Source organism: Podarcis melisellensis, assembly GCF_964234715.1.
Source record: "Podarcis melisellensis genome assembly, chromosome: 9".
Lineage (NCBI taxonomy): Eukaryota > Metazoa > Chordata > Lepidosauria > Squamata > Lacertidae > Podarcis > Podarcis melisellensis.
In genome coordinates, this window is record NC_138541.1 from 3,068,901 (window position 1) to 3,199,157 (window position 130,257).

At 43.7% G+C, this 130,257-nt stretch overlaps 1 protein-coding gene and 2 long non-coding RNA genes across 10 annotated transcripts; all 3 read right to left on the reverse strand.

The window, feature by feature from the left end:
- Positions 1–1,357: 1,357 nt before the first annotated feature.
- On the reverse strand, positions 1,358–110,632 carry LOC309377688 (CD209 antigen-like protein D). 8 transcript variants are annotated; one of them, XM_081925318.1, is made up of 9 exons: positions 110,550–110,632; positions 109,999–110,127; positions 79,784–79,894; positions 55,448–55,546; positions 54,260–54,358; positions 53,325–53,411; positions 43,609–43,760; positions 3,456–3,565; positions 1,358–1,723 (listed from the first exon to the last, which is right to left on the reverse strand). In XM_081925318.1, exons 2-9 carry the CDS (start codon positions 110,096–110,098, stop codon positions 1,573–1,575), a joined length of 909 nt encoding a protein of 302 aa, XP_081781444.1. In that variant the 5' UTR covers positions 110,099–110,127; positions 110,550–110,632; the 3' UTR covers positions 1,358–1,572. The 8 variants fall into 8 exon arrangements, with proteins under 8 accessions (XP_081781444.1, XP_081781445.1, XP_081781447.1 ...); XM_081925319.1 differs by lacking the exons at positions 3,456–3,565; positions 43,609–43,760; positions 53,325–53,411; positions 54,260–54,358; positions 55,448–55,546 and adding exons at positions 74,038–74,150; positions 75,682–75,833; positions 77,116–77,202; positions 78,659–78,757; XM_081925321.1 differs by lacking the exons at positions 1,358–1,723; positions 3,456–3,565; positions 43,609–43,760; ... (1 more) ...; positions 54,260–54,358; positions 55,448–55,546 and adding exons at positions 39,752–40,113; positions 42,471–42,583; positions 75,682–75,833; positions 77,116–77,202; positions 78,659–78,757.
- LOC309377795 lies at positions 16,505–18,799 on the reverse strand. Its single transcript, XR_014171646.1, has 3 exons — positions 18,670–18,799; positions 18,105–18,204; positions 16,505–16,661 (listed from the first exon to the last, which is right to left on the reverse strand). It is a non-coding gene; the product is annotated as an uncharacterized lncRNA (long non-coding RNA).
- Positions 61,858–62,943, reverse strand: LOC309378454. The gene is made up of 2 exons (XR_014172087.1): positions 62,848–62,943; positions 61,858–62,369 (listed from the first exon to the last, which is right to left on the reverse strand). It is a non-coding gene; the product is annotated as an uncharacterized lncRNA (long non-coding RNA).
- Positions 110,633–130,257: the final 19,625 nt, after the last annotated feature.

Consider the following 130,257-nt stretch of genomic DNA (forward strand, 5'->3'; position numbering starts at 1 on the left):
TCCCATGCTAGAAACACACACAGTCTAAATCGAAAGCAGCTCTCACAGACAAAGACTGACAAAGCTGTGACACACGGCCTAACGTAAAGGCCCCTACCCCAGATACAGGACACCAAGGAGTTTTAACTCTATAACCACCAAACTCCACACTGTTCAAGGTAAAATTGGGCATCCGCCAAGACTCCCCCCAAAAGCGCTGTGGGAGCCCGGCGTCAAACAGCAACGCTGCGGACATCTCCTGCAGCATTCTGTTCCAACGTTCTGCAACGCCATTCTGCTGGGGACAAGAAACTTTGCAGTGCAGACCCGGTGAACTCCCCATCGTGGTCGCTCTGAAAGTTTCACACACATGTGGAAAACTGCAGTTCCACTGCCACAATCCAGTCTTTAATTAGTGGCGCAGCCTCACTCTTGTGTTGAAGTATGAACAGCCAGCCATTCTTCGAAAAATCATCAATCAGCACCAACGCATATTTAGCCCTGCCCATACTGGTTACTGACATGGGGCCACACAAATCTGCATGCACTAGCTGAAAAGGCCTAGTGGTCACCCTTTCAGACCTTGGGTATGGGCACGTTTTCACCTTTGCGTGCTTACACCCTCTGCACTCAAGAAACTTAGCACAATATTTAATTTTGCACCCCTCAGTACATTCTGGGATCTTCTTCTTGAAACTACTGGAGATAAGGGGGGCAAACCTTCCCACTCTCCCTCCTTTTCTGAGAGGAGCCGAACACACTGAGTGGACACTTCCGAGTCTTCCTGTTCAGTTCATTCCCCGACAATAAGGAATTAAAATATCAGTTTTCCTCGGCTGGGTATAGAGGACAGATTGAAGCAACCACAAGCGATTCCAGCCATCAATCATGCAATAAAATATTTAAGGGGGCCTCCTCCACAAAGTTCATGGGCATTGTCATTCAAATGACATGTGTACACTGTCTTGTGATCAATTCTGCAGGGGGGAGCTTATCTGCTCCACCTCCCATATTTTATTTAAGTTAGCACCCCTGCAGCCATGAATACCATGAAAGCAGCCCCCTGCCAAGTTCTGAAGAAATCAAGGGCAGTTCACTGTGTTTGTTGCCCAATATTAGCCCTATATGAGAATAAGGGCGCCGGAATTTCCCAGTGATAAAGCCAAAATTGTACTTCTGATTAGTCTGTTACAAGGGGACACCAAACGCTGGGTGACCCCCATTCTCATTGCCTGGCATGCATGGTTGTCCTTATGTGCCTTGTAAGGAAGTGACCATGGAGATCAGAAAGGGCAATGGGCATCAAACACACAGAATAAGGAAACAAATATTGGTATGCATTGCAAATAAATACATTAAAAAGAAAACAGGCTATAACTGGACCCTTCCATTCTTTATTTTCATAGCCATCTACGTTGGAGCTTGCAGAATAAGGTCTTTTCAAGGTGTTTTTGAGGGCTGATGCCAAAGAGTCCCATAATCTAGATGGCAGAGTGTGGATTGTGCATTAAAACAGTGAGGTGGGGTGATCTCTTGGTTTTGTTTTTGTATAGTGATCATGCGATCCAGTTTCTTTCATTCTAAAGTGTCTTCTTAGAGCCAAGCATCATTCGGCACCTTCTTACAGATGTACCCTATGCGTTGCTCACAGTGTAATGCCATCCAGCAATGTGTTCCGCAATCAAGGCCTATTGCAGCACAATGGTTTCTGTCTTCGTTTTTAGGCTCACCTGTTTTCCAGTACCTGAAAAGAAAAGAGCAGTACTGAGCAATCATGATTGGATGTCTACTTCCTCATGTGCTCCCCATGCCTTCTACCATTAAAAAGATGTCCAGCTCTTTCTCTCTTAACATCCACCCACAATTGGGATGGATTTTTCTCCCCAGATTTTAGAATTCTAACCATGTAAAGAAAACAACTGTGGGTCAAGACTGCCTCTTTTCTTTTCACATGAAGTGGTTTCTCATAGGAAACTACAAAAAGTGAGGGTGTCACTTTGGAAGGCTCAGTGGTACACACAAGAACTGTCAGTCAATTTAGTTTGGGCAGTATCCAATGCAGTACTTCTGCTATTGCCAGGATTTCCATTTCTGCAACAGAACTGTCCCTCTCTCCTTTCCATATGCACCCACATCCTCCTCAGATCTGCTCTGGACAGTTGTGGGTGCTGAGAGATCCAGAGTTAGCACAGTAGTGATTTTTCTGAGCATATTAAAACAATGCTAGATTTGCATCCACCTTCATCCACCTCATCTCACATCCATCACCCACCCCATGAATGAGGAGAGCAATGACACTATACAGAAACAAAAATAGCTATGTCTACAAATGAAATACAAAATATAATCTATAACCACAAAGCCATTATAGGGTTGATTGAAATAATATATCTCTCACATATATATCTTATCTAAATCTAACATGATGGTTCTAAGTTTAATCAATTATCCATAGTTGACAAAGGTATCACCCTAGCCTCACTCTTATTGTCACTTGCATTCTCCAGTGTCCATTGTATCCTGAATCAAGTCCCACTACACAGCACTAAAATTTTGTGATAAACTCATTCTGTGACTTCCTCATTTTTAGCTTTCTGTAAATCTATTAATTTTATAGTAATAGTAGATGTTTTTTTACTCCCGCGAGATGTTTGGGTGATCAAGTCTAAGATCACATACAGTAGTGGCTCCCAATTGATGGTCCACGGACCACCCACCCAGGGGTTCCATGGTGTCATTCACTAAAACTGCCACAGAGATATCAAAATGTTCAAAGGTACGGTGGCCCATGGCGTTGCTTTTGAAAAACAAGGGGTCTGCAGTACTTAGCTAACTGGGAACCACTGGCATACAGGGTTTAAGTTCCCAGCTAGTATTATACAACCCCACTGGCTGTTTGTAAAGTTCACTCAATACCTTTGCCAAAAAGGATTAGTGGTTGGTATTTGGCGCATCAATGAAGATGAATGTCATTGGATTTTGTTCCAGGAGACTTTGCAAAATTGAAAGCAGCCCTCTGTTAATGCAGTCTTGGTAATAAATGCCAGTCCAGCTCTCTGTTCTACTACCAAGCTGTGGATGAGAGATCTTACTCTGACCTTGTACATCCATCAACACAAGCTGAAAAGAGTTGTTAGATACTTAATGGGAACCATGAACTGTCTTAAACTGCCAGCTGACAGTGTTGCTCAGCTTTAGGTTCCTGCAAGTCCCTTTGAAGCTGAACTAAGCAGCAGAAACCATTTAAAAGCATGCCTTCAGCCTCTTCCGAATCACAACATTCATTAGGTTAGAGAAGCAGGAAGAGTAGCCTTCCTACCTCTCCAACCTAGTGAGAAGCAGCAGCCGCTCACCTGGACAATGATGTGGAGAAGTACATATGTAGATCTTTGGAAAGGGAAAGAATGAATTATGTAAACAGAATCTGTAACTTTTTGGAATGCATGCCATTAACAAATGTTTCTGCAGAAACTTACGTGATTATAGCCTCTATTCCTGCCAGCCATCTCCATTTCTTTGCCTTGTCTTTAAAGACTCCAAACCAAAAAAACTTGTTACGCTTTTGTACTTGGTCGTTTATAAAATACTAGAGGAGGGGTGTTGAGAAAGAACAAATGAAATCTTTTAAGACAATGTCCCTTTCTCTGGGAGACTATATAGCCCTTTACAGAAATTCAAGAGGCATAAAGCAAACACATTTTAAAAGGAGAAGGTATCAGATTTGAAGACGCAATCCAATTTTTGGGGGGAAAGTGATCAAAACTATACATTGTATTCCCATCTCCAATAATAATTTCATATACTGGATGTGGTATTGTCCCCCTGATCAAAATTATGATGCTTATGGTGGTGATGATGATGATGATGATGATGATGATGAATGACAAAGATGATGGTGATGGAATCAAGGAAGCATCCCAAAGAGGAAATATTGTAGTGAAGGGTAATTTCACCTGCCCTCACCGAGACTGGCTACATATGTGTTCCAGTCATGACACAAGCGTTATAATTTCCAGATACTATAAATGACTGTGCCATAGAACAGTTGGTCTTGGAACCACCTTAGCAGGACAGTGACCTGTGTGTCAAATACTCCAATTTCTGCATCCATGTTTGATGGTTGGTTCCAGAGACACCGGAATCAGTCCGGTTGTGGTATGCTTGATGGCATGATGATGAGATCTCACCCATGTCTGTGCCTTGCAGCACCCCAGTAGCCCCTGTGCTGGAGCTAAAGGGCTGGGAAAAGGATATACCTTGCAAGCTCCTCTAGAGTCATCTCTCCTGCCAGAAGGTTAGCGTGGTGAGGGAAACGTTTGTTTCTAAGCACTCAATACATCTCAAAGAGCAGAGGAAGAATTTACAGAGAATCCAAGAGACAGATGCCTCTGAAGTATCTCCTCCTCCTCCTCCTCCTCCTCCTTGAAGATCTCCTTCCTGACTGCCAGCTTCATTCTATTAGAGCTCAGCAGCTCCAAGAAACCTTATTGAGTCTCAGATGGTAGCAGCTCTCCCTGCCCCTCCCACCCCTTGGCTTGACTGATGGAATTGCTGTCTTGGCTGCGTACAGACACATGTAACCTTCCTAAATGGATAGTGATGATAGGAGCTCTTTGGCTCAAGAAGATCCACTACCTTTCCTATACTTAGCTTTGATGCTCACCTGTTCTTCCCTTGTTTCCACAGACATGAGCTGGGCACCTTCCCTCTCACATTTTTTTTTTGAATCTGCCCATGAGTCTTGGTCACGAGAAAGCAAATACATTGTCCTTTGATATACAAACCAACCCTCATTCAAGTTTTCAATAAGGTGCTCTTCGAGTCAAGCCAGATATGCAGGGAGATCAGAAAAAGAAAACAAGATAGGGAATTTAATGGGAACCACCTTGTATGTCTGTGCAGATTTCAATTATTTTTATTAAGTTGATTTCCGTCTCCACGTCATAACATATATTCATCTGGGAAGCTCAGAAATCTTAAAACAAGAAAAACATTAACTCTTCAACCCATGTTGATGCTGCAGTAAATACCTGGGTGGGCATAGCTGGAACAGGGAGCACAGAAGAACCTCACCTACTTGTTTCCACCTGGATACTCAGGGCAGAATCAGGGCAGACGTGAAGGTTGGGAAGGGGGAGTAGTTGTGGTTTATCAAAATTCTCTTTCTCTTTCCAGGCACTCTGTTGAGTTGTGGAGGGGGGAGGGGAATCCTGGCATAGGGCAACTGGGACAGATGAGGGATTCTGCTGCCAAGCATTCTCCCTGCTGGAGCTGACAGGATGGATCTAGTGGGCTTCCAAATCCAGTGGGCTTCCAAATGGCTCTGGGGGATTTTCCAGCTGATCGGACAGGTGCTCCTGCTGAGTTTTGGCTGATCTCTGGAGCAACCAAATAACAACAACAACAACAAAGTATATGCTGCCCATCAGACTGGGTCCCGCCCCCCCCAACCACTCTGGGCTACTTCCAAAAAATTAAAACACAATCCACCGTCCCTGAACAGATTTAAACCGTCCCTGAACAGATGTCTTCTGAGAGTCAGATAGTAGTTTTTTTCCCTTGACCTCTGGGGGGAGGGAGTCCCACAAGTTGGGCACAACTAACCAGAAGACCCCCTGCCTTGGCTTGGGCCATGGACACAATTGGCCCTGAGTACCCTCTCCCACCTCATACAGTCTGTTTTGCCCCCTAGTATACTGCAGAGGAGAGGGCGAAAAAAGAAGTTGGGAGATGGCTTGAACGCAAGTGGAGGAAAAATCTGATGGAATGCATTCAACTACTGGTGAGGGTTCATCCTCGAACCTTCCAAGTGGCAGTGAAGGATACAAAGAAGCCTTGCTTTGCTTCCTCCATTGTGCTATCCAGCAGTGCTTTTTTCCCAGGTAGTGTGGGGCCTGCTACAGTCTGGCCCAAAGGAGATGACACAACTGAAAGCAGCTTTCTGTGACTTGCTTGCAAAGCATTTGTGGATAAAATTGCTTGCATCCCCTGGCATCTTGACCCACCCTGCTATTACAGCAGACAAATCTCAAAGAATGTCCAGAGCAGAGTCTGTTTCCATTGTGTTGGGCATGTTTCAGTCGGTAAGGTTTGTGAGGTTTGGTGGTTATAGGGTTAACCTCTATGTGTCCTGCATCTGGGGAGGAGCTTCCTACATCCAGGAGCTGAGTTCTTTGCCTGTGAAGTTACTTTCACTTCTCACCGGAGAAGAGTCAGAGATAAATGCTATGGCTCCGGTCTCTGGTGGGATTGTTTGTTTTATCTGTCTTTGTAAATGAAGCTGTTTAGATTAGGCACAAACAGCGTTTGGACTCTCTCTTCACTCACACATCAAGCACACACTGCTGCTCTGCTGCTGGCTGGGATTTCTGGCGCAGGGAAACGTGCCGGACCCGGGCAGTTATCCAACAAGGTTCAAGAATGTGGACAAGGTCCTTGGATCGGTCAGGACAACCACTTGCACACTGGACCCTGCCCGTTGTGGCTGATACAAACTAGCAGGGAGGGGACAGCTGGCTGGACTAGAAAGGTGATTAATGTCTCTTTACAAGAGGGGCTGGTCCCAGCCTGCTTGAAGGCAGGAGTGGTAAAACCACTCCTTAAGAAATCTTCCTTGTGCTCAGAAAATCTAAGTAACTGCCTGCCGGTTGCTAATCTCCCCTTCCTGTGCAAGGTTCTTGAGAGGGTGGTTGTGGACCAGATCCAGATGCTCTTGGAGAAAACCACTCAGTTTTCAGGTCAGGGGGGGCAGGGTTTCTGTTGAGTCAGGTGATTAGCTGTGGGAGGAGCTTATCAGAGCTTGCAGGGCAGCGGCACCGCAGTTTGATCCATCTTTTAGATTTAGGGGAGCTAGTCTCAAACGTTTGTTGGGGGAGACCTAGGGTTTTTTTTGGGGGGGGGTTATTTGTCCTGTGGGGTGGTTATTTGTCCTATGATTCTATGATTCTATGAAATCCATGTCAATCAGGATTTAGACCTGGTTTTGGAACAATGTCTTTAAAAGCAATCGTATTTCCAAAGGTCAAAGAGAAAGAGGGGAAATGGCATTATACGACTCTCACAAAATGTGTGTTTTGGTGCTGGACATCTTTAGCTTGCTTTTTATGTACAAGTGATATAATATGCATTCATTCCCATTCTTTGCTTTCGCATCTAAAGCTTTATAGACAATTTTATAATCACTTTACACTTTCTGATAATGGGCTTGTGAAACAGGAGAGAGATTTTGCTGTTGCACCAACCACCCCACTGCCCAGCAGTCTCTCTGACCAAGTTGGCGGAAGTTGTCTTCAAAGTGCTGCTCATGAATCTCTCTCTTTCAGTTGACCTCTTTTGATTGTCTCTGCAGAGGCAGGGCTCTCATGGGTGAAAATAATAAAGGACAGGTCTTTTACCTTACCTGTTTTGATTGTCTCTGATATAGCAAAGAATGGCAAAGTCTTTTCTTTCCCAACCATATAGGCTAAATCAATTCGAAAGTTCAAGAGAACTGAACTGAATATCTCTGATGTTTCCCTAGGGTGGCTGGATGCAAAGGAGGGCAGCACTCTGCTCTGGCTCTAAGAGTATTCAGCTAGTGGAGGGGCTTTCAGCTGGGGCAGAATCAGGTTATGTTCCCACTGCACTACAATTCTTCAGCATCATAGGGTAGCTTACCAATTACTTTTTGTAGTTCATCATTTTTGTTGGCAAGATACCGCATTTCCTCTGATTTGTTTTGAGCTACAGCAAGTATTCCGAAGTCTAAAAGATTTGAAATAGTTCAAGGCAAAAGAGTATCTGAAATAACAATCTGCAAATATTAAGAAACCATTTTCAAGCATTTTCAAACACTCTAGCCTGAAACAAGAAGCAGAGCTCAAGGATCGGGTTCTTATGAATATGAGGGCAGACTTGATTCTCTGTGGCTGAGATCACCAATGAAAGGCCTCAGAAGACCCCTGCAGCTGGATCAGACCAAAGACCCATGCAATCCACTATCCTATTCTCATATTAAAACTGCCTCATGAAGTATCACTAATCTTCCTCTCCTATGTCCTCCTTTTCTGCTGGGAATCACTGGGTCACAAAAAAATTTCCCACCTCGAGTCCCACAGTAAAGCCAAATATACAAAGAATACTTTGCAGTTTTCTGTTATGCTTTGTGAGATCTAAGGCGCCAAAACTCTTTTTCTGATGAATATTGTGTTGCATTCCACATAATTCTAAGGAGGACATTATGTCAGTGCAGGAATTTCTCCTTGTACAATGCAATCTTCCGCCCCTTTCCCTCCAATCTGTTCTGAAGTTTCCCCCACCCTGGGGAGCAGCTTTGGTGATGGCATGCAGGGAGAAGTGGGGGCAAAGTTCCCTTGTGCTAGTGCTAAAATCTTGCAGTAGTATAAACACTGTGAATTACAGTTTGATAGGGAAGGACAGCATTTCTAGTGGGGGGATGTGAGAATCACAACCATCTGTTTTTCTTCCTGCTGAGCAATGAAATGTGATAAACTCTATTGGGTCATGAGTTTCATTGAATATATGTATTGCTTACACAATATGAATCCCAAAGTGAGCTACAGGAATTGAAGCCTGTTTAAATTAAACAGGGTCTAGCAAAAGTGAGGATGTGCATAAAAAATGCTTACCATCCTTGTCTTCATGGATTGTATCAAGCCCAACAACAAAGGTCCGAATCATATCAATTGCCATTTGAAACTCGTCTCTTTTTTTTACTTCCTTTTGATCTGAGGAGGAGGTAGGTAGAAAAGAAATGATTAAAATGTCTGACTGTCTGGGGGAGGGGATACTTGGTTTCAAACTGCTTTTAATATTTAAATTGCTGACTTGTAAGGCAGATAAGAAATCAAATCAACAAAACCATGAATATGACTTTTATTAATATTTCCTGCTCTCAGCCCTTGGTAGGACTTCAGACCAGCAGGGCAACTGCTGTTTCAATTTGGCCTGTTACTTCTGTCATCAGATGGTTTGGTCTTCCTTTGAGAGCTTTAGATTTTTGGTTGTCTAGATAGACCTTTCCTCTTTGTCCTACAGTCTTGCATTTGCCAGGCTGCCTCATGCTCTGCCACATGCTTAAAATATGCAAATTCTTGGATCATTTGATTCCCTCCACTTGAGATTTGCTTACTTTTGAGTACCCTTTAAAAATGAATTAGGTGTTCAAATAGGTCAAGGGCTCATCTATCCAGTGCTATTTTTCTAGAAAAAGAGGCACTGGAACTCAGCATGAATGCCTCCCTTCTCTTAGATTGGCAACGGCGCCCACCTGAGAGGGACTGGAACTGAGTCCTGATGAATTCCGGCTGAAAAAAGCCTTGCATATATCTAGATATTTAGGTAGGCTCTGGACCCACCCACTTTGGCTATGGCCTTATCCTCTGCAGCCTGTTTTCCCCAAGCACTTTCCTTCAGGGGACTGGCGCCCTAGCAGAGGGCAGGGTGGAGAGGATCAGGAATGGGGGCTCTCCCTCAGCAAATGAGGATTAGTTGGGAAAGGAGCAGAGAATGGCAACTGGGAAAGGGAATTGCCCAGGGTGTCCCAGAGACTTGTTAGTCTATGTGTTGGTTCCAAGTGCTGGAACTCACTTATTCAGGGAGAACAAAACAGTGACATTCCTTTCAATGGGTGACAGCTGTAACTCCCTCCCTGATATCAAAGAGAGAGGGGAAATGGAAACTGGATCCTACCATCTCTTTTTGGAAATGATATTGGCATTCAAGCAAAGCCCAGGACAGTAGTAGCAAAGGACGCCAATTATGTACTTACATAGCAGGAAAAGCAGCAGTGTCAACGCAGTAAAGAGGATTATCATAAATACGACAATGTATTCACCCGTGGGAGATTTCATGAAGGTTACAAACTTCTGAAAACCAGATTCTTGAAGAAAGAAAATTCTGCTTTAGCCATCAGTAGCCAACATATCATTGGCACCCCAGAAAAAAGGATTTTCATACACTGTGGTAGCCATCAGCCAGAGATATTCAGTGGTTCAGGGGGTGGATCCTTGGGAAGGTAAGGAGATGGAGGAAGCAAGGCGAGATGCCTTGCTGCTTGAGGAAACTTCTCTATCTTTTTTCTTTTAAAAAAAGTTTTAATATATACTTTTCAAGTTTATAGATTTCATTAGTTTTACAATCATTTTAACATTTCAAAGTTAGACTTCCTCCCCTCTCTTTCTGTGGTTCCTTAAATTTATTTTTAATAGCTTCTGCATATCCCAATTTATTTAACCTGTTTATTTAATTATCTACTTTAAATACCTGTATATACTCTTATGAAACTGCACATTATTATCATAATCCTCCTAATGTTTTTATCTGTTTTCAACTTATCTGTAAATATTCAATAAACCGTTTCCATTCCTTTATAAAACGTTTGTTATCTCAATTTCTTATTCTTCCCGTAACTTTTGCCATTTCTGCATATTGTCAGTATCGTAATGTCTCATTCTCACATTGTATAACGTTGCAGGTTGCCTATAATTACTTAATGTATTTCTAATAAATGTATTTCTATACAATTTGGGTAGTTCTGTCCCTATAATTCCCAAAAGAAAAGCTTCAAAAGGCGAAAGATTTGTATGATCTGAGGTGAAACATTGGCACCCGACACCACCTGACTCACCATTTCCCCCTTCACTTCTTACCCCCTTTTCTCCCTAATACAACACTAATGTCTCAACAAATGAAACTAATCTGTAGAAAATGTAAGAAATCTTTAATGAAAGTATATTAAGAAAGAAAGAAAGAAAGAAAGAAAGAAAGAAAGAAAGAAAGAAAGAAAGAAAGAAAGAAAGAAGGAAGGAAGGAAGGAAAGAAGAAAGGAAGAAAGGAAGAAAGGAAGGAAGGAAGGAAGGAAGGAAGGAAGGAAGGAAGGAAGAAAGAAAGAAAGAAAGAAAGAAAGAAAGAAAGAAAGAAAGAAAGAAAGAAAGAAAGAAAGAAAGAAAGAAAGAAAGAAAGAAAGAAAGAAAAGCTCGTCTGGGTTTTTTTACAAAAGTTATTTTGAACATCCTTTTCAATTAATTGTAGATCATTTCCCAGTAAGTTTTAACCTTACTGCAAGACCACCACAGATGATAATAAGAACCTTCATTCTCGTTACAATGCCAACACTTGTTTGATTTAGATTTATACATTTTTGCCAGTTTACTCGCTGTTAAATACCAACAAGATATCATTTTCATATAATTTTCTATTAAACCATAGCATGCTGTGAATTTTATATCCATACTCCGCAATCATTCCCATGCTTCCATGTCTATATTGCCTTCTATTAAGAGTTTGGGTGTAATCCTTGATGCCTCCCTTTCCATGGAGGCGCAAGTTACAGCAACAGCCAAGGCGATATTTTTCCACCTTCACCGCATCAAGCAGTTGGTCCCTTACCTTTCCCACCCTGACCTGGCCACAGTGATCCATGCGACGGTCACCTCCAGGCTTGACTACTGTAATTCGCTCTACGCGGGGCTGCCCTTGAAGCTGTCCCAAAAACTCCAGCAGGTGCAGAATGCTGCAGCGAGGCTCCTCACGTTGTCTCTGCCATGGGAGCATATTCACCCAGTGCTTTTCAAGCTGCACTGGCTCCCGGTGGAGTACAGGGTCAGATTTAAGGTGCTGCTTTTGACCTTTAAAGCCCTTCACGACCTAGGACCCTCATACCTACGGGCCCGCTTCTCCCGGTATGCCCCACGGAGAGCCTCAAGGTCCATAAATAGCAACACCCTAGTGGTCCCGGGCCCTAAGGAAGTTAGATTAGCTTCAACCAGAGCCAGGGCCTTTTCAACTCTGGCTCTGGTGGAATGCTCTGCCTCATGAGACCAGGGCCCTGCAGGATCTGATTTCTTTCCGCAGGGCCTGTAAGACAGAGTTGTTCCACCTGGCCTTTGGCTTGGAGCCAATTTGATTCCCTCCCTCCCTCTCTTTCTTTTTTCTTTTCCTTCTCCTCCTGCGATAAGGCTACATATAAATATTTTAATGTTGTATTTTGATTTTGTTTTTAAGTTGCAATCATTCAACTTGTTTTTATTATTGCTTGTAAGCCACTCTGAGCCTGGCCTTGGGTGGGGGGGTATAAATAAAAATTACTATTATTATTATTATTATTATTATTATTATTATTATTATTATTATTATTATTTTATGACTGATATCAGTTGTCCAGTGTATCACTGAGGATTTTACTTGCTCATCTTTTTAGTTGCTCATCCAATCTGTTACCTCCGAGGATGTGGACAGGCTGCTTGGACAAGTGAAACCAACCACCTGTCTCCTTGATCCTTGCCCATCCTGGCTCATAAAAGTGAGTCAGGAAGGGCTGGGTGATGGGCTCCATGGGGTGGTGAATGCTTCTCTCTGTGAGGGAGCCTTCCCAGACCCACTGAAAGAGGCGATTATTAAAAAGCTTCTTCTTAAAAAAAAATCTTTAGATTCCTCTACTTGCATCCCATACCACTTTCAAATTGTCTCCTGATTCAGATTGATTTCAGAACAATCTCTTAATATTCCCCCCTTTTCTAATATTAATAAATTAATAAATTCTCATTTAGTCTGAATCCGCAATTTTGCTCTGTTCTTAATTCCATAATAATAGAGTTGTGATCTGATAATGTCCTGGGTAAAATTTCTACCTTCTTTACCTTAGTGTATAAATCTCTAGAAGTCCATACAGAGTGTGTTCAACTCGCTGAATTATTCTCAGACAAGTAAAATGTAAATTGTCTGTCCAGTGGGTGTTTCTCTCTCCACATATCAATTAGACTTAGGTAGCTTCCCTTCTTTTGTATCGCTTCTTCTTCTAGTCCTGTCCCATTCCAGGGAAGCTACACCATACATATCTACCATCAAAATTATCTTTTCATTCATATATTCAAATAAGATTTCCTCGTCTCTTTTAAAAGTCAGATTTTTTGTCATTCCGTTCATATACATCTATTAATATTCTTTTTTCCTCTCTCCTTGTGATGTTATCTATATTATCAGTATTCTTCCTTACTCATCTTTAAATAATTGTTGTGCATCTAATTCTGGTTTTTGTATACATTACTATGCCTCTTTTCTTTGTATAGTCAGAGGTCACAAAGTCCTTTCAATAATCTTTTATTGATCAGAATTCTTCTGTGTTTCATCGCAATATGCATTTCCTGAGAGCAAATCGCGTTCAAATTTATTTATTTTTACCACATATTCAATCCCGTTCCTTTTTGTTTTATTATTGAGTCCATTTACATTCCACATTAAGATTATCAATGCCATTTTGTCTTTTATTCATTTATCTCTCTTCTCCCCCTCTGTTGGTTCTTCTTCATGTTGTGGCTCCAAACCAAATGCTCTTTCTCCTGCTAATTCTTTTCCATATTTTCTCCAGAATTTATCTGCTTCTGTGGGATCTCTACATCTCTGCTTTCACCCTTTAAATATAAAGGAGATTCCTTCAGGGTATTCCCAATGAAAAGCGATTTTGTTTTATCACGGTGTGTCCATCAGATATTTGTAATTTGCTCCTTTCCAAAGTAGTCCCATCAGGATTTCTTTCAAAATTATTATTCTCTGGTCATCAAACAGAGATTTTTCGGATAGTGCTTCTGTATTATTCTGTCTTTAAATCCCTTTGAATTTTTTAAAAAACCAATCACCCAACAGATTTTTTGTGTTAGCATATCTTGATTTTACACGAAAAGGTCTATCCACTGCCACTTTAACAGTTTCTTCACCCATTTCATTCAAATTCTCAAGTTCTTTCATTATTTTTTCACTTAATTCCACTGCCGTATCTTCTGGCAAATCTCAAACTAAGAATCAAATCGTTTAGATGTACTTCAAAAACTGTGATCTCATCCAGAGTCTGTTCATAAAGCAATTTGATTGCTTCAGCAGCACCCCCCTCATTCTTTCTTGCTCCTCTTTGTTTCTCTTACTTCCCCTTCTACTTTCTTAAATGATTCCTCCAAGCTGGGTGTTTTCACCTTTAAATCCTGTACGATTTTCTCGACTTCTGAAGTTTTATTTGACAGTTCTGCAATTTCTGCTGATAAGTTTTGGACTGCCTGCGCATTAAAATCAGCCTTCTGTCCTAGTCTCTGTATACCCTCCCCCATATCTTTTCTCATTTCTAATGAAATTCTAACGTCAAATCAGACTTTGTGTCTCCTTCTACAATTAAACTTTTTCTCTGACTTGGTGTTGTGATTTGCCTGGAGGTGGTTTCTTGCCGACTTTAGCCATAGCCATATCATAATGTCACTAGATGGTGATCTTTCCTTTATTATAGGGAAATACTTAAAAAGGAAAGAAAAAAGACCCTGCAATTAGTTTTTGGGCCGCACTGGGTCACTATATCACTATATTTTCACCCTTTGTCACCAGTTAGTATCTAACCCCGTCAGATCGCAATAAAAGAATTGTAAAAATGCACAGAGTGAATAAAAATAAAAATTAATCCTTAGTTTATGTATTACAAAATAATTATAATAATAATAAAATCAGCAATCCACGAATTTCAGTCTCACAATGTCCATCTCCTTTGGGTTATCAAAAGGAGGCATATATATATATATATATATATATATATATATATATATATACACACACACAAAATGTATTTTTAAAAGGAAAAAGAGGGGGAAGGAAAACACAAAGTCCCACTTTCCTCTCTTCCATTCCACAACATTTAAAGATCTTTGTGATTTGACCCGCTTGCTGGAAGATATTTATAAAGTCACAAAAATTCTGCATCCAGAGATTTAGAGAAATCACAAGTTAAATGATTCACCTGGAATGCTTGTAAAAATAATCACCAGACTGTACTTCTCATTCTCATTCTGAATTCAGTCCCTGCATATTTTTTCCATGCAGATCAACACCCGCGTCCGGGGGGGGGGGGGGCCTCCTCTTTGCCACCCTAGTCTGGATCCAATGGTTTTATTGACACTACCTTAAATTATTTTTCTTGCCTTGTCAAATTGGTCCAAATTCCTTTGTTTGGAGATGTCACTCCTTCAATGGAGGCACAAGAGGCAGATTGCTGTGGGTCTTCAATTGTGCCATGTGTCTGAGCTCAATCTGGGATCTTTTCAGCTCCCTATGGAGCTTTGGGAGAATCTAGAGAGCATATTTTGACACCACTGGGCCCTTCAGAACCTGAACTTTTCCTTCAGGCTCTTTTTGAGAAAGTGCTTTGACAGAGCCCCATTCTTTGATTCTCACGGCAATCAGGCTGCTCAGAGCGAGCAGTCTCTGTCATCCTCCATTATCCGTATCCAGCAGGAAGTCTGGAGGAAACTTTTCTGATAACTAGCAAATAAAAATGCTAGCAGAATTAAAGTAAATTCAGCAGCATATAATTAAGTTGGGAGAAAGTGAGAAATAATTTATATGGATAAAATAATTTATAAATTATATGGATAAAATAATTTATATAATTTAAGTTATACTTAAATGGAGTAACAAAAGGGGTCTCTATAGTATAGTGTATTTTAAAATGGGGTTTCAGAGTTTTTAGGGGTTTTTGAATGTTTTATGTAGTTTTATGTAGTTTTTATGTAGTTTTATGTAGTTTTGTAGTAGCTTTATGTAGTTTTTCAATTGCACTGTTCTGCATGGGACAATGACAATAAAGATATTGTATATTGTATATCGTATATCGTATAACTTATATGGAGTAATTAGAATATGCAGTAGCAGAAGGATAATAATTAGAAGGAACCCTGGAAGGGGGAAAGGAAGTTGAAGAATAAATGTATTTGGCTGTTTTCTTTTTGTAAATGTGGAGATTTGTATAAGTGTGGCAAAGGGCAGGGAGGAGGAGGCAGAGCAAAGGAGGCAGTCTTCGCCCTCGCTCGTCCCAGCCCCCTCTGGCTGCCAGGGTACCAGGCAGAGGCTGGGAGGAATGAAGGCAAAGATCGTTCTCACTTGCCCCAGGCCCCTCTCGACTCCTGGACTGCCAGGGGGAGTTTGGGGGGGAGAGAAGGTGAAGATCCCCTCGCTTGTCCCAGCCCCCTCCTGGCTCCTTGTCTCCCGGCAAGGGTTGGGGTGCACACATAGGGTGCCCAGTGATGGTTGGGGATGTTAGCCCCTCAGTATTTACATGGCTGAAGTCCCTTGCACCTCCTATACCCAATGCCCTGGACAAGATACTCCCTCTATACACATAATTCCACATACAGAAGCTGGGCTGGCCTGGCCATGGGCTCTGTTTTGATGCTGCTGATGGGGCAGCCGGCTAACTGAGGAGGTGCAGTGCAGCTTGTGTGCTCTACACATCTCTACCCACCCCAGCACCTGCTACCTGAGGCAACTGCCTCATTCTGCCTAATGGTAGAGCCATTCCTGACTGCACACTGTAAAGGAACACAACAGCCATCAGCAAAGAGTGGGCTGATTCCTGAGGTTTCTATGGGGCTTAGTGGATGTCTGCCACCCAAGTAGCTGCGTAGACCTCTCTCCACACTCTTCCCTGGCACAACATGTCTGGTTCCACTTTCTACCTGTCTCCCCACCAACTTCCCTTTCCCATGCATTCCTCTGCTTTAAGAGACACCTCATCCCATATGACTGTGCTGTATACAGACCATTTTTAGTTTCTGGTTGTTCTGCTCCTTCTGGAGCTGCAGCCTTTGCAGGCGCTGCGGGCTTTGCGGGCGCTGGCTTCCCCATCTTCTCAGTCTTGTATGTGAAACAACAAGCTAGAATGAGACAACAACAAATGGAGATTAAGACTATGAGCACATTAGGTATAGAGCAGCGACAGTCAGTTGGGTCGGGACTGCTGATTCTCTTAGATCTGTCAGCAGCCTTTGACATGGTCGATCATGAACTTTTGAACCACTGCCTTGCCGACATGGGGATTCAGGGCACAGTCCAACAATGGCTGTGTTACTTTATCACAGGTCGGGTACAGAGGGTGGTGCTAGGGAGGGTGTTGTGGAGTCCCACAGGGCGCAATCCTTTCCCCAATGCTTTTTAATATCTTTATGTGCCCCCTTGCCTAGATTGTCCGGAGCTTTGGCCTGGGTTGTCATCAATATGTTGATGACACCCAGCTTTATCTTTTGATGGACGGCTGCCCTGACTCAGCCCTGGACACACTGACCAGATGCTTGGAAGCTGTGGCTGGATGGCTGTGTGGGAGCTGGTTGAAGTTAAATCCTTTGAAGACAGAGGTCCTCTGGTTGGGTTGGGACGACATGGGGTTGGGGAGCCAACTCCCATCTTTTGCGGGGGCTCAGTGACTGCTAGTGCCTTCTGTCAAGAGCTTGGGTGTAACCTTCGATGCCTCCCTTTCCATGGAGGCGCAGGTTGCAGCCACAGCAAAGGTGGCATTTTTCCATCTCCGCCGTATTAAGCAGTTGGTCCCTTACTTTCTCGTCCTGATCTGGCCACAGTGATCCATGCGACGGTCACCTCCAGGCTTGATTATTGTAGCTCGCTCTACGCGGGGTTGCAGTACCGGCCCCAACTTGTTGGAATGCTCTGTCACAAGAGACTAGGGCCCTGCGGGACTTGACATCTTTCCACAGGGCCTACAAGACAGAGCTCTTTCTGCGTGGCCTTTGGTCTGGACTCAAGTCTGACCCTTATGTTTCCCTCCCCTTATGGTTTTGATCTATGGGCTACTATTAAAGTGGGGCTGCATTTTAGATTGTATTTTAACCTGGATTTTAAATTTGTGCCCCCCCTTATGTTTTTATTGTAATTTTACTGGTGCTAGCTGCCCTGAGCCCGGATCTGGCCGGGGAGGGCGGGGTATAAATAAAAAATTAGTAGTAGTAGTAGTAGTAGACAATCCAACATAAAGTTGTTGTTGAGTCCAATATAACTGAAATGTCTTCCATTTTCTTTTACTGGATCAATCTCAGTTTTAAACCAAAAGAGATGTTCCATATGGATTCCAAGGCATTTTTAAAAATTGTTTTAGGTAATATAGCACATTCTCATTTTGCATCCTATCCCTCTCCCTTAACTCCTTGACATCTAGCTTACAGGACTCCAGTAAGATGTTCCCCATTTAATAGATAGTGTGGGACCTATGAGGTCTTCAGATGTTCCTGGGTGTCAACTCCCTCCATCACAGGGCCACATCTTCCCCACCTTTAATGGAAGGTATATTCATTTAATTATATAACTACCTCCTGGTCATCAGAAAAGATGGAGTACTAGATCCAGTCTCAGTTGGACGCATATAAATCCACTTGAATCTAACAAGTCTTTGGAGATCATGTGTTGGTCCTGGAAAAGAAGCAGAGGGAAACTGTTACACAGGCTCCCCAGGTGTGCCATTTTGTGTGTTTTTGGCAAAGACGCAGCCTGACATCTGATGCTGTGGCTTCAAGAAAGAATAGAACTGTTGTCTAATCCCATTTCAAAACCATCTGATCTAGCAGCCCTTGTTATGCTAGGAAATGAGTTTTTTCAAGAACTGTATTTTCTGGATCATGATCTGGATCTGGATTTACAACCTGGGACCACGAGTCAGAGCAGGGCACCTGTACAAGGCCCTAGAATATACCACCACTCAGTTTCATTGGATGACCCTGGATTCTAGTATTCAAAAGAGAAAAACTATCTGAAGTTTTATAAACCTGCTTATCATTTTCCCTCTTAGTGACCTTTTGGCCCTGGAATGAGACCCTGCAAATATCATAGCTTGTAAGGAAAGTGTTCCACCCATCAGACTTATTTCTGTTTGGATACCTTGGTGTTGTCATGGAACAATCTTTTCTCTCCTTTAATTTCTTCTTAAGGTTGTTTCATCCTCCCACTGGCTAAGAACCACCTCCCTTGTGATGTCAGGCATTCCAGAACTCCTCCCCTTTAGGCTATACCATTTCCTGATTGGCTGCTCATCATAGCCAATCAGCATGCCACATAAAGCATAAACCCAGAAAAATGTTTATTTCAGATCTTGTATACTACTTATTTCCCCCCAAAAGTTATTACTGTTTTATTTTTGAACCTTTAAAAACTTATCTAGAAGTACATCTAATGGTCTTTGTTTTATTCCAGTTTTGGAAGGTGTGTCTTTTTCTAATGCCTCTAATTGACCTACTGTGTTTGGTGAGAAACTCAAACATTGCTGTATCCCAGTTTTTATTTCCTCATATGTTCAGGGATATTTCTTTTCTTTGAATAATAATTTTTATTACTTTGCAATTACAATCCAATAATAGCCTCATTATAACAATACCAATTTATAATGAAATTATTAATACCAATCGTTCAAATACCTAATTATATAATTTAGATAAAATGGCCCCCGTGTGCTAGAATTTGTCATGGACAGGACTTCCCACAGTCAAGATGAGCAGTCCGTGTGGGTGAGGGGGCAGTCAGTCAAAAGAGGCAGAGAAAGACTTGCATTTTCCACAGCCACCCGAAAGCACTGGGCTAAAATGCCCCTTCTCAGGAGAAGAGAATGTATCTTATCAGCGCAGTGAGAGCGGCCTAGATGAAGGTCAACTCTCTGAGGAGCAGCCACTAGTGTGCGTGACTCCGAGGTTAATGACTGTATGCAATAAATCTTCTTGTAATTGCAACCACTACATGCTGATTACCTAAGCCAGTGTGCTGTAGTGGTTAAGAGCGGTAGACTCCTATTCTGGTTAACCAGGTTTGCATCTCCGCTCCTCCACATGCAGCTGCTGGGTGACCTTGGGTTAGTCACACTTCTCTGAAGTCTCTCAGCCCCACTCACCTCACAGAGTGTTTGTTGTGGGGGAGGAAGGGAAAGGAGAATGTTAGCCGCTTTGAGACTCCTTTGGGTAGTGATAAAGTGGGATATCAAATCCAAACTCTTCTCTTCTAAGCCGGCAGTCTGCCACATCTTTACAGAATTGATGGATTATTTGTTTTATTTCTGCATTTCAAAACCTTTTAAATATCCATTACATTCTGGTCATTATAATAGACCCTTGTACAACAACTGCAATATTAATAACTTCTAGTTGTGTTGACACAGTAAATGATTTATAAAAGGACAAGTGAGCAACGCAAACTATATATTTGTTCTTCCTGTGTGTGGCAATTATTCTGTCTCATGTAAGAATCTATACACAAAGCTTTAAAAATATTCATTGAATGATTGCCCTTTTTTGTAATAATTTGTCCTGCATAGTTCAGTAATTTATTTTGCCAATCTTCTTTATCTTTTTGAGCCAAGGCGTCTTCCTTCCATAGTGGTTGGCTGTTGAAGTTTGTGGGTCGTAAATCCTTTGACCCACGGAGTCTGCTGCCTCGGCACTGTAATTAGTCTCATTTACGAGCACTCTGACACTTTTATGGTGCCCACAAGCTTCCACTGCATGCTGCACTCTCTTCTCAGTTGTCGGACTTTAGCAGAGTTTATACGCAGCATAAAATGGCTTTGTCTGTGTCAACATGGTGTCTTCAATAACTCGACACCCATGTGTCTATTCTATCAACTGTTTATTTAGAAGCTTACAAAAACAAAAGAAAGCCTACAGAATCTAGCTGCATGTTTCTACAAAACAAAACTACCGTATTTTTCGCTCTATAGGGCGCACCTGACCATGGGGCGCACCTAGTTTTCAGAGGGGGGAATCAAGGAAAAAAATATGACACCCCCCCCAGCTCTGGGTGCAGCAGACAGGCTGCACGCAGCCTATGCACTTCTTCCAGACCTTCTCCATGCTATTGCGGGAGGTGGGGGAATTCCCCCATCTCCAGCAAAAGCCCACAGGAGGGAGAAGGGACTGACTCGGCCAGTCAGTCCCTTCTCTCTCCATGGGGAAAAGACCCCAAGAGCGGCAAGCTCTTTAAAGGCTTTTGCTTGCTTTTGCAGGAGGTGGGGGAATTCCCCCATCTCCCACAAAAGCCCACAGGAGGGGCTCTGTGAGGAGTAATTTAAGAAATATTGTAAAAATGGAAAGGAAGAAATTATTTGCTAGAAAATGTAAAGGCAATATTAAGTTAGAATTGCAGGAGAAATAATGAAGACGGAAGGCTATCAGAGATGCTGAAGGAAGTCCAAATAATGATATATGTAAAATAATTTGTGTGGTATGTCTAAAATTTTTGCATGTTAAAATTAATAAAAAGAGCGGCGTGCTCTTTAAAGGCTCTCACACTTTTTTTTTTGGGAATCCACCCATGAGTTTTGCTCATGAGAAAAGAAATAGAATGTCCTTTCATGTATAACCCAACCATCATTCAAGTTTCCAATAAGGTGGTCTTTGAGTCAAGCCAGATATGGAGGAAGAAGAGAAAAAGAAAACAAGATAGGCAATTTAATGGGATAATCTCAAAGGGTGTCCAGAGCAGAGTCTGTTTCCATTGCGTTGAGCGTGTTTCAGTCTGTAAGGATCAAGAATGCGGACAAGATCATCGGATTGGTCAGGACATCTGGAACTATGGGGATGGCCCTGCCTGGATTCCCGCCACTCTTACCAGGGTGACTGGACCAGTCTCCTACAAGGCTAACATACTGGAAGTTCAGGTCCACTACCGGCATGTGTTCCAAATGCGCTGCCACCTGGCTGATGCCCCAGCTACCACACCAGAGCACAGGGACAAGGTGAACGATCAGCCTGGCTGAAAAGCCTCAGAAGAATCCTGCAGCTGGATCAGACCAAAGACCCATGCAATACACGCAGCCAGTGTGGTATAGTGGTTAAGAGCGGTAGACTTGTAATCTGGGGAACTGGGTTTGCTTCCCCGCTCCTCCACATGCAGCTGCTGGGTGACCTTGGGCCAGTCACACTTCTCTGAAGTCTCTCAGCCTCACTCACCTCACAGAGTGTTTGTTGTGGGGGAGGAAGGGAAAGGAGAATGTTAGCCGCTTTGAGACTCCTTAGGGTAGTGATAAAGCGGGATATCAAATCCAAACTCTTCTTCTATCCTATTCTCATATTAAAACTGGCTCATGAAGTATCTCTTATGTTCCCCTCCTATGTCCTCCTTTTCTGCTGGGAATCCCAGGGTCAAAAACCAATTCCCCCCTGAGTCACACAGTAAAGCCAAATATACAAAGAATACTTTGCAGTTTTCAATTATGCTTTGTGAGAGCTATTAAAATAGAGGCGCCCAAACTCTTTTTTGGATGAATTCTGGGTTGCATTTCACATAGAGCTAAGTAGGGCATAATGTCAGTGCAGGAATTTCTCCTTGTTCAATGCAATTTTCAGCCCCTTTCCCTGCAATCTGTTCTGAAGTTTTCCCACAACCTGGAGAGCAGTTTTGGTGATGGCATTGCAGTGGGGCAAGGTTCCCTTGTGCCAGCTAAAATCCTGCAGTAGCACAAACATTGTGAATTACAGTGTGATTGGGGAAGACTGCATTTCTAGTGGGGAGATGTGAAAATCACAACTATCTGCTTTTCTTCTTGCTTCCTTCATTCTGCCACTCTGTTGGGTGATGTCAAAGACCAGGCTGTGGAATTTCTCTGATGAGGAATGGTGGGAGCCTCTGCCTCCACCTTCTGATGCTCCTGACCAAGATCTGAACCTACCCAGGAGCAGTGGAGCAGTGGTTTGGCCGAGATTTGGAGCAGTGGTTTGCAGAAGGGCATAGTTCTGAAGACAAAAGTTGAGAATAACTGGGGTGAACAACAAGGTGAAGAAGAACTGGAAGAGAGAGAGAGCTGACAAACTCTCTCTCTCTCAAGTGTTGAGCCTATCAGTCCAAGGTCACGTAGAGCCGATAAGGTGGCTACACAAAAAGCAGGTTGCCAGGTCAGGTTGCTAGATGTGGAATTGACTAGGGGGGAAGTGGGTGGAAACCTAAATTGGGAACACCTTCATTCCAAGAATGGCTGCTTTGTTCTTTTGCTGTGATCATTAAAGACTCTTTAAATGCTAAGCAACTCTTTTTGCTTTTGTCCTGCAAATCTATGGCTAAAGAGGAGGAGGGAGCTGAATCTCCGCAGCCTGACAGGTGATGAGTTTCATTGAATATATTTATATTTATTGCATACACAATATGAATCCCAAAGTAAACTGCAGAAATTGAAGGCTGTTTAAATTAAACATGGGTTCTGAGCCCAGGATATCAGTTGTTTTTTTATAAAAGTCTGCCATAATTCCATCTAATCCTGGGGATTTCTTACTTTTAAATGATTTAACTACCGGTACTTTCTCTATTTCTTCCAAAGAATTTTTCTCCTTCAGTCTTAATCTATCACTTTCTTCAATTTTAAACCCTAAACTTTCCCTACTAATATTTTAATTTTCTTCTTTATATAAAGATTGATAGAATTCTGCAAATTTTCTCCTTAATTCTCTAGAGCTTTGTGTAAGTATTTTCCTTCTGGTCTTAATAGCCTTCACCCTCTGTTTATCCCTTCTTTTCTTTAAATAGTTTGCCAGTCTCTTATATGATCCTATTGAGGTTCTCTGAAAATCATTTTTGATCATATTATCTCTCTTCCACACTGCAACTATATCCAGCGCATCCAACTCCTGTTTTAACTTTCTTAACTGCTCCTGTCTGCTCCTTAGAAATTGAACCTGTTGCTGTTGCAAAATTTTAATCTCTTAATTTTTTTCCTGTCTCCCCGAGTATCAATCCTTCTTAATCACAATCTCTTTCAGTATACAATGTCCTCTTATAACAGCTTTGAATGTGTCCCATACTACCGGGATCTCGGCCAAACCAACCAATTGGTTTTCTGATATATTCCCTGTCAATCTCTTTTGCCATTGTTAGGTTATTGTACCACCATCTCCTGCTTCTTCCATCCTCTTCTAGTCCCAGCTCCACAAATAGTGGAGCATGGTCTGAAATCCATATTCCCATAGTCATTGCCATTCTAACACTGATTTCATTCCCTTATTTAATTAGCACACAGTCAAAATAAGAGAAAGTCTTATGTCTGTTGGAGAAGAAGGTAGGTTTGGTGTTGGGGTTTCCCCTCTCAAAAACATCCTTTAATCCCCATTTAGATAATCTGAAAGTACTGTCCAATTGAAGTCTGCTGTAACGATAGCTTGCCCTTCAGCATAAAGCTGCAGTCTATTCAAGGTTTTCTTTATAACTTTTTTTCTGTCTTGTGTTAGGGCTGTATATATTAGCTATTGTAAAGATTTTTTTGTGACACTTTAATTTTTAAGAATATAAATCTACCATCATTATCTTTTTTTCCGGCTCAGAACCTCCAGCCTAAGATTTGCATTACATAGTATAGCGACCCCTCTAGCCTTGCTTGTCACTTTAGATTCTGTTATTAGGCCCCATTGCTGAGAGCATAACAAAGGTCGGTTTTTTGCTTTGGCTCTATGTGTCTCCTGAAGGCATAGTATATCCACTTTCATTTTCTTTGCCAGTGTCAGTACTCTGTAGTGTTTGGTGTTTGAGGCCAGCCCGTTAACATTTAAAGATAAAACCTTTAGAGATCTTTCCATTATCCCGACTACTGTTTATTTTAACGAATCCCTCTGTGTACATATATTATATTTTTAATTCTGGCCCATTCAACCCCCCTCCCCATTCCCCCCTGAGACTCAGTTAGGGATCTCCAAGATCCCTGTCTCATGGTATCTTGGAGAACCACACTCCTCTCCCTTCGCTCTTGGAAAGTTTATATCAATAAAAAGCAACATATATATATTTTCAAAAGACCATTTTAGATGTCTCTAGTATATATTATTTCTTGCTGTTTCCTTCCTCTCTTGACATCCGTCTTCTTTTATTCTCTTGTCTCTGCACTGGAGCTTCTTGAGATTCTTCACTCGACTTTCCCTGTTGGTCTACCTGTAATTCTTCTGAACTTGAGAGTTCTTGCTCAGTCTGTCCTTGTATTCCAACTCCTAAATGCTTCACCAGGGTTCTTAGCTGAATATTTGCTGTCGTCTTTAAAAACCAGCAGTGTAGCAGGGTAGGCCTAGGTAAAGAGGATTTCATGATTGTAGAGAGCTTGTGCAAACTGCTGCATACATTTCCTGTCTTGAAGCGTTTCCTGAGAAAAGTCTCACTATGACCTTCTGCTGTTTAAACTGCAGGTCTACTTTCTGCTGGAGTGATTTATAAATTTAATCTCTTAACTTCTCTCTTGTGAATGCCATAATTACATCCCTGGGAAATCCAGAGACTCCTCGTGATGTGAACACCCGGTGCACTCTCTCAATTTCATTCTGCTCAATTTCAATTCCTTGTTCTTTGAGCCATTCTAACATCTCCTTTTCCAGGTCCTTATTCCCAATGTCTTCAGAAATACCGGAGAATTTTAATCCTTTGTGCTGTCTGTCGTTCATTTGTGAAATTCTTTTTGTCAGAGATTCTATTTTGTTTATGTTTGCATCAGCTACCTCTTTTGCACATTCTGATATTTTTGTAACTTTTTCTACTGTAGCAGTCATTCTTCTCATCTCTCCTTTCAAGTCTTGCATATCAGTGTGGACATTTGCTTCCGAACGCTGAATCATTTCACCCAGCTCCTTCAAAGACTTGGCCATCTTGTTAAGTCCTTCTCAAGTCTTTCCCAAATAAATAGATAAACCACCGTTTTAACCACTAACTCACCCCAATCCAGGACTTGGACCTAAGCCCAGTTTCCGGTGAGTTATCTCAGCAATAATAATAATAATAATAATAATAATAATAATAATAATAATAATAATAATAATAAAAATTATTTATACCCCGCCCATCTGGCTGAGTTTCCCCAGCCACTCTGGGCGGCTCCCAATCAGTGTTAAAAACAGTACAGCATTACATATTAAAAACTTCCCTGAACAGGGCTGCCTTAAGATGTCTTCTGAATGTCACGTAATTCTTTATCTCTTTGACAACTGATGGGAGGGCATTCCACAGGGCGGGTGCCACTACCGAGAAGGCCCTCTGTCTGGTTCCCTGTAGCCTCACTTCTCGCAATGAGGGAACCGCCAGAAGGCCCTCGGCGCTGGATCTCAGTGTCCGGGCTGAACGATGGGGGTAGAGACGCTCCTTCAGGTATACAGGACCAAGGCCGTTTAGGGCTTTAAAGGTCAGCACCAACACTTTGAATTGTGCTCGGAAACGTACTGGGAGCCAATGCAGATCTCTCAGAACCGGTGTTATGTGGTCCCGGCGGCCACTCCCAGTCACCAGTCTGGCTGCCGCATTCTGGATTAATTGCAGTTTCCGGGTCACCTTCAAAGGTAGCCCCACGTAGAGCGCGTTGCAGTAGTCTAAGCGGGAGATAACTAGAGCATGCACCACTCTGGCGAGACAGTCCACGGGGAGGTAGGGTCTTAGCCTGCGTACCAGGTGGAGCTGGTAGACAACTGCCCTGGACACAGAGTTAACCTGCGCCTCCATGGACAGCTGTGAGTCCAAAATGACTCCCAGGCTGCGCACCTGGTCCTTCAGGGGCACAGTTACCCCATTCAGGACCAGGGAATCCTCCACACCAGCCCGCCTCCTGTCCCCCAAAAACAGTACTTCTGTCTTGTCAGGATTCAACCTCAATCTGTTAGCCACCATCCAACGTCCAGCTGCCTCCAGGCACTCACACAGGACCTTCACCCCCTTCACTGGTTCTGATTTAAAGGAGAGGTAGAGCTGGGTGTCATCTGCATACTGATGAACACCCAGTCCAAACCCCCTGATGATCTCTCCCAGCGGCTTCATATAGATATTAAAAAGCATGGGGAAGAGGACAGAACGCTGAGGCACCCCACAAGTGAGAGCCCAGGGGTCTGAACACTCACCCCCCACCACCACTTTCTGGACACAGCCGTTTACCTCCGTAGAGGTAAACACCAAGTCTAAGGCATGTCCGTGGCTATGCGTTGGGCCAGACTTATTCAGGGACAGCCCCATGGAGGCCATGCTTTCCACGAAGTCCCGAGCGGCCCCTTGTAAGGTTGTGTCGGCATGGATGTTAAAATCCCCCAGGACAACCAAGCTAGGTGTCTCCAGGAGCATATCCGCCACGATCTGAAGCAGCTCGGGCAGGGAATCCTTGGTGCAGCGGGGAGGTCGGTACACCAGTAGGAATCCTGTACTGCCCCTATTGCCCAACTTCCAGAACATGCACTCAGAAAACTGGGTCTTCCCAATAGGACGCCTGGTGCAGACTAATGACTTCCTAAAAATCACTGCAACCCCCCCTCCCCGCCCACATGACCTGGGTTGCTGTGCGTAAGAGAAACCTGGTGGGCAAGCAGCGGCAAGGACAGGCCCATCTGCTTCATCCAACCAGGTCTCTGTCACACATGCCAGGTCAAATCCTCCATCCACAATCAGGTCGTGGATGGCAGTGGTTTTATTCATCATTGACCTGGCATTGCACAGCAGCACTTTCAGGTCATGTGGGTTTCCCTTGCTGATTACTGTATCCTTCCGGTCAGGACCAGACCTGGAGGCAGGGATAGTCCTCAAACAACGACTAAACCTGCCTCCTCGGTAATGACATGGTCTGGTCTTAGCATAACTCCTCCTCCTGCCCGTGATCACTGAGATCAGGTGTCCCAATGCATCCCCCCCTGTGGAACCTGTCCCACCCAATCTATTGGCTGAGGCCCACTCCCAGGCAGCCATGACCCTTCCCCTTAAAAGGCAAAGTACAAACTATATAATAATTTAACAGAATAATAATAATAATAATAAAACAAAACAGAACAAAACAAAGCAAGAAACAATAGCGCTGACTAAATGCTTATCCCACCCCAAGCAAAAATAAAATAATGAAATAATATAATATTATAAAAAACAACCACCGCCATTTAAAGTGCTGCAAATTAAAAGCGATTAAAACATTTAAAACTATTTTGTCCATTGCTGCCGGTAGCTGCTCAGGCCTCTAAACTGTAGTGGTAGTGCAGGCCCCGCCCCCTAGGCCGGATGGAGTTGGCAGAAAAGGGAGCGGTCTTCCCAACACTCACGCAAGCAGCAGCAGCAGCCGTCAGTTTGCAGAGAGTTATTTGTTTTTCAGGCTTTTAATTAGTAAAGTTCCAAGAGCGAGACGGGTGTGCGTCTACACACACTGATGCATGCGTAGTTCTCCCCCCCCCACTGCCCTTATGACTGCAAGATAGAGTTGGTGCCAGGGGCCCAGATACCCACCAGTCACCTCTGTTCCATGTCAGAGACAGAACTAGCAGAGATGAGGGTGTTCTTGCAGAAGAATTTGGCAAGGGGTTTTATTTGGCCACAGTGATCCATGTGATGGTCATCTCCAGGCTTGGCTACTGTAATTCGCTGTATGCGGGGCTGCCCTTCAAGCTGTCCCAGAAACTCCAGCAGGTACAGAATGCTGCAGCGAGGCTCCTCACGGGGTCTCTGCCATGGGAGCATATTCACCCAGTGCTTTTCAAGGTGCACTGGCTCCCAGTGGAGTACAGGGTCAAATTTAAGGTGCTGCTTTTGACCTTTAAAGCCCTTCACGGCCTAGGACCCTCGTACCTACGAGACCACCTCTCCTGGTATGCCCCACGGAGAGTCTCAAGGTCCATAAATAGCAACACCCTAGTGGTCCCAGGCCCTAAGGAAGTTAGATTGGCTTCAACCAGAGCCAGGGCCTTTTCAACTCTGGCTCCAGCCTGGTGAAATGCTCTGCCTCATGAGACCAGGGACCTGCAGGATCTGATTTCTTTCTGCACCTGGCCTTTGGCTTGGAGCCAATTTGATTCCCTCCCTCCCTCTCTTTCTTTTTTCCTTTCCTTCTCCTCCTGCGATGAGGCTACATTTTAATATTTTAATGTTTCAATATTTTAATGTTGTATTTTAATTTTGTTTTTAAGTTGTAATCATTCAACTTGTTTTTATTATTGCTTGTAAGCTGCTCTGAGCCTGGCCTTGGCTGGGGAGGGAGGGGTATAAATAAAAATTATTATTATTATTATTATTATTATTATTATTATTATTATTATCTGACCAACAAAGGCACCAGGGGGAGCCCCAGTTTTCTTTGTAAGCAAGAGGGACACCCCAGAAAAAAGGCTTGTTGTGGATTATAGGAAGACCAACAAGCTCATGATTCCCAGCCGATACCCCTTGCCACATATTGGGGCTCTGCTGGAGAGGTTGAGATCAGCGAAAATTTTCACCAAGTTGGACCTGAGGGTGGGCTACAACCTGATACATGTGAGGGAAGGTGGTGAGTGGAAAACGGCCTTTAATACAAGATATGGGACCTTTGACTACCTACTGATGCTGTTTGGGTTGCAATCGGGCACAGCCATTTTCCAGGCCTTCATCAATCATGTTTTGGCAGACTTGCTAGACAGGAACGTACTATCTTACCTCGATGATCTTTTGATATACTCAGAAAGTCCTGAAGAGCATTTGTGATATGTAAGAGAGGTGTTGCAACGGCTGAGGGTGCATCGACTCTACGCCAAGTTGGAGAAGTGCCAGTTCCACATGACAGAGGTGGAATTTTGGGGGTATCACGTGTCTCCTGGTGGGGTGCATATGGATCCAGTGAAGGTGAGGCAGTGTTGGAGTGGCAGAAGCCTAAGACAAAAAAGGGCTTGTAGAGGTTCTTGGGCTTCGCTAACTACTACAGGAAGTTCATGCCTAACTACTCACAACTCACCCCACCTCTCACTGACTGCTTGAGGGGCAAGAAGCTGTTCGGCTGGATGGAGGATGCTCAGTGCGTGTTTGAGAGGCTCAAGGATATGTTTGCCGTGGAGGAGTACCTGCACCACACAGACTACAAGACAACTGAAACAGAGACAGATCAGGTGGTCACAGTTCTTTGTTCGCTTCATTTTCCGCTTACAATATGTACCAGGGCACCTGAACTAGTCCCAGGAGTATGTCAGAGCATGTGACACTTGCCAATGAGAAAAAACGCCTATAGAGGACTTCCGGGATAGCGCGAACGGGTAATGGCGGATTCCCTCCGAGCTCCGGAGGGAATCGGCTCCGCCAAGGACGGGTCTTGCCGTGCCGGCGACACGGGGACCCTTAGAAACCGCAGGCGCGGAAGCCTGCGGACATGGTGACTCGGTGGGCACCTTAAGCGCCCTCCCTGACCCGCGAAGAGCCTTTTTAAAGGCTACGGAGTGGACCGGAGAGTGGTGTGGTGCTGAGAGTCGATCGCTGCCTTGGCGGAGCGGAGCCGCGAGCCATGATCGGAGAGCGCTATCTTTTTTCCTGAAATTCGGACTGAAACAAAGAACCCGTGAGTAGAAGGAAATTTTGGCACTAAAAGCTTTATACCTAAAATTGAGTACGATCGGGGGTGTGTTAAAAGGAAGTCCGCACTCCCCCCCCCCCCACAGAAAGACTCAAAGTAAGGAGAGGAGCACTAAGGCGGAAAAGACTTTGGTGCTTAAATAAATAGCTCTCATGAATTGGATTACAAAGTTACTGTGCTGGAGTGGAAAAGAGTAGAATCTCGGAAAATTTTCTTTTTTTTGGCAATCCCCCCCCTGGACCCGGGAGTGCCCTGCATGTGAGCCCGAGGAAAAAGAATCAAGAGTTTGACAGCTGTCAAAAGAGCTGTCAAACGAGCGGTAAAGCGGAACTGTGTTGCCAGTATTTCTTTGGATTAAAAGAGCTACATTAAAATTGAACTTTTAGAAACAAAGTGACTGGGTATAACAACGTGGCTGGAAACAACAGTAACGAATTGTTGGAATAGGATTATGATGGAAATCCCCCTGGAGGGAATTAAAGATATTGCAATGGCTGCAGAAGAGAAACTATGGGCAGAGATTGAAAGGATGTTTTTTCTCGTGGGAACTTTACAAAAGCAAAGTACCACAATGAGTAAACAATTGGAGACCTTCGGTTTGGAACTGTGCAACTCTGCTAATGATACAAAGTTGATGGAAAAAAACTCTGCAGCTGCAGAGGATGAGATAACTTTGAAATTGGGGGAAAAGGAAGAGGAAGAAGGAGAGGAATCTCTGATGGAAAAAACCAATCAAAAGCCGATAACCTTTGGGAACAAAGGAAACAAAGAAAATGACAAGTGGACCACAAATCTGCAAAAGGAGGGAAAGAGAAAAGAAGAAGTCCCTGGAATAACTGGAATATTGGACTATATAAGAGTAAACAAACATGATAGGGACTTCTTCATTTGGCTGGAGCATGGGAGAATGAGTGGTCCTGAACAGAAACTGATATTGATTGACTCAGAAGGAGAAAAACATGAGGGGCTGATGACAAAACCTCCCCAAGAAGAGAGGGCCAACAAAATGGACTATCAACAAAACTGGTGGAGAAAGACTAACTGGGGCTTAAGAGCCTCTGACGTAAGAAACCCGGGCTAAAGCAGCCAATCTATTGGGACATCGGTTTGGGAAGGGACAGAAACCGGGGCAGGGGGGGAGGGGAGAGTAGAATAGTTAATATCTGAGATTTTAGAATTGTTATAATATGATTTTTGGTGTAATATGGGAAGGGAGGAATTCATGGGAGAAAACTTAGGCCGCCCTTAGGGAAATGATTTACTGTGTAAAATTGGACAGGTTAAACTGGGTTAAGTAAAGGAGACAAATATTAAGAAAAGATAAGAAATATTTAAGGGATGAGAGGAAATAACTTGCTGAGATAATTTATGAAATTGGAATGTGGGAGGGAGGGTGCGGGGAAGTCAATGAAAGAAGGTAATGAAAGTAAGGTTATGAAATCATGCATGTTTTGTTCTGTTTTTATATGTTTGTCTGTCTGTTAAAAAAGTTAAAAACCCAATAAAAATTTTATTAAAAAAAAAAAAGAGAAAAAACGCCTATAGCAGCACCAGCGGGTCTTCTGCAACCACTTCTGACTCCGCAAGGACCTTGGGAGGCGATCACGATGGATTTTATCACAGACTTGCCATCTTCTCAAAAGCAGACAATGAACTGGGTCATGGTGGACTTGTTCACGAAAATGTCACACTTCTTGCCATGCCCAAAGCTGCCGTTGGCACAGGAAACGGCCCAGGTGTTTGTAGACCACGTGTTCAAACTGCATGGGCTGCCGTCGCGAGTGATTTCAGATAGAGGAACACAGTTTACCTCACAGTTTTGGAGGAAGCTGATGCAGCTTTTGGAAGTCAAAGTATGTCTGACATCAGTGAGATACCCTCAAACCAACAGAGAGTCAGAGAGGACCAATGCTATATTCCAGCAATACCTTTGTTGCTACATGAACTACCAGCAAGAGGACTGGTGGAAAATTGGGACTAGCAGAATTCGCGTATAACAAAGCGGTACACGTGTCTACCCAACAAACACTGTTTCTGGACAACTATGGACGACATCCGAGGGCGTTACCAAAACCAGAGGACACCTTGTTGGTGCTGGCAGCAGAACAGTTCATAGGAGAGATGCAGGCATTTCATGAACTACTGAGAGAAAAGCTGGACGCAGCTAAAAACGCATATAAGAGGAATGCTGATGAACGTAGACAGCAGGGAAAAGAGATCAAGGTGGGGGACAAGGTGTGGTTGTTGGCCAAGGACTTACCAACAAATGGGAGGTGCAAGAAGTTAGAAGCAAGGCAGTTGGGACCATTTGAAGTGGTAGAACAGGTAAACCCTGTAGCGTTCAAACTGAGATTGCATGCCTCGATGAAGATACACCCTGTATTTCACAGGGCTTGTCAGCATCGCCCTGGAGCCAGGGCACCAACCAGACTCATGCACCTCAACCCCGACTGGGCTAGGCGAGCTGGGTAGCACTGCCTGAGACCACCTTTCTCACAGGAACAGGTCACAGTGCTGTGGACTCACAGCTTAGAGCTGAGAGCACCGGATTCACTGTCTCAATAATACAGTCGTTGCGCAGCAGAGTTTTGCAGAGTCTTGCAGAGTATAAACCACTCGGAGAGCAGCTCTGTAGAATATTTTCCTTTTATTCTGTGACTACAACTATGATACAAAACTATATACAGGGCTGAATATTCTAAGCATAAATCAATGCTGCACTGAGAGTCTGCAGCTGCTCTTAGCAGCAACCTTATCTCTAGACACGATCTCTAACACACACTCTCTCTCCAATACACTGACTGACTGACTCTCTCTCACACACATTGATGTGGTGCTGGGCAGAATAAGTAGATAGCAGGACACGCCTCCTCCTCTCTGGAAAGTCAGCAGAGACCATCAGGAGATCATCAGGAGATTCTTGGGTATGGGAGGGGTGAAATCTCCTCAGGGCTCTCCTGTCACCATCCATTCCTGCACATCCCTACCAGGAACCTTAACAGACACCTCCTCCCCCAGTCATGGTGGAGGATCAGGAGGAGTTTGAGATCCAACAGATTTTAGATTCGAGACTGTGTAGAAGACAGTTACAGTATTTCATGTCATGGAAAGGTTATGGACCTGAAGAAAACTCCTGGGTAGGAAGCCAGAATTTACACGCCCCAGACCTGCAGTGGCAGTTCCACCTTCGGTTCCCCCACAAGCCCACAAGGTTCCACAAGGAGGAAGAGGACGACCTTATGTTGCTATCAAAGGGTTAAAAGAGTAGCAGAAACGCTCTAATCACTGAGCAGCTGGAGGTCATTAGGCTTCCAGGAACATGAGTCTGTATAAATAGTCCCCCTGTTTGTTTGTTCTTCCCCCTTCTCCCTTTGGGTGTGTGTTTTGCTGAGATGTGTGGTTCGTCGCCAGGATTGTTTTTTGGTGTTTTGTAAATAAACCTTATTTTTGATTTACAAACCGCATGCTCCAGGACTCTTTTTTGGGAAGATGCTGCCTCTCCTGCCCTTCTTAGCTGCTGCGCGAAATCCTCTGCCGTGGTGAGACTTTTAAAGAAGGAAGTGCACTGGGCATTTACATTAAACTAATTAAAGTTTATTGGGACAGGTTATGGTTGTTTGTACGTCAAGAAGGAGATAAGGAGAGCAGTTCAGAGTGATTTATGCAAGGACTGGAGTGAAGACAGAAGCGGTTGCTGACAACGAAAGCCTCCAAAGCAGCTTGAGTCCTGCAACGTGCCTAGAAAAGTTTTAAAGAGGCACTGCGCAGTTTGTACTCGCTGGAAGACGTCTGATTCCTCAAGGAGCCACCTCAGCAGCTGGGAGACGGTCTACAGGTGTGTGAGTATCGTTCCTAAGCCCCAGGGAGGATGGCAGAGTCCCAGGAAAGTTTTACTGTCCCGTTTACGCGACTCAATGGGAAAAATTGGCAAGATTGGAAGGCTAGAGTAAGGGTTTGGTTGCAAGCAAAAGAGTTGTGGAGCTGTACTGAAGCACCGCCTTTACAGGCAGCTGCAGACGCGTCTGCAGAAGCCAAAGCAGCAGCAGCAGCTTCACAGAAATGCGACAGGAAAGCCCAAGGTCTACTAGTTTTGGCAGTGGGACCAGAGCAAATGCCTTATGTTTCTGAGTTAAAGAACACGCATGAGGTCTGGACGGTTCTGCAGCGGTTAAATTCCAGAAACACTGCGGGGGCCAAGATCCATGCTACAAGATGTTTGTTTGATTTACGTCTCCAACCGGGAGCGTGTGTGAAAGAACATATTGCCAAAATGGTGTCTGCCTTTAATCAACTAAGACAGCTGGGCATTCCTTTCTCTATGGAGCAGCAGTCATACATATTGTTGTCTTCTCTTGATAAAAGCTATGAGACTCTAGCTCTAACTTTGGAAGCTATGCCTTCAACTGAATTAACCCTTGAATACATTTCTTCTCGGCTTGCGGATGAACAGGATAAAAGGCAAAGAGAAAGAGGTTTGTCTTTAAAGGGGAGTTATGCTGTGCCTAAGAGTGTTGAAGCTGAGTTTGAGCACACAGTAAATGCTTTTGCAGCTAGACACTGTTTTCGCTGTGGTTCCCCTTCCCATCTAATCAGGAATTGCACACGTGAACCTGGTCAAGACAGCAACAAGGCCGTTACCCCTAGTTACCAGACAAGGAGTTCCAGGGGACGTCGAAGAAGAGGAGGAGGTCGTGGCTACTCCCACAGCACACAGCACATGGCTTCAGCAATGGCGTTGATGCAAGGGCGTGGCCAAGGCAGCAATCTACGCCGGTTGATCGACAGTGGTGCATCTCACCACCTGGTGGCGCCATCTAGTGTACGTTTGCAGAATTGCAGACATTTGCAAACCCCTAAAGTTGTGACAATGGCAGATTCAACTAAACGTTCCTTAGAGACTGTAGGCACAGTGTTCTTGAATTGTTTGCAAACAGAAATTGATGCCTACGTGCTAAAGGGACTGAAGGGGTGTATTTTGTCTGTGTCAGAACTTGATAGAAATGGGTTTAAAACTGTGTTTGAAAATGGGGTTTGCACTATTTCAAAGAATAACGTATCTCTTTTGCAGGTGGAATGCAGAAATGGGTTATATTATTTTGAGACAAGTCCAGATGAAGTTGAACAGGTTCATGCTGGTTGTGTGAACACGCCTACCCATAATTCTTGTGTTCATTTATGGCACCGCCGTTTAGGGCATATTAATTTTCAGTATGTTAAAAGGCAACCTGAATTATCAGAAGGGTGCAAATTGAACAAATGTACTAAGTATTTGGATTGTACTGCATGCAAAAGTGCGAAGGTTCATAGATGCAGCTATCCCAGTTCAGATAGGAAATCTGACAAAGTATTCCAACTTGAGCATATGGACCTATGTGGCCCAATGCCTGTTGCTAGCATGGGAGGTTCGAAGTATGCACTGTGTCTCTCGGATGACAAAACAAAGGTTACATGGTTTTTTCCTCTCAAAACAAAAGCAGATACTGCAGAAACAGTTAAAAATTGGGTTCATGCGGTAGAACTTGAATTCGGTACTAGAGTACTTGCTTTTCAGACAGACAGAGGGTCAGAATTTACCGGGTCTGTGTTGCAGAATTTCTTTAAGAAAAAGGGAATTAAGCATCGTCTGTCTACACCTTATTCCCCCCAAGAAGGAGGCGTGGCCGAACGTAAAAATAGGGTTCTGCAAGAGTTGGCAAACTCTATGTTGTTTGATGCTAAACTTCCTCAAAGTTACTGGGCGGAAGCCTGGCAGGCGGCTACTCATATTCTGAACCGAGTATATAATTCGGTAATTGATACTACGCCTTATTTTGCTTTATATGGGAAGAAGCCCAAAGTTAATTACTTTCGGGTGTTTGGATCTCAAGCCTATTTACTTATCCCAAAAGCGTTAAGGAAAAAGGGAAGTCCAAGGGCTAGGAAACTCATCTTTTGCGGGTACGAACCACATGCCAAATCTTGGAGGTTTGTGGACCCAGGTGGGGATACTACAAGAGTGGTCCTCAGTAGGAGCGCTGATTTTTGTGAGCAGTCCGGATGGACTCACTTACACGCTAACCTTGACATTTTGAGAGATGATTTAGGCATTCATGCTGAGAAAGAAAGTCCAGAGAGTGATGAGCCAGAAGGGGATGGTGCACATGGTTCAGATGCAGATTCTGATCAGGCACGAGGTTCTTCTCCTAAGGTAGAAAAGCCAGAATCTAGGAGTGCTCCAACTTCGCCAGTCAGTAGGCCTAGCAGACAGCAAAAGCAAAGCAGGTCACCTGCAACACCAAGCCCAAGGGAGGTATCTAAACGGAGGTCTTTATCCCTAGAGGCACGTCCAGACATAAAGTCTGAGACAGATTCTGACAGCCAACGGTCAGAGGGGGCACAAGAGGAGCAATTGCGCAGGTCAAAACGCGCCACGAAGGGCAAGCCGCCAGAGCGGTTTAAGGTGACAAGTGTATACGTAAATATGGCACAGTGTGAGCCAGAAAGCTATATGGAAGTACAACAGCTTCCAAGCTCAGAAGCCGTAAAGTGGCAGGAAGCAATGGAAAAAGAGATGGCTTCAATGAAGTCTCTCGGTGTGTTTACAAGTACAGAGCTTCCGAAAGGGCAACAAGCTGTAGGTTGTCGATGGGTATATCGTTTAAAGCCCACAACTACTGAAGAGTTGCAATATAAAGCCCGGCTAGTTGCAAAAGGGTTTTCGCAGCGCAAAGGTGTTCACTATTCTCAAATCTATGCCCCTACTTCAAGATCGGAGTCATTAAGAATGCTTCTAGCCTCTTCAGCTAAGAAGGGAAATAAGCTGTTTCATTTTGATGTCAATGTGGCTTATTTAAATGCAGACTTACAGGAGGAAGTCTATATGACACCACCACCAGGTTTTGAAGGAGACAAGCCAAACCAGGTCTGGCGCCTACACAAATCCATTTATGGGTTGAAACAGTCCGCCCGTAATTGGAATTCCTGCTTAAACGATGCTCTAGAGAGCATGGGGTTCAGAAAGAGCGCAGCAGATGCGTGTCTTTATCTAAAAGGCTCGGGATGTGAACAAGAAGCAGTTTTGATATTTGTTGACGATTTATTATACAGTGGAAAGGATGATAAACTTGCACAACAATTTGCCACAAAGCTTGGAGAAAGGTTTCAGATAAAATCACTAGGCAATGTATCTGTTTATCTAGGAGTTAAAATTCAGCAAGATGAAAATGGTAACTATTGGCTTAGCCAAGAAGCTAAAATCCAGCAGTTGCTGGAAAGGTTTAAAATGAACAACTGTGCTGGTGTTAAAACCCCAATGGAGTTAAGTTACACAAAGGATGCTCAAACTGAGCAAAAGGCAGAGTTCTGTAATCCCGGGGTTTACCAGTCAGCGATAGGCAGTCTACTCCACATTGCACAGTGGACTCGGCCCGATATAACATATGCTGTCAACATGCTGTGTAGACAAGCTGAAAAACCATCAATGCATGCTTGGCAAGGAGTAAAAAGAGTTTTAAGGTATCTCCAAACTACCAAAAGCTTTCGCTTAAAACTATCAGCAGAGGGCAGCACACAACTTGAATGTTGGGCCGACAGCAGTTGGGCAGATGCTGGACCAGATAGAAAATCAGTGTCAGGAATGGCGATAAAATTTGGAAATGCACTAATTGGTTGGAGATCAAGAAAACAATCACTTATAGCTTTAAGTTCAACTGAATCTGAGTTCAATGCGTTATCAGATATATGTAGAGAACTGGAATTTTATAAGCAACTGGTACAAGAATTGTTTGGAGAATGTTCCCTACCTATCAGAGTGTGGGAAGACAATCAACCTTGTATTAAACTAGCTAAATCAGGTCAATTCAAGGCGCACACAAAACACTTGGATATCCGTTATCAAAATGTATGCCAAAGTGTAAAACAAGGTTTAATTGAACTAAAGTATTGTCCAAGCCAAGAAAATCTCGCAGACGGTTTTACAAAAGCTTTGAGTCCGCAATCTCATAAATGTTTCTGTTCAGGTTTAAATTTGTATTAAGGTTGGTACAGCTCAGTGTTACGAGCGAGAGGGGTGTTGCTATCAAAGGGTTAAAAGAGTAGCAGAAACGCTCTAATCACTGAGCAGCTGGAGGTCATTAGGCTTCCAGGAACATGAGTCTGTATAAATAGTCCCCCTGTTTGTTTGTTCTTCCCCCTTCTCCCTTTGGGTGTGTGTTTTGCTGAGATGTGTGGTTCGTCGCCAGGATTGTTTTTTGGTGTTTTGTAAATAAACCTTATTTTTGATTTACAAACCGCATGCTCCAGGACTCTTTTTTGGGAAGATGCTGCCTCTCCTGCCCTTCTTAGCTGCTGCGCGAAATCCTCTGCCGTGGTGAGACTTTTAAAGAAGGAAGTGCACTGGGCATTTACATTAAACTAATTAAAGTTTATTGGGACACCTTAGTGAAGAAGCAGCTGAGGAGAGTGGCACATGGTAGGCACCAGAGCAGAAAGAGCCCTCCGAGACAGGCAACGAAGCCAGGGAGGAGGAAGGGGGGCTTAGAGGAAGGGGTTATGTCAGCTTCATTCCGGAGCTGACAGAGGCTGAGAATGAGAACAGACAAAGAGAGATAAGGACACTGGAATGTGAGCTGGAATGCGAGAGGGAGGAGGGGCAGCCTAGCGCTTGTCTTCAGAGAACAGAGAGCAGGCAGCAGATAGCAATGGTAATCTGATCCCTGAGCATAGTGACCAAGGAAGGGGGAGCCAGAGCAGAGATGCACAAAATACCAATCTTAGCTCAGAAACAGATGGAGAGAGGCCAGGAATAGCCAGAGCCAACCCCTAGAGGTAGAGGCCCCAATAAAATATTTCAGGGGGCCGCCTCCCCCAAGTTTATGGGCATTGCCATTCGAATGATGTGTGTACACTGTCTTGTGATCAGCTATGCAGGGGGGAGCTTACCTGCTCCACCCCCAAAACTTTATTCAATTTGGCACCCCTGCCGCCATGAGTGCCATGAAAGCAGCAGCACACGACTGGTATCAGCCCCAGTCTTGCCCCCTGCCAAGTTCTGAAGAAATTGTCAGGGAGAGGCAAACGGGGAAAGATTTAAGGGGAGAAACCAGCACTTATAGAGAGCCGAAAGAGATCATTAGCAGTCTGTCGTCTGACAGTGAGCCAGAGGCAGGGAGGGAGGAGGATGAGCCTGGAACCAGTCATTCTGTAAACAGAGGAAGTCAGGGGCGTGGTTTCCGCAGACTTGCATGTTGGGTAAAAAAAAGGAAAAAGAAAGCAGACGCGGCAACTGTGCCGGAAGGGTCGGACATGATTTGAAACACTGGAGATGTACTTTTGAACTTTGTCAATAAATCAAATAGATTGGAACTGGCTGTGAGCCTGGAGTTTTATCTATGCCGGCTTGACAGCATAAAGCATCTGACAGAAATCAAGAGCATTCATTGTGTTTGTTGCCCAATGTTATCCCTATATGAGAGTCATGGCTCTGGAATTTCCCAGTGATAAAGCCAAAATTATATTTGTGATTAGTCTGCTAGAAGTGGACACCAGGTGCTGGGTGAACCCCATTCCCATTGCCTGGCATGCATAGTTGTCCTTATGTGCCTTGTAAGGTAGCGACCATGGAGATAAGAAGAGGCAATGGGACATCAAACACACAAAGTAAGGAAACAAATATTGGTATGCATTGCAAATAAATACATTAAACAGAAAACAGGCTATGACTGGATGCTTTCATTCTTTATTTTTGTAGCCATCTACATTTGAGTTTGTAGAATAAGGTCTTTTCAAGGTGTTTGTGAGTGCTGATGCCATAGAGTCCTATAATCTAGATGACAGAGTGTGGATTGTGCATTAAAACAGTGAGGTGGGGTGATCTCTTGGTTTTGTTTTTGTGTAGTGATCATGCGATCCAGTTTCGCTCATCTTCTTAGAGCCAAGCATCATCAGGCACCTTCTTACAAATGTACCCTATGTGTTGCTCACAGTGTAATGCCATCCAGCAATTCAAACCGCAATTAAGGCCTATTGCAGCACAGTGGTTTTGGTGTGGGTGTTTAGGCTCACCTGTTCTCCAGTACCTGAAAAGAAAGAGCAGCACTGATCAATCAAGAATGGATGTCTACTTCCTCATGTGCTCCCCATGCCTTCTACCATTAAAAAGATGCCCAGCTCTTTCTCTCTTAACATCCACCCACAATTGGGATGGATTTTTCTCCCTGGCTTTAGAATACTAACCATGTAAGGAAAACAACAACAACAACTGTGGGTCAAGATTGTCTCTTTTCTTTTAAACATGAAGTGATTTCTCATAGGAAACTACAAAAAAGTGAAGGTGTCATCTTTGGAAGCTCTGTGGTACACACAAGAACTGTCAGTCAATTTAGTTTGGGAAGTATCCAATGCAGTACTCCTGCTATTGCCAGGATTTCCATTTCTGCAACAGAACTGGCCCTCTCTCCTTTCCATAAGCACCCACATCCTCCTCAGATCTGCTCTGGACCGTTGTGGGTGTTGTGAGATCCTTACTCTCAAGTAGCAGAGTTAGCACAGTAGTGATTGTTCTGAGCATATTAAAACCTTGTTAGATTTGCATCCGCCTTCATCCACCTCATCTCACATCCATCACCCACCCCATGCATGAGGAGAGCAATAACACTATACAAAAACAAAAATAGCTATGTCCTCAAATGAATTACAAAATATAATCTATAACCACAAAGCCATCATAGAATCATAGAGTTGGAAGAGACCACAAGGGCCATCGAGTCCAACCCCCTGCCAAGCAGGAAACACCATCACAGCACTCCTGACATATGGTTGTCAAGCCTCTGCTTAAAGACCTCCAAAGAAGGAGACTCCACCACACTCCTTGGCAGCAAATTCCACTGTCGAACAGCTCTTACTGTCAGGAAGTTCTTCCTAATGTTTAGGTGGAATCTTCTTTTTTGTAGTTTGGATCCATTGCTCCGTGTCCGCTTCTCTGGAGCAGGGTTGATTGAAATGATATGATATCTCTCACATATATATCTTATCTAAATCTAACATGATGATTCTGTCGGAAATCAAGCCCATATCAGGAGAAACTGGCAACTCTCCCAGGCACCCGGCTTGATCTCCTGTTGACTTCCCTGGCTACATTCCCCAGCAAGATCCAGGCTAGGTCGCAATAGGCGATCCTTCTCAGCGTGAGAAGAACACCCCCCCTCTTTCCTGCCCCCCCCCCGGGCAGGGGGAATAGATAGACAGAAACGTATTTTCATGCCTTTATTTCTGTATTTGCAGCATTACAAAAAACATGACTGCTCTCTTCAAACTCCAGCAGTCTAGGAGCAAACACTTCCTGCACTTCCAGGACAGGAACAAACGGAAGAGCTCATATTACACTCTGAGCTAATTCTGGTGCTTCGCACTGTGAATTGACTGTCCCTCTGTTTCCCATGGACAGTCCCAACATTCCCATTATGTTTTGCTTTCAAGCTAGCAGTTTGCAGCTGCATTGCTTCTATATCGTTTACTTTAATCAATTATCCATAGTTGACAAACATGTCACCCTAGCCTCACTCTTATTGTCACTTGCATTCTCCAGTGTCCATTGTATACCGAATCAAGTCCCACTACACAGCACTGAAATTCTGTGATAAATGTATTCTATAACTCCCTTGTTTTTAGCTCTCTGTGAATCTATTAAATTGATATTAATAGTAATGGTGTAGTAGGAGTTTCTTTTACTCCCATGAGATGTTTGGGTGAGGGTCCGCAGTACTTAGCTAACTGGGAACCACTGGCATACAGGGTTGAATTTCCCAGCTAGTATTATACAACCCCATTGCCCGTTTGTAAAGTTTACTCAAACCTTTGCCAAAAAGGATTCGTGGTTGGTATTGGGTACATCAATGAAGATGAATGTCAATGGATTTTATACCAGGAGACTTTGCAAAATTGAAAGCAGCCCTCTGTTAATCTAGTCTTGGTAATAAATGCCAGTCCAGTTTTCTGTTCTACTACCAAGCTGTGGATGAGTGAGATCTTACTCTGACCGGTACATCTTTCTACACTAGCTGAAAAGAGTTTTTAGATACTTAAAGGGAACCATGAACTGTCTTAAACTGCCAGCTGACAGTGTTGCTCAGCTTTACGTTCCTGCAAGTCCTTTTGAAGCTGATCTAAGCAGCACAAACCATTTAAAAGGATGCCTTCAGCCTCTTCCAAATCACTGCATTCACTAGGTTAGAGAAGCATCCTGCCTCTCCAACGTAGTGAAGAGCACCAGTCACTCACCTGGATAATGATGTGGAGGAGTACATATGTAGATCTTTAGTAGTAGAGAAAATCGCATGGCAAAATATATTTGGAAAGGGAAAGAATGAATTATGTAAACAGAATCTGCAACTTTTTGGAATGCATGCCATTAACAAATGTTTCTGCAGAAACTTACGTGACTAAAGCATCTATTCCTGCCAGCCATCTCCATTTCTTTGTTGTCTTGTCTTTAAAGACTCCAAACCAAAAAAACCTCTGACTCTTTTGTACTTGCCTGTTTATAAAATGCTAGAGATGGGGTGTTGAGAAAGAACAAATAAAATCTTTTAAGACAATGTCCCTTTCTCTGGGAGACTATAGCCCTTTACAGAAATTCAACAGGCATAAAACAAACACATTTTAAAAGAAGCAGGTGTCACAATTGAAGACCCAATACAAATTTTGGGGGGAAGCAGTGATCAAAATTATACATTGTATGCCCATCACCAATAAGTATTTTTTATATTGGATGTGGTATTGTTCCCCTGAACAAAATTATGATGGTGATTATGATGATGGAATCAATGAAGCATCCCTAAGAGGAAATATTGTAGTGAAGGGGAACTTCACCTGCCCTCACCGAGACTGGCTACATATGTGTTCCAGTCATGACAGAGAATTATAATTTCCAGATAGTGTAAATGATTGTGCCATAGAACAGCTGGTCTTGGAACCACCTAGCAGGACAGTGACCTGTGTGTCAAATACTCCAATTTCTGCATCCATGTTTGATGGTTGGTTCCAGAGACACTGGAATCAGTCCAGTTGTGGTATGCTTGATGGCATGGCGATGGGGTCTCACCCATGTCTGTGCCCTGCAGCACCCCAGTAGCCCCTGTGCCAGGGCTAAGGGGCTGGGAGAGGGATATACCTTGCAAGCTCCTCTAGAGTCATCTCTCCTGCCAGAAGGTTAGCGTGGTGAGGGAAATGTTTGTTTCTAAGTACTCAATACATCTCAAGGAGCAGAGGAAGAATTTATAGAGAATCCAAGAGATAGATGCCTCTGAAGTATCTCCTCCTCCTCCTCCTCCTCCTCGATCTCCATCCTGACTGCCAGCTTCATTCTATTAGAGCTCAGCAGCTCCAAGAAACCTTAGCTAGCCCCAGATGGTAGCAGCTGCTCCCTGCCCCACCCACCCCTTAGCTTGACTGATGGAATTATTGTCTTGGCTGCATATAGGTGGATTGGAACTTCTTAATTGGATAGTGATGTTAGGAGCACTTTGACTCAAGAAGATCCCCTACCTTTTTCAATACTCGGCTTTGATGCTCACCTGTTCTTCCACTGTTTCTACAGAAATGAGCTTGGCGCCTTCCCTCTCACATCTTTTTTGTGAATCAGCCCATGAAGATTGGTCACGAGAAAGGAAATACATTGTCCTTTGATATATAAACCAACCATCATTCAAGTTACCAATAAGGAGGTCTTTGAGTTAAGCCAGATATGGAGGAAGAAGAGAAAAAGAAAACAAAATAGTGAAGTCAATTTCAGCTTAAAATTCAAATTCAAATTCAAGAATTTAATGGGAACCACCTTGTATGCCTGTGCAGATTTCAATTATTTTTGTTAAGTTCATTTCTGTCGCCGCATGGTAACATATATTCATCTGGGAAGCTCAGAAATCTTAAAACAAGAAAAACATTAACTCTTCAACCCATGTTGATGCTGCAGTAAATACCTGGGTGGGCATAGCTGGAACAGGGAGTGCAGTCAAGAACCTCACCTACTTGTTTCCACCTGGATACTTAGGGCAGCATCAGGGCAGACTTGAAGGTTGGGAAGGGGGAGTAGCTGTGGTTTATCAAAATTCTCTTTCTCTCTACAAGCTCTCTGTTCAGTTGCAGAGGGGGCAGGAATCTAGTGTGTGTGTTGCTGGCATTGGGCAACTGGGACATATGAGGGATTCTGCTGGTTTACCACCTGGTTTGCTGCAAAGCAGTCTCCCTGCCTGAGCTGACAGGATGGATCTAGTGGGCTTCCAAATGCCTCTGGGAGATTTTCCATCTGATCTGACTGGTGCTCCTGCTGAGCTTTGGCTGATCTCTGGTGCATCCGAATAATAATAATAATAATAATAATAATATGCTGCCTGTTATTGTTTTTGTTATTCATATGCTGCCCATCTGACTGGGTTCCCCCCAACCACTCTGGGCGAAATCCAAAAAATTAAAACACAACTGAACACCAACCATATAAAACTTCCCTGAACAGGGCTGCCTTTAGATGTCTTCTGAGAGTAAGATAGTTCTTTTCCCCCCTTGAGATCTGGTGGGAGGGAGTGCCACATGGTGGGTGTAACTACCCAGAAGACCCCCTGCCTTGGCTTGGGCCATTGACACAATTGGCCCTGCATGCCCTTTCAGTTGACCTCTTTTGATTGTCTCTGCAGAGGTGGGGCTCTCATGGGTGAAAATAATAAAGGACATGTCTTTTAGCTGATCTGTTTTGATTGTCTCTATTATAGCAAAGAATGACAGTCTTTTCTTTCATAACCATAGAGACTAAATAAATTCAAAAGTTCAGAAGAACTGAACTAAATATCTCTGATGTTTCGGAACTTCCGGTGGAGCGCGATCCTCCCGCAAGCAGGGATTTTGTCAGGAGGAAAATCCTGTGCTATTTCGGACAAGGAAAGGGTGCTACAGGGCCCAGCAGCCCCTAAATTTAATCTCTGGAGGGTGTCCAGAGAGTCAGGTTCCCGGCGACGCCAAAAGCTACCCGCCCGGCCGTCAGGTAACTCCAAAAAGGAGCAAAGAGTACGGCGGAGCCGGGATAGCGGGCTAAGGGAAGCCATTGTCTACAGCCGAATAGTGAAGCCCCGAGCTTGCAGGGAAAGCACTCCACTCTTAAATATAAGAAATTTGGACCTAAAAATTACAGATAGGATGGTGGTTAATAAAGGTAGGATTCGGGGGGGAAAGAGAGAAAATTACGGAGTTCAGCTGTCATCTGGAATCAGCTCAGACGCAGCGCTTTACACAGAGCTGGGGAAAGGAAAGTGAGTTGCTGGTAGCAGTTACTGTTGCTTTCTATCCTTTAACTTGTTTCTTTTTAAAAGTATCTCCTTAAGGAGCTACAAAGAAATAAAAGACTACTAAGTTAAAGGGGGAACAGAGAGATACTATTTTGAAAATTGGCAGTCTTTTGATGTAACGGAGGGTAAAAGAAAGATCGAAGCTCCTGCTTACTTTTGGTTTTAAAAGACAAAGAATTGCGTAGCGGAAAAGGAGCTTCCGACGCCATTGGCATTTTTAAAAGTAGTGACAAAGACAAAAGACAGAACGGCGACGGTAGTGGATAAAAGTTGTTTATCTGGCTTTTCTTTCTTTCTTTCTTTTTTACTTTGAGTGTTATTGACAAAATAGATATTAGGGACCCTAGCCAAACAAAATTACTGTTATTTGGACTTGGCAAAACTTCTCTTTAGTTGGAGTATTTTTAACGTGTCTCAGATTTGGATTTATGACCCCTAGTAGATGGAATACATCACTACAATTTATTTATTTTCTAAGATCTTCTAATTGAAAGACTGATTATAATTGGAAAGAGACTTTGGCTCCTGTTTACATTTGGAATTTCCTGTTTTCTTCCTACATTGGCGATTTTGGAGTTTCGCTCTGGGAATTTTGGTTCGATACTTGGATTGATTTTGGAATATGGATCTAATGCAGACTTATACTTCTGAATTGGCTTTCGGATCATTTGTTTATTACCAGTTTTTTATTATTATTTATTATTATTTCACTGTTACTGAAGACTAACTGTTGGGTTTTGGGACTTTCTGGATTAATTTGGAGGAGTGCTTTGCTCTGTTTTGTGGAGTTTGGAGTTTACAGGGTTAAAACTCCTTGGTGTCCTGTATCTGGGGAGGGGCCTGACGCAGGGCCGTACGTCACAGGCTTTGTCTGTGAGAGTTGCTTTCACTTTTGACTGAAAGAAGCAGGAGAGAGACTGTGTGTGCTTTTAGCACGGAAAGCTCCGATGGAATGAGACTGATTTATGGCTTGTAAATAAATGCTTTTAGAGATAGCAACGAACTGTCTCTGGACTTGATTTATCCCTCTATCTCACACGGACGGCAGGACTGCTGCAACTCTGTTTTCCTGCCCAGGTCAGCCTCAAGCCCCGGCAGCAGAGCTGCTCAGGGAAGTGCTGACTGGACGGCAGGATTTAATCCCCAAAATCTTTTTTCTTCTTTTTTGAGGGAATTTTTGTGCTTGCCAAACGTATAACTAAAATATAATTGGATTACAAACGGTACAAAGGAATTTCAGAAGATTAGCTGAATAAGGATTTAGCCTAATTGGTGGCAAGAAGATTGGTCATATTCCGGCCCCTGTTTTGGTCCTCTACTCCTTTTAAATAGTTTTGCTTTTTTACTGCTTTTCAATAGTTAAATTTATAGTTGGGCCAAAAATAGAAAATAGACAATTTACAAACTATAAACTACAAATCAGAAACCTGAACAAAAGATAAAATTGGACTTGACCAATATTTAGAAACTGAATTTCTGTAATTTGGGACATTTGTTGGATTTGTTTTTAGGGTGGCTGGTGGTGTTATAAAACGGTGTTGTGGAGAATTTGTCTGATAATTTTTATAAGATGACACACCAGCAGAAGAAAGGGATGGAAGGGGGGTCCACAAGAGATAGGAGGGCTTCTAAACAAGAAGCAGATTTCAAAGCAGAAATTTTGAAAATGTTTGCTGAAATTAAGCAAAGTGAGAAGAATTTAGAAACTAAATTAGAACAAGTTGATAATAAGATTGGGAAAATGGACAAAAAAATTGATGAGACAGTTAATGAACTTAAAGGGCAAATAAAAGAGGTAACTAAGAGAACACTATCTTTAGAGGAGGGGATGAAGAAGACAAAATTGGAAATGAAGGATGTAAAGCGAGAGGAAGAGAGGATCAGGGTGGAGATGTCAGAACTAAATAAATCACAGGAAGAAATTAAAGGTGTGATCACCATGAACGAACTGAGACAGAGGGAAGATAATCTGAGGCTGAGAGCCGTGCCGGAGATTCAGATGGAAAATATCAAAGAAAGATTGATAACAGAATTAGCACAGTGGCTGGAGTTACCAATAGAAGAGGTGTCAAAAACAGTACAAAGTTCATTCAGAATGAGAGTTAGAACAACCAAAGCAAGAAAATTTCCAGGTGACTGCTTAATAACTTTCAAGGATAGAGAAATGAGAAATCTGATATTGCAGAACAGAGAGAAAAGATTGAATATAGATGGAAACTACATAATTATCTTTAAAGAGATACCAATAAGATTGCTGAAACGAAAGGACCCATACAAGCCACTGGTGCAGATTCTAAAGAAAAATAACATTGATTTTAAATGGGAATTTCCAGAGGGAATTTCATTTTTTTACAAAAGTAAAAAGCACAGACTGACGAGCCCAGAAGAAACAGGAAAATTTCTGAGAAGGTACAAGGAATTGAAAGTAGAGAAGGAAGAAGTTAAAGGAGCAGAAGGAGGAGCAGGAGCCAGAGGAGAGTTAGAATCGGGGGAAGAGGAAGAAGAGAATGGAAGGAAAACAGAAGAAGAAGAAGAAGAAGAAGAAGAAGAAGAAGAAGAAGAAGAAGAAGAAGAAGAAGAAGAAGAAAGGTTATAGAAAAGTAAACCAAACTTATTTAAGCGGAATTACCATGGCGTTAAAATTATGGAATTGGAATATAAATGGAATGAATGAGAAGAAAAAACAGAATAAAATTGAACAATTTCTAAAAAAGAAAAATTTGGACTTTATATGTTTACAAGAGACACATGTGGCAAGAAAACATAGAAAAATCTTGACTAACAAAAGATTAGGAAATGAATTTGTATCTTTGGATAAAGAGAAAAAAGAGGGGTAGTTCTATATATTAAAAGCAAAGTCGAATCTCAACAAATCTTCAGAGATGAAGAAGGGAGGATCATAGTAGTCCGGATCAGATGGCAAGGGGGGGGGGGAATTGATAATTGTCAGGATCTATGCACCTAATGGAAACAAGACTGATTTTTACAAAACTTTGGAAGAAAAACTATTTGAGTATATGGATCAGAAAATCATAATAATGGGAGATATGAATGGTGTGGTTTCATTGGAAATGGACAGACTAAGAGATGGAATGAGTAAAGAAGGAAAATTACCTAAGACTTTCTTTTCAATGATTAAGAACTGTAATTTGATTGATATTTGGAGACTTAGACACCCATTGGAGAAACAATTCATTTTCTTTTCTGAACCAAATCAGTCAATGTCAAGAATAGATCAAATATGGGTTTCAAATGAATTGACGCCAAGAATTCTACAAATTGAAATTCATCCTAAAGTAATTTACGATCATAATCCAATAAAATTGGAACTAAAAGGCTTTGAGGAAAGAACTTTTAGATGGAAAATTAATGATTATCTTCTAAACGACCAAAAAATTGCGGAAAAAGCACAAAAGAAATTAACTGAATATTTTGTTGATAACATCAATAAAGGTATAAAGATGAGTGTAGTATGGGACGCAAGCAAGGCAGTGATGAGAGGTTTCTTTATTCAGCAGAATTCATTGAGGAATAAAAATAGAGAAAAAGGGGGAAAAGAAATTTTAAAGTGAATGGCGAAGAGATAGATAATCCAAAAGGAATTAGAAAAGGATTCTTGGACTTTTACAGACAACTATATAATAACAGAGAAAGGAAGAACATGAGGAAAATAGAGAGATTTTTAAAAGAAAAAAAGGTGCAGAAGATCCCGGCAGAGAAAAAAGACCAACTGAATGCCCCCTATAGAATGCGAGGAGATAAAAGAGACTATAAAGGAATTGAAGAGGGGAAAGGCCCCGGGACCAGACGGATTTACATCAAGTTACTATAAAGAACTGAGAGATGTTTTGACGATCCCATTGAAAGAAGTTATGAATAATATTCTGAAAGAAAGAGATGTTCCGAAAATGTGGAAAGAAGCATATATCACATTTATCCCCAAACAGGACTCGGATTTAACACAGGTCAAAAACTATAGGCCTATTTCATTGCTGAATACAGATTATAAAATATTTGCTGGGATTTTAGCGAGAAGATTGAAAAGGATATTATTAGAAATTATTCATAAAGACCAAGCGGGTTTCCTTCCAGGCAGACAGATGAAGGACAATATAAGGAATATAATTAACATTTTGGAATATCTGACTGCCAGGAATGAGAAACAAGCTATATTAATGTTTGTGGATGCAGAAAAGGCCTTTGATAATATAACATGGAACTTTATGTTGAAGAATCTGGAGCATATAGAGGTAGGGAAAGAGTTTTATATTGGAATAAAGGCAATATATACAGAGCAGAGAGCTAAATTGATTGTAAATAATGTGACTATGGAAGACATAAAAATATCTAAAGGAACTAGACAGGGATGTCCGCTTTCGCCATTGTTATTTATAATGGTCCTGGAGGTCTTTCTAAATGCGATTAGACAAAATTAATTAATAAAAGGGGTAACAGTTGGCCAGAATGAATATAAAGTTAAAGCCTTTGCTGATGATCTGGTAATAATGATTGAAGAACCAACAGAAAGTGTAAAAGAAGTATTGGAGGAAATTGAACAATTTGGAAATGTGGCAGGGTTCAGATTAAATAAGAAGAAAACTAAAATAATTGCAAAAAATATGGAGCAAAGTATGATAGAAATAATGCAACAACGAACAGAGATAGAGGTGGTGAAAAAGGTAAAATATTTAGGAATTTGGTTAACTCCTAAAAATATTGATTTGTTTCAGAATAATTATATACCGGTCTGGAATGGAATAAGGAAAGATCTGGAGGTGTGGGGTAGAATGAAACTATCCTTCTGGGGTAGAATTTCTACGATAAAGATGAGCATTCTTCCAAAGATGTTATTTTTATTTCAGACTATCCCCATACTAAAGGGGGTCACGATTTTTAAAGAGTGGCAAACAGTGATTTCAAGGTATATCTGGCAGGGCAAAAAACCAAGAATTAAATTTAAGTTACTAACGGATGCGAAAGAAAGAGGTGGTTTTGCCCTGCCAGATTTGAAATTATATTATGAAGCAGCATGTCTTTGCTGGGTGAAAGAATGGATAAAATTAGAAAATAAGGAGTTACTAGATTTAGAAGGTTTTGATAATAGATTTGGATGACATGCGTACTTATGGTGTGAGAAGAAAATATCGTATTTTTTGCACCATAACACTCACTTTTTTCCTCCTAGAAAGTAAGGGGAAATGTCTGTGCGTGTTATGGAGAGAATGCCTACGGGTGGCATGCCTACGGATTTTCCTCCTCTAAAATGTGTGTGTTATGGTCGGGTGCGTGTTATAGAACTAAAAATACGGTATATAAAGGCTTTGGGAACCACATCTTCAGGAGTTCGTTAATAGAAATATGGGATAGGTATAAAAACCTATTAGAACCAAGAGTTCCACACTGGTTATCTCCGTTAGAAGTTATGACTGTAAAGAAAATTAATATGAGAGGTAAATGGATTACATATGGTGAATTGATAATTAAAGAAGGAGGAAAATGGAAATTAAAACCATATGAACAAGTTAGAGAACATGTTTATGATTGGTTGCATTACTTTCAGGTTAATGAAATGTTTAAAAAAGATTTTAAAGAAAGTGGTTATGTCGAAAAAGACTCAAAGTTTCAAACAGAGATAATAAACAATGACTGTAAAATTCTGTCAAAAATGCATAAGATATTGTTGGAATGGCACACGGAAGATGAAGAAGTTAAATCGGTAATGATACAATGGGCCAAGGACTTTGGTTATAATATACAATTCGATGATTGGGAAAAATTATGGAAGGAAAATTTAAAATTTACTGCATGTACGGCGTTAAAGGAAAATGTTATGAAAATGTTTTATAGATGGTATATCACACCGAGAAAATTAGCAAAAATGTTTAAGACGTGTAATAAGTGTTGGAAATGTAAAGAAAAAGAAGGAACGTTTTATCAGAGCTTGCAGGGCAGCAGCTGAAGAAGGAGCAAAAAGGGTTTTCTTGTGTGTGTGTTTCTTTGTGGCTGATTAGCTGCTCTCCCTGTGCAAAGGTCAGAGGGGGCAGGGTTTCTGTTGAGGCAAGTGGGAGGAGCTTATCAGAGCTTGCAGGGCAGCGGCGCGTGCCTAGCGGCGTGCACAGTTTGATCCATCTTTTAGATTTAGGGGAACTAGTCTCAAACGTTTGTTGGGGGAGACCTAGGTTTTTTTGGGGGAGTTATTTGTCCTGTCTTCATGCTTTTTATGATGGAGGACCGCTGTAGCCACCCCCAACGACACGTTCTCAAGATGGAGGGTGAGGGAACAGCTGCAGTCACCTGCGGTTCCTGCGCAATGTTTGCCATCTTGCCAAAAGTTGCAGGCAGCTTTACCTGCAGCAATTGCATGTTGCTTTTAGTCCCAATGTTCAAAGGAAAAAGTCAGCGCTCTCCGTCCATGGCATGTGGCTTCACTCAGCAGGGGAAGCAGAGGACTCTCAGCACCACGCCGCTCCCCGTCCCCCGTTCCGTAGCCTTTAAAAAGGCTCCTTCACGGGTCGGGGGCGAAAATGGTGCCCACCGAGTCACCGAGTCCACAGGCTTCCGCGCCTGTGGTTTTTTAGGGTCCCCGCGTCGCCGCCGCGGCAGGACGCGACCCCTGCTGAGCTGATTCCCTCCGGAGTTTGGAGGGAATCCGCCATTAGGCGATGGCGCTAACACGGAAGTCCTGAGTGCCACTGTATTCTGCTCTGGTCAGACCTCACCTGGAGTACTGTGTCCAGTTCTGGGCACCACAGTTCAAGAAGGACACTGACAAACTGGAATGTGTCCAGAGGAGGGCAACCAAAATGGTCAAAGGCCTGGAAACGATGCCTTATGAGGAATGGCTAAGGGAGCTAGGCATGTTTAGCCTGGAGAAGAGGAGGTTAAGGGGTGATATGATAGCCATGTTCAAATATATAAAAGGATGTCACCTAGAGGAGGGAGAAAGGTTGTTTTCTGCTGCTCCAGAGAAGCGGACACGGAGCAATGGATCCAAACTACAAGAAAGAAGATTCCACCTAAACATTAGGAAGAACTTCCTGACAGTAAGAGCTGTTCGACAGTGGAATTTGCTGCCAAGGAGTGTGGTGGAGTCTCCTTCTTTGGAGGTCTTTAAGCAGAGGCTTGACAACCATATGTCAGGAGTGCTGTGATGGTGTTTCCTGCTTGGCAGGGGGTTGGACTCGATGGCCCTTGTGGTCTCTTCCAACTCTATGATTCTATTATTCTATGATTCTATGATCATATGTGGTGGGATTGTAAGCAAGTGAAAGTTTTCTGGGAGATGATATATAATGAATTGAAAAAGATGTTTAAATATACATTTGTAAAGAAACCAGAAGCTTTTCTTTTAGTGATTACAGGAAAGGAAATAAGAAGAAAGGACTGTAAACTTTTCCAATATGCAGTTACAGCAGCAAGAATTTTATTGGCCCAGAAATGGAAACAAGAGGAAATACCGACGATAGAAGAATGGAGAATGAAACTGACAGACTATGCAGAGTTGGATAAGTTAACTGGGAAAATTAGATATTGTCGAGACCAAAAGTTCATCGAAGACTGGGGATGTGCAAACAACACTATCGGGGTTCCAAGAAGCACTGTGAAATTTGAGATGTATTGTTAAAAGAAATAGAAGCGGGAGGGAAAACTAATGGCAATACTAAACAGAAGAAATGCGTAATTGAGAGGTAAATATGGATGATTGGCAGAGAAGCCGAAGGAAGTCCAAAAACAGATAATTTGTGAAAATTTGGATAAAATTGTATATTTGTGTTGAAAATTAATAAAAATCATTAAATAATAATAATAAATATCTTTGATGTTTCTCTAGGGTGACCCCATGCAAAGGACTGCAGCACTCTGTTCTGGCTCTAAGAGTATTCAGCTAGAGGAGGGGCTTTCAGCTGGGGCAGAATCAGGGCAGGTTCTCACTGCACTACAATTCTTCATCTTACCAATTTCTTTTTGTAGTTCATCATTTTTGTTGGCAAGATACCGCATTTCCTCTGATTTGTTTAGCGCTACAGCGAGTATTCCAAAGTCTAAAAGATTTGAAATAGTTCAAGTCAAAAGAGTATCTGAAATAACAATCTGCAAATATTAAAAACCATTTTCAAACATTTTTAAACACTCTAGCCTGAAACAAGAAGCAGAGCTCAAGGATCGGGTTCTTATGAATATGAGGACAGACTTGATTCTCTGTGGCTGAGATCACCAATGAAAAGCCTCAGGAGAATCTTGCAGCTGACCAAAGACCCATGCAATCCACTATCCTATTCTCATATTAAAACTGGCTCATGAAGTATCACTAATCTTCCTCTCCTATGTCCTCCTTTTCTGCTGGGAATCACTGGGTCACAAAACAATTCCCACCTCGAGTCCCACAGTAAAGCCAAATATACAAAAATACTTTTAAGTTTTCTATTATGCTTTGTGAGATCTAAGAAAATAGAGGCACCCAAACTCTTTTTTGGATGAATTCTGGGTTGCATTTCACATAGAACTAAGTAGGACATTTTCTCCTTGTGCAATACAATCTTCAGCCCCTTTCCCTCCAATCTGTTCTGACGTTTTTCCCCACCCTGGAGAGCAGCTTTGGTGATGGCATGCAGAGAGAAGTAGGGGCAAAGTTCCCTTGTGCTAGTGCTAAATCTTGTGTCTCACCATGTTTGCTGCTAATATTTTTATGTACTTTTTGAACTTTGAATAAAGATGTTAAAAAAACAAAACAAACAACTGTCTGCTTTTCTTCCTGCTGAGGAATGAAATAGTGATAAACTCTGTTGCGTGGTGAGTTTCATTTACTATAAGTATCGCTCACACAATATGAAAGTGAATAAAAGGAATTGAAATATGTTTACACATGAGGACGTGCATATGAAATGCTTACCAACCTTGTCCTCATAGAATGAATCAATCCCAACAACAAAGTTTCGAATCATGGTCATTGCCACTTGAAACTCCTCTCTGTTTTTCACTTCCTTCTGATCTAAGGAGGAGGTAGGTAGAAATGAAATGAAGAAATTGTTTTCTAGCACCCTGGTCTGATGACCTGGGGGACGGGATACTTGGTTTCAAACTGCTTTTAATACTGAATTTAAATTGCTGACTTTTTCCATTCAGCCTGTTGCCTCTGTTATCAGATGGTTTGGCCTTGCTTTGAGAGCTTTAGATTTTGGGGTGTCCAGATACCCCTGTCCTCTTTGTCCTGTGGACTTGCATTTGCCAGGCTGCCAAATGCCCTGCAGTATGCAAATTCTTGGATCATTTGGTTTCCTCCCCCTGAGCTTTGCTTACTTCGAGTGCCCTTTAAATATGAATTAGCTATGAAAATAGGCCATTTGTTCATCAATCCACTGCTATCCACTACTCTTTTTCTGATGAATACTGGGTTGCATTCCACATAATTCTAAGAAGGACATTATGTCAGTGCAGGTATTTCTCCTTGCGCAATGCAATCTTCCACCCCTTTCCCTCCAATCTGTTCCCCACCCTGCAGAGCAGCTTTGGTGATGGCATGCAGGGAGAAGTGGGGGCAAAGTTCCCTTGTGCCTGTGCTAAAATCTTGCAGTAGCACAAACATTGTGAATTACAGTTTGATGGAGAAGAACAGCATTTCTAGTGGGGGGATGTGAGAATCACAATCATCTGCTTTTCTTCCTGCTGAGCAATGAAACTGTGATAAACTCTACTGTATTAGGTGATGAGTTTCATTGAATATATGTAGTTACAGATAGGTAGCCGTGTTGGTCTGCCATAGTCAAAACAAAAAAATTCCTTCCAGTAGCACCTTAAAGACCAACTAAGTTAGTTCTTGGTATGAGCTTTCGTGTGCGTGCACACTTCTTCAGATACACTTCTTCAGATACACCAGTGTATCTGAAGAAGTGTGCATGCACACGAAAGCTCATACCAAGAACTAACTTAGTAGGTCTTTAAGGTGCTACTGGAAGGATTTTTTTTGTATTGTATATATTGCTTACACAATATGAATCCCAAAGTGAACTATAGGAATTGACGCCTGCTTAAATTAAACAGGGTCTAGCAAAAGTGAGGATGTGCATAAAAAAATGCTTACCATCCTTGTCTTCATGGATTGTATCAAGCCCAACAACAAAGGTCCGAATGATATCCATTGCCATTTGAAACTCCGCTCTTATTTTTAGTTCCTTTTGATCTAAGGAGGAGGTAGGTAGAAAAGAAATGATTAAAATGTCTGACTGTCTGGGGGATGGGATACATGGTTTCAAACTGCTTTTAATATTGAATTTAAATTGCTGACTTGTAAGGCAGATAAGAAATCAAATCAACAAAACCATGAATATGACTTTTATTAATATTTTCTCAGCCCTTGATAGCGACTGTCCTGCTGGTCTGAAGTCCTGTTTCCATTTAGCCAGTTGCTTCTGTCATCAGATGTTTTGGCCTTCCTTTGAGAGCTTTAGATTTTGGGGTGTCCAGATACCGCTGTCCTCTTTGTCCTGTGGACTTGCATTTGCCAGGCTGCCAAATGCCCTGCTGTATGCAAATTCTTAGATCATTTGGTTCCCTCCCCCTGAACTTTGCTTACTTCGAGTGCCCTTTAAATATGAATTAGCTATGAATATAGGCCATTTGTTCATCTATCCAGTGCTATTTTTCTAAAAAAAAAAAAAAAAGAGGCACTGGAACTCAGCATGAATGCCTCCCTTGTTCCCTTAGATTGGCAACGGAGCCCACCTGAGAGGGCCTGGAACTGATGAATTCCGGCTGAAAAAGGTCCTGCATATTTAGGTAGGCTCTGGACCCACCCACTTTGGCCATGGCCTTTTCCTCTGCAGCCTGTTTTCCCCAAGAACTTTCCTTCTTTGGACTGGAGCCCTAGCAGAGGGTAAGGTGGGGAGGACCAGGAATGGGGGCTCTCCCCCAGCAGATGAGGATTAGTTGGGAAAGGAGCAGAGAATGGCAACTGGGAAAGGGAATTGTCCAGGGTGTCCCATGGACTTGTGTTAGCCTGTATTTCTGTTCCAAGTTCTGGAACTCACTTATAAATTGTAAGCAAAACAGTGCCATTGCTCTCAATGGGTGACAGCTGCAACTCCCTCCCTGAAATCAAAGAGGGATCAAAGGGATAAATGGAAGGTGGATTCTGCCATCTCTTTTTGGAAATGCTATTGGCATTGAAGGAACGCCCGTGACATCAGTTGCAAAGTATGCTAATTATGTACTTACATAGAATGTAAATCAGCAGTGTCATGACAGTAAGGATGAAAATCTCAAGTATGATCAATCTTTCACCCGTTGGAGATTTGAAGAAGACAACCAATTCCTGAAAGAGAGATGCTTGAAGAAAGACAATTCTACTTTAGCCATCAGGAGCCAACATACCATTCCCAGCCCAGGAAAAAGGGTTTCCATATGCTGTGGCAGCCATCAGCCAGAGACAGTCAATTGTTCAGGGGGTGGGCACTTGGGAGGATAAGCAGGTGGAGGAAGCAAGGTGAGATGTCTTGCTGCTTGAGGAAACTTTTTTTTTACAAATGTCTGGATCAGAAGACAGGAGCCTTTGATATTACTTTCTGCCCCCCCCCCCGACAAATGACAAGATTCCACATTCAGAAGCTGGGCTGGCCAGGCCATTGGCTGATATTTCAATGCTGCTGATGGGGCAGCAGACTAAATGAGGAGGTGCAGTGCAGCTTGTGTGGTCTACCCATCTCTACCACCCCAGCACCTGCTACCTGAGGCAACTGCCTCATTCTGCCTAATGGTGGCGCCATTCCTGGCTGCACACAGTAAAGGAACACCACAGTCAGCAGCAAAAAGTGTGCTGAATCCTGGGGTTTCTATGGGGATTAGTGGATCTCTGGCACCCAAAGAGCTGTGTGTGCTACTCTCTGCACTCCTCCCTAGCACAACATGACTGGTTCCACTCCCTGCCTGTCTCTCCATCAACTTCCCTTTCCCATGCATTCCTCTACTTTATGAGAGACCTCGTCCAATATGACTGTGCTGTATACAGACCACCAGTTGCTGCTTTACGCTTTCTGAGCGCTAGCTGTCTTCTGGACATTACATGTCTTCTGGAGGCTGCACTCTTTGCAGGCGTTAGCTTCCCCATCCTCTCAGTTTTGTCTGTGAAACAACAAGCTATTATAACATGGAGTATAAGACTATGAACACATTGGTTGGATGGTGGCTGTTTAACCTTCCAAACTCAAAGTCTCCTGTCAAGCATCAAAGCTCACAGTATTTGCTTTTGTTGTCCTGCACTTAATCTCCCTATTACAGGAACATAAATTTTAAAGTAGATGCACACCTACAAATGTCAAGGATTTTCTTGGTACAAAGTTGAAATGCACAACAACTTAAAGTAAAAAATGGGTCTCAAGGGGCATTTCCAATATTACACTTTGGTGTCTATCATTATTAGACAATCCTTTCTTATAAAGACATTTTTGAAATGTCTTTCTTTTTCTTCTGCTGGATCAATCTCAGTTTTAAACCAAAAAGATGTTCCATATGGATTCCAAGGAATTTAAAAAATGTTTTAGGTAATATAGCACATTCTCGTTTTGCATTCTATTTCTTTCTAAACTCCTGGACATCTAGTTTCTAGAAGTTCAGTAAACATTTGCAAACAACAGTTATAGGTTTGATCCATATGTTCACTCTATATTTATTTTACAGGGTAAATCAAATTTGGGGCAATCTTCTTTGTGAATGAAATGGGTTGATCTGTACATCAGCTGATAAGATCAGATGGAGTGTTTTCGGTTCTGCTAATATTGCAGCTGAAATCTCAGTTACTGGTGTGTGCTAAAAAGAAATATCTTGCTTTGCAACATTCATTGGTGTTTATTTAAAGGCTATCTGCTTATGTCAGGATTACTTACTGTGCCAAATTACCATGCCTAAAGGTCCACATGCCTTTCAATGTTGTGTTTGTCCCTTTTACAGCAGCAACTAGAGCTGTTTTCATCAAGATACCAGCCCTCAGGCTGAAAGTGGCTTCCCCATAATACATTGCCAGATGTTCACCATTTCATAGATCGTGTGGGATCTATGAGGTCTTCAGATGTTCCTGGGTGCCAACTCCCTCCATCACAGGCATCATGGTCAATGGTTGGGGATGATGGGAGTTGTAGACCAGTAACATCTGGAGGGCCACATGTTCCTCACCCTTTAAGGAAGGTATATACATTTATTTATATAACTACCTCCTGATCATCAGAAAAGATGGAGTACTAGATCCGGTCTCAGTTGGATGCATATAAATCCAATTGAGTCTATCAAGAAAAAAAGAAAGAAAGAAGAGGGCAGTTGTCTCATTCCATTTTGAAGCTATCTGAGATAGTAGCCCTTGATATGCTAGTAAATTAATTTTTCAAAGATTTGTATTTTCTGGATCATGAACTAGATCTGGATTGACAAACTGGGCCCATGAATCAGAGCAGCACACCTGTATTGCCAGGGAATAAAACAGAATGTGGTGCTCCTGGTTTGCAATGTAGCTGGAGCTTTAATATAAGGAACATGGCTGTTGGAGATGAAGTGAAAGCAACTTCATGGCTTGACCAGCTATCAAACACCTGACTGCATGGGGGATGGATTGAGGAATCTTCGGTTGGGGAGACATGAAGAACTAAACCTATTCTATCTGTATTATGACTATTGTTGCCTAAGATCTTTTGCGTAATAATAATAATAATAATAATAATAATAATAATAATAATAATAAATATTTATACCCCTCCCATCTGCCTGGGTTTCCCCAGCCACTCTGGCGGCTTCCAACAAAAGATTAAAAATACATTGAAACATCAGTCATTATAAACTTCCCTAAACAGGGCTGCCTGCTTATAGATTACATTATTGGCTTTACAGCTTATTCCAGTTGCTGTTGGTTTTCTGTTAGACTCTATTCTACGTTGCTGATCAATTTTTTTGCTAATGTTTACCAATTAATAAAAGTTTGTCTCTACCTAAGAGTCTCCGTCCAGTGGAATCCAAAGGACCTCTTGTTTGCCTGATGGTTCCTATTGGCCAAACACCCAGTAATAAAGTGATACAACTGGTAATACAGCACCTGTACACATCCTTATAATGTACCACCACTCAGTTTCATTGGATGACCCTGAGGTCTAGTATTTAAAAGAGAAAGACCACTTGTAGTTTATAAACGCTCCTTCTCATTTAGCCTCTTAGTGACCTTACGGCCTTTTAATGAGACCCTGCAATTATCATAGCTTGTAAGGAAAGTGTTCCACCCATCAGACCTCTTTCTGTTTGGATACCTTGGTGTTGTCATGGAACAATCTTTTCCCTAATTTCTTCCTAAGTGTTTTTCATCCTTCCACTGGCTACAAACCACCTCCCTTGTGATGTCAGGCATTCCAGAACTCCTCCCATTTAGGCTATACCATTTCTGATTGGCTGCTGATCATATCCAATCAGCATTCCACATAAAGCATAAATCCAGGGAAATGTTGATTTCAGATTTATTATACTAATTAATTTTTTTTTAAAGTTATTAGTTTTATTTTTTATTTAGGCCAGGTACTTCAACGCATATCCGCCAGAAGAATCCTTACTCCTCATAAACTCTGCTAGTAATATTGGAAAGCTTTCTATCTCAACACTTATACCAGGAAATATGGCAAAGTACATTAGTGTAAATCTTCATTTGCAAAGGTAAAGCACAAAGAAAAGGAACAGAAGCAATTAAATTTCAGCACGTTTGGTCTACATTTAATGAATGTGTCATCATCTAAACATACATGCCACCAGTGCTATTTTTCCACACTCAAAGGGTACTGAAACCTACCATGAACACCTCCCTTGCTCTCTTACAATGGTGTCCACCTGAGAGGTATCAGAACTGAGTTCAAGTGAGTTCCAGATACAAAAAAGCCCTGCATGCAACTGACCTTTAACCAATGGCAACTCATCGAGAACTGTACTTGGAAAGAAAGATAGATCTGCACAAACTCTGAGCTGGACTCTGATAAGCTTCATATGCTAGAAACCCCACATAACTATGTACCCTTGTTTCTCTTATTGTTCATTATGTTTTTGTATGTTTATATGTCACAACCAATAAAAATATTGTTCAAAAATTATTTCTGTCATTCATATCCTGCCCTTCTGTATAAAGATACAAGAATCATATAACACTGGTCCTATCTCCAGTGGCTCCCAGAATATTTCTGAGCACAATTCAACATGTTGGTGCTGACCTTTAATCCTCTAAATGCATTCAGCCCTGGATACCTGAAGGAGCATCTCCACCCCCATAGTCCAGCCTGGACACTGAAGTCCAGTTCCAAGGGCCTTCTTCTGACTCCCTCACTATGAGAAGTGAGGTTGCAGCGAACCAGGCAGAGGGAAGGTGGCAGTAGCACCTTCCCTGTGGAACACCCTTCCATCAGATGTCAAGGAGATTAAGAACTACACAACTTTTAGAAGACATCTGAAGGCAGCCCTGTATCGGGAAGTTTTTAACACCAGAAGCAGAGAGACCAGTAGATTCAGAGGCTGCTCAATTGAGGGAAGAGCTGGACAGTTTTGAGATAGTAGCTAGGCAACCAGGAGGGAGGGAGCCTTTAAGAGATTCTTCATTTGAGTGTGGCAGGGAAGTCCTTCCCTCCCGTAGAACTTGGATGACTGAAAGGGTCCAGGAACAACAGAAGCACTGAGGAAGGACAGGTGGCTGGTGGCACACTTCTTACTATGGAAGAGAAGGGGATTCAGAGTGAGCAACTGCCATCGGTGGGAAGGGCGGCTTGATGCTGTGCTCAGTATGTTGTTGTAAATAAAACAGACTATAAACCTGCCAAAGGCTTGTTATTTCTTATTGGAAGCTACCAGAGGGAGAGGGAAACTCCCTTGCCAGCCAGTGTACTTGACATCCCCTGAAACAGCCTTGGCTATTTTGCCTCCCCTATTGGGCACTGGTAAAAGCATCTGGTACAGATAAAGAGCTCCCTTAACTGTCTTGCTTGCAATTGCTGGGAAATGTAGGAGGGTGGCAACACGAAATAAAAGATTGCAGCTGGTTGTGCTTCTGCCCGTGCTAGGTTCCCAGGTCTGCTCTAAGGGATCCAGTAGAGAGAGAGACAGCTCTGGCAGGGTTGTGGGACGGGGGTGCCATGGACTTGCCTTGCACATGCACATTCTCTGGCTGGGAAGGAAAGCTCTCAGACACACTGCTTCCTGGGACACAGGTGTTCTATGTCACACTCCTAGAATGGCAGTTCCCAAGTGCAAATATGCTCCTTTGGAGCTTGTCTTGGTACCAAAGAAAAAAAGAAAGAAAACCCCACGGAAATTTTGGCAAATTCTAAAAATCCTCGAGGATGGGGATGTAGGCCCCGAAAAAGAGGACAAGTCTGAGAAAACCAGGATGTATGGCAACCCTATTACAGGGTGGAGCCCAAGTCTATGTTCAAAGATAGGAGGGCTAAGGCAGGATTTGGAGAAAGAAGTAACACCCTCTATAGAAGTGCCTTTGCCTTTTTGGATGGTTTATTTCATGTATACATTTTAAAAAATTCTGTTATATGAATATCTTTTTCTTTTTTTCTTTTTTTAGGTTTTCACATAATACATCTTAGGAACACCATATGGTTTACTATTCTAATTTTTCTGTGGCTTCCCATATCACTTGATAAGATTTTATACCACCACTCTCTGAAATGCCCATTTGTTTCTAACATTACACAATGTATAAAATATAAACCTGAAGACTTCCAGTCTGCAACGATGGAAAGGGAAATATGGCTCAAAGCGAATCAGCTGCTTTGGGGGGGGGAGTTTGGGGGCAGCTCGGAGGCAACAAGCACCCCAAAGAAGGTCAACCAGGACATCGAGGGTTCCTGCAGAGATCAAAAGCAAGCTCCCAATGGTTCTGCACAGTCCCATCTGATGATGTCTGGGCTCAGTGGTAGAGCTTCTGATTTTGGTTCACACTCCAGCAGTATGATGCCTCATAATTCCGTCTCCACGAGTTGCAGATTTCCCTGAAAATAAAACCAAAGGAAAGGATTTTGTCTTTGTTGTTGTTGTTGTTTAGTCGTTTAGTCGTGTCCGACTCTTCGTGACCCCATGGACCAGAGAAAGCCAGGCACCTCTGTCCTCCACTGCCTTCCGCAGTTTGGTCAAACTCATTTTTGTCTTTACAAAGTGCTTTTAGCACTTGGAGTACTTAGGTGATTTCCCTTGGAGAACAAAGAGAGAGTCGTCTCTGGAAATGGCTTTTATCTTGCTTGGGAACGAGCTGGCTGAAGCTTTTAAGGTAATACAGAGAGTCTGCCAGTGGCAATAAAAGGAGGGGGTTAACAGGATAAGACCCAGTTGAACTGGTGAAGGACTTCTTCCTGCTTGAGATCTAAAGAAGCTTCTGGAAATTGTACTGGCTGAGCAAGATACCCAGCGAAATGATGCAGTGGATATAAAGTAGTCTCATATGAATAACATTTATAACATTCACAGTGATACCGTGAGATACCGCTGGGATATTGTTGTGCCGCAGTCAGTTCTTCTTCTCTTTGCCTCTCTGTTTGTTCCTGCAGCTGTTCGTTCCTAGCCCTTTGCTGCAGAGCATTCCAGAACTTTTCTTGTTCAGGTTCTGCTTCTCCCTGATTGGGCACAACAAGCAGCCAATCAAGATTCCATACAGAGCATATACCTAGGAAAGCTATCTTATGGAATTATTATTATTATTATTAAAATTCCTTATGATTTCAGGCAGCAGTAGCTGTGTGAGCCAACAGCAAGGAGGACCGATCCGAAAGTGTTTTTGGTTGTATTTCTATTTTAAAATTCTAGTTGCTAATTCACTTGAATTCCAAACGTGGTCGATTCTTGCGCCCCATTGGTTAGGTTCTGAGAAGAAAGTGAATTGTTTATCTATTGGATGTCTTAATCTCCATATGTCCACCAAATTACAACTTTCTACTAAAGAGAAAAAAGTCTTGGGTAGTTTCCCTTCTTTGGAATCCATTATCCTTCCTGATCTGTCCATTTCTAGGGAAACTACCCTGTTTAAGTCCCCCATTATGCTAATCTTTTGATCCATGAAGTCAAATAGTTTCTCTTCTAAAAGCTTGTACAATTCTGTTTTACTACCATTTGATGTGCAAATGGTACCTCTAGTTACAAACTTAATTCGTTCTGGAGGTCCATTCCTTAACCTGAAACTGTTCTTAACCAGAGGCGTGCTTTCGCTAATGGGGCCTCTTGCTGCCGCTGTGCCTCTGGCACACAATTTCCATTCTCTCCCTGGGGCAAAGTTCTCAACTCAAGGTAAGTCTTCCAGGTTAGCAGATTTTGTAACCTGAAGCATTTGTAACTCGAGGTACCACTGTATTATTATTTTCTCGTCTTGGGTTGTAACCTGAACAGTGATCATCCTTCCTTCCTCGTCCTTGAAGATCTGCTGTGCTTCATATTTGTTTTTGATGTACAATACCATGCCTCTCTTTTTGCTTTTGTCTGATGAAATAAATTTGTTTCCTAATTTTTTGTTGACAAAAATCTTCTATGTTTTCTTGCCACGTGAGCTTCTTGTAAACAAATAATATCCAAATTTTCTTTGACAAAATATGCTCAATTTTATTCCTTTAAATTTTATTATTGTCCATTAACATTCTATGTCCATGTTCAATGCCATTTTTGTTTCTTGTTAGTGTTTTGTTATAAAAGTCTTTAAGGTTCCTCCTCCTCCTCCTCCTCCTCCTCCTCCTCCTCCTCCTCCTCTACTTGTCCTGGTATCGCAGCAGCTTCTTCTTTACCCAGTTCCTTTGCATAATTTCTCCAAAATTTGTCGGTCTCCTGAATGCTTAAATTTGATTTTTTTCTCTTTGTAATAAAAAGAGAACTCCTCTGGAAATTCCCATTTGAAATTGATTTCGTTCTTCCAAAGAGTATCAGTTAATGTCTTGTAAGGTTCATGTTTTTTTCAGGAGCCTCATGGCAATTTTTTAAAAAAATCACTGTGAAGACACCATCTTTGCAAAGTCTTTTCTGTCTGTTCTTTTGTAAAATTATGCTTCTCATTTCTTTGTTCTTAAAAATAATCAAACAGTCCCCTGGAATGTTTTTTAGCTTTAGCTGATTTTGCTTTGATTCTGAATGCACTTTGCATTGCATTAGCTATTTCTTCTTGTTGCATATTTAACCATTGTGCAATTTCAGAAATCAATTTATTTTTAATGTCCTCTCCTAGGGTCTCTGGCACTGATCTAAAACACAGATTTGATTCCCTTTGTTTCATTTCATTCATTGCATAGCGTCCCATAATTCCTCCTGTGCTTTGTTTAAGTCTAATAGGTAAAGGTAAAGGTACCCCTGCCCGTACGGGCCAGTCTTGACAGACTCTGGGGTTGTGCGCCCATCTCACTTAAGAGGCCAGGGGCCAGCGCTGTCCGGAGACACTTCCGGGTCACATGGCCAGTGTGACATCGCTGCTCTGGCGAGCCAGAGCCGCACACGGAAACGCCGTTTACCTTCCCGCTGGTAAGCGGTCCCTATTTATCTACTTGCACCCAGAGGTGCTTTCGAACTGCTAGGTTGGCAGGCGCTGGGACCGAGCAGCGGGAGCGCACCCCGTCGCAGGGATTCGAACCCCCGACCTTTCGATCGGCAAGTCCTAGGTGCTGAGGCTTTAACCCACAGCGCCACCTGCGTCCCTTTTAAGTCTAATACCTTGCCTTTAAATTTCTCTTCTTTTCTTACGTCCCTCAAATCCTTCTGGGGTTCTTGACGTTCATGGTGTTCTTGACTTTTCCCTCCCTTGTATATAGTTCCTGTTTTGTCTAGCCCTCTGCCTTTTTCCTCCTTCTCAAAACAAGCGCCCTTCTTTACTTTTGTTTCCTTAGTTCCAATACGTCTAGTAAACAATACTGAAGGACACTACAACTAACAGTCAAAGATTCTCACAGTCAAAGAGCCACAGCAATGAAAACAATACGGGAAGGAGAAGAGGAATCTAGTCTATTACAACCAGCCTAATAAATCCAAATTAAGGTGATCTCTTAAAGTTTTAAAATTAAAGGTTTTAAGTAGAATCAAAGGGCAAGGACAAACTCTTCAGCCACTTGCTTGGCTTAATCCACAAGTCTCACTACCTACGCTGGACTTGGAGCGGAAGTAACCATTAAAATAAATCTGAAAGACAAACAAACAATCATTTCTGCCACTTGCTGGCTTAATCCACATATAGGAGGGTAGGAAAAAATAAAAAATGAAATGAAATAAAAAGCAGCAGCCAGGCTAATCTTAAACGCAAGGCAATGTGTTCTTTCATGCACAGCACCTGCCCCCCCCCACCTGGGAGGCTAGATGATCTTGAAAGTTTTAAGGTGGTACAATATGTGAAATGTTGCTCAGGGGACAGGTCCTCCGGGCTTCCATTGCGCACACTGCTTTCCTGGACCTCTGAGCTTAGCGGAGCAAAACACAGTGTATAAAGCCTTTTAGCCTTCTGTCCTCTGTGTGTGCCGTTAGTGTGCATAAATTAAGAGTCCACGCAGCTTCTCTAAGCTAGAAGCATTTATTACAGCAGCATAAATCATCCAGTATTGGGCAGAAAGAAAGACATGTCTGCTCCGGACAAAAACGAAACCAGAATAACAGAACAAAGAAAGCAGATCCCAGATGTGTGACACAGGATCTCTCCACCCCCTCAGAAGGCAGGATGCACACACTGAGCTGTTTAACCCTGTAAACTCAGGTTCTCCTCACACAACACCCCTCTTCAGATAGTTTGTAGGCTCAGTAAAATAATAGTAATAATATGACACTCTTTTTTGTTACAAAATGCAGCAGAGTAATTTAAAATGTTGCCTTGGTTTGCGAAAAATTATAGAAGAGAAAGAAACAAAAACAATGTAACAGTCTGAAAACTCTCCCCCAGCCGATCAGAGAGTCCCAAAAGAGGGGAAATAGATGTATGGAGCCAAGCTGGAGGGAGTATTTCTAACCCCACCCCCTGTAGTTCATATAGCAAATGGGGGGGGGCAATTGTAATATTTCAAATTATAAATCCTGCTGCAGGAAGGTCCACTTGAAAAAACAACACATTTTTTCAAGAAAGTCATGCACTTTTAAATTGTGCCACAGTCGGGGTTGACCTCCTTATTTTCACCCTGCTGCCCTCCAAATCATCCAAATTAAATTACAGACCTGTATTGAGATTTCGATTCAGGTTTCTTTTTGATTGACACCCTGTCACTGAATCCCAGGGGAGCTTGAGGCTTCATTCCACAGAGACAGAAAATGGCTCCTTAGCATCCTCACCTCAATATCACTGATCTTCTCCACTCCTTTAAGGAGCGATCCAGGCGGCAGAGAGGCTGCTTGAGGATGCTACAAGGCACAATCCTTTTGGGCTTTACAGTGGTTAGTAGTGCCTTTGCGTAATCCTCACTTTCTCTGCAGAACACAGAGAACCCAGGAGGGCTAAATCCTGCTCCCTCTTGGTCCACGACTCTGGGAGAAAGAAAGGCCTTGCATTCTCCAGTGTCCATTGTATGCTGAATTAAGTTAAATATACCACATACAAATCACCACTCAAATGAGAAAAAACACACAGAAACAAAGCAGAGGGAGAACCAAGAAAGAAAAAGAGAGAATTAAACCAGGCTCCCTCTGGCCTGTTACTAAAAGGCAACATGACCTTGAGAGAAAGATTACAGGACCAGTTCATTCTTGCTTAAACCGGCTTGACCCAAAACAACACCTGCTCTCAGCAGAATGGAAACTTACTTGTCAGTTAAAATGTTCCAGGTTGCACCAGCTAGAGAAGGCACCAACTTCTAGCTTGTGTCACACAGAGAAAATACCAGAACCTTCTACTTGAACCAATAGGTAAGAAATGTTCTGTACGTACCTCAAAAATGCAAGCTATCACACTGTGAGCTTTGAGTGAAGCGTGTTATAGAAATTTAATAATAAGAAAACAAATAAAATGGCTACTAGGATCTAGGGGTCTAAGGAGACCACAAGCTTAACATGAGTCAAGAGTGTGATGCAGCAGGGGGACAGGGTATTAATGCTCTTCTAGGCTGCATCAACAGAAGTCTAGTGCCCCATTCAAGGGCAGTAATAGTACCACTCTACTTTGTCTAGGTCAGACCACACCTGGAGTGCTGTGTCCCATTTTGGGCACCACAATTTAAGAAGGATGTTGACAAGCTCGAAGGCGCGCAGGAGAGGGCAACCAAGATGATCAAGGGGCTGGAAATCATGCCTTATGAGGACTGGTTGAGGGAATTGGGGATATTTAGTATGGGAAAGAGGAGATAAGATCGCCATCTTCAAAAACCTCCAGGGTTGTCACATGGAAGGTGAGATCACTTCGAGAGGGAAGGACACCAACCCATGGCTTCAAGTTACATGAAATAACATTCTGACACTAAGAGCAGTTTGACAGTGGAACAGTCTCCCTCGGGAGGTTGTGGACTCCTTTAATGGAGCTTTTTAATCAGAGGTTAGATGGCAATCTGTCATGGAGGCTTCAGTTTGAGATTCCTGCATTGCAGAGGGTTGGACTAGATGACCCTCTGAGTCCCTTCCAACTCTACAATCCTATGATTCTATGAGTCTAACTATCAAGCAAGTGGTAAAGAAACATGACAGGATGGAATCCCAACAGAAGTTCTGAAAGCCAGCTTCAGATCTTCCTTCATGAAACACCTCCACGACCTCCTCTTTGAGAGTTAGGAACAAGGATCTATGGCACAAGACACAAGTATCATACATACCACCAAGTTGATATCTTTTTGTCAATAAATGTCAGGAGCGGAGAACCCTCTCCTCTCCTGGTAGCATCAAAGACAAGAAGAACAAGCAAGTTTATATTTATGTTTTTTATTCAGTCATCTGGTTGCAAGACAAAGAATCCAGGTCTCCACAAAAAGGAGACATTGCCTACTCTGAAGGTAACCTCTTCCATCCCCAACAACATCCTGAGTACTTACAGAAAATCCCGGGAATCACACTCCTTTGCATTATCTGCACCTGAATGCAGAGTAAGTGATAAGCCCTTGGAGAAGGAGAATCTCCCAAACTTACCAGGGAGATCTCTGCAGTCTGCTCTCTCACTCCCCCCTCCTCCACCACTACCTTCAGCTATAATTCAGTTCTGCCTTCTTCTCCTCTTGAAACTGCTGGAGACAAGGTGGCGAACCTTCCCACTCTCCCTCCTCTTCTGAGAGGAGCCGAACAGACTGAGTGGACACTTCCGAGTCTTCCTGTTCAGTTTATTCCCCGACAGTAAAGATTAAAATATCAGTTCTCATTGGCTGGGTAACAGGACAGATTGAAGCAACCACAACCACTTAACCTTGTTGATGGCCACAGTGCATAGGAGTCAACTCCTAGAGGTAGAGTCCCCAATAAAATATTTTAGGGGGCCGCCTCCCTCAAGTTCATGGGCATTGCCATTTAAATGATGTTTGTGCACTGTCTTGTGATTGATTATGCAGGGGGGAGCTTACCTGTTCCACCCCCAAAACTTTATTCAAGTTGGCACCCCTGTGGCCATGAATGCCATGTAAGGAGCAGCACATGTTGCCAGTACTGGGCCCACACTGGTGTGGGCCCAAGTCTTGCCCCCTGCCAAGTTCTGAAGAAATCAAGAGCAAGTCAATGTGTTTGTTGTGGAATGTTGGCTCATTATGAGAGTAAGAGCGCTGGAATTTCCCAGTGATAAAGCCGAAGTTGTATTTGTGATTAGTCTGCTAGAAGGGGACACCAAACGCTGGGTGGCCTCATTCTCATTGCCTGGCATGCATGGTTGTCCTTATGTGCCTTCTAAGGTAAATTGACTTGTGAAGTCTCCATACAGTACCTTGCTCATTGCCCTCAAACCCTGGAGGAGGAAGCATGTACAGATCCTCCTGGAGTTCTGAGTTCAAGTAGGCTACATCCATATCAAAGTGATGCACCAGCAAACCTCTTTCTGCAGCGATGGCTAAGAGCATGCACAGAGTTTCACTCCTGGAAATAGGAGCATAAACTTCAGTATAATGCAGCCCCTTCCGCTGCGTGAACCCTCTGGCTACCAGCCTAGCCTTGTACTGTGGTTCTCCAGTTGCTGTGGGTTTAAGACGGTAAACCCAGTGGCTACTCATGGCCTGTTTGCCCACTGGCATCTTTGTGAGGGAGAACACACCTAGAGACTCCATTGAGCTCATCTCCTTCTGCATTGCCTCATGCCATTTCCTGGTTTCTTCCTGAGGCAGTTTCTGAACATCCTCAAAACTCTCAGGTTCACACTATGCCATACCAACCCACACACTAGTGACTGCAAACCTGTCAGGAGGTTTCCCTTTTGTTGTCCGAGTTGAACGGCGCAACACAATTTCAGGTGCCCCCTCTGACCCACTAGGGCCAGCCAGAACATCCTTGGCATCAGAGTGCTCCCCCTCTGACTTACTGCACCTTCTAGAATTCTCAGCTGAACCTGTGGGAGAAGAAGGAGCACTGCTGTGCTCAAGCTTCACAGCTTTAGGAGAAGTTCTCCCCTCTACCTGCTCTGGGTCGGGACTCTGTTCCTCAGCAGCATATTCAACCTCTTCCTCTTCTTCATCAGCAGAGTCAAGCAGACTCTCTAAAAGAATATCAGGGTTCCCATGTATCCATGTCCACCCACTCTGCTCACAGAATTCAGCACTGTTGCTGAGCAGAATTCTGGACTGATTCCCTGATGGATAAGCGAACCTCCATCCCTTGGTCCCTGGCTCGTACCCACAGAAAATCATCTTTTGGGATCTGGGGCGACCCTTTTTGCGTTTGGCCTTTGGTATGAGGACCCAAGCGTCACAGCCAAAAACATGGAAGAAATGCACCTTGGGCTTCTTGCCATGCAGCAGAAAATAGGGTGTGTCCCCTACCACTGAATTGAACAACCTGTTTGAAGCTATTAATCTGCTGTCCAGTCACGCTCCCCTGTGCAACATCTGTTGGGGTCGACCTGGGCAGAAAATGCAGAGTTGCAATGGTCCTGCCATCCGTGTGAGAAAGAGGGATAAATCAAGTCCAGAGACAGTTCCTTTCTATCTCTAAAGCGTTTAATTTACAAGCAGTAAATCATTCCACACCGTCGGAGCTTTCCCATGCTAGAAACACACACAGTCTAAATCGAAAGCAGCTCTCACAGACAACGACGGACAAAGCCTGTGACGCACGGCCTAACGTAAAGGCCCCTCCCCCAGATACAGGACACCAAGGAGTTTATAACCACCAAACTCCACACTGTTCAAGGTAAAATTGGGCATCCGCCAAGACTCCCCCCAAAAGCGCTGTGGGAGCCCGGCGTCAAACAGCAACGCTGCGGACATCTCCTGCAGCATTCTGTTCCAACGTTCTGCAATGCCATTCTGCTGGGGACTGTGTGGAATTGTCAACCTGTGTTGAATCCCCTTCTTGCAGAAGAAACTTTGCAGTGCAGACCCGGTGAACTCCCCATCGTGGTCGCTCTGAAAGTTTCACACACATGTGGAAAACTGCAGTTCCACTGCCACAATCCAGTCTTTAATTAGCGGCGCAGCCTCACTCTTGTGTTGAAGTATGAACAGCCAGCCATTCTTTGAAAAATCATCAATCAGCACCAACGCATATTTAGCCCTGCCCATACTGGTTACTGACATGGGGCCACACAAATCTGCATGCACTAGCTGAAAAGGCCTAGTGGTCACCCTTTCAGACCTTGGGTATGGGCACGTTTTCACCTTTGCGTGCTTACACCCTCTGCACTCAAGAAACTTAGCACAATATTTCATTTTGCACCCCTCAGTACATTCTGAGATCTTCTTCTTGAAACTACTGGAGATAAGGGGGGCAAACCTTCCCACTCTCCCTCCTTTTCTGAGAGGAGCCGAACACACTGAGTGGACACTTCCGAGTCTTCCTGTTCAGTTCATTCCCCGACAATAAAGAATTAAAATATCAGTTTTCCTTGGCTGGGTATACAGGACAGATTGAAGCAACCACAACCGCTTCCAGCCATCAATCATGCAATAAAATATTTAAGGGGGACTCCTCCACAAAGTTCATGGGCATTGCCATTCAAATGACGTGTGTACACTGTCTTGTGATCAATTATGCAGGGGACAGCTTACCTGCTCCACCTGCAATATTTTATTTAAGTTAGCACCTCTGCAGCCATGAATACCATGAAAGCAGCCCCCTGCCAAGTTCTGAAGAAATCAAGGGCAGTTCACTGTGTTTGTTGCCCAATATTAGCCCTATATGAGAATAAGGGCGCCGGAATTTCCCAGTGATAAAGCCAAAATTGTATTTCTGATTAGTCTGTTACAAGGGGACACCAAACGCTGGGTGACCCCCCCATTCTCATTGCCTGGCATGCATGGTTGTCCTTATGTGCCTTCTAAGGTAGTGGCGATGGAGATCAGAAGGGGCAATGGGGCATCAAACACACAGAATAAGGAAACAAATATTAGTATGCATTGCAAATAAATACATTAAAAAGAAAACAGGCTATAACTGGACCCTTCCATTCTTTATTTTCGTAGCCATCTACGTTTGAGCTTGCAGAATAACGTCTTTTCAAGGTGTTTTTGAGGGCTGATGCCAAAGAGTCCCATAATCTAGATGGCAGAGTGTGGATTGTGCATTAAAACAGTGAGGTGGGGTGATCTCTTGGTTTTGTTTTTGTATAGTGATCATGTGATCCAGTTTCTTTCATTCTAAAGTGTCTTCTTAGAGCCAAGTATCATCAGGCACCTTCTTACAAATGTACCCTATGCGTTGCTCACAGTGTAATGCCATCCAGCAATCTACGTAGCAATCAAGGCCTATTGCAGCACAATGGTTTCTCTCTTCGTTTTTAGGCTCACCTGTTTTCCAGTACCTGAAAAGAAAAGAGCAGCACTGATCAATCAAGATTGGATGTCTACTTCCTCATGTGCTCCCCATGCCTTCTACCATTAAAAAGATGTCCAGCTCTTTCTCTCTTAACATCCACCCACAATTGGGATGGATTTTTCTCCCCAGATTTTAGAATTCTAACCATGTAAGGAAAACAACAACAACAACTGTGGGTCACGACTGTCTCTTTTCTTTTCACATGCAGTGGTTTCTCATAGGAAACTACAAAAAGTGAGGGTGTCACTTTGGAAGGCTCAGTGGTACACACAAGAACTGTCAGTCAATTTAGTTTGGGAAGTATCCAATGCAGTACTCCTGCTATTGCCAGGATTTCCATTTCTGCAACAGAACTGGCCCTCTCTCCTTTCCATAAGCACCCACATCCTCCTCAGATCTGCTCTGGACAGTTGTGGGTGTTGAGAGATCCTTACTCTCTCGTAGCAGAGTTAGCACAGTAGTGATTGTTCTGAGCATATTAAAACCATCTTAGATTGGCATCCGTCTTCATCCACCTCATCTCACATCCATCACTCACCCCATGCATGAGGCGAGCAATGACACTATACAGAAACAAAAATGGCTATGTCCTCAAATGAATTACAAAATTAATTCTATAACCACAAAGCCATTATAGGGTTGATTGAAATGACATATCTCTCAAATATATATCTTATCTAAATCTAACATAATGGTTCTAAGTTTACTTTAATCAATTATCCATAGTTGACAAAGGTATCACCCTATCCTCACTTTTATTGTCACTTGCATTCTCCAGTGTCCATTGTATACTGAATCAAGCCCCACTACACAGCACTAAAATTCTGTGATAAATGTATTCTATAACTCCCTCATTTTTAGCTCTCTGTGAATCTATTAAATTGATATTACTAGTAATGGTGTAGTAGGTGGTGGTTGTTTTTTACTCCCATGAGCTGTTTGGGTGAGATTTGCCCTTTGATCAAGTCTAAGATCACATACAGTAGTGGTTCCCAACTGGTGGTCCACGGACCACCCACCCAGGGGCTCCATGGTGTCATTCACATAACAAAACCTACTACAGAGATATCAAAATGTTCAAAGGTAGGGTGGCCCATGGTGTGGCTTTTGAAAAACAAGGGGTCTGCAGTACTTAGCTAACTGGGAACCACTGGCATACAGGGTTGAATTTCCCAGCTAGTATTATACAACCCCACGGCCCATTTGTAAAGTTTACTCAATACCTCTGCCAAAAAGGATTCGTGGTTGGTACTGGGTGCATCAATAGAGATGAATGTCATTGTATTTTGTTCCAGGAGACTTTGCACAAATATAAGGTGACCCTCTGTTAATCCGGACTACCTGTTCTACTACCAAACTGTGGATGAGTGAGATCTTCTCTGACCTTATCAATGCATCAACACAAGCTGAAAAGAGTTGTTAGATACTTAAAGAGAACCATGAAGTGTCTTAAACTGCCAGCTGACAGTGTTGCTTGGCTTTAGGTTCCCTGCAAGTCCTTTTGAAGCTGAACTAAGGAGCAGAAACCATTTAAAAGCATGCCTTCAGCCTCTTCCGAATCACCACATTCATTAGGTTAGAGAAGCAGGAAGAGTAGCCTTCCTGCCTCTCCAACCTAGTGAGAAGCAGCAGCCGCTCCCCTGGACAATGATGTGGAGAAGTACATATGGAGATCTTTGGTAGTAGAGAAAATTGCATGGCAAAATATATTTGGAAAGGGAAAGAATGAATTATGTAAACAGAATCTGTAACTTTTTGGAATGCATGCCATTAACAAATGTTTCTGCAGAAACTTACGTGACTATAGCCTCTATTCCTGCCAGCCATCTCCATTTCTTTGTTGCCTTGTCTTTAAAGACTCCAAACCAATAAAATTTGTTACGCTTTTGTACTTCCCTGTTTATAAAATGCTAGGGTAGGGGTGTTGAGAAAGAACAAATAAAATCTTTTAAGACAATATCCCTTTCTCTGGGAGACTATAGCCCTTTACAGAAATTCAACAGGCATAAAACAAACACATTTTAAAAGGAGAAGGTATCAGATTTGAAGACGCAATCCAAATTTTGGGGGGAAAGTGATCAAAACTATACATTGTATTCCCATCACCAATAATAATTTTGTATAGTGGTTGTGGTATTCTCCCCTTAATATAAATTATGATGCTGATGGTAATGACGATAATGATGGATGTGTCGGGAATTCAAGCCCATATCAGGAGAAACTGGCAACAATCCCAGGCACCCGGCTTGATTCCCTGTTGACCTCCCTGGCTGCATTCCCCAGCAAGCGCAGGCTAGGTCTCGATCGGCGATTCTTCTCAAACGTGGGAAGAACACACCCCCTCTTTCCTGCCCCCCCTTGGCAGGGGAAAGAGATAGACAGAAACGTATTTACATGCTTTTATTTCTGTCTTTGCAGTGTTACAAAAAACATGACTGCTCTCTTCAAACTCCAGCAGTGTTGTAACAAACACTTCCTGCACTTTCTGGACAGGAACAAATGGAAGAGCTCATTTTACACTCTGAGCTAATTCCGGTGCTTCGCACTGTGAATTGACTGTCCCTCTGTTTCCCACGGGCAGGCCCAACATTCCCATCATGTTTACTTTTCAAGCTATGACTTTGCAGCAGCATTGCTTCAATATCGTAACAGGATGATGATGATGGAATCAAGGAAGCATCCCTAAGAGGAAATATTGTAGTGAAGGGGAACTTCACCTGCCCTCACCGAGACTGGCTACATATGTGTTCCAGTCATGACACAAGCGTTATAATTTCCAGATACTGTAAATGACTGTGCCATAGAACAGTTGGTCTTGTCCTAGCAGGACAGTAACCTGTGTGTCAAATACTCCAATTTCTGCATCCATGTTTGATGGTTGGTTCCAGAGACACTGGAATCAGTCCAGTTGTGGTATGCTTGATGGCAGGATGATGGGATCTCACACATATCTGTGCCCTGCAGCATCCCAGTAGCCCCTCTGCCAGGGCTAAGGGGCTGGGAGATGGATATACCTTGCAAGCTCCTCTAGAGTCATCTCCATGATACTCTCCTGCCAGCTTAGCGTGGTGAGGGAAGCCATTTTTTTCTAAGCACTCAATACATCTCAAAGAGCAGAAGAAGAATTTACAGAGAATCCAAGAGAAATATGCCTCTGAAGTATCTACACCACCTCCTCCTCCTCCACCACCACCTCCTCCTTCAAGACCTCCTTCCTGACTGCCAGCTTCATTCTATTAGAGCTCAGCAGCTCCAAGAAACCTTAGTTAGCCCCAGATGGTAGCAGCTGCTCCCTGCCCCACCCACCCTTGGCTTGACTGATGGAGTTGCTGTCTTGGCTGCATACAGGTAGATGTAACCTTCTTAAATGGATAATGATGATAAGAACCCTTTGACTCAAGGAGATCCCCTACCTTTTCAATACTCAGCTTTGATGCTCACCTGTTCTTCAATTGTTTCCAGAGAAATGAGCTGGGCACCTTCCCTCTCACATTTTTTTTTGGAATCTGCCCATGAATCTTGGTCACGAGAAAGGAAATACATTGTCCTTTTATATATAATCCAACCGTCATTCAAGTTACCAATAAGGTGGTCTTTGAGTCAAGCCAGATATGGAGGAAGAAGAGAAAAAGAAAACAAGATAGGGAATTCAATTTCAGCCTCATATTCAAATTCAAGATAGAGAATTTAATGGGAACCACCTTATATGTCTGTGCAGATTTCAATTATTTTTGTTAAGTTCATTTCTGTCGCCGCATGGTAACATATATTCCTCTGGGAAGCTCAGAAATCTTAAAACAAGAAAAACATTAACTCTTCAACCCATGTTGATGCTGCAGTAAATACCTGGGTGGGCATAGCTGGACCAGGGAGTGCAGTCAAGAACCTCACCTACTTGTTTCCACCTGGATACTTAGGGCAGCATCAGGGCAGACTTGAAGGTTGGGAAGGGGGAGTAGCTGTGGTTTATCAAAATTCTCTTTCTCTCTACAAGCTCTCTGTTCAGTTGCGGGGGGGGGGGATCTAGAGTGTGTGTTCCTGGCATTGGGCAACTGGGACAGATGAGGGATTCTGCTGGTTTACCACCTGGTTTGCTGCCAAGCAGTCTCCCTGCCTGAGCTGACAGGATGGATCCAGTGGGCTTCCAAATGGCTCTGGGGGATATTTCAGCTAATATGACAGGTGCTCCTGCTGAGCTTTGGCTGATCTCTGGAACATCCGAATAATAATAATAATAATATGCTGCCTGTTGTTGTTGTTGTTGTTGTTGTTGTTGTTGTTGTTGTTAATATGCTGCCCATCTCACTGGGTTGCCCCCAACCACTCTGGGTGAATTTCAAAAAATTAAAACACAATTGAACACCAACCATTTAACACTGGCCTGAACAGGGCTGCCTTCAGATGTCTTCTGAGAGTAACATAGTTCTTTTCCCCACTTGACATCTGGTGGGAGGGAGTGCCATAAGAAGAGCGCAACCACCCAGAAGGCCCCCTGCCTTGGCTTGGGCCATGGACACAATTGGCCCTGCATGCCCTTTCAGTTGACATCTTTTGATTGTCTCTGCAGAGGCGGGGCTCTCATGGGTGAATATAATAAAGGACAGATCTTTTAGCTGACCTGTTTTGATTGTCTCTATTATAGCAACGAATGACGAAGTCTTTTCTTTCCTCCTTATAGAACTAAATCAATTCAAAAGGTCAGGAGAGTTGAACTGAATATATCTGATATAGGGTATAATAGGGTGGCTGGATGCAAAGGAGAGCAGCACTCTGCTCTGGCTCTAAGAGTTTTCAGCTAGAGGAGGGGCTTTCAGCTGGGGCAGAATCAGGGCAGGTTCCCACTGCACTACAATTCAGCATTGTAAGGTATCTTACCAATTTCTTGTTGCAGTTCATCATTTTTGTTGGCAATATACCGCATTTCCTCTGATTTGTTTTGAGCTACAGCAAGTATTCCGAAGTCTAAAAGATTTGAAATAGGCAAAATAGTATCTGAAATAACAATCTGCAAATATTAAGAAACCATTTTCAAACATTTTCAAAATCTCTAGCTTGAAACAAGAAGCAGAGCTCCAGGATGGGGTTCTTATGAATATGAGGACAGACTTGATTCTCTGTGGCTGAGATCACCAATGAAAAGCCTCAGAAGAATCCTGCAGCTGGATCAGACCAAAGACCCATGCAACCCACTAACCTATTCTCATATTATAAGTGGCCCATGAAGTATCTCTGATGTTCCCTTCCTATGTCCTCCTTTTCTGCTGGGAATCACTGGGTCACAAAACAATTCCCACCTCGAGTCCCACAGTAAAGCAGAATATACAAAGAATACTTTGCAGTTTTCTATTATGCTTTGTGAGATCTAAGAAAATAGAAGCGCCAAAACGCTTTTCCTGATGAATACTGGGTTGCATTCCACATAATTCTAAGGAGGACATTATGTCAGTGCAAGAATTTCTCCTTGCGCGATGCAATCTTCCGCCTCTTTCCCTCCAATCTGTTCCCCACCCTGCAGAGCAGCTTTGGTGATGGCATGCAGGGAGAAGTGGGGGCAAAGTTCCCTTGTCCCAGTGCTAAAATCTTGCAGCAGCACAAACATTGTAAATTACAGTTTGATGGGGAAGGACAGCCTTTCTAGTGGGGGGATGTGAGAATCACAACCATCTGCTTTTCTTCCTGCTGAGCAATGAAACTGTGATAAACTCTACAGTGGTGCCCCACAACACCAATGCCTCGCAAGACGGAAAACCCGCTAGACGAAAGGGTTTTCCGTTTTGGAGGTGCTTCGCAAAATGAATTTCCTATGGGCTTGCTTCGCAAGACGAAAATGTCTTGCGAGTTCCTGCGGGGTTTTTTCCCTCCCCCCCCCCTTTTCCCCAAGCCGCTAAGCCGCTTAACAGCTGATCCGCTAAGCCACTAAGCCGCTTAACAGCTGATCCGCTAAGCCGCTTAACAGCTGATCCGCTAAGCCGCTTATCAGCTGATCCGCTAAGCCACTTATCAGCTGATCCGCTAAGCCGCTTATCAGCTGATCCGCTAAGCCGCTTAACAGCTGATCCGCTAAGCCGCTTATCAGCTGATCCGCTAAGCCACTTATCAGCTGATCCGCTAAGCCGCTTATCAGCTGATCGCTAAGCCACTTATCAGCTGATCCGCTAAGCCCGCTAAGCCGCTAATAGCGATAATCCGCTAAGCCGCTAATGGGCTTGCTTCGCAAGACGAAAAAACCGCAAGACGAAGAGACTCGCGGAACGGATTCTTTTCGTCTTGCGAGGCACCACTGTATTGGGTGATGAGTTTCATTGAATATATGTATTGCTTACACAATATGAATCCCAAAGTGAACTATAGGAATTGGCGCCTGCTTAAATTAAACAGGGTCTAGCAAAAGTGAGGATGTGCATAGAAAAATGCTTACCATCCTTGTCTTCATGGATTGTATCAAGCCCAACAACAAAGGTCCGAATCATATCAATTGCCATTTGAAACTCGTTTCTTTTTTTTACTTCCTTTTGATCTGAGGAGGAGGTAGGTAGAAAAGAAATGATTAAAATGTCTGACTATCTGGGAGAGGGGATACTTGGTTTCAAACTGCTTTTAATATTCAATTTAAATTGCTGACTTGTAATGCAGATAAGAAATAAAATCAACAAAAACATGAATATGACATTTATTATTATTTTCTGCTCTCGGCCCTTGACAGCGGCTGCTCTGCTGATCTGAAGTCCTGTTTCAATTTGGCCTGTTACTTCTGTCATTAGATGGTTTGGCCTTCCTTTGAGAGCTTTGGATTTTTGGTTGTCTAGATACATCTGTCCTCTTTTTCCTACAGTCTTGCGTTTGCCAGGCTGCCTCATGCTCTGCCACATGCTTAAAATATGCAAATTCTTGGATCATTTGATTCCCTCCACTCGAGATTTGGTTACTTTCAAGTGCCCTTTAAAAATGAATTAGGTGTGCAAATAGGTCAAGGGCTCATCTATCCAGTGCTATTTTTCTAGAAAAAGAGGTGCTGGAACTCAGCATGAATTCTTCTCTTAAAATGGCAACGGCGCCCACCTGAGAGGGCCTGGAACTGATGAATTCCGACTGAAAAAGGCCCTGCATATATATAGATGTTTAGGTAGGCTCTGGACCCACCCACTTTGACCATGGCCTTTTCCTCTGCAGCCTGTTTTCCCCAAGCACTTTCCTTCAGGGGACTGGCGCCCTAGCAGAGGGCAGGGTGGAGAGGATCAGGAATGGGGGCTCTCCCTCAGCAAATGAGGATTAGTTGGGAAAGGAGCAGAGAATGGCAAGCTGGGAAAGGGAATTGCCCAGGGTGTCCCAGAAACTTATGTTAGTCTATGTGTTTGTTCCTACTGCTGGAACAAAACAATGCCATTGCTCTCAATGGGTGACAGCTGTAACTCATCCCCAGAAATTAAAGAGAGATGAAAGGGCTAAATGGAAGGTGGATCCTGCCATATCTTTTTGGAAATGCTATTGGCATTCAAGCAAAGCCCAAGACAGTAGTAACAAAGTACGCCAATTATGTACTTACATAGCAGGAAAAGCAGCAGTGTCAACGCAGTAAAGAGGATTATCATAAATACGACAATGTATTCACCCGTGGGAGATTTCATGAAGGTTACAAACTTCTGAAAACCAGATTCTTGAAGAAAGAAAATTCTGCTTTAGCCATCGGTAGCCAACATATCATTGGCACCCCAGAAAAAAGGATTTTCATACACTGTGGTAGCCATCAGCCAGAGATATTCAGTGGTTCAGGGGGTGGGTCCTTGGGGTGCTAAGCAGATGGAGGAAGCAAGGCGAGGTGCCTTGCTGCTTGAGGAAACTTCTCTATCTTTTTTCTTTTAAAAAAAGTTTTAATCTATACTTTTCAAGTTTATAGATTTCATTAGTTTTACAATCATTTTAACATTTCAAAGTTTGACTATCCCCTCTTTCTGTGGTTCCTTAAATTTATTTTTAATAGCTTCTGCATATCCCAATTTATTTAATTTGCTCATTTAATTATCTACTTTAAATACCTGTATATACTCTTATGAAACTGCACGTTATTATAATAATCCACCTAATGTTTTTATCTGTTTTCGATTTATCTGTAAATATTCAATAAACCATTTCCGTCCCTTTATAAAACGTTTGTTATCTTGATTTCTTACTCTTCCTGTAACTTTTGTCATTTATGCATATTGTTAGTATTGTAATGTCTCATTCTCACATTGCACAATGTTGCAGGTTCCCTTTATTTACTTAATTGATCTAGGAGTATGGGAACTATTTAAATGTCTCCTCAGTCTCTCTGCTCTCTCTCTCTGCTCCTCTGCTGAAGAAGATGGACGTGAGTGTCCTCTTGTTGTTCTGTCATTTGCTTTACAAATAAAACCTTTGGTATTACTATTCCAACCACAGTTGCTTCTTCTGCATTCTGCTGTAAAGGACTGAATTTACTATCTGCAAATGGGCATTTAATGCTCACACATATTCCATAGTTTTTGTAACCGTTTCTCCTTTGTTGAAACTTCTGCTTCTTTCCACTTAGGGGCAAGTAGCATCCTTCCTGCTGTAGTAGCATACATAAATGAATTTCTATACAATTTGGGTAGTTCTGTCCCCATAATTCCCAAAAGAAAAACTTCAAAAGGCGAAAGATTTGTATGATCTGAGGTGAAACATTGGCACCTGACCCCACCCGACTCACCATTTCCCCCTTCACTTCTTACCCCCTTTTCTCCCTAATACAACACTAATGTCTCAACAAATGAAACTGATCTGTAGAAAATGTAACTTGAAAAATAAGAGACATTGCACATAGTTTTGTTAACCAAGAAATCTTTAATGAAAGTATATTAAGAAAGAAAGAAAGAAAGAAAGAAAGAAAGAAAGAAAGAAAGAAAGAAAGAAAGAAAGAAAGAAAGAAAGAAAGAAAGAAAGAAAGAAAGAAAGTTAAGTTTCTGGGGTGTTTTTTTTACAAAAGTTATTTTGAACATCCTTTTCAATTAATTGTAGATCATTTCCCTGTAAGCTTTAACCTTACTACAAGACTACCACATATGATAAAAAGAACCTTCTTGTTACATTTCCAAGATTTATAAATTTTTGCCAGTGTACTCACTGTACCAACAATATATCATTTTCATATAGTTTTCTCTTAAACCGTAGCATGCTGTGAATTTTATATCCATACTCCACAATCGTTCCCATGCTTCCATGTCTATATTATGACCGAAATCAGTTGCCCAGTGTATCACTGAGGATTTTACTCTCTCATTCTTTTTACTTGCTCATCCAATCTGTTACCTCTGAGGATGTGGACAGGCTTCTTGGAAGAGTGAAATGAACAACCTGTCTCCTTGAACCTTGTCCATCCTGGCTCATAAAAGTGAGTCTTGAAGGGCTGGGTGATGGGCTCCATGGGGTGGTGAATGCTTCTCTCTATGAGGGAGCCTTCTCAGACCCACTGCAAGAGGCAGTTATTAAACCACTTCTTTTAAAAAATATATATTTAGACTCCTTTGCTTGCATCACATACCACTTTCAATTTGTCTCCTGATTCAGATTGATTTAAAAATAATCTCTTAATATCCCCCCCTTTTCTAATATCTGTTGATCATTTAATAAATTCTCATTTAGTCTGAATCAGCAATTTTTCTCTGTTCTTAATTCTATAATAATAAAGTTGTGATCTGATAATGTCCTGGGTAAAATTTCTACCTTTTTCACCTTGGTGTACAAATCTCTATCGGTCCATACAGAATCTGTTCGACTCGCTGAATTATTCTCAGATAAGTAAAATGTAAATTGTCTGTCCAGTGGGTGTTTCTCTCTCTACATATTAATTAGACTTATGTTTTCTGTCATCTGAAAAAGGCCTTAGGTAGCTTGCCTTCTTTTGTATCCCTTCTTATAGTGCTGTCCCATTCCAGGGAAGGTACATCATTCATATCTACCATCAAAATTATCTTTTCATTCATATATTCAAATAAGAAGAAGAAGAAGAAGAGTTTGGATTTGATATCCCGCCTTTCACTCCCTTTAAGGAGTCTCAAAGCGGCTAACATTCTCCTTTCCCTTCCTCCCCCACAACAAACACTCTGTGAGGTGAGTGGGGCTGAGAGACTTCAAAGAAGTGTGACTGGCCCAAGGTCACCCAGCAGCTGCATGTGGAGGAGCGGAGACACGAACCCGGTTCCCCAGATTACGAAACTACCGCTTTTAACCACTACACCATACTGGCTCTCAGTAGATTTCCTCATCTCTTTTTTCCCTCTACTTGTGATGTTAGCTGTATTATCAGTATTCCTCCTTAAAGGTAAAAGTAAAGGGACCCCTGATCATTAAGTCCAGTCGTGACCGACTCTGGAGTTGCGGCGCTCATCTCGCTTTATTGGCTGAGGGAGCGGGCGTTTGTCCGCAGACAGCTTCTGGGTCATGTGGCCAGCATGACTAAGCTGCTTCTGGTGAACCAGAGCAGCGCACGGAAACGCCATTTACCTTCCCGCCGGAGTGGTACCTATTTATCTACTTGCACTTTGCCTTACTCATCTTTAAATAATTGTTCTGGATCTAATTCTGGTTTCTGTACACATTACCACGACTCTTTTCTTTGTACAGTCAGAGGCCACAAAGCCCTTTCCTAAAACTTTAATTGATCAGCATTCTTCTGTGTTTCATGCAATATGTGTTTCCTGAAAACAAATAACATCCAAATTTATTTATTTTTACCACATGTTCAATCCCATGCCTTTTTGTTTTATTATTGAGTCTATTTACATTCTACATTAAGATTATCAATGCCATTTTGTCCTTTATTTATTTATCTCTCTTCTCCCCCTCTGTTGATTCTTCTTCATGTTGTGGCTCCCAACCAAATGCTCTTTCTCCTGCTAATTCTTTTCCTGCTAACTCTTTCTCCAGAATTTATCTGCTTCTGTGGAATCTCTACATCTCTGCTTTCTCCCTTTAAATGTAAAGGAGACTCCCGCAGGGTATTCCCAGTGAAAAGTGCTTTTGTTTTATCACGGTGTGTCTGTCAGGTATTTGCTCCTTTCCGTAGCAGTCTCATCGGGATTTCTTTCAAAATTATTATTCTCTGGTCATCAAACTGAGATTTTTCTGAAAATGCTTCTGTATTATTCTGTCTTTAAATTGCTTTGAATTGAAAAAAGAAACCCAATCAACTGACATATTTTTTGTTTTAGCATATCTTGATTTTACACAAAAAGATTTATCCAGTGCCACTTTAACAGTTTCTTCATCCATATCAATCAAATTGGCAAGTTATTTTATTATTCTTTCACTTAATTCCACCGCCGTATCTTCTGGCAAATCTCAAACTAAGAATCAAATCTTTTAAAATCAACATGTTTACATGGCTGAAGCCCCTTGAACCTCCTATACCCAATGCCCCTGGACAAGATACTCCCTCTGTACACATAGTTTTGTTAGGTTTCAGTTATGCCACTGTGCAGTTCTTGGAGTCACAAGACTCTGTTGACATTCCAGACTGTTGGAAGTCTCACGGGAGACGGATGTTGATGTTACTGGTTTCCTGTTTCTTTGACCTTTTCTTTTTTTCTGTCTCTCACGGAGAGCAGACACATATTCTTTTCTGTCTTGCGTAGTTAGAAATAAAGTAGCAATGTAGCATATATTTCTGGCTGCTTCTGCTGCTGTCTGGGTACTCTGTGCAATGGAGTGCATGCCTGAAGTCTCATTCAAAGGCTTAGGTTGTTAATCACCATTGGAGGAGAGCCTGGATGGGTTCCGAAGATACGTTGGAGAAGTAGCCATCACAGCTGGGTCGTATGGGGCTCCGACAAATTCCACATACAGAAACTTTACTGGGCTGGCCATGGGCCCTGTTTTGATGCTGCTGATGGGGCAGCAGGCTAACTGAGGAGGTGCAGTGCAGCTTGTGTGGTCTACACATCTCTACCTACCCCAGCACCTGCTACCTGAGTTAACTGCCTCATTCTGCCTAATGGTAGAGCCATTCCGGACTGCACACAGTAAAGGAACACCACAGCCAGCAGCCAAGAGTGGGCTCAATCCTGGGGTTTCTATGGGGCTTAGTGGATCTCTCTATGTGGGCTTTCCCCTGCATTTTCCCCTGGCACAATATGTCTGGTTCCACTTTCTACCTGTCTCCCCACCAACTTCCCTTTCCAGTGCATTCCTCTACTTTAAGAGAAACTTCATCCCATATGACTGTGCTGTATACAGACCTCCAGTTCCTGGTTGTCCTGCTCCTGCTGGAGCTGCAGGCTTTGCCGGCTTTGCCGGCTTTGCGGGCTTTGCGGGCGCTGGCTTCCCCATCCTCTCAGTCTTTTCTGTGCAACAACAACAAAGAATCAGACAGCAACAAATGGAGAATAAGACTATGAGCACATTAGGTATAGAGCAGCGACAGTCAGTCGGGTCAGGACTGCTGATTCTCTTAGATCTGTCAGCAGCCTTTGACATGGTCGATCATGAACTTTTGGACCACCGCCTTGCCAACATGGGGATTCAGGGCACAGTCTGACAATGACTGCACTCCTCTATCTCAGGTCAGGGACAGAGGGTGGCACTAGGGAGAGAGTTGTTGCCGCAGCACTCCTTGGTGTGTGGAGTCCCACAGGGTGCAATCCTTTCCCCAATGCTTTTCAATATCTTTATGTGCCCCCTTGCCCAGATTGTCCGGAGCATTGGGTTGGGTTGTCATCAATATGCTGATAACACCCAGCTTTATCTGTTGATTGACGGCTGCCCTGACTCAGCCCCGGACACACTGACCAGATGCTTGGAAGCTGTGGCTGGATGGCTGCGTGGGAGCCGGTTGAAGTTAAATCCTTTGAAGACAGAGGTCCTCTGGCTGGGTCGGGACGACATGGGGTTGGGGAGCCAACTCCCATCTTTTGAGGGGGCTCAGTTAGTGCTAGCACCTTCTGTCAAGAACTTGGGTGTAACCTTCAATGTCTCCCTTTCCATGGAGATGCAGGTTGCAGCCACAGCAAAGGTGGCATTTTTCCATCTCCGCCGTATTAAGCAGTTGGTCCCTTACCCTTCTTGGCCACAGTGATCCATGCAACGGTCACCTCCAGGCTTGATTATTGTAACTCGCTCTACGCGGTTAAGGCTGTCCTTGAAGCTGACCCAGAAAATCCAGCAGGTTCAGAATGCCGTAGCAAGGCTCCTTACGGGATCCTTGCCATGGGATCACATTCGTTCAGTGCGTTACCAACTGCACTGGCTCCCGGTGGAGTACAGGGTCAGGTTTAAGGTGCTGGTTTTGACCTTTAAAGCCCTATGCAGCCAAGGACCGATGTACCTACGGGACCACCTCACCTGGTATGCCACGCGGAGGACCTTAAGGTCCACAAATGACAAATGACAACTTTTTGCAGGTCCCAGGTTGCAAGGTGGTTAGATTGGTCACAACTAAAGCCAGGGCCTTTTCAGTACTGGCCCCGACTTGGTGGAACACTCTGTCACAAGAGACTAGGGCCCTGCAGGAGTTGACATCTTTCTGCAGGGCCTGCAAGACAGAGCTGTTCCGCCTGGCCTTTGGTTTGGACTCTGTCTGACCCTTATGTTTCCCTCCCCTTATGGTTTTGATCTATGGGTTACTATTAAAATGAGGCTGCATTTAAAACTTATTTTAACTTTGGGTTTTTTTGTCCCCCCCCCCCATTATGTTTTTATTGTAATTTTACTGGTGTTAGCCACCCTGAGCCCAGCTCTGGTCAGGGAGGGCGGGGTATAAATAAAATTTATTAAAGTGGTACCTCGGGTTGCATATGCTTCAGGTTACATACGCTTCAGGTTACAGACTCTGCTAACCCAGAAATATTACCTCGGATTAGGATGAGAACAAAAATCGTGCTCAGGCGGCGCGGCAGCAGCTGGAGGCCCCATTAGCTAAAGTGGTGCTTCAGGTTAAGAACAGTTTCAGGTTAAGAACGGACCTCCGGAACAAATTAAGTACTTAACCCGAGGTACCACTGTAGTAGTAGTATTATTATTATTATTATTATTATTATTATTATTATTATTATTATTACACAATCCAACATAAAGATATTGTTGAGTCCAATATAACTGAAACATCTTCCATTTTCTTTTGCTGGATCAATCTCAGTTGTTAAGCCAAAAGAATGTTCCATATAGATTCCAAGGCATTTTTAAAAATTGTTTTAGGTAATATAGCACATTCTCATTTTGTATCCTATTCTTCTCTCTTAACTCCTGGACATCTAGCTTACAGGACTCCAGTAAGATGTCCCCCATTTAATAGATAGTGTGGGACCTATGAGGTCTTCAGATGTTCCTGGGTGTCAACTTCCTCCATCACAGGGCCACATCTTCCCCACCTTTAATGGAAGATATATTCATTTAATTATACAACTACCTCCTGGTCATCAGAAAAGATGGAGTACTAGATCCGGTCTCAGTTGGACGCATATAAATCCAATTGAATCTAACAAGACTTTGGAGATCATGTGTTGGTCCTGGAAAAGAAGCAGAGGGAAACTGTTACACAGGCTCTCCAGGTGCGCCATTTTGTGTGTTTTTTGCCAAGACGCAGCCTGACATCTGATGCTGTGGCTTCAAGAAAGAAGAGGACTGTTGTAAAAGCAAGTGAATGCTTTCTGTGAATTAAAAAAAATCTCAGCTGGCAAAACTTAACCCAAGGAACAGAACTGTTAACCCCTTGCGAGTTTTCCTGCCAAGCATACCCTTTGAGTTAATATACCTTATGTGCAAATGTTATCTATCAATTTGTTCTGTGCAATCGCTGCCATCTTTGTTATCTCTTCTCTTAACAGGTGAGCCTTTGCCAGAACACCTTGTGCCTTTGCTCAAACACCAGCTGATGAGGACCCAGATTGGACCCAGACGCCCAGACATCGCTCCAGCATTGTTGGAAGAGACCCAAGACGCCCAACGCCCACCAGACGCCTGACGCCCATGAGATGACTACCCTGCCTTCCTGCATCACCCCTGGACGCTTTGCACGGCTCAAGAATCCAGCATGGATTGAAAGAGGACATTTTCTCATTTTCTTTCCTTTCCTTTTGCATAACTGATTTTTATAGAAGGTTGCGGAGCCCCTGGATAGCTTTACAACACCCCTGCAGAGGAGGGTATTTGTGTGGGTTGTTCAATCAGGGAAATCATGTTGCTATCAAAGGGTTAAAAGAGTAGCAGAAACGCTCTAATCACTGAGCAGCTGGAGGTCATTAGGCTTCCAGGAACATGAGTCTGTATAAATAGTCCCCCTGTTTGTTTGTTCTCCCCCTTCTCCCCTTTGGGTGTGTTTTTTGCTGAGATGTGTGGTTCGTCGCCAGGGTTGTTTTTTGGTGTTTTGTAAATAAACCTTATTTTTTGATTTACAAACCGCATGCTCCAGGACTCCTTTTTGGGAAGATGCTGCCTCTCCTGCCCTTCTTAGCTGCTGCGCGAAATCCTCTGCCGTGGTGAGACTTTTAAAGAAGGAAGTGCACTGGGCATTGACATTAAACTAATTAAAGTTTAATGGGACAGATTATGGATGTTTGTACGTCAAGAAGGAGATAAGGAGAGCAGTTCAGAGTGATTTATGCAAGGACTGGAGTGAAGACAGAAGCGGTTGCTGACAACGAAAGCCTCCAAAGCAGCTTGAGTCCTGCAACGTGCCTAGAAAAGTTTTAAAGAGGCACTGCGCAGTTTGTACTCGCTGGAAGACGTCTGATTCCTCAAGGAGCCACCTCAGCAGCTGGGAGACGGTCTACAGGTGTGTGAGTATCGTTCCTAAGCCCCAGGGAGGATGGCAGAGTCCCAGGAAAGTTTTACTGTCCCGTTTACGCGACTCAATGGGAAAAATTGGCAAGATTGGAAGGCTAGAGTAAGGGTTTGGTTGCAAGCAAAAGAGTTGTGGAGCTGTACTGAAGCACCGCCTTTACAGGCAGCTGCAGACGCGTCTGCAGAAGCCAAAGCAGCAGCAGCAGCTTCACAGAAACGCGACAGGAAAGCCCAAGGTCTACTAGTTTTGGCAGTGGGACCAGAGCAAATGCCTTATGTTTCTGAGTTAAAGAACACGCATGAGGTCTGGACGGTTCTGCAGCGGTTAAATTCCAGAAACACTGCGGGGGCCAAGATCCATGCTACAAGATGTTTGTTTGATTTACGTCTCCAACCGGGAGCGTGTGTGAAAGAACATATTGCCAAAATGGTGTCTGCCTTTAATCAACTAAGACAGCTGGGCATTCCTTTCTCTATGGAGCAGCAGTCATACATATTGTTGTCTTCTCTTGATAAAAGCTATGAGACTCTAGCTCTAACTTTGGAAGCTATGCCTTCAACTGAATTAACCCTTGAATACATTTCTTCTCGGCTTGCGGATGAACAGGATAAAAGGCAAAGAGAAAGAGGTTTGTCTTTAAAGGGGAGTTATGCTGTGCCTAAGAGTGTTGATGCTGAGTTTGAGCACACAGTAAATGCTTTTGCAGCTAGACACTGTCTTCGCTGTGGTTCCCCTTCCCATCTAATCAGGAATTGCACACGTGAACCTGGTCAAGACAGCAACAAGGCCGTTACCCCTAGTTACCAGACAAGGAGTTCCAGGGGACGTCGAAGAAGAGGAGGAGGTCGTGGCTACTCCCACAGCACACAGCACATGGCTTCAGCAATGGCGTTGATGCAAGGGCGTGGCCAAGGCAGCAATCTACGCCGGTTGATCGACAGTGGTGCATCTCACCACCTGGTGGCGCCATCTAGTGTACGTTTGCAGAATTGCAGACATTTGCTAACCCCTAAAGTTGTGACAATGGCAGATTCAACTAAACGTTCCTTAGAGACTGTAGGCACAGTGTTCTTAAATTGTTTGCAAACAGAAATTGATGCCTACGTGCTAAAGGGACTGAAGGGGTGTATTTTGTCTGTGTCAGAACTTGATAGAAATGGGTTTAAAACTGTGTTTGAAAATGGGGTTTGCACTATTTCAAAGAATAACGTATCTCTTTTGCAGGTGGAATGCAGAAATGGGTTATATTATTTTGAGACAAGTCCAGATGAAGTTGAACAGGTTCATGCTGGTTGTGTGAACACGCCTACCCATAATTCTTGTGTTCATTTATGGCACCGCCGTTTAGGGCATATTAATTTTCAGTATGTTAAAAGGCAACCTGAATTATCAGAAGGGTGCAAATTGAACAAATGTACTAAGTATTTGGATTGTACTGCATGCAAAAGTGCGAAGGTTCATAGATGCAGCTGTCCCAGTTCAGATAGGAAATCTGACAAAGTATTCCAACTTGTGCATATGGACCTATGTGGCCCAATGCCTGTTGCTAGCATGGGAGGTTCGAAGTATGCACTGTGTCTCTCGGATGACAAAACAAAGGTTACATGGTTTATTCCTCTCAAAACAAAAGCAGATACTGCAGAAACAGTTAAAAATTGGGTTCATGCGGTAGAACTTGAATTCGGTACTAGAGTACTTGCTTTTCAGACAGACAGAGGGTCAGAATTTACCGGGTCTGTGTTGCAGAATTTCTTTAAGAAAAAGGGAATTAAGCATCGTCTGTCTACACCTTATTCCCCCCAAGAAGGAGGCGTGGCCGAACGTAAAAATAGGGTTCTGCAAGAGTTGGCAAACTCTATGTTGTTTGATGCTAAACTTCCTCAAAGTTACTGGGCGGAAGCCTGGCAGGCGGCTACTCATATTCTGAACCGAGTATATAATTCGGTAATTGATACTACGCCTTATTTTGCTTTATATGGGAAGAAGCCCAAAGTTAATTACTTTCGGGTGTTTGGATCTCAAGCCTATGTACTTATCCCAAAAGCGTTAAGGAAAAAGGGAAGTCCAAGGGCTAGGAAACTCATCTTTTGCGGGTACGAACCACATGCCAAATCTTGGAGGTTTGTGGACCCAGGTGGGGATACTACAAGAGTGGTCCTCAGTAGGAGCGCTGATTTTTGTGAGCAGTCCGGATGGACTCACTTACACGCTAACCCTGACATTTTGAGAGATGATTTAGGCATTCATGCTGAGAAAGAAAGTCCAGAGAGTGATGAGCCAGAAGGGGATGGTGCACATGGTTCAGATGCAGATTCTGATCAGGCACGAGGTTCTTCTCCTAAGGTAGAAAAGCCAGAATCTAGGAGTGCTCCAACTTCGCCAGTCAGTAGGCCTAGCAGACAGCAAAAGCAAAGCAGGTCACCTGCAACACCAAGCCCAAGGGAGGTATCTAAACGGAGGTCTTTATCCCTAGAGGCACGTCCAGACATAAAGTCTGAGACAGATTCTGACAGCCAACGGTCAGAGGGGGCACAAGAGGAGCAATTGCACAGGTCAAAACGCGCCACGAAGGGCAAGCCGCCAGAGCGGTTTAAGGTGACAAGTGTATACGTAAATATGGCACAGTGTGAGCCAGAAAGCTATATGGAAGTACAACAGCTTCCAAGCTCAGAAGCCGTAAAGTGGCAGGAAGCAATGGAAAAAGAGATGGCTTCAATGAAGTCTCTCGGTGTGTTTACAAGTACAGAGCTTCCGAAAGGGCAACAAGCTGTAGGTTGTCGATGGGTATATCGTTTAAAGCCCACAACTACTGAAGAGTTGCAATATAAAGCCCGACTAGTTGCAAAAGGGTTTTCGCAGCGCAAAGGTGTTCACTATTCTCAAATCTATGCCCCTACTTCAAGATCGGAGTCATTAAGAATGCTTCTAGCCTCTTCAGCTAAGAAGGGTAATAAGCTGTTTCATTTTGATGTCAATGTGGCTTATTTAAATGCAGACTTACAGGAGGAAGTCTATATGACACCACCACCAGGTTTTGAAGGAGACAAGCCAAACCAGGTCTGGCGCCTACACAAATCCATTTATGGGTTGAAACAGTCCGCCCGTAATTGGAATTCCTGCTTAAACGATGCTCTAGAGAGCATGGGGTTCAGAAAGAGCGCAGCAGATGCGTGTCTTTATCTAAAAGGCTCGGGATGTGAACAAGAAGCAGTTTTGATATTTGTTGACGATTTATTATACAGTGGAAAGGATGATAAACTTGCACAACAATTTGCCACAAAGCTTGGAGAAAGGTTTCAGATAAAATCACTAGGCAATGTATCTGTTTATCTAGGAGTTAAAATTCAGCAAGATGAAAATGGTAACTATTGGCTTAGCCAAGAAGCTAAAATCCAGCAGTTGCTGGAAAGGTTTAAAATGAACAACTGTGCTGGTGTTAAAACCCCAATGGAGTTAAGTTACACAAAGGATGCTCAAACTGAGCAAAAGGCAGAGTTCTGTAATCCCGGGGTTTACCAGTCAGCGATAGGCAGTCTACTCCACATTGCACAGTGGACTCGGCCCGATATAACATATGCTGTCAACATGCTGTGTAGACAAGCTGAAAAACCATCAATGCATGCTTGGCAAGGAGTAAAAAGAGTTCTAAGGTATCTCCAAACTACCAAAAGCTTTCGCTTAAAACTATCAGCAGAGGGCAGCACACAACTTGAATGTTGGGCCGACAGCAGTTGGGCAGATGCTGGACCAGATAGAAAATCAGTGTCAGGAATGGCGATAAAATTTGGAAATGCACTAATTGGTTGGAGATCAAGAAAACAATCACTTATAGCTTTAAGTTCAACTGAATCTGAGTTCAATGCGTTATCAGATATATGTAGAGAACTGGAATTTTATAAGCAACTGGTACAAGAATTGTTTGGAGAATGTTCCCTACCTATCAGAGTGTGGGAAGACAATCAACCTTGTATTAAACTAGCTAAATCAGGTCAATTCAAGGCGCACACAAAACACTTGGATATCCGTTATCAAAATGTATGCCAAAGTGTAAAACAAGGTTTAATTGAACTAAAGTATTGTCCAAGCCAAGAAAATCTCGCAGACGGTTTTACAAAAGCTTTGAGTCCGCAATCTCATAAATGTTTCTGTTCAGGTTTAAATTTGTATTAAGGTTGGTACAGCTCAGTGTTACGAGCGAGAGGGGGTGTTGCTATCAAAGGGTTAAAAGAGTAGCAGAAACGCTCTAATCACTGAGCAGCTGGAGGTCATTAGGCTTCCAGGAACATGAGTCTGTATAAATAGTCCCCCTGTTTGTTTGTTCTCCCCCTTCTCCCCTTTGGGTGTGTTTTTTGCTGAGATGTGTGGTTCGTCGCCAGGGTTGTTTTTTGGTGTTTTGTAAATAAACCTTATTTTTTGATTTACAAACCGCATGCTCCAGGACTCCTTTTTGGGAAGATGCTGCCTCTCCTGCCCTTCTTAGCTGCTGCGCGAAATCCTCTGCCGTGGTGAGACTTTTAAAGAAGGAAGTGCACTGGGCATTTACATTAAACTAATTAAAGTTTAATGGGACAAATCATGCCCCGGCCTCCTTTCATTATTTTGCCACCTGGTAGAGCTCCACCCAGAGCCTCCAGAACTTAACTAAAGCCCCCGTTGAACCACAGCCATTGGCAGAGTTAGTGTGCCTCTGAATTCTCCTTTGTTGGGAATCACAGGTGGGGAGAGTGTGGCTGCATGCAGGTCGTGTTTGTGGGCTTCCTGCGGGCATCTGGTTGGCCACGATGAGAATGGGATGCTGGACCAGGTGGGTCCTTTGGTCTGACCCAGCACAGGGTTGCCATGGGGTGGCCTTTGGTCCGGACCCAGCCTGACCCCCTTCTTTCTGTGGGGACCCTGTATGTAAGTGGCCTCCTTGGCTCTTTCTGTCGGCCCATATTGGACCAGCACGGGTGGTCAGGCCTTGTGAACTTTTAATTCATTACCCCTATAGTTATGGTTTGTGGGTTCCCACTTAATTTTAAATGTGATTTCGAATTGTATTTTAAACTTGTTCAATTTTGTGTTTTTACTGTGTTTTTCCCACCCGAGAGCAAAGCCTCATAAGGCTACATTGTCTAATCCCGTTTCAAAGCCATCTGATCTAGCAGCCCTTGTTATGCTAGGAAATGAGTTTTTTCAAGAACTGTATTTTCTGGATCATGATCTGGATCTGGGACCACGAGTCAGAGCAGGGCACCTGTACAAGGCCCTAGAATATACCACCACTCAGTTTCATTGGATGACCCTGGATTCTAGTATTCAAAAGAGAAAAACTATCTGAAGTTTTATAAACCTGCTTATCATTTTCCCTCTTAGTGACCTTTTGGCCCTGGAATGAGACCCTGAAAATATCATAGCTTGTAAGGAAAGTGTTCCACCCATCAGACTTATTTCTGTTTGGATACCTTGGTGTTGTCATGGAACAATATTTTCTCTCCTTTAATTTCTTCCTAAGGTTGTTTCATCCTCCCACTGGCTAAGAACCACCTCCCTTGTGATGTCAGGCATTCCAGAACTCCTCCCCTTTAGGCTATACCATTTCCTGATTGGCTGCTCATCATAGCCAATCGGCATGCCACATAAAGCATAAACCCAGGAAAATGTTTATTTCAAGATCTTGTATACTACTTATTTTCCCCCAAAAGTTATTACTGTTTTATTTTTGAACCTTTAAAAACTTATCTAGAAGTACATCTAATGGTCTTTGTTTTATTCCATTTTTGGAAGGTGTGTCTTTTTCTAATGCCTCTAATTGACGTGACGAAGCTGCTCCGGCAAACCGGCACCAGAACAGCACACAGAACGCCGTTTACCTTCCCGCTAGAAAGCGGTACCTATTTATCTACTTGCACTTAGGGGTGCTTTCGAACTGCTATGTTGGCAGGAGCTGGGACCGAAAGATGGGAGCTCACCCCGCCACGGGGATTCGAACCGCTGACCATGCGATCGGCAAGTCCTAGGTGCTGAGGTTTTACCCACAGCGCCACCTGTGTCCCCCCTTAGGTGCAGAGACCCCAACTATGATCAATTTTTCGCCTTGCCATTTGACTTGAACTGCAATAACTCTACCTTCCTCATCTTTAAAAATCTGCTGAGCTTCCAATTTATTATTTATGTACAGCACCACCCCTCTCTTCTTGCTTCTGTCTGATGAAATAAATTCGTTTCCTAATTTTTTTTATTAATTAACACCTTTCTATGTCTTCTCGCCAGATGAGTCTCTTGCAAACAAATAATATCCAAATTCTTCCTCTTCAAATAATATTCAATTTTATTGCGTTTTTTTTATCGTTCATCCCATTAATATTCCAAGTTCATAATTTCAGACTTGCATTTTTCACAGCAGTGGGCTAAAACGCCCCTTCTCAGGAGAAGAGAATGTACCTTAACAGCACAGTGAGAACAGGCTAGATGAAGGTCAACTCTCTGAGGAGCAGCCACTAGTGTGCACGGCTCCAAGGTTAATGACTGTATGCAATAAATCTTCTTGTAATTACAACCACTACATGCTGATTACCTAAGCCAGTGTGCTGTAGTGGTTAAGAGTGGTAGACTCCTAATCTGGTTAACCAGGTTCGCATCTCCGCTCCTCCACATGCAGCTGCTGAGTGACCTTGGGCCAATCACACTTCTCTGAAGTCTCTCAACCCCACTCACCTCACAGAGTGTTTGTTGTGGGGGAGGAAGGGAAAAGAGAATGTTAGCCGCTTTGAGACTCCTTTGGGTAGTGATAAAGCGGGATATCAAATCCAAACTCTTCTCTTCTAAGCCACAGTGTGCCAGATCTTGACAGAATTCATGGATAATTTGCTTTATTTCTGTGTTTCAAAACCTTTTAAATTTCCATTACATTCTGGTCATAATAATAGACACTTGTACAACAACTGCAATATTAATAACTTCTAGTTGTGTTGACACAGTAAATGATTTATAAAAGGACAAGTGAGCAACTCAAACTATATATTTGTTCTTCCTGTGTGTGGCAATTATTCTGTCTCATGTAAGAATCTATACACAAAGCTTTAAAAATATTCATTGAACGGTTGCCCTTTTTTGTAATAATTTGTCCTGCATAGTTCAGTAATTTATTTTGCCAATCTTCTTCATTATCTTTTTTGGCCAAGACTTCTTCCTTCCATAGTGGTTGGCTGGTCTTAGCCTGGCATCCAGTCTCACATATTGGAGCCAAGTTTTTCACTCAAACGGTCCATCAAGTCCTGTACATCTCAATATCATAACTTCATTTTTTTTAACAACAATCATTTCCCACTTTTTCTTCAAATCTTTATATGTCTTTTCCCAGGCCTTTTTAATAATTTTACATTGCCACCTCATAAGAAAGCCTCGTAAACCTTTTGCCCTCCCTTCTTGTTTCTTCTTCAGCACAGTCAAAGCCTCCCAAATCATTTCACACATGGTGCCATTTTCATCAGTCAGGATCTCCCAAATCATTTCACATGGAATTCCATTTTTGTCTTTGACTATTCTTACTTTCCCTTGTATTTTCCTCAGACCTCGTTTGTTTACCATTCACACCTTGGTGGTTTGTGCATTCATCTCTTTTAATTGTCCCCCAGCCTCTGAAAGTGCATTAGTATTTTTAAGAATTTGAGAAGCTGTTTTGTTAACATCTTTCTTTATCTGCTCAAATTCTCTTTTAATGTATAAAAGCAAATCAAACAATTCATATTTTAAATTCTCTTGTATTGCGGTCTGGCTGGGTAGTTTTAACATTGAGCTTTTTCCTTTTGCCATTTCCAATTTAGAGTATATTGGCAAAACCTACTGGTGTTTCACAACTTTGTGACTAGTTGCAGGACCTTAGCCAGACCTAGCAGAGTAAATGCAGAATCCACGGAAGCAACTGGCAACTTGGCTGCAGACAGGATAGACGAAGCAGGAACCAAGAACTTGTAGTTAGGTGTTTATTATATACAGTGGACTATTTATAGGAACAGAACACAGATCTTTAGCTAGCTCTCTCTGATATGGCTCACAATTTCTAAACTGACATACTGAACCACTGAACTAACAAACTAACACATTCCAGTTAGTAGACCATTAATTATCATTCCCTTGAGAGAGCTTGACCAATCATGGAGCTGTCTCCATGCCTCTGTATCACCAGGCAGACTTACCTTTTGGCTGTCTGCCAAACCTTAATTGATTTAATTGTGAGTAGCTGCATGTACACAGTTTCCCAACAGAGTGGTGGGGGCAATTCTCTTTTCCCAGCTTCCTCTATAGGGTTTAATTCCAAAACACCAAGCTCTTTCCCACCACAGTGTGTATTATTTTTAGCTTTCTCTGTACTTTGTCAAGGTCATCAACTCAGCAGTGAAAGCCTATTTTTCCAACCTAATCCCTCCACCTCTGCCACTTTGCTCACAAATATCTGTTTCTGACAATTATATGTACAAATCTTTGCATCCATTCATGTCAAAATAGTTATAAGATCCAACATAATAATATTGAATAGATTTCAATTGCTAAGAACTTTCCTTTCCACAAACATAAGCGAAAAATTTAAGACAGTGGTGTTGAGGCTCCCTGAGAATCCATATAATAAATCAATGTTATTAAATTTATTTTAGACAATGTTCACAGTGAGTATTCTGGTCCTCTTCTTTTTCTCTTGATTTTTAGCCAGTAGATGCCTTTTTAGTAAAATAAATACATAATTGTAAATCCGTTAATTAGGACATCTTCAGAGTAGATCCAAAAGTACTTTCCCAGAAGTAAAATAGTTTCCAGAGAGTTAATCTTATCTTTCTTCCAGAAAACAATTATAATGTTTTGCAGGACCCCGAGACACCCCAATGCTCCTCTTGGGTTTTTTGGGGGAGGCGCATCGCCCTTGGGCTCTTCCCCTCACTCTACGGAGCCGAATCTGATGGAGCCATCAGATTCTCAGTCCGATTGCCATTTTGCAAGGCCCTGGAAACCCGCTGAATGAAAAATTTAGCCCTTGAGGGAACTCCCAGTGGAACTGAATGTTGTGTTTTCTCAAAGCCTCTGCTACGAATATCACTTCAATCTCCTGAGATCAAGGATTTTCTTGATGAAGTTGAAGATTCAAGGGCAGCCCCACCCACATGAGTGCATTACAGTAGTACAGCCTTCAGATTATTAACACATGGGCTACAGTGTTCAGGTTACTGCTGTCCAGGAATGGTCTCAGTTGGTGCAGGAGACCAAATTGATTTATGGGCCTCATCCAGTCCACCATTGTATTGAGACACGGATAGCTCCATTTGCCAGAGCATAGTGCTGATAATGCCAAGGCTGCAAGTTCGAGCCCCATAAGGAACAGTTGCACATTCCTGCATTGCAGGGTTTGGACCAGATGATCCTCAGGCTCCCTTTCAACTCTATGATTCTATGATTCTACCACCTGGGACGAAAAATTAGTCTCCTGCAGCCTATGAACCCACTGGTTGCCCTTATTTAGCTTGTAAGATAGTGACCATGGAGATCAGAAGGGACAATGGGACATCAGACATACAAAGTAAGGAAACAAATATTGGTATGCATTGCAAATACAGTGGTACCTCAGCTTACATACACTTCAGGTTACAGACTCCGCTAACCCAGAAATAGTACCTCAGGTTAAAAACGTTGCTTTAGGATGAGAACAGAAATCGTGCTCCGGCGGTGCGGCAGCAGCAGGAGGCCCCATTAGCTAAAGTGGTGCTTCAGGTTAAGAACAGTTTCAGGTTAAGAACAGACCCCCAGAACTAATTATGTTCTTAACCCAAGGTACCACTGTACTTAACCCGAGGTACCACTGTAAATGCATTAAACAAAGGCTATGATTGGACGCTTCCATTCTTTATTTTTGTAGCCATCTACGTCTGTGCTTGCAAAGGTGACTTTGAGGGCTGATGCCAGAGATGCCAAAATCTAGATGGCAGAGTGTGGATTGTGCATTAAAACAGTTGGTGTGGGTGATCTCTTGTTTTTGTGTAGAGATTATGCGATCCAGTTTCATTCATCTTAAAGGTGTCTTCTTAAAGCCAAACATCATTAGGCACCTTCTTACAAATATACCGTATGTGCTTCCCACAGTGTGATGATATCCAGCAATTGCTTCCACAGTCAAAGGTCAATGCACCACAGTTCCCTGGTCTTGGCTCCCCGGCATTCCAGTACCTAAAAAGAAAAGAAACAGCAGCACTGATCAATCAAGATTGGATGTCTGCCTCCTCACCCGCTCCCTGTGCCTTCTACCATTAAAAAGATGTTCAGCTTTTTCTCTCTTCACATCCATCCATAATTGTGGTGGATTTTTCTCCCCATGTTTTAGAATTCTAACCTCAGATCTGCTCTGTACCGTTGTGGGTGTTGGAGAGAGAATTTTGGAAGAGAGATCCATACTCTCTTGTAGGAGAGATAACACAGTAGTGATTGTTGTGAGCATATCAAAACTTCTCACATCCATCACCCACCCCATGCATGAGGATAGCAGTGACACTATACAGAAACAAAAATAGCTATGTCCTCAAATGAAATACAAAAGATAATCTATAACCACAAATGTATAATCACATATTGATCTTATCAAAATCTTACATGACGGTTCTAAGTTTACTCTAATCAATTATCCATAGTTAATAAAGGTATCATCCTAGCCCCACACTTATTGTCACTTCTGCTAAGGCTTCGCATTCTCCAGTGTCCATTGTATATTGAATCAAGTCCCACTACACAGCACGAAGATTCTGTGGTAAGTGTAAATCTGTAACTCCCTTATTTTTAGCTCTCCAGGAATCTATTAAATTGATGTTAATAATAATGGTGTAATAGGTGTGTTTTTTACTCCCATGAGATGTTTGGGTTGGATCTGCCCTTTGATCAAGTCTAAGATCACATACAACAGTGGTTCCCAATTGGTGGTCCACGGACCACCCACCCAGGGGCTCCATGGCACCATCCACATAAGAAAAACTGCCACAGAGATATCAAAATGTTCAAAGGTAGGGTGGCCCATGGTTTGGCTTTTGAAAAACAAGGAGTCTCCAGGAATCTATTAAATTGATGTTAATAATAATGGTGTAATAGGTGTTTTTTTTACTCCCATGAGATGTTTGGGTTGGATCTGCCCTTTGATCAAGTCTAAGATCACATACAACAGTGGTTCCCAATTGGTGGTCCACGGACCACCCACCCAGGGGCTCCATGGCACCATCCACATAAGAAAAACTGCCACAGAGATATCAAAATGTTCAAAGGTAGGGTGGGCCATGGTTTGGCTTTTGAAAAAAAGGAGTACTTAGCTACCATTTCCCCCCGAAAGTAAGACATCCCCCCAAAATAAGAACTACTTCCAGTTTTGCCTCTTGCTGTTAAATAAGGCCTCCCCCGAACATAAGGCCTCCCCGGAATATAAGGCCCCCAAAGCTACCGTAAGGCATTTGACTCCTCTGGACCGTAGTGGCGGGTGCAGCTGCGCAGCTCACTGATTGGCCGCAGTGCAGCCGGAGCTGTTCAGGCAGTGTGAGGTCTCTTTAAATCAGAGAGCCCTCGCTGCCGCCAGGACAAGCTGCCGCCTGCTGCTCGCTCTGCCCTGACGAAGTGTGGCTGACTCACAATTAGACAATAAATGTGTACCGTATTCTTCTTCATGGAAAAATAAGACATCCCCTGAAAATAAGACCTAGAGCATCTTTGGGATCAAAAATCAATATAAGACACTGTCTTATTTTCGGGGAAACAGGGTAACTGGGAACCACTGGCATACAGGATTTAAGTTCCCAGCTTGTATTATACAACCCCACTGCCCATTTGTAAAGTTTACTCAATACCTATGCCCAAAAGGATAAGCGGTTGGTATTGGTTGCAACAATGGAGATGAATGGAATTGGATTTTGATCCAGGAGACCTTGCACAAATAGAAAGTGACCCTCTGTTAATCTATTCTTGGTAATAAATGCCAGACCAGCTCGCTGTTCTACTACCAAGCTGTGGATGAGTGAGATCTTACTCTGATCTTGTACATCCATCAACACGGTTGAAAAGTGTTGTTAGATACTTAAAGGGAACCATGAACTGTCTTAAACTGCCAGCTGACAGGAGGTTGGACTAGATGATCCTTGGGGTGTCATTCAACTCTAAATTTCTATGTGTCTGTGATTCTATCCAAGAGAGTGACATGAACTGCCCTCTCTCATACACATGCCTCATCTGCTATTATTTTAGGATAGAGATTGCTGGTTATTCAGATTGTTTAGCAGATAACTGTAGAAATATTTTCCTAAAGACAGTGTTGCTCAGCTTTAGGTTCCTGCAACTCCTTTTGAAGCTGAGCTAATCAGAACAAACCATTTAAAAGGATGCCTTCACCCTCTTCTGAATCACCGCATTCACTAGGTTAGAGAAGCAGGAAGAGGAGCCTTTCTGTCTCTCCAGCCTAGTGAGAAGCAGCAGCCGCTCATCTGGGCAATGATGTGGAGGAGTACATATGTAGGTCTTTGGTAGTAGAGAAAAGTGCAAGCAAAAGTACATTTGGAGAGGGAAAGAATTAATTATGTAAACTGAATCCGCAACTTTTTGGACGTCATACCATTAACAAATGTTTCTTCAAAAACTTACGTGATTGAAGCTACTATCCCTGACAGCCATGTCCATGTCACTCCCTTGTCTTTAAAGAGTCCAATCCAAAACCACCGTCTACGGTCTTTTACTTGCTTATTCACAAATTGCTAGAGTGAGGTGGGGTGGAGAGAAGGAACAAACAGAACATCTTTCTAGACATTGTATTTTCTCTTGGAGACTATCGTCCTTTACAGACATTCAACAAGAATAAAACAAAAGGAGTAGATGTCATCATTGAAGGCCCAATTCACATATTTTGGGGAAGCAGTGATCAAAAATATACAATGTATTCCAAGTATGGTTGCAGTATCGATGCATTACAATTTTGGCAGTTTTATTTTTGATCCATTTCCTAATGATCCCTTCAATGGAATTTGTGATCTGATATGGATGACACCTAGCAGGACAGTGACCTATGTGGCAAATGCTCCAATTTCTGCATCCATGTTTGTTGGTTGGTTTCAAAGACACTGGAATCAGTCTGGTTGTGGTATGCTTGATGGCATGATGATGGGGTCTCATACATGTCTATGCCCTGTAGCACCCCAGTAGCCCCTCTGCCAGGGCTAAGGCACTGGGAGGGCTTTATACCCTGTAAGCTCCTCTAGAGTCATCGTACTCTCATGCCAGAGGGTTGTGAGGGAAGCCTTCTTTCTGAGCACTCAGTACATCTCAAATAGCAGAGGAGGACTCTACAGGCAATCAAGGGGATAGATGCCCCTCAAGTATCTACTCCTCCTCCTTCAAGGCCTCCTTTCTGACTGCCAACTTCAGTCTATTAGAGTTCAGCAGCTCCAAGAAACCTTAGTTAGTCCCAGATGGTAGCAGCTGCTCCCTGTCCCACCCAACCCATGGCTTGACTGATGGAGTTGCTGTCTTGGTTGCATACCAAGAACTTCTTAACTGGATAGTGATAATAGGATCCCTTTGGCTCAAGAAGATCCCCAACCTTTCCTATACTCAGCTTTGATGCTCACCTGTTCTTCCCATGTTTCGAAAGAAATGAGCTTGGCACCTTCCATCTCACACTTTTTTTGGGAATCCACCCATGAGTTTTGCTCATGAGAAAAGAAATAGAATGTCCTTTCATATATAACCCAACCATCATTCAAGTTTCCAATAAGGTGATCTTTGAGTCAAGCCAGATATGGAGGAAGAATAGAAAAAGAAAACAAGATAGGCAATTTAATGGGATAATCTCAAAGGGTGCCCAGAACAGAGTCTGTTTCCATTGTGTTGGGTGTGTTTCAGTCGGTAAGGTTCAAGAATGTGGACAAGGAGCTTGGATTGGTCAGGACACCTGGAACTATGGGGATGGCCCTGCCTGGATTCCCACCCCTCTTATCAGGGTGACTGGTCTCCTGCAAGGCTACCACACTGGATGTTCAGGTCCACCACCGGCATGTGGACCAAATGCGCTGCCGCCTGGCTGATGCCCCAGATCCAGCTACTGCTACCACACCAGAGCACAGGGACAAGGTGAACGATCAGCCTGGCTCACAGAATGATGCACCTGATGAGAACCCTGTTTTGATTTAAGACATGATATCCAATCACAGGACATTTGAGGATTTGGGCTATTGCCATTGGCCCTTTAACTCTAAGTTATGATTCGCAGCTTGGGAGTTTAGAAAGCCAATCACATTGGGAGTGGGAGTGGCCCAGGTCGTCAGAAATGCATAAAGCAGTTGCTTCGTCCCTGTTGTCCAGTTCCATTAGTTTAATAAAGGTTCTTGTTGTCAATGGATCTTGCCTCTTGTGAACCCACCTAAAATTCATTAGCTATATAAGAAGTAGGGTCACAGGTGGCGCTGTGGGTTAAAGCCTCAGCGCCTAGGACTTGCTGATCGAAAGGTCGGCGGTTCGAATCCCTGCTGCGGGGTGCGCTCCCGCTGCTCGGTCCCAGCGCCTGCCAACCTAGCAGTTCGAAAGCACCTCCGGGTGCAAGTAGATAAATAGGGACCGCTTACCAGCGGGAAGGTAAACGGTGTTTCCGTGTGCAGCTCTGGCTCGCCAGAGCAGCGATGTCACACTGGCCATGTGACCCGGAAGTGTCTCCAGACAGCGCTGGCCCCTGGCCTCTTAAGTGAGATGGGCGCACAACCCCAGAGTCTGTCAAGACTGGCCCGTACGGGCAGGGGTACCTTTACCTTTTATATAAGAAGTGGTTCCAATGAAGGAGAACCCACTTTAGAAACCTGTACAGATTAATGGAGGACCCTATCCTGACCTAGCTTTGGGGTCTGGGTACAGGTCTTTTAGCTGACCTGTTTTGATTGTCTTTGTTATAGCAAAAAATGGCAAAGTCTTTTCTTTCCTAACCATAGAGGCTAAATCAACAGGATAGCTGAACTGAATATCTCTGATGTTTCCCTAGGGTGGCTGGATGCAAAGGAGGGCAGCTCTCTCCTCTGGCTCTAAGAGTTTTCAGCTAGAGGAGGGGCTTTCAGCTGGGGCAGAATCAGGGCAGGTTCCCACTGTACTACAATTCTTCAGCATTGTAAGGTATCTTACCAATTTCTTTTTGCAGTTCATCATTTCTGTTGGCAAAATACCGCATTTCCTCTGATATGTTTTGAGCTACAGCGAGTATTTGGAAGTCTAAAAGATTTGAAATTGTTCAAGGCAAAAGAGTATCTGAAATAACAATCTGCAAATATTAAGAAACCATTTTCAAGCATTTTAAAACACTTTAGCCTGAAACAAGAAGCAGAGCTGAAGGATTGGGTTCTTATGAATATGAGGACAGACTTGATTCTCTGTGGCTGAGATCACCAATGAAAGGCCTCAGAAGGATCCTGCAGCTGGATCAGACCAAAGACCCATGCAATCCATGCAGCCAGTGTGGTGCAGTGGTTAAGAGTGGTAGACTCGTAATCTGTAGAATTGGGTTCACATCCCTTCTCCTCCACATGCAGCTGCAGGGTGACCTTGGGCCAGTCACACTTCTTTGAAGTCTCTCAGCCCCACTCACCTCACAGAGTGTTTGTTATGGGGGAGGTACGGAAAGGAGAATGTTAGCTGCTTTGAGACTCCTTCGGGTAGTGATAAAGCGTGATATCAAATCCAAACTCTTCTTCTATCCTATTCTCATATTATAAGTGGCCCATGAAGTATCTCTAATGTTCCCTTCCTATGTCCTCCCAATTCCCACCTCGAGTCCCACAATAAAGCCAAATATACAAAGAATACTTTGTAGTTTTCAATTATGCTTCTTGAGATCTAAGAAAACAGAGGCGTCAAAACTCTTTTTCTGATGAATACTGGGTTTCATTCAGCATAGAGCTAAGGAGAACATTATGTCAGTGCAGGAATTTTCCTTGTGCAATGCAATCTTCAGCCCCTTTCCCTCCAATCTGTTCCCCACCCAGCAGAGCAGTTTTTGTGATGGCATGCAGGGAGAAGGGGGAGGGGAGTTCCCTTGTGCTAGTGCTAAAATCTTGCAGAATCACAAACGTTGTGAATTACAGTTTGATGGGGGGGGCGACAGTATTTCTAGTGGGGAGATGTGAGAATCACAACCATCTGCTTTTCTTTCTGCTGAGCAATGAAACAGTGATAAACTCTATTGGGTGTTGAGTTTCATTCAATACAGTATAGTTATTGCTCACACAACATGAATCCCAAACTACAGAAATTGAAGCCTGTTTAAATTAAATAGGGTCTAGCAAAAGTGAGGATGTGCATAAAAAAATGCTTACCATCCTTGTCTTCATGTATTGTATCAATCCCAACAATAAAGGTCCGAATCATATCCATTGCCATTTGAACCTCCGCTCTTTCTTTTACTTCCCTTTGATCTAAGAAGGAGGTAGGTAGAAAAGAAATGAAGAAATTGTGTTCTAGCACCCTGGACGGATGAGCTGGGGGAGGGGATTATTGGTTTCAAACTGCTTTTAATATTGAATTTAAATTGCTGACTTGTAATGCAAATAAGCATCAAATCAACAAAAACATGACTATGACTTCTATTAATATTTTCTTCTCCCGGCCCTTGATTGTGGCTCCCCTGGTGGTTGTGGGTTGTGATACATAAGTACAACATTCCTTGTTTTCCTAGAGTGGACATGCAGGGGGATTTTTGGTCCAGCCAGTTGGAACTTCCTTTTTCCTCCTGGGCTGGGACATACTTCCTTTTCGATGTGACTAGAGGTGGGCATGACCTTACCTGTTCAGGTAACAAAAGCAAAGGGCACGCAGCACCCTCTCTCTTTTCCATCTTCCTTATGTCGTGTGAACTGCAGTAACTGCCAGTCCGCAGTCACTGGGATTAATCCCCCATATGGGGTAGAGCCAGATGTATGTACTTTTTAACTACTTTTGTTTTCAGGGATCCATCTGTGAACTGAATGTGTGAGTAAACCACTTTTATATACTTTACACAAGATTGTGGTATGTTTATTCTTTTAAGAGGGATATAAGGGGACTTACCAGGAACCTAATATTAAGAAGCTTAAACAAGCCTGCAACCAGTTATCTGGTGTGCGTTTAAAAGGGGAATGTAAAACTCTGCTGAGTTATAGAACATGATAGCTCAAGTTAGGAAGGATATTAATAAACAATATATTCTGTCCTGCCTCCCTGAACATTCCTGCAGAGGTCTGAAGTCCTGTTTACATTTGGCCTGTTGCTTCTGTCATTAAATGGTTGGCCATTAAAAAACTCAGCCAAGTTATCTTCTTCCACTTCCGGTACAAGTCTTATCCTTAAGTTAGTCTCCCTATTTTTCAATTCAATCATCGAAAGATAGGTCTGATGTTCACCTACTTGTTTGTTGAGTGGTCTCACCTCTTTTTCTAACTTTCCAAGTCTTTGGCTAGTATCTTCAGCCAGTTTCCTGTTCTCCCCTGTAGCCTCCTCCAATTTTGCAATTGTTTGAACGTTCTGTGCCACTTGTCCAGTTAGTCTATTTAGACATTCTGTGTTCTGATCTATTTTCGATGTTTGTTCATCAGCCTTTTTGTCCAAAGATTCCACTCTCTTATCCAAAGATTCCAATTTTTCATAATTTTTTTCTAAAATAGAAGCAGCTGTTCCTGAGGCCATATCCTCCAGTTGTAGTTCCTCTGTTTCTCCTCCCCCTGCACGTGGAAGGGAAACAGTTTCTTCTTCAGAGAGCAAAATAGGCACAGACGATCTGCGTTGCTGTAAAGTTGAGGCTAAGGTTGTTTGTCTCGTTCTTGGTCTTTGTTCTTTTTCTTTAGTCTCCTTTTTGTTTGCGCCACTCATTCCAAGTTTATCTAAGAGTCAAGGTCAAGCTGAGTTGTTCCCATGAGAAAGAGACGGCCCAGGTGGCAGCACTCAGCCAGTAGGCCGGGAAATAGAAAGTAAAACAATTATCACTGCTGTTAAGTCCAAAAACCTCTAGGGGGATCTTAAAATGTCTTTCAGGAAGAAATCAGTTAGTACAATATGCAGAGGTAATGAAATTAATGTCCAAAAACCTTCAACTATTAAATTTTCAGCAGAGTTGGTGTTATAAAAACACAATGTCTCAAACAGTGCTTGCTGGAACTTCAAATGGTGTTACAAAGTAACAGAGTCCAGACCTCTCAGATTTTTTCCAATTTATGTTTCAAAATATTTAAGTCTGCAGGCTGACTGCTACTGTTACCAGGCAGTTCCAGCACCTGGGTTTCTTCTTTAAATTGTAACTTCAACAGAGGAAGATGCTACAGTCCATATTAAAACATAAATCCAATGCTTAAGATCCTTTTCAGCATTTAAAAAAAGGTTCAGTGAATGCTCAGATCCAATTAGTTAAAGACTCACTCACAGCCTCCACTCCTCCAGCTCTTTGCTTTGAAGTTTAGTGACAGCGGAAGACGGACTTCCTTTTTTTTCGTCCTCCGCTTTCAGCCAAATTCCGTTGCTTTAATCTCTAATTATTTAAAAGTCCTTATTACTCACGGGTTGTTGCTTTTCAAAGTGCCAAATCCAGGAAGAAAGGTCAGCGCTCACCGGCAACAGCTTCGCGGCTTCTCTCCGCCGATTGCGGAACGACCCTCAGCGCCGCTGCCTCCTCCGCGATCTGGAGCCCCTTACGGGGTTCCTTCAACGTTTTGGGGGCAGCTCCTGGCGCCCGCCGGGTCCCAGGACCGCAGGCTTCTGCCGCCTGCGGTTTTCCGATGTGGGTCTCCGCTTTGCCGTAGCGGACGACCCGTTTTCGAGCGGAGCTCCCTTCCCGGTTAGGAAAGGGCAGCCATTACACTTCGCGCCGCCTCCGGAAGTCCTGCTGACTCCATTCTAGATGCACATTTCCTCTTTGTCCTACGGACGTGCATTTGCCAGGCTGCCTCATACTCTGCCATATGCTTAAAATATGCAAACTCTTGGATCATTTGATTCCCTCCCCCCAAGATTTGCTTACTTTGGAGTGCCCTTTAAAAATGAATTAGCTAAGCAAGTAGGTCATGTGTTCATCTATCTAATGCTATTTTTCTAGAAAAACAGGCACAGGAACTCACCATGAATTTCTCCCTTGTTCTCTTAAAATGACAATGGCGCCCACCTGAGAGGGGCCAGAACAGAGACCTGATGAATTCCGGCTGAAAAAGGCCCTGCATATATCTTGATATTTAGGTAGGCTCTGGACTCACCCACTTTGGCCATGGCCTTATCCTCTGCAGCCTGTTTCTCCCAAGCACTTTCCTTCAGGGGACTGGAGCCCTAGCAGAGGGCAGGCTGGCGAGGATCAGGAATGGGGGCACTCCCCCAGCAAATGAGGATTAGTTGGGAAAGAAGCAGAGAATTGCAATTGGGAAAGGGAATTGCCCAGGGTGTTCCAGGGACTTGTGTTAGCCTATTCTTCTGTTCCAAGTGCTGGAACTCACTTATTCAGGGAGAACGAAACAGTGTCGTTGCTCTCAGTGGGTGACAGCTGTAAGTCAACCCTTGAAATCAAGGAGGGGTGAAATGGGTAAATGGAAGGTGGATCCTGCCATCTCTTTTTGGAAATGCTATTGGAATTGAAGCAAAGCCCGCGGCAGTAGTATCAATGTACGCCAATTGTATACTTACATAGGAGGAAAATCATCAGTGTCATCACAGTAAGGGCGATAATCACAGATACGATAATGAATTCACCCATGGGAGATTTCATGAGGGTTACAAAGTCCTGAAAAACAGATGCTTGAAGAAAGACAATTCTGCTTTAGCCATCGGTAGCCAACATATCATTGCCACCCCAGAAAAAATGATTTTCATACACTGTGGTGGCCATCAGCCAGAGATATTCACTGGTTCAGGGGGTGGATCCTTGGGAAGGTAAGGAGATGGAGGAAGCAAGGCGAGATGCCTTGCTGCTTGAGGAAACTTCTCTATCTTTTTTCTTTTAAAAAAAGTTTTAATATATACTTTTCAAGTTTATAGATTTCATTAGTTTTACAATCATTTCAACATTTCAAAGTTTGACTTCCCCCTCTTTCTGTGGTTCCTTAAAATTATTTTTTAATATATTCTGCATATCCCAATTCATTTAACTTACTCATTTAATTATCTACTTTAAATATATACTCTTATGAAACTGCACATTATTATTATTATTATAATCCTCCTAATGTTTTTATCTGTTTTCAATTTATCTGTAAATATTCAATAAACCATTTCCATTCTTATCCTTCCTGTAAGTTTCAACATTTCTGCATATTCCATAAGTTTTTGTAGCCGTTTTTCCTTTGCTGGGACTTCTGCTTCTTACCACTTTGGGGCAAGTAGCATTCTTCCTGTTGTAGTAGCATACATAAATAAATTTCCGTACAATTTAGGTAGCCCTGTCCCTATAATTCGAAAAAGAAAAGCTTCTGGTGAAGCACTGCCACCCCACCCCAGTCACCATTCTCCCCCTCCCCCTTTTACCTACTGGTTTCTCTGTCTTGTGAGAGAAACCAGGACAGAGAAACCAGTAGGAGAACACTTCAATCTCCCAGGACATTCTATACAAGATCTCAAAGTAGCTGTTTTACTACAAAGGAATTTCAGAAATAGACTGGAAAGAGAAGCTGCTGAATTGCAACTTATCACCAAACTTAAAACCATGGAGAGACCTCGTCTGAACAAAGACATTGGATTCTTATCTCATTATACATGACAAAGCCATTTTTCACCTTCTCACCCCTTGCTTTTTCCTGTAAGACCAATTGCAGTCGTTAAGAGTCGTCAACAGGCTCATCACAGCTATCTGCCAATCACCCATTCCCACCACCCTTCTGAGTAATACCCCTCCCCACCTTCTCACTATATAGAAGGGTCTGGAAACTTCTGTTTCAGTGTATCTGAAGAAGTGTGCATGCACACGAAAGCTCATACCAAGAACTGACTTAGTTGGTCTTTAAGGTGCTACTGGAAGGAATTTTTTTTGTTTTGTACATGGAGTAAGTTATACTTAAATGGAGTAACTTATGTAGAGTAATTAGAATTTGCAGTAGCAGGAGGATAATAATTAGAAGGAACCATGGATGGGGGGAAATGGTGTTTATGAATAAATGTATTTGGCTGGTTGGTTTTTGTTTTTTTTGTAAATGTGGAAATTTGTAAAAGTGTGGCATTGGACAGGAAGGAGCAGGCAGAGCAAAGAAAGCGATATTCGCCCTCGCTTGTTCCAGCCCCATCCAGCTCCCAGGATACCAAGCAGAGGCTGGGAGGAGTGAAGGCAAAGATCACCCTCGCTACTCCCAGGCCCCTCTCGACTCCTGGGATGGAGTTTGGGAGGAGAGAAGGTGAAGATCCCCTCGCTTGTCGCAACACCCTCCTGGCTCCTTGTCTCCCAGGCAGGGGTGGGGGCACACATAGGGTGCCCAGTGATGGTTGGGGATGTTAGCCCCTCAATATTGCAGGGTCTGAGATCCTTGCCTCAACATATTTACATGGCTGAAGCCCCTTGCACCTCCTATACCCAAATCCCTGGACAAGATACTCCCTCTATACACATAATTCCACATACAGAAGCTGGGCTGGGCTGGCCTGGCCATGGGCTCTGTTTTGATGCTGCTGATGGGGCAGCAGGCTAACTGAGGAGGTGCAGTGCAGCTTGTGTGGTCTACACATCTCTACCCACCCCAGCACCTGCTACCTGAGGCAACTGCCTCATTCTGCCTAATGGTAGAGCCATTCCTGGCTGCACACAGTAAAGGAACACCACAGCAGGCAGCCAAGATTGGGCTGAATCCTGGGGTTTCTATGGGGCTTATTGGATCTCTGCCACCCAAGTAGCTGCGTAGGCCTCTCTCCACACTCTTCCCTGGCACAACATGTCTGGTTCCACTTTCTACCTGTCTCCCCACCAACTTCCCTTTCCCATGCATTCCTCTACTTTAAGAGAAACCTCATCCCATATGACTGTGCTGTATACAGACCTCCAGTTCCTGGTTGTCCTGCTCCCGCTGGAGCTGCAGGCTTTGTGGGCGCTGCAGGCTTTGTGGGCGCTGCAGGCTTTGCGGGCGCTGGCTTCCCCATCCTCTCAGTCTTGTCTGTGAAACAACAAGCTAGAATGAGACAACAACAAATGGAGAATAAGGCTATGAGCACATTAGGTATAGAGCGGCAACTCTCAGTATTAGACAAACCAACATAAAGATGTTGTTGAGTCCAATATAACCGAAACGTCTTTCTTTTTCTTGTTCTGGCTAAATCTCAGTTTTAAACCAAAAGAGATGTTCCATATGGATTCCAAGGCATTTTTAAAAATTGTTTTAGGTAATATAGCACATTCTCATTTTGCATCCTATCCCTCTCCCTTAACTCCTTGACATCTAGCTTACAGGACTCCAGTAAGATGTTCCCCATTTAATAGATAGTGTGGGACCTATGAGGTCTTCAGATGTTCCTGGGTGTCAACTCCCTCCATCACAGGGCCACATCTTCCCCACCTTTAATGGAAGGTATATTCATTTAATTATATAACTACCTCCTGATCATCAGAAAAGATGGAGTACTAGATCCGGTCTCAGTTGGAGAAATCGAATTGACTTTGGAGACCATGTGTTGGTCCTGGAAAAGAAGTAGGGGGAAGCTGTTTTCCAGACTCTCCAAGTGTGCCATTTTTTTTTTTTCTTTTTGCAAAGTCCCAGCCTAACATCTGATGCCGTGGCTTAAAGAAGAGGACTGTTGTCTAATCCCATTTCTAAGCAATCTGAACTAGCAGCCCTTGATATGCTAGTAAATGGGTTTTTCCAAAGAATTGTATTTTCTGGATCATGATCTGGATCAGGATTTACAACCTGGAACCATGAATCTTAGCAGGGCACCTGTACACAGCCCTAGAATATACCACCACTCACTTTCATTGGGTGACCTGAATTCTAGTATTTAAAAGAGAAAAACCATCTGTAGTTTATAAGAGCTCCCTATCATTTTCCTCTTGGTGACCTTTCAGTCCTGGAATGAGTCTCTGCAAATATCATAGCTTGTAAGGAAAGTGTTACACCCATCAGACCTCTTTCTGTTTAGTTACCTTGGTGTTGTCATGGAACATCTTTTCTCTAATTTCTTCTTAAGGTTGTTTCATCCTCCCACTGGCTAAGAACCACCTCCCTTGTGATGTCAGGCATTCCAAAACTCCTCCCATTTAGGCTATACCATTTCCTGATTGGCTGCTCATCATATCCAATCAGCATGCCACATAAAGCATAAGCCCAGGAAAATGTTTATTTCAGATCTGTTATACTATATTTATATATTTTCAAAAGTTACTGCAATTTTATTTTTGAACGATTACAAACATATATTTTATTCAGTCTCTAAGAGCTGCAGTTTTGCATGCACAGCTTTCAAAGTTCTCAGAGATTTGGGCTGTTTCTGTCCTTTGGTATATCAGCTCAAGGTTTTTAATTTCTGCAGTGAGAATCTTAGTCTTCTATTCATGCATTTGTCACACCTATGCAGTGCCCTCTTCATTGCATCCCACAATATAAGGGTGCCTATGTCTGGCAAGTCATTTTTCTTTAAAGTAAAGGTTCAAAGATTTCGTTAACCATTCTTTAGAGACTGCATCAGTGAGATGACCAGTGTTAAAGTACCAGTTCCAGGTCCTGGGGGGGGGGAGTGTGTGAAAATTTAAGTTATGGAGACTGGTGAATGATCAGAGACCATTATAGACCCAATTTCTGCACCCACCACCTGCCCTTTGGTATTAATATTAGGTCTATACGGCCTCGGTCCTGTATACCTGAAGGAGCGTCTCCACCCCCATCATTCAGGCGGGACACTGAGATCCAGTGCCGAGGGCCTTCTGGCGGTTCCCTCATTGTGAGAAGTGAGGTTACAGGGAACCAGACAGAGGGCCTTCTCGGTAGTGGCGGCCTCCCTGTGGAACGCCCTCCCATCAGATGTCAAAGAGATAAACAACTACCTGACATTCAAAAGACATCTTAAGGCAGCCCTGTTCAGGGAAGTTTTTAATATGTAACGCTGTATTGTTTTTAACGCTTGATTGGGAGCCGCCCAGAGTGGCTGGGGAAACTCAACCAGATGGGCGGGGTATAAGTAAATGATGATGATGATGATGATGATGTCTATGCATTACATTGATTTACGGAAGAAACATGAGAATTCCGTGCCTTCTGGATGCAGTGCCTACCAAGTGTCCACCAGGTTCCATTCAGTTAATATTTCTGCCAAGTGTGGGTTGAAGATTTTGTTCACAGATCGGTGCCCACTTTGGTCCATTGTTTCATCGCTGCTGCAATTGAATCTCTCCTTTAAAATGGTCTAATTCTGTTAGCGTCTTCCAGAGAAAGTCCTGTGCTGAACCTTGTCATGTTAACTTTGCCATCTCAGTGAATTCCAATAATTTTATTACCCATTCCTCCACAGTAAGTAGGGTTCTATATTTTAATCTTTCTGCATGCAACAATCTCGCTGCTGTAACCATATATTGGAATAATCTTCCAAAATCCTTTCCCAATTGGATATCCAGTAACCCTAAAAGAATAGGTTCTGGGTTCAATAGGATTTGTTGTTGTTGTTTAGTCGTTTAGTCATGTCCGACTCTTCATGACCCCCTGGACCAGAGAACGCCAGGCACTCCTGTCTTCCACTGCCTCCCGCAGTTTGGTCAGACTCATGCTGGTAGCTTCGCGAACACTATCCAACCATCTCGTCCTCTGTTGTCCCCGTCTCCTTGTGCCCTCCATCTTTCCCAACATCAGGGTCTTTTCCAGGGAGTCTTCTCTTCTCATGAGGTGGCCAAAGCATTGTAGCCTCAGCTTCAGGATCTGTCCTTCCAGTGAGCACTCAGGGCTGATTTCCTTCAGAATGGATTGGTTTGATCTTCTTGCAGTCCATGGGACTCTCAAGAGTCTCCTCCAGCACCATAATTCAAAAGCATCAATTCTTCGGCGATCAGCCTTCTTTATGGTCCAGCTCTCACTTGCATACATCTCTACTGGTTCAGTAGGATATTAACCTTTAAAATCTGCTGTGTCAATGTATGTAATTGTATGCAATTTTTTTTGGCCTTTTTACATGTCCGACAAGCATAATAAAATGTCCTTTCATGTTCTTCACACTTCCAGCAAACATTTGAAATACCCTTATACATTCCATTTACAGGTTCTCAAGAGTTAAGTACCAACAATGCTTCATTTTATAAAAGTTCTCTTTAAGATCATAACAGAATATGAATTTTAACCCTTTTGTCCACATATACCCCACTGTTCCACCTGTATATTATAACCATTTTTGCCCATTTCTGGGCCCTCACAGAGGTATTTCAGCTTTTACTTTGATAGCTTTTCACATCCTGTCAATCCCCTCCAGTTGGATAACACAAACTGGAGGAGGGAATCGGGGTCCTCTTGGTTGTGGGAAGGCTTGCCAGAAGAATTCCTGCCAAGGGGAGTCCATCTGCTATGTTTGGAAGAATGGGTACCCATCAATTTAAGAGGCGTAAATAGAGTGTCTTCTAGCCTCATCTGCACACAATAACATGCACAAACAAACAAACAAACAAAAAGAAAAAAATGCTATTAAACTATTTGCTTTCTCCAGGCCTCTCACCCGTATCCTTCTGTAGATCTCTTGCCCACGCCTTCCTATCTAAGCAACCTGCCTTCCCATGGGCTTCCCACCAACAAATTCCACAAGCTTCCTGCCCGCAAACCTCCCACTCACCCAGCATCATTCATTAACCAGTTTTCCTTCCTAACTGACTCCTGGTGTGGTGCTCCATCTTCTGTCAGTGGACCTCCCACCCTACTACCCACGGCAACCTCCTGCCTGGCACCATAATCTAGTGAAAAGTCTCCTTACTGAATGCCTGCACAGCTCAGTGCCAGATCAGGTCACGCAAGATAGCTGTTTGTAAAGGAACAAGTTTCTTTGCTTTCTGACATACCCGGGTATCTCCCCAACAGGGGATCGCTGAGCAGCAGGGGCAGCTAAACTTGATCAGATAAAAAGGGAAGATGAAGAAGAAACTTACTCCCTTGCATCTGAAGCATCCCGCTTCACGGCAGCTGAGTAAGAGAATGAACAGAGATAGAGTTCAGAACCCCTCCCTGGTTGAACACCCCATAACCCTCTTTGGTCAAAGCCTCCCTTTCTGAGCAATCAGGTTTGTAAACAGAACCCCAGTGTGGGGTAGAGTCAGGTAAAGGAGAGGAAAGAAATAATTTTGGTTGCTGTAGTGACTCACTACCTTCAACCTTCTTGTCAGTGTACTGCTTTTAACCATACTCACGTCGTCCTGTGGATCCTGGGATCCTCTGTTGACCAGTCGGATCTTGCCTTTGCTCCCTTGGCTGGGTCTTCGGGTGATAGTTGATTACCGCCCATGAAGAAAAGGGACAGCAAAGGAAAAATCTCTGGGCTAAAGGTTGCCCAGTGGCACTGGATCTCTCAGGATCCTCCTTTACCCTCACAGGAGAACCAAGTGTGGCGTTCGTACGGAGCCCCTGGTCGTCTCAATGACTATTGACCCATACACCACTAAGGTGTTGATGTTAAATGCTTAATACCACACACTTCCCATAGTCTTTTCATTAGTCTTGATGTGAAAGAAGAACCCAAGTCAATGACTATTTCACTGGCAAAGCCCAATCTACTCATATAGTTAATTAAAGCAGTTGCCACAGTTTCCGTTTCAATGTTTCGCAACGGAATGGCTTCTGGATATTTGGTTGCGTAATCCACTATGGTGAGGATGTATCTGTTTCCCCGCCTTCTGGTTCTAGGCAAGGGCCCTATCAGGTCCAGCCCTAACCGTTGAGAAGGGGTTGATAGGCAAGGGGCACAATTTGGCTTTTGTTTTGTCTTGACCGGTGCCTCTTCTCTGACATATGTCACAGGCTTGACGGTATTGTTTTATTTGTTTCCCCATGCCTGGCCAATAAAAATTTTGAGCCACTCTCTGTTTTGTGCGTGTAATACCCATATGCGCTCCAAATACACTATTGTGAGCGTGCTGCAGGATTTTGCCTCGATATTCATGTGGGATTACTAACTGTCTTCTCACTTCTTCACCACCACCACCCCTACATGGTGGGACAAGGACTCAAAGTACCTTTGTAATTCAATATCTTCTTTTTGCTTTTTGGCAAAACTTGGGGTTTGACTTTTAGTCAAAGGAAACAAAAAGGTGTTTTTTCTTTCCTCACACTGATCACCCCCTTGCTGTCCTTCAGCATTGTCTGCCTCTGCTACTGTATCCACCCCATCACGATTAGTTGACTGTGGGCTCCCTTTTGCTCTGGTAACTATGAAAGTACTCTGCACATGTTCTAAAATGTCCCAAACAATGAGTACAGGGGCGGGAATTTCTTCCGAAAGGGCTACCTGCCACTTCCCTGCCCAGTTTTTGAACCTGACATCTATTTCCGCCACCTTCAGGATCTCTGCTTGTTTCAAAATTCCTTTTAATTTCATTACTTTTCCTGGAATTATGGCCTCATCCTTGATTATCTCCGGGTGGACTATAGTGACTTGTGATCCCATGTCCTTTAACCTGAGATATCTTTCTCCGTCTATTCAGATACACTCTCCAGCATTCTTTAACAAGAGATTATCTTCTTGAATCGCATAACAGTGTGGGACTTTGGCCTCTACTACCTCAGCAGGCTCGGGCCCAGTTGGCATGTCCGTTTCCTTGACAACCTGACTAGTTGGGCCCTGCTCCACAGGCTGCATACAATATGTCCGTTTCTGTGTGGTGCTATAACTAGATGTTTCTTTTCCTAGTTTACAATCAAACCTTTTATGACCTAATTTTCCACATCTCCAGCATGAAATGTCTTTGAAATTACTTGTTCTATTGACTTTTCCCTCAGTAAACTCTGTATGGGTGTGTGCCTTCTCATGTGGGCTTTTTGATGAGGGGCTGCTTCTCTTATCAGTTTCTGAGGTAATCTTTCCTTTGGTTTGCTGAAATTTATTCTTGTTTGTTTCCCAATATCTCCCACCAAATTTTGGCCCATCAAATCCATCGACTCTGATTTCATTTATTTTATTGGCTAAACCAGCTGCTTCCTCTATTGTCTTGGGGTTCCTTTCTTTTTTCAGGTACTTCAATTGGCCATTTATTGTGTCGTAAAATTGCTCCAATGCTATTACTTCTCTAATCTTGGGTACCATGTCTGCATTCTCTTGCTCTAACCATCTCGTGAGGTAAGTTTTTATCTTTGCACTAAGCTGCGCATAGGTTTCCTCCCTCACCTTTGTCACACTTCTAAATTTTTTTCTCAACTGCTCTGAGGTAATCCCAAAGCGGGTGTATATTAACTGCTTGTACACCTCAAAATTTCGGGATTGTTCCTCAGTCATTTGAGCATATATTTCGACGAGAGGACCACTTATTCTAGCTCTCAAGATCATCATTTTATCTTCCTCTCTCACTTGAAAATCGTGACAGGCTCTCTCGAAAGATACTAGAAATGCTTCTGGGCTATCCTTATCTCTAAACTCAGGAAAGCGTTTTAAATCTATCTTCATTTGATTCTGCCCATCAGTGTTATTACAATTTTCTAAAACCGTTAATTCCAACCGTCTGATCTCTAACTGAAACCGCGGCTGTTCCCTTTCCTGCTCCGCCCTCACCTTTTCTATTTCCAATTCTTGCTCAAGCCTAAATTGTTCAGTTTCTTGTTAAAGCCTAATTTCTTCCTGTTCTGTTCTATTTTTCTCAAACTCTAATTTCAAGTTATATTTTTGTAATAATTTCCACTTTTCAAAATCCCCTGAGAACTTTGGAACCTCTACTTCAGGTGGGGTTTTAGTCATTTCTTCTACAGTGGTGCCCCGCAAGACGAACGCCTCGCAAGACGGAAAACCCGCTAGATGAAAGGGTTTTCCGTTTTGGAGGCGCTTCGCAAAACGGATTTCCCTATGGGCTTGCTTCGCAAGACAAAAATGTATTTCGAGTTCCTGCAGGTTTTTTCCCCTTCCCCCCCTTTTTCTAAGCAGCTAAGCCGCTTATCAGCTGATCCGCTAAGCTGATAAGCCGCTAAAAGCCGCTAAACCACTAATAGCGCTAATCCGCTAAGCTGTCAATGGGCTTGCTTCGCAAGACGAAAAAACTGCTATACGAAGAGCCTCACGGAACGGATTAATTTCGTCTTGCAAGGCACCACTGTATTCTCGTTTCCTCCCCCTGGGGATTCCCATTCTCTTCTCCAGAGCTTTCATATGGGTTTCCCTTCACTGGGTGCTTGGTCTTCTAGGGTGGCATTATGGGTGAGTCAGTATTTTGCACTAATTAAATAAGAGACTTTTACTCTCAACACTGTTCCTCCCGGCTTGGCTTTTCAAAACCCTGGTCCCCAAAGTGTAACTTTAGGTTTTTTAGCATCTAACCTTTCAAGCTTACTTCCTCTGATCCTGAGCCTAAGCCTCCGCCAGAACAATCTTTTGAGATCTCTTGCTCTTATTGTTATCTCAGCCACATGGCAATCTGGGGTTTATCCTCAATCACACCCTTGAGCCAGGTAATCTCTTCACCGATTTACCCTTCCCCTCTGCAAGTGTATTGCTTCCCCTCATAGGCTCTTAGACTTATCGAATCCCGCAGCTGCTGCCAATTTTGTGGCATTCGTACGGAGCCCCCGGTCGTCTCATGGACTATTGACCTGTACACCACTAATCCGCTGCCACCAACCAGGTCCTCCCTGGAAAAATCACTTCAGTCTCAGTCAGTTTTTCAATTAATAAAGAAGAGTGTATTTTATTTCAGACACAAACAAAACTTTTACAGCGTTCCAAACGTTGTTGCTCTTTACTTTCTTAGTCTTATTTTCCTCTTTCTATCTCTTCTACCTCCCCAGACTCAAGAACCCACGGCCCTAACTGTCTCTCTATTACCAACTGCCTTTCCCAACCAGCCAACCCACTGAAACCCACCCACTACCCACCAACAACTCCCAACCAACTCCTCCCAGAACTGGTTTTATAGACTCACTGACTCCACCCCCCTGGGTCCTGTCTGTGCAACCTATTTAACTATTTCCCCTCCAGCACTCTCTCATATATGTTAACGTCACACCAAGGTCCCTTATGTTATGAGTACTAAGCTCAATGTTTACATCACATGATGGGTCTAAGCGTGGGACAGGAAGTTCCAATCTGTTCTCAGAGTTGTGTTCTCAGTGTAACATGAAACCTTCCTGTTGCTTGTGTCCGGGAGGCATGAGTCAGTTGCTCGGAGGATTCTGAGAGAGAAGTCATGCTTTTGTACAGTGTACAGTGCGGGAATAAAAGTAGAATCAAATAGACTACTTTTCCAGACTGTTTTCTTTCTCCTGCTGCTATGCAAGGGGGAAGGGAGTGTGCACCTTTCAGGAGGGAGGTGTCGCTTATCCAAGACCTCCCTGGTCTGTCCGGATGCCAGCCAGGGTAGGTCACCGGCAACAGGCCCCAAGAGCCTGGGAAGAGGAGCCAGCCTTTCCCGAGGGGGCCAGTTTCCAACACCTTAGTGGTTGCCAAAATGTTAAAGGAAAAATTTGTGGCTCACTTGGATTGTCAAACAATGATGCCAGCCAAAATTATAGGAGCAAAACAGCAGTCAGTAGGCCTGATCTTTACTGTTGCAACAAGACTTCAAATTACCACTCGGAAGAAGCAGAAAGAGGCCCTGAAGAAAGGAAGGCTATCTTTTTTTATAAGTTTCCCATATTACCTGTGATGGGACGATGAGCTGCTTGTGCGTAAAATGCAAGTCCCTCAGAGTTTGATCAGGTTTTCAAACCTCTGCCTGTGACGGAGCCCCTCCAGCATGGCTGCGTCAATCACTAGTAGAATCCGAAAGTGGCTGCTTTCGGAATCTTTTCCAACATAAAAGCTCTTTAACGGAAACACGTCGTCTGGCCTCTCGGCGTGACAGTTTCCGGCGAGGTGTGGGTGTCCCTATAGGAGGTCCTGAGACCTCCCCACTGTTTTCGCTGGAAGTGTCTCTGAGCCATCCCTCCGACTCACTTTCCCTTGGAGTTCTTGCTCGCCCTCTACTGGTTCCCTCTTCCGCTGCTACTCCTCTCTCAACCTCAGTGAGCCTTTGCGCCCCCGGCGCTTTAGATGGCAGTTCCCTGACATCCACCTCCCCTCCAGGGCCCCCTTCACCCCCTCCCGTCTCCTCCCCTACTGGCGGTGAGGAGGTAAAACCCCTGAAAGAACCTCCCTCATCTTCCGACGTCGCGAACACTTCCCTCCACTTGTTGCTGTTCCTACTCTCTCGGTAATCTTCGTCATCGGAGTCCACTCCCTCTTCCAACTCCGACTCCGCGAACCCTTCCATTTCCTCTTCCTCATCGGTGGTGCCGAAATACTCCCTCCTAAACCTTGCTATCGGCTGAGGTTTCCTCGGGAACCTTTGGTGGAACGTTTCTGTTAAAACCTCGTCATTGACTTCCTCTGCACTTACCCAGGTGTTTTCTGACTCCGGTTCCCCTTCCCACGCCACCAAATACTCCACCTGATTTCCCTTCCACCTGGAATCGAGGATTTCCGCTACATGGTTGCGGCGTTCCCTCTCTTCCAAGGCTGGTCCCCTGACGTACTCCCCTTCACGTCCCCCCCTGTATGGTGACAGTAACGACCTGTGGAACACTGGGTGCAATTTCATGTGGTTGGGTAATCGGAGTTTGAAAGCTACCGGGTTGACCTGCTGAATGACCTCAAAGGGTCCCAATCTTCTGGGCCTCAATTTCTTACAACCCCCTTTGAACGGCAACCCTTGGGTTGACAACCACACTTGATCCCCCACCCTTATGGTTTCACCTTCCCTTCTGTTCTTGTCTGCCTGCTTCTTATATTGTGCCTTAGCCCTTTCTAAGTTGAGCTGGAGCTGATGATGGATCGCTTCCATCTCTTCTACAAAATGTTCAGCCGCTGGGACGCTCCATCTCTCCCCTCCTTCCCCTGGAAATGCCCTGGGGTGACACCCGTAATTAGCCAAAAAGGGACTCATCCCTGTGGACACATTCTCCGCATTATTGTAGGCAAATTCTGCCAACGCCAACTTTTCGACCCAATCGTTCTCTCTGTCATTGACATAACACCTCAGATATTGTTGAAGAATGCCATTTGCTCTTTCCGCCTGCCCGTTGGTTTCAGGGTGCCGGGCAGTTGAAAAATTGACTTCCACGTGCAGCAAGCTCATGAGCTTCCTCCAGAACCTGGAAGTAAATTGTTTGCCGCGATCTGAGATCACCCTCAAGGGAGCCCCGTGCAACCTAAAGATGTGTTCTACAAACAACTTCGCTGTTTCTTCCGCTGTGACTGCATGTGAGCATGCTACAAAGTGGCACATCTTAGTTAACAGGTCTACTACTACCATGATGGCTGTTTTCCCCTTGGTCTTTGGCAGATCCGTCATAAAATCTATTGATATCGCTTCCCAAGGCCGTTCTGGTGTGGGTAATGGTTCTAATAACCCTGCCGGCGCCCTTCTTTCCCCTTTGGCTCGCTGACATTGGTCACACCCTCTTACATACTCCCTTACATCTTCCCTCACCTTAGGCCACCAAAATTCCCTGGTAACCAACCACATGGTCTTGTGTTGTCCAAAATGTCCCGCCGTGGGGCTATCATGCAACTGCTTGAGTACTCTCCCCCTCAATTCACCTTCGGGTATATACAGTGCCCCTTTGTAATACAATGCCCCATTTCTTTCCTCAAAACCTCCGGGACTCTCGCCCTCCCCCCTGAGACCTCTGAGCTTATCCTGGGCATATTCATCATTTTCCGTTTCCTCTACCAGTTCTCGTTGCCCCACCAGCGCCGCCCCACACACCCAGCGGTCCTCAGGGATGACATGTCTCTCTTCGATCACCCCCTCCCCTTCCCAATACTCTGGTTTGCGTGAGAGCGCGTCCGCCCTGACGTTTTCTGGGCCTGGCACATAACAAATTTCAAAGTTGAATTTGGAGAATTCCTGTGCCCATCTCACTTGTCGTTGGTTGAGCACTCGAGCTGTTCTCCAATACTCTAAATTCTTGTGGTCGGTGCACACTTGCACCTTGTGTTGTGCCCCAATTAATAAATGTCTCCACCTCCGGAATGCTTCGTGAATGGCAAGTAGTTCCCTGTCATACACCGTGTAATTCCTCTCGGATTTATTCAGCTTCCGCGAGAAGAAGGCACACGGTCTCCACTCCGACGCACTCCTCCCCGGTTGAAGAAGGACCGCCCCTACCGCCCGGTCGGATGCATCGGTTTCCACTCTCATGGGTTTTCGTAAATCCACATGCAGAAGTTGTTCTTCCGAGGCGAAAGCCCTTTTCAGTTCTTCAAAGGCTCGATCCGCCTCTACCGTCCAAACAAATTTCTTCTTGCTGCTGAGGCAGTCGGTGATGGGCGCCGTCAAGTGGGCAAAGTTCTTGATGAACTTCCGATAAAAGTTCCCAAACCCCAAGAATCTTTGCACGTCCTTCTTGGTCTTCGGTGTCTTCCATTCCAGTACCGCTTGGACCTTGCCTGGATCCATGGCCAATCCCTTGTCTGACAAGCGGTACCCCAGGAATTCCACCTCCTTGGTATGAAACTGGCACTTCTCCAGTTTCACCCACAGCTGGTTGGCTTGCAGCCTGCCCAACACTTCTCGAACGTCCCTCACATGCTGTTCCTCATCTTCCGAATACACCAACACGTCATCTAAAAAGGCCACACAATTCTTGTAGAGCAAAGGTCCCAGAACGTGGTTTATAAAAGCTTGAAAACACGCGGAGCCCCCTTGTAGACCGAAGGGCATAACGAGGTATTCAAAGGCTCCCAAAGGGGTAAACATGGTGGTCTTCCATTCATCTCCCTTCCTTATGCGTATCAGATTGTACGCCCCCCGCAGGTCCAGCTTTGTAAAAATCTTTCCCTTCCTTACTCTGGTCAAAATGTCATCAATTCGGGGCATAGGGAAAGCCAGGGGCTCCGACACTGCATTGAGGGCCCTAAAGTCACACACCAGTCTCGGTTTGTCTGTGTTCTTTTTGTCCACAAAAAACACTGGGCTGCCCCCCACCGCTCGGGACTCTCTGATGAAACCTCGCTTCAGGTTTTTGTCAATGAACTCCCTCAGCTCCTGCATCTCCCTGTCTGACATGGCGTACAGCTTGCCTACTGGGAGTTGGGCCCCAGGGAGTAGGTTGATTTGACAGTCAAAGGGTCTATGCGGTGGCAGTTTGTCTGCTTCCCTTTCGCTGAATACGTTGCTCAGATCTGCGTATTGCGGGGGCACCTTCCCTTTGTCCATTACTTCCATCCCGGCTAGGGTGACTCTGTCTCCTCCCGAAACCTTCCCCTCCTTGCAGTGTTCTAGGCAATGCGCTGACCCAAAGGAGACCACCCTCTGATGCCAGCCCACTAACGGATCGTGTAGCGCCAGCCAGCTCATCCCCAAAATGATGGGCGCTCCTCCCAGGATGGCCACATTAAACGCTATCTGTTCGGTGTGCCTTGCCACCCTCATTATCATCGGGACAGTCTGTTGGCTAACTTCTCCCCCCAACAGCTCTCTGCCGTCAATCGTAGTCACCTGCAAGGGGTTACTTAAAGGGATGGTCTGTATCTGATGCTCAGCTGCAAACTCCTTACTCATGAAATTACAGGAGCTGCCTGAATCCAAAAGCGCCTTGATCTTTAGTGGGTGTCCGTTTGGCAGTTCTAGTAACACCTCTATCACTAAAGCGGGTCTGGGAGGTTCCGGCGTGGGCACTTTCACTGCTCTTTGGCCTGGCTGCTGTGCCCCGACGGTGGCAGCCAGGCGTTGGCTTTTACTTGCTCCTTGCCTTCCTCTTCCTTTCCCCCAACAGCTCCTGCCATCCCTTGCCATTCCTTTCTTTGTGGGCAGACTCTGGCAAAGTGCCCTGGCTGTTGGCAGAGATAACATCTCTTGGCGCTCTTTCCCTCCTTCTTCCGCCCTTCACTGGGATTTGAAACTGCGCGCGCCCGCGCTGTTCCAACTTCCATCGGCTCTGCCGGCGGGAAAGGTGGCTCTGGAATGTCTGGAATGCGGAACTCCCTCCAACGGTCTCCTTTCCCTTCCCGCTTTTCCAAAGCCCTCGCCTCCTGGCGCGCTCCTATGGACAGCGCAGATTTGGTTAACTGATCCATAGACTCCGCCCTGGGCCCCCGGGAAAGCTCATCTTTGACGGTTGAAGAAAGCCCCTCTTCGAAAAGCATTTGGATGGGCTCCGCCGATAGGTCCCACCCCAATTTATGAATCAGCATAGTAAATTCAGTCCAGTACTCACGGACAGATCTGCTTCCTTGCTGGCAAGCCATTAACTGCCTTCGCACCACCCCCTGCTCAATATCGCTGGAAAACATCAGGTCCATGGCACGAAAAAACTTCCTCGTGTCCTTTAGGATCTCATTATTCGCTGCCATCAGGGGTCTAACCCAATCTTTCGCCCCGGATTCGAGATGGCCAATCACAAAAGCCACTCGCGATTCCTCGTCGGGGAAGTCATCAAACTGCAAGTTTAGAGCGTATTGCATCTCTGTTCTAAAGGCATGATAGTTCCTGGGATCCCCCCCGAATTTCTGCACCAATCCTGGTACCTTTCTGGCGAGCGGGGTGGTTTTCTCCTTTCCCTTTTCTGCATCCTGAGCCCTCCTCTCCTCAAGCCTCGCCGTTTGCAGCGCCAACTGGATCTCCAACGCCCTGTACCTTTCTTCCAGGCTTGGACCCCCTCCAGCTGCTCCTGCTCCTCCGGTTCCGGCTGGGTTGCTCATGATGCTTCTCCCTGCACAAGCTGGCTTTCGGTGACTTTCGGATTGCTGTGATGGGACGATGAGCTGCTTGTGCGTAAAATGCAAGTCCCTCAGAGTTTGATCAGGTTTTCAAACCTCTGCCTGTGACGGAGCCCCTCCAGCATGGCTGCGTCAATCACTAGTAGAATCCGAAAGTGGCTGCTTTCGGAATCTTTTCCAACATAAAAGCTCTTTAACGGAAACACGTCGTCTGGCCTCTCGGCGTGACAGTTTCCGGCGAGGTGTGGGTGTCCCTATAGGAGGTCCTGAGACCTCCCCACTGTTTTCGCTGGAAGTGTCTCTGAGCCATCCCTCCGACTCACTTTCCCTTGGAGTTCTTGCTCGCCCTCTACTGGTTCCCTCTTCCGCTGCTACTCCTCTCTCAACCTCAGTGAGCCTTTGCGCCCCCGGCGCTTTAGATGGCAGTTCCCTGACATCCCCCATAACACCCTTAGCAAAACACCATACATTTGTCATAACTATGTCACAAATTAAGAGGGGTCTTCTGGCAGAAACCTGAGTATCAGGCTTGCCCCGTCCCTCCTTTGACCTCCACCCCACACCCATTAGGCAAAACAAAGGTAAGTATTTATATGTTTCTGTTTCCCAGACAAGTTAAGCACACCCCTTTGTCTTGACCAAGACCCCAGTCCATTGAGGTTGGGTTTGCTATTGTCTTTGGGATTACTACCTGCCTGGCACTCAGCTGCCAGGCTGCCAGAGATTATCACCCAGGCAGTGAGGCTGCTGTGTAGGTGGTCTCATGCTTCAGGGATTATGACTGTCCGTGCCCATCTCCCAAGCTCCTCTTCTGGTAGCCATAATCCTTCTTATCATTGGAACGGAGCAAATCCATCAATGGGGTGATTTTATATGAATTTTTAAAGGTTTTCTCTACAGAGGGAAGCTTATAATGTTTAATAGGTTATTGTATTTTACTGTTTCGTTGGAAGCCGCCCAGAGTGGCTGGGGAAACCCAGCCAGATGGGCGGAGTATAAGTAATAAATTATTAATTAAAAAGAGGAACCTAAATCCCACAAGTGGATAATATGTAGCCTTCAGATTTGATACAATGTAACAAAAGTGGTTTTGATAACTTGTTTTCACTTTCCTTATTCCAGGTAGGGTTTCCGTTTACTTGAACTGAACTGAGGCTGGTTTGATAGCAGAAGTACAGCTGCAGTACCTGTGTAGCCCTTGTCAGGGAGCACTGCTCTGTAACTCCAATTGGATGGGATTTCAGTAGCTGTCAACATAAGAGGACTTGATTGGCTGTAAGTCTGACAGTTATTTGAATGTTGTTTGATGATTGGTCCAGCACTTTATGAATCGAAAGGTCAGCGCAAGGACTTATGAATGGAAGGGTTTTCGCAATCAGTCTACCCTTTTATACGGGCACACTTTAGAGAAGGAGACAGGACAGCACAATGATGGGGGTAGGCTGTCGTTGTGAATGGTACCATTTTGAGAAATGGTTTATGGCACAATATCTCGTTTATAGGAAAGGGTGTGTGTCCCCCCCCCCCTCCTGTAAATTCTGGTAAAAACTGTACCTTACATTTTGTTTTTCTGGAGATTAATTTAAGTCTAATGTATAACTGATTTTCTTTAATTGTATTTGTACATCACACCTTCACCTTTCATAAACTGAAATTAATTTTCTGCTGATGAGTTTTAAAAGTTTTCTAAAACATCCCAACATTTGTTCACAACACTCTCACCCTCCGGGGCGTATTAAGGATTGCAGTTTTTACCTCCCAACTACTTAAATATAGTTTAAGGAGTAGTTAACAGTTCCTGTAGTTTAACTACAGATCACAGGCTAATAAAAGGCTTTGCTGCCCACAGCCTCTCAGGAGAAAGACTGTTGTAACCACATTTGGGAAACCATGATTGAAGGCAGTCTTCCCCAACTTAGTGCCCAATATCTGTGCCAGGAGGGCCAGATATCCCCCACCTTCGAATGTATGTTACATGGTAGCTTGTTTAGTTTGCAAGTTGTTTTGTGGTTCAATTTTAATTAATTGGTTAGTCAGTTAGTTTAAACTGCAATAGGAGGTTGTCAAATAATGTAATAGTTCTGCAGATAACTAGTCAGCCCATCTTATTTGTGTGTATTGAGCTGTTGATATTATAAGTGGAATAGTAAACTGGGAAAGAATAACATCAATGATCTCAAAGGAGGCGGGCATGGGGCTTGGAATTACTACTGCGGAGGGGTGAGGGAGGTATGGCGGTGGGAGCGGATTACACAGGCGAAGGGGTCTGAGATATGGATATGCTCGCACCCCTTCCAATCTGTGTCCCATTGTGAGGGATGAAGGTAGGGTGAGGACTACTCACCTTGGTCACTGGTGTTGTGCAACGCCAAGTCTATAGGCAATAAAACCGCCACCCTGTGAGATTTCTTTACTTCACAGGGGGTTGACCAGCTTGTGTGACGAAGACCTGGGTGTGCAAAGGGGAAACAGTTGCCTTACGAGAGATGGCGCCCCCGGGTTTCTCCGTCCTCCACCAGTCGTGGACCATGGGCCGGGGGGGGGGGGGAAGGATGGCATTGTTAATCCGAGAAGATTGTTCTTTCAGGGTTCTGCCATCACCATCGATCTCTGGCATTGAATGTGTCGGCCTGGTGTGGTGTGCTGAGAAGAGCTTGGCTGTTTGGCTGGTGTACTGGCCACCTAGCGCACCAGCAGGTACTCTGTCAGACCTAATGGAGGTGGTGGCAGGCTGGGCCTTGGAGTTCCCCAACCTATTGGTATTGGGGGACTTCAGTGTCCATGCTGATGCCACCCCCTCCTTACAGGCTCTGGACCTGGTGTCTTCCATGGCAACACTAGGGCTCCCCCAGTTTGTTTTGGGCCCCACACATCAAGCAGGCCACACACTGGATCTGATTTTTGGTGCAGGCATAGATGTGATCATGTCCCCCTCGATGGAACTGCCATGGTCTGATAACTATGCCCTGAAAGCCAGGATTGACTTCCCGTCCCCACCCTGCTTAGATGGTGAGCATATTTGGGCTCGCCCGCAAAGGCTGATGGATCCTGATCGATTCTGTCAGGCCTTGCGGGATGCTGCTCCCCCTGGTGACTCATTGACTGAGCTTGTTGAGGGTAGGAATACCCGGCTCTTGGTGGCCATCAATGAGATCACACCTAGGTGCCCTTTGCAACCCCACAGAGACCAGGCCCCCTGGTTTACAAAGGAGCTCCAGAAAATGAAGCGGGACCTCAGATGGCTATAGCGAGTATGGCACAGTACCTGCAATGGAGCCACAAGAGCATCTTATAGGGCGTTTATGAAAACCTATGAGATGGCAGTGAAGGCTAACATGTCTTACTTCTCAGCCTCCATTGCATCCGCTAGCTCTTGCCCGGCACAACGTTTTAGCATAATTAGGTATCTAACGTCCCTAGAGGGACAGTCAAATTTAAATACAAATCAGACTTACAACTGTGAGGCATTTGCAAGCTGTTTTGCGGATAAGGTCCTGTCACTCTGCCATGACCTCCCTGCCAATTTGGATACAATAATGGAACTGGAGGCACCTCGACTGGCCTCGGGTCCAGTATTAGACCACTTTGACCAGATCCTCCCAGCAGATGTGGACAAACTCCTCCATGCTGGAAAGCCCACCACTTGCCCTCTCGACCCGTGCCTGTCCTGGCTGATTAGAGCATGTCCAGATGAGAAGAAGAGAAGAGTTTGGATTTGATATCCCGCTTTATCACTACCCGAAGGAGTCTCAAAGCGGCTAACATTCTCCTTTCCCTTCCTCTCCCACAACAAACACTCTGTGAGGTGAGTGGGGCTGAGAGACTTCAGAGAAGTGTGACTGGCCCAAGGTCACCCAGCAGCTGCATGTGGAGGAGCAGAGACTCGAACCCGGTTCCCCAGATTACGAGACTACCGCTCTTAACCACTACACCACACTGGCTCCACTGGGTGAGAGCATCAATTTGTCCCTTGGCACTGGGTGAGAGCATCAATTTGTCCCTTGGCACCGGGACATTCCCAGGGGAATTGAAGGAGGCAGTGGTGTGTCCGCTCTTAAAAAAAAAATCATTAGATCCTTTAGATCTATCAAATTACCGCCCAGTTTCAAATCTTCTGTTCCTGGGTAAGGTGATGGAGAGAGCGGAAGCTGACCAGCTTGGCGGATTTCTGGATGAAACATTGGCTTTGGATCCATTCCAGTCTGGTTTTCACTCTGGGCATGAGACCGAGACAGCACTGGTCACCTCAATAGATGACCTCCATAGGCAGCTGGATTGAGGTGGGTTGGGGCTGTTGATTCTTTTCGATCTGTCAGCAGCCTTTGAGATGGTCGACCACAAACTTTTAGACCACCACCTCACCGATCTAGGGATTCGGGGCGCAGTCCTTTAATGCCTGTGCTCGTTCCCCTCTGGTCGGGGACAGAGGGTGGAGCTAGAGGGGGGTTGTCATCGCACTACTCCTTGGTGTGTGGAGTACCGCAGGGCGCAATTCTCTCCCCAATGCTTTTTAACATCCATATGTGCCCCCCCGCCCAGCTCGTCCGGAATTTTGGTTTGGGCTGTCATCAGTATGCTGATGACACCCAGCTTTATCTCTTGATGGATGGCCACCCTGACTCGGCCACAGACACACTGACGAGATGTCTGAAAGCCGTGGCTGGATGGATACGTGGGATCCGGTTGAGGTTAAATCCTTCAAAGTCCTTTGGCTCGGTTGAGATGATATGGGGTTGGGGGCCCAACTCCCATCCCTTGCAGGGGCGCAACTAGTGTCAACATCTTCCATCAAGAGTTAGGGTGTAATCTTTGACGCCTCCCTTTCTATTGAGGCACAGGTTGCAGCTATAACAAAGGGGCATTTTTCCATCTCCGCCAAGCTAAGCAGTTGGTCCCTTACTTCTCTCGCCCTGGCCTCACCACTGTGATCCATGCAACGGTCACCTCAAAGCTTGATTATTGTAACTCACTCTACATGGGGCTGCCCTTGAAACTGACCCAGAAACTCCAGCGGGTGCAGAATGCCGCAGTGAGACTACTTAGGGGTCTTTGCCGTGGGATCACAGTACTATACAGCTGCACTGGCTCCCAGTGGAGTACAGGATCAGGTTTAAGGTGCTGGTTTAAAGCCCTATATGGCCTAGGACCCTCGTACCTACGGGACCGCCTCTCCTGGTATGTCCCATGGAGGACCTGTCGGTCTGCTAATAACAACACCCTGAAGATCCCGGGCCCCAGGGAGGTCAGACTGGCCTCAATCAGAGCCAGGGCCTTTTCAGTTGTGGCCCCAGCTTAGTGGAACACTCTCTCACAAGAGACCAGGGCCCTGCAAGATTTGGGACATCTTTTCGCAGGGCCTGCAAGACAGAGCTGTTCCGCCAGGCCTTTGGCTAGGGTTCAGTCTGACTCACTTTCTCTTTGTATAAGAACAAGCATGAAGCAAGTTTCCCAGCACACTCACAGGCCCTTATAATATCAGTGGAAACAGTGGTCCTGGCAAGTATTAACCTCTTTCAATTTAAGCTGAGGACCGCCATTTGCTTAGTTTAATTTTAATTATAACTTATTTTAATTAATTTTGGGATGCATTTTAATCGATTGACTGCTTGTTTTTATGTATATTGTGTTATTAATATGATGTTAGCCACTCTGAGCCCAGCTCCGGCAGGGGAGGGCGGGATACAAATAAAATTTTATTACAGTGGTACCTTGGGTTACAGACGCTTCAGGTTACAGACTCCGCTAACCCAGAAATAGTACCTCGGGTTAAGAACTTTGCTTCAGGATGAGAACAGAAATCGCGCGGCGGCAGCAGCGGGAGGCCCCATTAGCTAAAGTGGTACCTCAAGTTAAGAACAGTTTCAAGTTATGAATGGACCTCCATAACGAATTAAGCTCTTAACCTGAGGTACCACTGTATTCTTATTTGCCCAAGACACCTGGAGGGTATCAGGTTCAAGAAAGCTGATATAAGATCACAGTAGCCCTTAAAAGATGTTGTAATATATAGCTCTGCCTTCATCAACCTGCAGTGGCGTAGCGTGGGTTGTCAGCACCCGGGGCAAGGCAAGTAATTTGCGCCCCCTAACCTGTGGATTTGGGCCCCCTAACCCTAACCCCCAGATGTTGTGCCTGGTGCGGACGGCCCCCCCCCCTGCACCCCACACACTACGCCACTGTCAACCTGGTGCCCTCCAGATATCTTGGACAACAGCTACCAACAGCCACAGCTGATGGGAACCATAGTCCAAGACATCTTGAGGGTATTAGGTTGGTGAAGGCTGGATAGTTCATCAAGATGAAGATGAACTAGAAATCAGAAGTACATAATAAGGAAGCAATCGTGGTGGATATAATTATCCAGAATTCCTAGGGCCCCTTTTATGAGACATAGGAGCACTGGCATTAATAGGATTGGAAAGGGTACATGTCGGTGGTAGTCTGGG

Bases quoted from the DNA above. Each gene is read 5' to 3' on its own strand.
- LOC309377688 (XM_081925318.1), bottom strand. From the start codon at position 110,098: ATGGGGAAGCCAGCGCCCGCAAAGCCTGCAGCGCCCACAAAGCCTGCA. The intron at 55,547-79,783 runs GTAAGTACATAA...CCTCCTCCTTAG, and splicing joins ACTGCTGCTTTTCCTGCTAT to ATCAAAAGGAACTAAAAATA. The intron at 43,761-53,324 runs GTAAGATGAAGA...CTTAACTCAAAG, and splicing joins TGAACTACAAAAAGAAATTG to ACCTCCTTATTGGTAACTTG.